General features: G+C 42.3%; 3 protein-coding genes across 10 annotated transcripts; 1 reads left to right on the forward strand and 2 right to left on the reverse strand.

The window, feature by feature from the left end:
- Positions 1–998: 998 nt before the first annotated feature.
- On the reverse strand, positions 999–70,062 carry CMC1 (C-X9-C motif containing 1). The gene is made up of 4 exons (XM_073333409.2): positions 69,950–70,062; positions 50,610–50,702; positions 7,098–7,188; positions 999–4,927 (listed from the first exon to the last, which is right to left on the reverse strand). The coding sequence occupies exons 1-4, from the start codon at positions 69,972–69,974 to the stop codon at positions 4,807–4,809; spliced, it is 330 nt and encodes a 109-aa protein (XP_073189510.1). The 5' UTR covers positions 69,975–70,062; the 3' UTR covers positions 999–4,806.
- A 14-nt stretch (positions 70,063–70,076) lies between these two features.
- Positions 70,077–96,875, forward strand: LOC140907440 (uncharacterized). Of its 8 annotated transcripts, XM_073333408.2 has the most exons (8): positions 70,077–70,257; positions 77,160–77,309; positions 85,186–85,308; positions 87,330–87,465; positions 88,792–88,886; positions 91,488–95,123; positions 95,220–95,622; positions 96,235–96,875. In XM_073333408.2, exons 6-8 carry the CDS (start codon positions 95,046–95,048, stop codon positions 96,708–96,710), a joined length of 957 nt encoding a protein of 318 aa, XP_073189509.1. In that variant the 5' UTR covers positions 70,077–70,257; positions 77,160–77,309; positions 85,186–85,308; positions 87,330–87,465; positions 88,792–88,886; positions 91,488–95,045; the 3' UTR covers positions 96,711–96,875. The 8 variants fall into 8 exon arrangements, with proteins under 8 accessions (XP_073189509.1, XP_073189497.1, XP_073189498.1 ...); XM_073333396.2 differs by having other exon boundaries at positions 85,167–85,308; positions 91,488–95,622; XM_073333397.2 differs by having other exon boundaries at positions 91,483–95,622.
- On the reverse strand, positions 92,945–93,692 carry LOC140906163 (small ribosomal subunit protein eS19-like). The gene is given in 4 exon segments (XM_078851334.1): positions 92,945–93,012; positions 93,015–93,359; positions 93,362–93,530; positions 93,666–93,692. Coding segments are annotated over 4 exon segments (588 nt in total). The 3' UTR covers positions 92,945–92,965.
- Positions 96,876–144,179: the final 47,304 nt, after the last annotated feature.

Here is a 144,179-nt window from a genome sequence, read left to right on the forward strand (position 1 = left end):
GCAAAAATTAACTGTACCACCCTTCCTGATGAGTAAGTAGGTACCACACAAGCAGTCCTAAAAGGATTTCAACCGAAGCCCTCACTGCATTGGGGGCTTGCAGCTGTCTGCTGTAAGTGCTCAGAACGGCTCTTTATGTGATGGTTCCCTCTTATTTTAAGATAGAAAACTGTACTTAAGATGTCACAGTGCTAAGAGGAATTAACATGTTGGAAAAGTGTACAACTAAATCTTCCATGGTGAAGGGGGAAATCTGAATCTCTCCCACCCTTTTATCCTGAACTCAGTGCAGGGTAAAAAAGAGGGATAGGGCTGCATTGTCATTTCAGTCCTGTACAGGAGCCACTCTGTGGCATACTGCAGAGATGAAGGCACAAGAAAGCAAACTATAGAACCAGATAGTTATCTAATGTGAGTTAGCCTAATTCCATTGATTATACTGCTGTTACTCGGCTCTGGCTCACGTTTAAAAAAAAAAGTAACTACAGAATGACAATGATGTATCCATATTCAGTCAATACCAACTGTTTGCAGCACCTACAATATTAAAATAAAAATTGAAGGGTTCTATAACTTATCATTAAGCCAAGTTTTGGGAGATAGTAGGCTTGACTCTGATCTTACACTGGTTTAAGACCCTTGAGTTGACATACTCCAGACTTGCTGATCTCACATAGATCAATGTATTAGTCTCCTTCACTTTAATGCTTTATATTCAGACTCCATTGTGTCTCTCAACTTAACTGCCAGGTTTTCAAAACATTAAGGATTTACCTGCATGAATTCCACTATAGTGCCTTCACGCTGTTGGAATTGACAGCGACAAGGGTCAGGTTCAATATCTAAGGGTTTCTCCAACAAAACCAGCTTGAGTCATCTCTTCCCTCCCTCCCCCCCCCCCCCCCGTAACCTAGGACAATTACAGCCCACCCATGAGGCAATGCTTCCCCTCTCAGAAATTGAGTGTGAGTGTAAAAAAGAAACTTTAATAAAAGGAGGGACATAACCTGGCTTTAATTTGGGAAAACACCATCACAAACAGGGTTCATAAACACAAACCATCAGCAAAAGACCCACCCCCAAATAAGTTTGGCAGTGTCCTTTTCAGTCTATCAGCCAAAAGTCCCTTTAACAGGCCTGTCCCATTTCTGCACCCCACTCACAGTTGTCATCCTTGGTCAGTGCAGAGTCCGGAGGTGCATCTGCAGAGTTCACCTCCTGCCCTGGTTGGAAGTACGGTAAGAAGGCACTTCACTTGTTCTGCTGCCAGGGCCCTCGCTCACCACCCTTCCAGCTGATCAGTTAAAGTTGCATGTGCACTTCCCTGGAACAGAACCCAGCTGGCATCCCATCCTGGACACTGAACAAAGCAAGGAGCTACTGGTTGACAGTGTAGTCAAGTCAAGGTTTGGAACAGTCAGCATAGCTCAATCAATGAGATTTGGGCCTGCCGGCGTAGAGACAGTGCAAATGCCTGCTCTGCCAGCAGTGAGCTTGGACAACTGCACAGGTACCATATCCGTAAAACAGAAGGAGAATGGTTAACTTACGAGTGGAAAGGCTTGTTGTATCAGAACTGTGAAGCAAACAAAATTAAAACTAGTGAATGGAAGGTCATCTTTTGGCTTTCAGCTTGGGATATCTTCTGCTAGGCAGCGGGAGAAATTCCTATCTACTGGTGCATCTATCCCCCCTGAAGCTCCAGCTCCTACTATGCAAGAGGCTGAGTGGGGCCTGGGAGCATGCCCAGGGCACCTGGTTAGTAGAAGGCCTGTGCATTTGGTGAATGCTGAGGCTAAGTCCCACAGGCCTTAAAAGAATGATCAAGAGTCAACTGCTGGAGACTTTAGCAGCAAGCCCCTAAAGAGCTCTTTGAACATGTGCAAATGGTGATTTTTGAGGAATTTATAATTTGGACAAATCTTGATGGATTTTCAGAGGGACAGTAAAAAGCATCTGTTCCAAAGGCCATCCTACTGCTAAACTAAGTTCCTTCTCCAAAGGAATGGTTGGAATTAATATTGAAAAAAAACCTCTTCTTCCTCTCCTCAGAAATGGCTTATCTTCTTTAGCTGAAACTTCCCAAAAAGATCTGCCTGCACCAGACAGCAAATGTAGAAAACCTTAGCATATACTTAACTTGGCAACTGAAACTAGAGTGTTAAAATAGAAAAAGTGATAGGCAACCCTTAATAGGTGTCACTGCTAGCTCGATCTGCAGATGTTCTCAGGCTTCCCAGTTCATTAGGGTACACCTACACCCCATTGATTTCAGTAGTCTAAATGCCACTGAAACAAAAGGGTAGTGTTCTTGATTATTTAAGTAATAGGCATAGGCTTCAGGAGGCTAGGACTGTAATTTCTACCTATAATTTAAGATATTCACATTTCCAAATTTCAAGGACACACATGACCAAGCAGACTTTCCGTTTCAATAATTCAGGAGCAACCCCTACTCTGTGGTGATAAAAGGTACTAACAGCCAACAATTAAATACAAAAATCACTGGACAAACCTCTTCAGTGGGAGAAAAGCAGTAGAAGCTTCCCAGAGCCTTGCATACTCAAGTAATTTGTTCATCTGAAACACACTTATGGTTTTAAGAAAAGGAGGACTTGTGGCACCTTAGAGATTAACAAATTTATTTGAGCATAAGCTTTTGTGATGCTCAAATAATCCACTGCATGCATCTGACGATGTGAGCTGTAGCTCACGAAAGCTTATGCTCAAATAAATTTAATCTCTAAGGTGCCACAAGTCCTCCTTTTCTTTTGGCGGATACAGACTAATACGGCTGCTTCTCTGAAATTTATGGTCTTAACAGTGCATGTAAGTCTCCTGTTGTAAAATTTATTCTCTTCAAAATGAAGTTACAAGCAGATTCTTTACTAGAGAGACAAACTCCCCAAAACATAGCCACTCCGAAACTGACCTTTAATGTTTAGACAGAACACTACAGTTTCAAGTTTTATCTTTTTACCTAACACACCTGTTTCCCCTTCCCCCCCACTTGGATTTTTCAGATGCAGTAATCCAAGTGCAAGACCGCATTTTAAAGAGAGTTTCTTTCAAACAGTAAGCAAAGACAGAAAGTGCTACATAACATATCTAGAAACAAGTCTGGCTTTGTCTACCACTTTCATTTCCTTGATTTATTACTAGATCCTTGCCTTACCCATAGCTTTGTTTCTAATACACATATTATTTGGTTGCTTACTTACCACCATCCACAATAATTTCACAAGTGCAGCAACTCAGTTCCATTGTGTAAACTGGGTTTTTAATGATATAAGCATTATCACTTCTTTTGAAACAGGAAGGTAGGGAAGGAATGATACAAAACTAACTGTTTTGACATTTCAGTAAGTAACCTCTCCCCTTTGAAAGACAGAAGTGCTCTTGGTCTACATTTTTCTGAGACCAATTTCAGACTGTGGCAGCCATTTTCTTATTCTATAAACCAATATCTTGATCTGCTAACACCTTCTCTTCCAGCTGTAGATGCTGAGTTTAAAAATAAATGAAATGGAGTAACACGGCCTGGCAGAAAGAGAGAGATTACCAGTCATCTCTCCCCCTCCCGAGGTTGGACCATTCATTCCATCATGCAAACTTCAAAATAAATCCTAATGCCTCTTGTTTGCTCTTCTCTACCACCCTTTCTTACCTCCTAGCATTATCTTGTTTGGGGCACAGTCTGCTTTTTTTTTTTTAAGTGATGGTTAAAATTCCCATTACACTTCATGCCTTGTCTCCCTTCTGGAGACTTCTTTAGCCTAGTATGTTCTTGTTTCTTTTCCTCTCTTCCCATAAGTCTTTTCTCACAATCCAGCTTTCTCTAAAAAGAAACCTTACATTGAGAATACTTTTTCCTTAAACTATGCTCCTGCCAGTGTCTCAGTTGCAGTCTGTCTCTGAAAGAGGTTTCCTTAAGACGTGAGCTTCCTGAGCAGAGAAAAGTACTCTAAAGGGCTCATGAGTAATGGGGCAGTAGCCCTAGATATAGAAGTGGGCAGAAGGGACTGTAATGAAGATTGAGATGGCATGCTCCCAGAAGCAGTGCTCTGTGCAGGCCTGACTACACCTTTAGTTATTATATTACATACTCCTTTTAATGATAATCTCTACAGCAGTGAGCTATATCATCACACTTTAGCTGAGTAATAAAAAACAGACATTAAAATAATTTGATCAGAGTTAAAATAGTCACAAGTAGAATTTTAAAAATATTGTGTTTGAACAGTTCCTGATGGGGCACTTTTCCCAAGATAGGCTTGAAAAAATATTCTATACTTAACTGATTCATGCATACACAGTGTTTTGTTGTACAGCAGCTGTAACAATATTAAATGATAAATTAAAGGTACACCTTAAATTGTTCTTTTACAGAGAGTGGCTGGAATTTATTACCTTGGGTAAACAGAAGCAAAATGTCTTCCTTTGATTAAAAAAGTCTTAAATTCTACAGAGAGGAATATTAGTGGAGGGAGGGTAAAACACGAGAACGTTCAGTAAGAATGGATTGGTCTAAAAACTTTCTCAAAATACTCTACACGACAGAGTTCCGCAAACCCTTGGAGCGGGTCAAAAATATATCCTAGTTATTTTGGATTCATTCATAAGAGTTTATTCCTAATACACAAAATACAACATGAGATACATTTATTTCAATCAAATCCTGCCTCAGACAAATTGATTTTTTTAAACAAAACTGAGTCTGCTTATTCAATTAACGTACTTATTCCACCAAATCAATGTATATGTTGATAACTGAAGTAAATTTCCAAACTTCATTTTAGGATTTAGCTACATGCTTGTAGGAAGCTTCTGTTGTCTTTGTTTAGCAGGAATTCCAGTAGCTCTGAATTCTTCCCTTTGCTTCAAGTATTCAATTTTGCATTCTTCATAAAATGCTGGATCATTATAGCTACAAGAAAGAAAAAACAAACAATATTGTGGCTTCTACCTTAATCAAAGAAGTTAATAACATTTGTGGAACTGAGATGCTAACTACAGCATTAATAACTCTTTATATTTTGAGTTTAATGATCACACACAAGTTGATTTTGAATTTGCCTCTTTCCAATAGCACTTAGCTTAAATTTGCATCTGTCTCCTCCCTAACACTGCCTTCTGCTGGAGAGTATGATGTTTTCAGACCTAAAGTATGCCACTATGGCGGAAGAACAAAGCGGAGGAACTACTTCTGATATCACAATCCCACTAACCACTGCATTTTTCCTGGATACCAGCTGCTATTTTCTCAACATTAATTTTAAGATAAGCAATTGTACAACTATAAAACTACTCTGATAACTTGTGTTCCATGGAATAATATACTTACTTGTAATAGGAGCTGAACATATCTTTTTACTCATAAGCAAGATTTGTGATTCATGTATAGAACCTATTGCTAATAACCTAATCACTACATATTTAAAATGGTTTTAATTAAAAAACTACAACTGCAGATCATCTCATCAGGGGATAGGTGAGGGCTTCTCGAAAAGAGGAGTTAGTGCAAAATAAGCTAGGGTCTGCATTCAAAATGCAATAGATTTTCTGCACTAGGGGATATTTACTGCACACAAGGATACTTTGTGTAGTTTAGCTTTGGAAGTGGATTTAAGCTAAACTGCACAAAGGTACTCTTAGTGCAAAATAAGTGCGTCCCCAGAACCGCTAGTGGGGACTATTTCCCCATGTCAACACACTCTTCATATCTGCAGGAATACACAATTTGTGCCTTTTTTTCAACTAAGGGCTTGTCTACTGGGGAGTGTGATTTCTAAAGCTCACAGTAATTGGTCAATGTAGATCCTGCTGGTGTGTTTTAACATAGTGCTATTTCAAGCAGCATCATATTAAAGCCCAAAAGGGAACCTTTAGTGTGCATCAGCAGGATCTACACTGACCAACTAATGTGCAACACTTCAGTGTGCTTCAGAAATCACATCCCTGAAGAGCACATTACCCCATTATGTAGACAAACCCTAAGTAACCAAATCTGCCCTAAGTTATGGTAAGGGCACAGTGTGTTTAGTCGGGTACAAACAAGACAGGGCCCATAAACAGAAGATTTAACTAATTTTTTTCAATTCACCTTAATTTTTAGAAACACCATTTATGATTTAGCAATAATCTGAATTTCACATTTGTTCTATACTGGCTCCTGCTGTAGGACATCTGCTGTACGCCCAATACTCAGATCTGAGTTCTCCACAGTCTGCTGCAAAGGCCCCAGGAAATGAAGCGCTTACACACACACACACCACTGAAGGAAGTTATCAAGATTTATTTTATACAACTTCCACAAGGAAGTCCACAATTAATATACAGATTAATATTTACAGCAATGCACGCTTCCACTACATAAACAGAGCTGTTAACTTGAGCCTGGCAACACATACCTTTGATTTAAAGTTGTTATAACACGGTGCTGACTGTTCTGAACACCAACAAGAGTAATTGCTACAGTTCCTGGTAACGATGTTAATGTATTTTTTCCCCCTTCAGTTTCAGACTTTCGGCCCTAGAGTGACATAATTAATCCTCAAAACAGCCTGGCTGCAGATACTGACACCTAACAGAGTACAAGAGAGACTAAAGAAATTTCCAGACTCATTGCTCACATTCATTGGACAAACAAGAGCTTCAAAAGAGAGCTCAGTACAGGTCTCTGACACCATGGTAGAATATTAGTATCTACCAGCACTTTGCTACCACCAGCAGAGCTGCAGCAGTGTTCACAACCATGGGAAATTTTTCAGAAAAAATGCTAGTGTAAAAGATGCCTTGCTTTCCCTGATCCATGAAGCTGAAGATATAATTGCTTTCCTTCAGAAAATACCCCAACCTAGATTCAGTAGTGGAAGGCCCAAGTCATGACACCTTGCAAACTTGCTTGAAGAGGCTTAGCATCTCCATTCACTTCTGGAATCATCTGAAGATATGTGGAACCTTTTTGAGAGCACCCTGAAACTACATAATGAACTCAGGCATTGTCTAAAGGTCTTGGTGGTTGTCCCCTGCCCCAGTTTCTCAATGGCATCATGACTGTAGCAATATACATTTTTTTTTTTTTCAGGGTGACTTACTAGGTAGTTAGACATTCTTTCAAGGCTGCATTTTCCTGTTGACATTTCACCACCATAAGAAAGCCAGACTCTTGGCAGCATTTGGTAAAAGCTGAAATATAAAAAATAGAGAGTTTAGATTCTTTTACTATGGATCCACATTAACACAAGTACAATACACTATTTTAAAAGAGTATCTGACTCCCAAATTGACCTGTTTCTGGCATTATGGCAAGCTTGGAACTTTTGTAACTTCAGTATAGCCAAGCATTACACTTAGGTCATTGATGAGCTTCATGTATTTTTTTTAAAGACACAACTGCAGTCTGGCAGAAGTCAAAACTTCTCATTGATTTTAGCTGAGCATCTTAAAATCTGATGCTAAACTGTCAGGAGATTACTACTCTTTTAGCTGTTGCAAAAGAAAGCACATACACTGTGTGACTATGGGTATGTCTATGCCGCACTGTAAACCGGAGTCTGTGGGGCTTGTGGTCTCTGTGTTTCCAAGCGTGCGCTTGAGTGTCCATACCAGGTTTATAATTGCGGGACCCAGGTCTCTCAGCCATGCTAACATGTCCACACTAAATTTGCAGACCTTCTGACTCAGCTCTGCGACGTGAACTGCATCCACACTACAAAATGACAGGGCTTGGGCCCAAGTCAGAGTGAGACTCAGGCTCTGGTCCATCCCCTGAGCAGCATCCTAGGATCTCGGTCCTGAGTGCTTGCTGACTTGAGTCAATCTGATGTGTGTGTATGGATGGATAGAAGGGGGGCTTGAGCTCAAACCTGAGTGAGAGCCTGTGCTTAGTGTGCAGTGTAGACATACCTATCTTTAAATCTTTACCTTTGATGTGGATGATAAATAATCAAGGCCTGATTTGCCTCTCAAACCAGTTGTACACCAGTTTAAGGCTATTTATTTCAATGGCTACACCTGACTGTTGCTGCTAGAAGTGAGAGGACTATGTATTCCAAACTACACATTTTGGGAGCACTATGTGCTGCTTGGCCAAGGTGTTCTTTGAGCAAAAGCTGGTTCCGAGCTCTTGAATACCACGGTGTCCTCTGCCAAACGCAGACCTCACAAACACTCAGCCTGAATGATAGTGAGACACCTTTAGTATCCAACTAATAATTTAATTGGGTCAAATGCCATGCAGACATACCTGTTCTGATATTATCTAATGTCTAAATGATATGGCTCACTCCTGCAGCCACTATGAAATATATCCAGAAATTGCAGTATGTATATTACGCTGAATAAACCACTAATGCTGCTTGGTTGCATTTTTGTGTGTGTTATGAACAAAACAAATCACGTTATAAACATTTTCTCATTCACTGACCGAGTCTGATCTTCAAGCCTAACAACGGCTAGCCTGGAGCCTCAAGCTGTTTGTAAGGTCTTTGTCACTTGTTTAGCAACAAGATTTTAATTAGGATCTTTCCTTCATACTATACAACACATTAACACTCTCATATACAGTGATGTTGCTAATACCGCCAACCAATTTCTGAAGCTGTGTATTCTGTGACAAATCCCATTTAAAACTCTGCTCTCTACTTTTCATACTGATAAGTCAATGTTATTGTGGTTAAATAGCTTGTGTATGTTAAAAACACTAAATCAATGACTTCATTAGTGTCATTCAATAAAAGTTAGGACTGTTAACGTGTTTCTTCTATGACTAGGCTTCCAAAATTTGCTAAGCATAATAATGACTACAATCTAGTGTAGTAATGACAGTAATTACTAAACCAATTAAATACCACTAGCTGGATAATTTCCTCTTGTGAAAGAGCCCTTTGGAGAGGAGCTGGGAAACACTGAGGTGAGGTTTATGCCGTGGAGTTTCCAAGCAATCCTCGCCTTGGTGACAGGTCCTTGGGGACCTGGGAGCATACAACGGGCATAGTCTCCCACTCCTACAGCTCCTGGGGCTGCACAAAGAAGGAAACCACTAGTTCCATGGAGAAAATATGCTGCCCTGCTGATTCTTCTCTATAGCAGCACAGCTCAAAGGAGCCTTGCTACTACTAGCTGTATCTCCTGTGCACTGTGCAGTAGCCTTTAGTAGCATTGACTCCAGAATGCATTTCCTCTTTAAAATCCAAAGAGTCAGCAGGAGGAAATGCCAAGGAGAATAGCTGATCATCTGCTCTGCTCCCTATCCCCAAATCCCACCGATCACTCTCAGGGGTGTCTCATAGAGGGGAGAACACAGAGTAGACACATCTCCCTGAGAGAGAGCGAGATGATGGATCCCAGTTCCATCTACTTGCAGCAGTGAAAGGAACCACCCAGCCTTCAGAAAAGTATCTTATTTTGTATAACACAAAAACTAAAAATGGAATGTATGAGGTTCTTTAAATATCAACATTTAAAAATGCATAGCCTATAACTGATTTCCTACTTATTAGTTACCCTGTGTAGTGTGCAATTAATTTTCTTTCCATTCAATAACTTTACAAAAAATATCTAAAGAATTTAATAGAATAGGTTTTGTTTAAATTAATTGGCATTTGCTTACAGGTACTTATGACTAGTTGCTTACAAGAGGTGATGGGTTTTTTTAAAATGCTGAAATAGAAAGCTACTATGATTGCAAAAATTAAAGTCATTGTTAAGCTATATTTTTCTGCTCAACAATATGCACTTTTAGATCCTAGCTAAATGTGTGCAGATATTTTAGTGGATATAATCGGTAAACTGACTTTTCAAAACAGTTACTTTATGCCAGATGAATTTAGGACACTGTTTAACAGTATAATAAATATACTGCTGATTCATTAACAGCAAAATCTACCAAAGCTAAACAAGTAAGAATAAATCAAATTATGTCAGCTGAAAATTGGAAATATACTCTTTTGTTGAAAAATGTAAAGTAATGAATATTGTAATGTAAAATATTGTAATGTAAATGTAAAGTAATGAATAATCCTAACTATATAGACAAAATGATGGGGTCTAAATTAGCTGTCGCCACTCAAGAAAGATCTTGGAGTCATTGTGTGTAGTTCTCTGAAAACATCCGTTCAATGTGACCCAGCAGTCAAAAAAGCTAACAATGTTAGGAACCCTTAAGGCTAATAAGATAACAGACAATAAATATCACAATGCCACCACATAAATCCATGGTGTACACACATCTTGAATACTGAGCGTAGTTCTGGTTGTTCCATCTCAAAAAAGATGCATTAGAAATGGAAAAGGTACAAAGAAGGGCAACAAAAATTATTAGGTTTCAGAGTGGTAGCCGTGTTAGTCTGTATCAGCAAAAAGAATGAGGAGTACTTGTTTGTGGCACCTTAGAGACCAACAAATAAATAAATATGCTCAAATAAATTTGTTGGTCTCTAAGGTGCCACAAACAAGTACTCCTCATTCTTTTTGCTGATATAGACTAACACGGCTACACAATACATAGTCAACCTGTGGAACTCGTTGCCAGGGAATGTTCTGAGGCCAAAACTGGGTTCAAAAAATAATTAGGTAAATTCATGGAGGACAGATTATCAACTGCTATTAGCCAAGATTGCCAGGGATGAAACCCCATGCTCTAGGGGGTCCCTAACCCTCTGACTGCCAGATGTTGGGACTGGACAGCAGGGAATGGATCACTTGGTAGTTGCCCTATTCTGCTGATTCCCTTTGAAGCTTTTAGCACTGGCCACCCTTGGAAGACTGGATTACTAGCCTAGATGGACCACTGGTCTGACCCAGTACGGGCAGTCTTATGTTGTTGCTCTGATTTTCCATGTTTCTCCTCCACATTTGTACATTAATGTTTTTACTCTCATGGTTTTTTGAAAACGGTGATCAATGTGAAGTAGTTACACAGTAGCAAGTCACTGGATCAAATACATTTTACAAGTTTAGTGTACATATAGATACTTTTTGGGTAAGCTGATGCTGGGAAACAAGTTAGTAGAAAAGGGAGCTCAAGGCTACTAGGGCCAGGCTCAAGTCATTGACTGTAAGTGCAAATGTAGCTGAGTACCTCTTCATCTGCATGCATAACAACAGTAATCACATTCTTTAATATAGGTGTATATTTGTATGCAGACCCCCAACATAACTCCTTAAAAAATCTGGCCCTGTATATTTGCCGGGACACTATTTCCAATGGCTCACGTTAACTTACTGAGCAGTTGCTAGTGCAATGTTATTCTGTTAACGTACCCTCCACAGGCTCAGCTCTGCATGATGCTGGCACATAAGGAGTAAATATAGATAGAGCCCTGTGTGGATACAAAATTTGTATCTACATCTGATCCGCAAACAAGCATCTGTAGATTCAGATATTCGTGGATATAAAGCAGGTATCTGAAGATTTGCAGGGCTCTACACATAGGGAAATTTGTCTCCACAAAAGTAGCAGGGAGAATCTTGCTGTTTTGCTGAAGAGTAGGCTGGCTGTGGGTTTGATCCTGATTCTGTTGAAGCCCAATCATATTATATACTGACTAAAGAGGGAGTGGGCTTCCAGTTAAACGGTTTCAAGCCACCTGAGCAGGCCTGCTTGTGTACTGAAATCAGAAGGACTTCTCCAATTCACAGGAAAGCAGAGAATCTATCTAAAGTTCCCCCAAAATATTGACGGGAGCCTTTTTACAGGCTCATTTTGAGAAAAGGTAAGGTCAAGCTTTACATTTTCTTTTTGTTTACAAAAGACCTGTGAATGAAAAATACAGGAATGATGCACTGCCTATTCTGACCATTTTGGGGGAAATTTTCTAAAGGGCCTCAGACTGGTTTCTAAAATGTTACATGCTGTTTTGTAGTTTTCCTGGGGCAAATTTCTGCTGGGGCAAAACTCAGAAGTGCATATGCAAATCACTATTTTATCTACCTTTACAGTACCCATCACCATGCTACCTTCAAAATCCTCCTGTGAGTTGGGAAAGTATTCATGTCTAAGGAAGTTACATGAACAATATAGTTCAGATGTATAATGTACCAATATCACCAGAGGATGGTCAAACCTAAAGGCAGTGCAGGCTATATACTGATATAATGCACTTTTTAAAGGTGAATGAACACTGAAAACCTTTCCAAAATAAGTGTATTTTAGTGAGATTTGAGTGAAAAGAAGGTGCCACGTGCCCAAGGGAACATTTTCATGCGGAAACTGAATACGGTCTTAAAATGCCAGACTACTTGATATATATGTACACTAGTTTCCATTTTAGCAAGTTGCAAAAACTTAAAAGTCCACAAAAATGAAGTTTTTAAGGCTGCTTTTGAACAGCTGGACCTACATGTATTATAAAATGGTGTTGCTAGGAAAAATAAGAGCAATACAAGATATGCAAAATGTGCTGTAATAGCACCCGGGTATTTATTTAGTTTCTTTTTAAGAGAATGCTATTACTGAATTAAAATGTATAGCTTTTTTGTTGTTTCTTGGAGATTTCTACAGTGTGGCCCTATTTCACCATTTCATAGCAACGTGACAGCTATAATCAGTATAAAAAAATAAAATGTGGCTCTCTCATTAAAAGCCTTCTAAAGCTTAAGACTTGTCTAGTGACCATTCTGATTTCTAGCCCCCACAGGCTCATGCCAAAGTGCTGTGCTGCTTTTTTGTAATAATCAGTCCTTCTGGAAGCTGCAAAGTAAAAAAAAAAGGCTGAAGACAACAGGAGGTCCCTCTCACTTGTTAGCTCACCAGTCTTGATTGGTTGAAGGCGTGATGTCCCAGTGAACATAACTGGAAATGCATAGCGAGCATTCCCTAGCTTCAGAAGGCCCTGCTTGTGGTATATGGACACGCAAACAGAAAGCATCATTACAAAGTGATAAAACTGCTTCAAGCTATATAGCTTTAATGTTCCCGACACTTAACACAGAAGGAAAAAAAGGAGCAGGTTAGAGCATATTAGACATCGCCGCATGAACACACACTACTTAATTACTCCTCTCTCCTTGTATTTCTAAGCACTTTAAAATCCATGTGATAATGGTGTAAGGGACTACGGTGCAAGGCCATTTTACTTAGAAATATTTGCCAGAAGCTCTCCAGCAGCCAGGAGAGCATTGTTCTAATTTTAATTATCTCCAATTTTATATTTTTTCCATTAAATATCTTATGATCTCTAAATGCAGAACATCAAAAATTCCAGTATTAAAAATCTGCTTTGGGGAATAACTGCACAAATTGGGAGCAGTATTTTCAGATGTAATCTCAAATCAAAATCTACAGAAACAGATATTAGGTTTAGCTGTCACCACAATATTCTGGTTCTAGCTATTTTCATACCGCAGACCAGTAACTTCAAGGTACATAATTGGCTACGACAAAAAAGTAAATATCTAAGATCTGATTAAACTCATAATAGTTTAATATTTTCATTTTTAACAGCTACCAATGTAGATTGTAACTCCAGGAGTCTAACCTTTCACATTCAACAGAATGCAGCCTGTTTCCTGATATTACATGCTGAGTGAGGAACAGTTGCTCTTTCAATAATGATCTCAGCTCTGGTGATGGGAGGCACCAGAATATGGAAATAAAGACAGAAATTTGACTTTTTTGTGGTACAATAAAATATTTTTTAAAACTTGTCCACTGGTTTGTGTTTGTAGTTAAGGAGTACTCCCTCTCCTGTGGGTGTCAGCCATACATCAAAAGACCAGGCAGGACTAAGTGACAGCAAACCAAGCTTCTCCCATTTCAGACACTCTGGGTGCAATCCTGGCCCCACTGAAGTCTATTGTAAAGCTTCCACTAACATCAGTGGAGCAGGATTTCACGCTCCATTTTCAGAATCCCCAGTTAATGACTTCCAAGCTGTCAAACAAACTTGGTTAGCCTACACCAGTTGTCACCAACTGGTCAATCACAGTTTGGAGTGAAGGTTTAATTAAATTCAAAAATGTATATGCTTGTTTTGTTAAAATATTATATGTTTGCTGTTGAAGAAAAACATTCAGAATATATAATAATGTTGCTTTAGTTAAATACAACAATTTAAATGTCTGTCTGGTGATGTTCTCCTCCTAATACAGCATGGCAAGAAAATCCTCCAAATATTAATGATTAACCTGTTGAATTGGAGATAGTTCACCTCCCAATGACTTCATAAAAATCTGCTTCAATTATCATTGGTAAATGAAATAACCAAGCAATCATTAATTTTCTGATATAGCTGTAAAACTAATCTGAAAAGTTTTCAGAATAAATCACTTTAAAAATGTATTGTGTGTACCTTCTAAAAATGAAACCTACATCTACCTCTAAGTTGTGAAGAAATGTATTAAGGTTTATAACAACCAAAAAGAATGTACTTTTATGTAGAAATCCATTATTAAATTGAGTCTTCCTGACTAGTGATTTAAATCAAATCCACCCTGAGAGAACTTGTGGAGAAGGGGCCCACTTAGAGAGTTTCTCAGGGAGGAAAGTGGAAGAGAACAGATCCTGTCCCTTCAAAGAGGAAACTAGGGAGATGATGAAGGCTCTGTTGATGCAGGCAACGGCTCCAGAATTAAGACTCTATTTTGAGGGACAAGCAAAGAGTGAGCAAATGGGGAAGTCCTGGAAGGAATCCCCTACTTCCTCTTCCCCTCCACTATCCTTCCAGATCTGGAGGAACACTGAAGCAAGGTGAATTCATCTAATTTCACCCCGGTCCGTGCCCTCTGGCAAGTAGCTGGGTGGCGATATTGCAGAGTCACTGCTTTGTTGGACCTGGGCTGCACAAAATACACAAGAATATAAGAAAAGATGCTTCTTGTAAGTAATCAGAAATATGTGACTTCCTGCCAAAAAGCGAGGATGGATATGCCTCAAAACTATGGGAAAATTAGCCTCACAACATGTGGCAACACCAAATCAGAAACAGACCATCGTTAAATGTGATATAACTCCATTTCCAGTGTGATACCCTATCCTAGGCAAAGACACTTTTGAGACATATTGACTTTGGTAGCATTTGTTTGCTTGGTCATGCTAATTGAGTTACTAAAACCGTAACCAGCTCCAGTTTTACTGATATGTATCCAAAGATAACATCCCTGATTCACAAGTAGTGAAGCCATACAAGAATAATAAAAGGTATTTCCTCTTAAATATGACTCTCAGAAGTTCTCTGTCACAGGCACAAGGGCCATCTCTCATTTTCAACACCAACTTATCACCTCTCTCCATTTCAGACAAAGCTGATTTACCTCATTTTTATTGTTGTAAAGAAATTAAACCCAAATTAACTAAAGCTTTAGACACATTTCTCATGTATACCTCATTCTGATTCTCTCTCACATCTGTGCCCTTATCACACTGAGGAATATAATCTTGAATGCTAGGATAAATGTACTGTCCAATTTAATATCCTTCCTGATTCCCTTATTTCATTATTACATCTATTACACAACAGTTACTTCACTGAAACAAATCAGCATTTTAACTGATTATTAAAACATTTTGTTTCCCGTACAATTTTAAAAATAGATAACCTAGTACACCATTCTAGATGTCCTCAACGTAGTGATTTACTTTAGAGAGAATGAAAATATATTACAATACGGATAGTCATAGTCTATAGTTCAAGTACATTTATTTCAGAAGGGTAGGGACTGAACCACAAGGCTGAACCAGGATCCAAGTTGAGCCAGAAAGAAATGCATACAAAATCTGAATTTCTAGCCAAACTAGGTGTGTGTGTGTGTGTTTTAGATACACATTCTATTTAGCTTTATAGAGTATCATTATTTTTAGTAACAAATTATAAAAGAAACTGAGCTATTATTTATGAGGTTTCTCAACACACTGTATTGCATTTCTGTGATAGACAGTTTGGTGTATGAAAGGGTTTGGACTGGTGTGACACTAAAAGGTAGGAGGAGATAAAGTACGTGCAACTATAATTTTACATTTTGAATTACATCAGTTTCTTCAGTGCTACATCAAAATGAAAGGCTGGCGTTACATATCGTTGCAGTATGTGTGGATACACTAAACAGTTCTGACACACAGTAAATACAATAACAAGTGAATACAAGTGAGTCTTAATAGTCCTCTTTGAATTATAAGCTTAAATTACTACCAATGGAGAAAAAAAAGCTCTCTGTGAACAGTTGACAAGTGGCATGTAACAGAATCACCTACCCACTGAATTATTTTTCTAAAGATGATTGATCTGTCAAGGTAATGTGAGAAAACGATCTTAAACATGTGAAAAAAGATTATGATGCTGAACATTTTTACATATAATAGATCATGGAAAATTAATACAATCGTGAGACCTTTTGGTCCCATCTCCACAAGCCTTTAAATATAATTTAATGCTGTTTAAAAGGAGTTCCAACTAAACTGATTACCAATGCTGTTAGACAACTGATGTAGGATCAAATTATGCTCTATGTTAAAAAAAAACCCAGTGCTATAGCCTAGCTCAGGATTCATATCAGAAAGTGGTTTGAATGGAACCACATTTAAACAAAATTTGAACATATTTCCTAAACTTTGAGCCCCAGTAAGTACAGGGCCTTTGTTTCTTGCTAGATGCAGAAAAATTCATACTAAAACACTCAGGGTGGAGGTGGATGGGTGTGTCTGTTATATAACACACAGACTTGAATTACAAACATTTATTCCATTTATGGTCACATTCAGTGGGACAAATAAACAAAATATTAAAATATTTTATAAAGTTTTAATATGTATAAGATTTTTAGTTTGATCACATAGAAAAAAAATCCTCTGAACTTGCCCAAGTGCTCTCTACTAAGAGGAAGAACTGCCTGGACTTTGATTTAATGGGGCAGATCCATATCTGGTGTAAATTATCTTAGTTCCATTACACTAGATGAGGATCTGCCCGAAAATCTTTAAACCGGGCAAAGGTTGAATTTATGTGAGATTATCTTGCTGTCACAGGTATTTCTCTTCTTACTGAATAAACACGGCAGAGAATGCCAACTGCGCAGTAGGGAAAATAAGACAAAGTGTTTGTATTTTCTTTTCATTGTTTATCTGCCCTAAAAATTCAGGAGTGATGAATTTCCCCACGACTTTATATATAAAATGATGTTCTAATTTTGGTATGAATTTATTTTTAAAATGTTCACTTTGTATTAGGTTATGAAAGTTTCAGTTAAAGATATAAAATGAAAGGATTTTTAATAGGAAAAAAGTTGGTCAACCATCCTTTCCACCCAAAAGTAATTTTAAAATTAATCACGGAAGACTAGCATTCTCTGGCTTTAAATAGAGGCCACTCAGAAAGCTAAAAGTGAATTTGAGGGGAACAGTGTTGCTTTCTTCATTTTTAAAGTGTTCATGTTTGAATAATATTATGGATTGAAGAGCTCCCCATGTACAAAGATGGTGAATACTAAGCTGATTACCTATTTTATAACTACAATTTATCACGTCTGGACAACAAGAAGCATGGAAATACTATGCCTATCTATAAATATGCAAAGAATAGCATTATTCTTAGTGTACGGGCGTTATCAACATTTACATTATGGGTGTGTGTGGAAAACTCATTATGTTGAAGATTCATGACAATCAACGTATTAAAATACCTTGCTAATAAAGTGTTACAATACTACTACTTTGCACTTACCTAGTACTTTGTATTGTCAAAGTGCTGTGCAAGCTAATTGATTTATTGCAATCAGCAATTACTGTACACCCACTTTTAATATCCATTCAATATATGTAGTATTACCCATTACCAAGGTCAATCGATCCTCAGCTCTGGCTGTAGTTTATTTAAAGTCTTTACAATTTTACTACTTATGAGCAAGTCCTATTGAGGTGTTATCTCACCATTTATATTTTCTCAACACTTATGATACTGCTATCACACTCTTAAAATAAAAAAAAGCCTGTATCATGATCCAGACCAGGTTTAATGTTCTCTCTCTCTTTTTTGGAAAATAAAATAAGAAATGACATATTTCTAAGATTTGAATCACTCTCTTAGCGCTATCAACACAGGAAAAACATCAAAGCAGCAATTGTGTTTATGAAAACAGCAGAATTTAGCTGATATTTAGAAGAGTATATAGCCAACGCTTTCAATCCTTTGTTTCTAAAATACATACAAGATATTAAAGTGATACAAAACTTTGTATATCAGTTATTTTATGACAGTTATGCTTTTAATTTTGTATTAAATTGTGATTTATTAGCTAGTTACTTTGAAGATTACTCAGTGTGCACAGAACGGATTTACTGGTGCATTTAATGAGCCAAGAGGGTAGTAGAATGAACATGAAAAGATTGTTTTTATATTGTAGTACATGAGCTATTTGATATTTCTAACACAGTACAAAAGAAAGCTTCTCTGTAGATTGATCATGGTTCAGTTAACATCACTGAATATCTAATACCTCCAACTCAATTAATTCTCACCTGATTAAAATCAGACTGATATTCAAACTAAATCATCTCTCCAGTCAAGTAGAAATCAATATTTGTGATTTTACTTTCAAATTACAACAAAAAATAAAATATATGCATCTCAGTATGCCAAGAGTGGCTTTCCTATTCTAGTCTACTATGGCAGGCACAACACAGCTGATTAAAGAATTATTCTAATTTGGGCACCAATATATATAAGAATAAGATTAATTTGAATACAGAAAGATGGAATGAAGTAATTAAATACATCTTATACAGGGCAAACAAAAATTACATAAAATAAACCCCGATTCTTTAAAATGAATCTCTCTGTTACCAGATCAAATATTTTATTTGCCTTCCAAATGTTCATCTGTTATAACACACTTATAATTATTTATAGAATGCTTTTCCTCCCAAAGTATCTCAAGCTATATACCAGCTTCACCAGACAACCACCACCAAACTGGGGGTGGCAGACAGGCAGACAATTAGATCATAACACGCTCCCTAGGAGTGGGAGAGGGGAAAACCAAGAATCCTTTTAAGGGGGGTTATTCACAATACCAAAGGCCATTTTTCCTATCCCAACAGTGCTCTCTCAGCATGGAATGGCAGCCACCTCTTGAAGTGGCAACACGATCAGTGGATCCAACAATAAGTTGGAGAAGGTCTATTATTCTCCAGTATGAAATGTTGAAAAGTGTCTCACAGTTGAAAGGGGAATACACACATAGAAAACTGATAGAGGGAAAATCAGGATTAAACTGCAGTGTGAAGAGGAAATATGCTGGAATCCTCTGAATTAGATTGCCTCTTCACATCCACAGTGTAGCAACTTCATGCATCAAAATTCAGGAACCAATCTGAAGCAGTTGAACTGCCAGGGACATAATGATGCCATATTGGATCAGACCAATGACCCATTTATTCCATTAACTTGTTTCCCTCAGCAGCTATTAACAGCTGCCTCAGAGGAAGATGCAAGAAATCCTGCAGTAGGCACCTATGGAATAACCACTCCTCAGGGGACATTTCTTCTTAATACTTACCTGGTAGAAGCTTGGCTTATGCCCTGATGCATGAAGCTTTCTCTCTTTCAAAACACTTGGGAAAACAACCTTAGGTGCTGTAAATTGGCATATCTCCACTAACATTAATAGAATGTCGATTTACATCAGTTGAGTATTCGGCCCTTGGCGATTTGGCGGTGATCTTTTAAATTCTTATCCATATCAACGTCAAATCCTTTTCTGAACCCTGCTAGGCTCTTGGCCTAAAAGATGTAGTCAAAGTTCTAGACTATCCTTGCCTGTATAATCATATTCACTTCCTCCCTGCCTGATTTTTGAAGTAGCTATACAATGGCAAAGAAGCCAGGAAAAGACAGCCCATATGGATCTGCAGAGGCAATACAGTCACAATATTTCAGGTGACTGATCAACTTTCTCATGTAATTGCATCTGTGAAGCCCCACCATACGGGATTAGCAGCAGTAGTAACTACCAGGATGACGGCTGAGAAGTTAACAAACTGAAGACTAAAGGACTGCCCTCTTGGAATGAGAATCCAATTTGGCTCTACATTGGAAATAACCGTGTTGAGTAAAGGAATAAACTGAACTCTAACGGTGCCCTTATGAATCTCAGAGACCAGCTACGGTCAGGGCTCTAATGTCCCTCTGGTAGCGTTACACTAGAAGCTCATAGCAGGGTTGGACAGAATCATATTTGGATTATTGGATAACCTCTGGGCTGGGACCGATTGTTATTGGCCTTTGAAGAAAAGCTCAAGAGGGAAGCAATCTCCTGAAATGGCTTGGTCATTTCCAAGTAAGAACTTAAAGCTCTTTTGACATGCCATTGATGCCATCTGCCCTCTCCAAGCATGCTAAGAGACTTTTGTTTCTTTGTCTTGTACTTTACAAGAGACATAAGACAACATGGCATCTCTTCTTTACTTCCCTATTTGCTTACAGCATCATCTAGAATGTCAGCATAGCTCTGGGAATAGGATCGGTTAATTTTTGCCTCCTCTGCTTACTGGCTTTATAGCTGCTGCGTACAATGAAACCCTACTTTAGTTTCTAAACATGCAAAGATCACAGTTCTTAAGTCATGTCTACACTTAAAATGCTACAGCTGTGGTTGCATCACTGTAGCGCTTCAGCATAATCACTCACTACAACGATGGGGGGTTCTCCCAAGAGGCTGGAACTAGGTCGAGGGAAGAATTCTTCCATCAACCTAGCGCTGTCTGCACCAGGGTTTAGGTTAGCAAACCTAAATTTCTTAGAAGTGTGGATTTTTCAGATCCCGGAAAGACACAGCTATGCTGATGTAAGTTTTCAGGGTAGACCAGCCCTGTGTTTGTTCCCCCCCTCCCCCAATAAAAAAGCACTAGGTTTTTAAAGAGATTTATTTTTTTAAAACAGTTTGGAGAATCCTCTTAGCCCGACTATTGGGAGTTCTTTAAATTTAACTATGATTTTAAAACTAGTCGCCTTTAGATAGACGTTACAATATAATGTGCATTCTATACAATGAACGAAAACTACAATCAGTGCTTAATTGTGACAGGGCTGAGCCTCAGCACCTCTAGGGTTGGCAGTTCGTAGCCCCGGCCCCTCTGGCTTGCTGCGTCAGTTATGAAAGTAAAAAATTGCCTGAGTCCCGGCACCTCTTTTGTTACAAATTAAGCACTAAGTACAACCTCCATAAAGCTTTTTTTTTTTTTTTTTTTTTTACAAGTCTGGGTAACAAAAAAACCAACGTATTTGAAATAGAGACTTTACCACTCAACTACTCTTCTCTTTTTACAAAAAGTTTGAGCAAATGTTAAACTTTTCAGGATAGGGCCTCATATGATTAGAGGCATGGAAAAACTTCCATAAGAAGAAAGGTTTAAAAGATCAGGACTATCTGAGAGTGTGTACAAAATAATTAATGGCACAGAGAAGGTAGATTGGGAATTTCTGTTCTCCCTGTCTCATAAGACAAAAACAGGGGGATAGTCAACAAAAGCAAAAGGCAGCAAATTTAAAACAGTGAAAGGAAACTTTTTCACACAATGCACATAGCCTGTGGAACTGACTGCCACAAAGTATCACTGAGGCCAATAATTAAGCACACTCAATATTGGACATTTATATAGATAAAAAACTACAGTTAAAACATTAAGGATTTTAACACAAATTCTGGAAGTGTTTCATGGCACAGTACAGCCTCGGATTAATGGGGTTTAGAAAGAACCTTTTGGCAGGGGGAGGTTATTCCATAACTGTCTTATGCAGGATTACTTCCATCTTCCCCTGATTCAGCTAGTGCTGGCTGCTGCTGTCAGCGATTGGACAGTAACCTACATAGATTAAAGGTGTGTTCCAGTAGGGCAATTATAATGGCCACTTTTAACTGTGTTGGTGCAGCACCTTGCACAATCGCAACTGATTAATTACTGCTGTAATATTAATAAATAATAATTCATGTTTATTTTTCATACATTACTTGCAAACTGTTTATTCTGTGTTTCATACCATCACAGTACACAGGTGCTGAAAAACATGAAAGATCTTAACTTTTTAAATAAATTCTCAAGAAAGAAAAGGAATAGCCCAGTTTCACCTGTGTTTAAAAAACCAAAATATTTAAAAGACATGATGTCATGAAAAGCAATCTGATTCAAAATCAAAATGTAAAATTGAACATGAGTGGAGGCAGGTGATTTACTAAACAACAACATAACTAGAATAAAATGATTTTTTAAAATGTTGTATCTTAAAAATATAACCAAAGTTTATTTTTTGACTACAGCTGATAGTTGAAGGGACATTTGGCAGAGACCTTTTAGCAGCAGTGATAGGTACATAACTGGTATATCTCAATAGCACTACAATTTCAATAGAATTTCAATTTAAACAGTTGCAAAAGAAAGAGTTGGGGCAGGAGAAATGATAAAGAGGGCAAGAAGCAAATAGTAAAGTGCATGTCAGGAGTTACCAAGCTCAACACTTGACCTGACCTGATTTCCCTTTATTCCATATGTGGGTTTTGCACAAAATAAGAACGCTATCACATATTGTTTTAAATAAAAAAAAAGTTGGTTCCAGCACCCCCACCTACATGTGAAAATAAACCAAAAGAACAGTGTAAAAAGCAAACACACACCCCCTCCTCACAATGAAAAAGAAAGACTTGTTAAAGCTTTAATGCTCATTAATACGAGGAAGAAAGGCTTTTAAAAAATATTATGAAAAATATCTCGATGTTCTTTGAAGTGAACATACTCTCCTTTAATTTACTTTACACTTAGTTGATTGGGTTTTTGTCCTCTCTAGAATGCCTGCTATACAAATAGGTTTCTCAGGTCAAAATAGCTGTAAAAAGTGAGGAGGCTTTGTCAGGTTGCAAATATACAGTATGCAACAAATGTAGTCATCTTCAAGCCTATTAGTCCAAATTGCTTCAAACAAGTGTTACCTTTAAGAGTGCAGATTTAATTTAATTTTTCTCCCCACCCTATGCTAATAATCCTTGACATCAAATGTTACAATATCAGGCGCTGGAAGAGGCAGAACTGGAACAAATGCAAGTTCCCCCGTGGCTACTGCCCGTCAATGCCTGGTTCTATATAAGCAACCTACATCAGACTTGAGCAGCGCAACGTAGCCTCAGTGCTGATTTTCCCATCTCCTTTGGGAGAAGCTGTCCCACGCACAGAGGCATCTGAAAGCAAGTGTAATATAGTTGATAAAATACAACTACTTCATAGTGACTGACTCCTTAGCTGAACTCCCTGCCCAAAGAAAGTCAGTCTGTAAAAGCAGAGATCCACGGTAAGTAGCTACACTGGCAACAAGCCAGGAGTGCAGTCTAAAGAGAAAACCTCTTTCCACCACAAGATGGAGATAAAGCAGACAATTTGTTGTTCTCCTGGAGAGGCAGTCACATACCAAAATTTGTACAGCTACAGCAGCTGTGGCTTAACACCGACTATTTCATCTTTGCTTAATCAAGTTACTGTACTTTCTGTGGAAGGACCTTTTCCATTCAAAATTAAATGGAACACTCAGAGAATATAATATTGTGTTTCTTTCTTGTCTGAATGAAGAACAAACCTTCCACATTTGGAGCCAGATCATGCCCTGTGTCCCTGCACAGGTGCAGGGGATGGCCTGGAGTGGGGAGTTGTGGCTGGCTGCAACCTGGCTTCCAGCCACCACGTACCCCCATGCAGGAACAGGGCACTCACAATCCTCCTTTTGCTCACAGGGTCACAAGCCATCCCAAAGTGCTGCATGAAAGAAGTAGGACCATAATTGCAGCCAGGGTTTCTCTACACTGGCACTTTACAGTGCTGCAACTTTCTTGCTCAGGGGTGTGAAAAAACGCCCCCCTGAGCAGAGCAAATTTCAGTGATGTAAAGCGCCAGTGTAGACAGTGCACCAACGCTGGTAGCTGTGCCCCTCGTGGAGGTGGGTTTTTTTAAGAGTGCTCAGAGAGCTCTCTCCCAGCGCTATGCCGTGACTACACAAGCCACGTTAAAGCGCTGCCGCGGCAGCACTTTAACATTGCCAGTGAAGGCGTGCCCCCCAGACAGTCGACCAGGCTCTTTATGGAGGATGCGGAACCATCCTAGAGGCGCAAACTCCTCCTATCTATAGGGAAGCGATTGTGTCAGAGTAGCCCATGGACCTCCCCCTGAATTGTTATGGCTCCATCCCCAGTACAGGATGTGTAACGTTATTCTTAACATCTTACTTTAAACATATAGAGCCAAATATTTAAGACCAGTCTCCCATTTTACAAATGTACATGGCTGTGGGCTGGACTGCTTGTGAAGTAAGGTACTACTCAATCGAGTAAGAATGACAGACTCTGGATCATATATTTTAATGTTTCTTTTTCAGAAGCATTTTATGCTGTGCTTACATAGTGAAATTTGTCATAAAAAAAAGTATTTTGGGTCCTTGTTACAGCTGCCCTGTTGAGATAAAATATGCATTTATCTGTACAGGAAAAGAATAATGTATATGTTTGATTATGTAGGACAGTATAAGATTATGATTTCCTTAACTATTTATTTCCATCTTTTTAAATAGTTGGGCATTATACATTTGGTGATAGTTGAGTACACTATCACAGCTTAGCAACTGAACTGCTTTTGAACAAAGTACTTGTGGGTTAGGGATTTCTTAAGTGGTGGGTTTTTTTTTTTTTAAATTATACTTCCTTCGTTCATTTACGCACACAAAACGAAGGTAAAATTTTTAAAATTTCAGATACATGGCTTGGAGGAGCAGTCAGCTTATTGAAAAAGAGTGAATAATATTGGTCGACTTAATAATGGTTGAAAGCCAACATCCAAATTGCCCCAGTAACTTTGAAATTGTTGTGAAAATATTTTTTTCGGCAAAAATGCACTATGAGCAAGAGTGATTAGTATTTTGTAAGGGTTATGGAAAATAGTGAGAATGTACTATATACAAGCAGTACATCACAAGTCTTTCAGACTCTGATTCAGGAAATGACTTTAGAGCACATGTTTAACTTTAAGCATGCATTTGTCCCGCTGACATCAATTTGCTCAAGTACATTCCTGAATCGATGCCTGAATCAAAGTGCTCACCTTTCCAAAATACTGCTCAGTCCTGCTTGTAATCAGTGCACTTGGCTCAGTTACCACGCGTTTTTTTCAAATATGGTTGCTAATGAGTTTTCAAGGAGATGTAACCAAATGCAATGTTCAAAGGGATAAGTTATTTTTGATCTAGAGTGTGACGACGACACATTAGACAAAAGCCAAAATTTCAAACCAGTGTAATGTTTGAGTTACTGGTCACTAAAACACCTTACATTTTATTTCAGACTTTTCAGAAACATTCTCCTTCAGCATAAATCTGGTTATTTTCAGCCAAAGCAATTTTCTAAGCCAAATCAACAGGGGGTTTATTAATGGAAGTTTGTAACCAACTTCACTACGGAGGAGTTACCACTGCTCTATAACAAGTTTAATAAGTAGACACTTGTGTAAAAATAGTGAGCAAGCCTGAGCTCATCTACTCAGTGACTCGATGAGGACCTGCCCTGGTCAGCAAGACCTCTGATGAAGGGGCAAATCCCCTTGGGGACCTAGCTGACAGGGTATAGGAGTTTCCTGCATCACTAGTCCCAGGGCCACAGTCTGGGTATGAACTGCCAGGTGGGGGTGGACAGCGGAGAGACAGAAGCAGGAAGAGGCAAGACTGCCACCACAAATCAAGGGTCTGCAGCCTAACAGCCCCTACTCAGGGCAGAGTTGCTGAGGGAAGTTGCTTGCTGTGACTGGTGGACAGACACAGACAACTGAGGCTGCGATACAGTGCCAAGGCTTATATGGAATACCACCACGCATTCGATCAATGGCGGCTTCTGTGGCATTAGTGTGCATAGTAACCAAACAGTGAGTACTAGACCAAAAGATTATCTGTATAGGGCTTTATTAATAAAACCTGGTTTTAACTTCACTACACAGGAGCTACCACTTCTCCAAAATAAATCCAGTTACTAGATGCGCAAATAAAAAAGTTATGTAAACTGAAACACTTAGACAAGCGGAGGAGTTGAAAACAAGCCTTTGGCCAAAAAAAAAAAAAAAAACAACCAACTTCGTAACTGTGAAAGAACCAGATTACAGAAAGACTGGAAATCTGTTTGTCAAATCATGGCACAGCGGACTCGGGTCTGATCTCACATCAACCTGTGAAGTGCCACTGACTAATAGAAATACTCCTGATTTATACCAATAGAGGCAATAGCAGAATCAGGACCTACAGCTGCAACACCCTTAAAACCCCACATTAACACACAGTTACATCATCTGCATACAAACACGTTCAGAGTTTGGAAGGAGACAAGTGCTTGCATATCTATTGCGAGTGCACCTATAGGACCTGTTTTAAACGTTGGATTCCGGTAGGTTTTTGAAAGCTTTATTTGAAGGGTGTTTTTTCCCCAAAGCTTTTAATTTGAATGACAGAAATAGTTTTTAAAAGTAATATACCGCAAAAGGAATACCTATCTTTTCATAAGAGTAATGAGACAGGAAGAGCTAAAGCTGTTTGCATTAAAAAAGAACAATATTTAAACACCCAATTGTACTTTAAAAAATGTAACTGAAATATTATCTGTACATCCCATTAGAAAACTACGAGCAAAACCTGCATGTTTATAATTTAGACAAAGATGATATAGCTTTGTTTTAGAAGAGCATTCTGGTCATGTCTCTTTCCACAACACAAACATTCTACACCAGACAAAAATGAGATAGGACTGCTCAACTCCGACGAATTGCTCTCCCAGCAGTTTGGTAATGAAAAGTCAGTCATAATGATAGGTTTCAGAGTAGCAGCCGTGTTAGTCTGTATTCGCAAAAAGAAAAGGAGGACTTGTGGCACCTTAGAGACTAACCAATTTATCTGAGCATAAGCTTTCATGAGCTACAGATCACTTCATCGGATGCATAAAGTGGAAAGTACAGTGAGGAGATTTTATATATACACACAGACCATGAAAAAATATACATTGTAAGGAGAGTGATCACTTAAGATGAGCTATTACCAGCAGGAGAGTGGGGTGGGAGGAGAGAAAACCTTTTGAAGTGATAATTAAGGTGGGCCATTTCCATAATGATGTCCATACTGCAATAAAACTTCAAAAATGAATGCAAGTTCCATCACAGTTTTAACACTGTTCGCTGGCTTCTATGAGGCAAGATTCACAGAAAGTTCTCCACATAAATGACCTCACTCTGAAACCACAAGATATTGTTAGTTCACTACAGATTTATCTGAGACTTAATTTTTGGTAGACTGTAGCTGGGAGTTGATATCTGGGTGTCAGAAAGATGAAGATGAGAAGCAAATATGGAGGGAAGGGAGAATGACCCAAAACAGAAATAAAAGACATGGGTGAAAGGGGTTGTTGAGCAACAAGATCATGAACTTGTGGAAAGCAGAGAGTCTTTAATTCTCAGAGTCAGTGGGAGCTGAGGGTACTCAGATCTTTGCAGGATGAGAGAGAGAGAGCAATATCTAACGGACAGGACACTAGACAGGAGACACAAGAGACCACAATTCTCCTCTGCCACTGACCCATCGATTGGCCATGATCAAGTCACTTCAACTGTGACTCTGTTTCCCCTCCCACCCTTTGCCCATCTTGTCTATTTAGATAAGCCCTCTTGCGATGTGAGCTCCAAACACAGTTGAAGCATTTTCATAGATTCACAAATAAATAATAGCTAGGCCCCATTAGAGGTTGAAAACAGAGCATTATTCTGAACTCGTTTACAGTTGGATAATATGGAGTAACTCCACTGATTTAAGTATAATTACCGTGGATGTGCTCCCCCCTGGAAATGAATTCAGAATCTAGCACAAAGTCTTTACTTAACTGCTTCCAGGCTCTGAACCAGGTGAACTATTATTTATTAAAAAAACAAAAACAGAACACCCTCTTCACTAGGTAGGTATTTCAAGGATCTCTGATACCTTTCCTTTCAAAAATCAAAACCTAACATGTGTTGTATTAACATAAAACCCCTAGAGGGCAACTAAGCTTCAATTTCAACCATCTTAAATATTCAGCTGCTTAACTAGTTTACAGATTATGTAAACTATTTCCTTCAATCTTCTATTTTTTCATTTAAAAGAAGTGAGCCCTTTTCATGCTCAAATCACATTACAGCTGCCCATTTAATATAGATTGTCTCTGGATGGGCAGTAGTGATTAAAGTTCTCAATTTAACAAAGCTCAAATGCGGAACAAACTCCTTTCAACTGCAACAGTGAGCCACAATATCAAGGACCTCATTTGAACAAAAACTCACAAGAATCATAGATTCATAGATTTTAAGGTCAGAAGGGGCCATTATGATCGTCTAGTCTGACCTCCTGCACAACGCAGGCCACAGAATCTCACCCACCAACTCCTGTAACAAACCCCTAACTTATGTCTGAGCTTTTGAAGTCCTCAAATCGTGGTTTAAAGACTTCAAGGTGCAGAGAATCCTCCAGCAAGTGACCCGTGCCCCACGCTGCAGAGGAAGGCAAAAAAACCCCATGATCTCTGCCAATCTGCCCTGGAGGAAAATTCCTTCCCCAAATATGGCAATCAGCTAAACCCTGAGCACGTGGGCAAAAGAAGACTGAAGTCATATTGGCATCATTTCTTTAATATAAAGGTTTCCACAATATGAGACTATTATTCAGCTCAGAATATTCTGTGCTTCTGTTGTGGGTTTTTTTAAAGGCAATAGCGGGGTGAAAATATATTTGCCTGAGACTGTGACAAGCGTGAATTTGGGTCTATAATGATGGGTTTGCCTTGGAATGAGATACAGTTGAGCAGAACAGATGGAGGACATGCTGGGATATTTGTCTGGCCCTACTTGCACACTACCCATGGTTTAAGTTTTATATAGCAAGTATTTTATGAGCCCTGAAAGGGAAGAGAGGGCAGCAGGAAATTAAAATAAAAATCTAGAAAAAATAGATTAATCTCTTCTTTAGACTGTCTTAGATGACATATAAAATGTAATTGTAGCAATGTTGGTCCCAGGATGAGCCACGTAAGGTGGGTGACGTAATATATTTTATTGGAACAACTTCTGTTGGTGATAGAGACAGAGCTCTTCTTCAGGTCTGGTGAAGGTATTCAGGTGATGTACTGAGGGCTAGCCACACAGTGAACTCAATCTAGTCCCATCATTAAAGGTGAACTGAAACACTTGGGGGAAATAATTCTAAAGATCTGGGATCATGAAGAGTCAGATTCCGATACACTCACTTCGTAGAGTTCAGTTTCTGTTACTGACTAGGGAGCGGAGCATTCTCCTGAGGTTGGTGAGTGGTGAATTCTTTCTGTGCACATGCGAACTCCAATGAATCCTCCTACCGTCTTCATGAACAGTCTCTGAAGCACTGTCCCCACTTTTCACCAGACCTTGCTGCACAAGGGAGAAGCACGCCAGAAGGGGACATGTCTTCCCAATCCATCTTGCAAGGAATCTGCTGACATGTTAATGTAGCTGGAAGATGATAACATTTCACTGGAGCCACCTTTCACACAGTGGAAGATCCTTGAAGTGGGAAGAAAAAGGCAGCTCACTGAGGAGTCTACAGCAGATGTCCCCAGAGCTCAAGGGCCCCTCTGTGGATTTTGTAGAGCTACTAGGGGTCCTAGAATCTTTGATGCGGAAGAGACGGGAGGGCAAAACCTCCTCCACCCTATCTGGCTCCCATTACCATAATATCACAGCACGTCACCATCTTTTTAATGTAGTTATCCTCAAAACACTGTGTGATGTAGGGAAGTACTATTATTCCCATTTTACAGATGGGGAACCAAGGCACAGAGAGACTAAGTTACTTGCCAGCAGTCACACAGGAAGTCTGTGCCAGAGCAGAAAACTGAACATGGGTCTCCTGAGTCCCACACTAGTGCCATAACCACCAGACCATACTTCCTCAGAACAGTCTAAGAAAAGCCAAAAAAGGGAGCTCTGGATCATACCCTTAACAAGGTTATCACACTGAAATTGGAGGAGAGAGAAGAAGGTGCTATGAGCTTTACAAAACTTCATGACCATCTATTATTGCCAAATCAGTAATTAGTTAAAAAAATCCTCATTACATTCTGCACTATCAGTGCAGGTTTTAAAGACCTTGAGAGCAAGAGGACTAGACAGTTTAGAGTATTGTTTCTGCCATGCAGACCATTTGTGCTGTATAAATCACCCTACAGAAATAATTAAAATCAAATGCCCATTTAATGGCTTATGTGAAAAACTGATGAAACAGTCCAATTTCTAATGGAGAGCTGCCCACATCACCAAAATCACTATATACAATTAAAAGAATAAATGTAGAGGATAAAGAATTGGTGAAAATACAGACTGAACTCTTTCTAACCCCTAGAGGTGATCCCTTGAGGTCAGAATTGAGGTACATTGGTGGGACAACCTAGGAACATTTGCATTTCAGTTTCCAAAGGTTAACCTCTTGTCAATAAACAGAAGACTTCATTTTCTAGTGCTGCAATCTGGCAACTTTCATCAGTGAAAAAAAAACAGAAAAAAAAAACACCACCAATCTTTGCATTTCCATGTTTCCCTACTCAGGACAATAAAAATCTTCCACTTTTTGTCACCAGTGACACTAGTGGAATAGTCCAATTAGAGCCTTGATTAATTTAAGTACGTGAGTAGCTGCAATGAAGTGAATGGAACTACTCATGTGCTTAAAGTTCAGAACGTGCTTAAGTACTATCTCAAATAAATATGTGCTTAAGTACATCCCTAAGAACTTTCCTGAATTGGGGCCTAAATGAAGAAGGGCAAAACAGCAGGGAAGGTTAGGGTTATTATTAATCTGCTGAGAGAGAGGGACAAACAATTAAACTATCCCCACTAAGTAACATCTTCTAGTGATGCCATAAGAATTCCTTCTGAGTTGTAGTGTCCATGCTTGATCTCAGCCCCGCAGTGAATGTTTCTGGAAAGTGTAAGCAAAAACAGTTCAGCCATTTTGAGTTTCGTGAATATTTGGGGGAGAGAAACATCACACTTTATCCATATGTTCCAAAACTCTTGCATTCCCTTAACTCCAGCATAGCTGAAGAAAAACATCAAAATCGATTTGTATTAAAGTCCCCACTGAGGAAGGAAAAACAATTCAAGATTTGAGAAAAATCTGTTCAAGTCGTTTTCAGTGTTTAAAATTAGCATTTTTCTGCATGTCTGCTGGAATTTTATATTCCCCCGCCTCCCCGACATGTTTAACCAACAGTGGTTGACAAAGCTGAGAGGAGCAGATAAGGACACTTACGCTAAGGACTCCTTCAGTCAATGCCTCCATTAAGGACACCATATTTTAAAGGTCACTGATAAAACGATTTAATGGAGCTGAAGCATCTTCACAATGATTTGGAGTGGGGAGCACAGACCACTGGCTGCGTTGAGGTGAAAGATCACCCTGAAGCCCCCCCATCTTCCACAGTACAAGGACTTGGCAGTGAGGCTGTACCTAACCCTGACACAGTGCAAGGGCTGGGCCTACCCCAAAAACACCCTGGGGCCCTGTCCCTCTGCGCCACGTGTGGATGGGCAGGCTCAGCCCAGCAGGATCCAAGTGTGGAGGGGCTTAATGAGGGGGGATCCAGGCATGGGATGACCGGTTTCTGTGTGGGGTAATCTGGGTGCGGGAGGCTCAGTGGGAGATTTGGATGCACAGGGACTCATTGCAGGGGGATCTGGGTGCGGGGCAATGGGACTCTGCAGGGGATCCAGGTGAAGGTGGGGGGGATGGGACTCGATGGGTGGAAGGTCTGAGTGTGGAAGGTTCAGTGGGGGGTCCGGGTGCTCGGGGAGTGGGCTTGATGGGAAGGAGGTCCAGGTGCAGCTCGCTAGGACTCAATGGGGTGGGGTTCTGGATGTGGGGGGGGCTCATTGGCAGGATCCAGGTGTAGAGGTAGGGTGAGGGTTTAATGGGCCTGCTTAATGGGGAAGCCCCAGCTGCTGCCAAGGGGACACTGCATGCTGGGCTCCCACTTCCCCCGTGATTCTCCTATCCCCTTTTCTTCCGCCTCCCCACACCCCCCTCCTCCTGCCCTATTCCACCCATCTTCCTTCCCCAACCCCCTCACTCTCCTTCCCTCATTTCCCCCACACACCCCTTACCCGGTAGGGTTGCCAACCCTCCAAAATTGGCCTCGAGTCTCCAGGGATGAAAGATGATGTCAGGTGATTAAATCTGCACGAATACTTCCAACCAGAATGGGCAGCCCTATTACCCAGCCCCACCATGGACACTCGGTTGCACAGAAAACAGGAAGGCTCCCAGCGCACAGAAGGGGAACACGACTGGCACCCAGGAGGTGGCGTTTAGTTGCAGAGTCGGTGGAGCTGAAATGCAGCCTCCTTCAGCTAGACAGCTCTACATTTGCAGAAATGATGGGGGGCAGTGGCACACAACCCCGTGTGCCCCCCCATGCCTTGCCTCTGTTTGGGGGGCCATTCCCCCCCAAACTGCATCCATGGTCACCCCCCAGCCCCATGCAACTTCCCTGTCGTTTTCTGCAGGGAAGCACAAGAATTCTGCGGGGGTTGGGGGTGGGGTGTTTTCTGCAGGCATGCAGTCACGCAATTTTACTCCTGAGGGAATTCTGGGGATCTAAATGAAATACCTGGTCATTGTCATCATCCCCCCACACCAAGATGAATGGAAAGGAGACTATCACAAAAGTTTATGTATGTTAGCAAGGATTGTTGTAAAAATTTTAGCAAAGAGAAGGAAGAAATGAAGGAGGAAACCAGAACTGCCAAGGGATAGCAAAGATTAACTGGAGGGCGGGGGGAGGGGGGAGAGGAAAAGTAGTTTTCATTGCTGCCCTTACCAATTATTTTGACTAGAGTTCAGATTCACTGCATAAAACTACTACCCCAAAGCCTGAAAAAAGTAACTGACTGAAGTCTAATATTTGAGTTGCAGGCTGAGAATCCAAATATCCTGTTAAAACTTTTGTATTTTAAAGTCACGGTCATATGCCTCTCATAACTAATAGTGGGGAATGAGCACTAACACCACCAGCAGCCATCCTATAAAAATAAATGAACAATTTCTTACGTTTTTACAGACTGTCCCAAACTTTTCCTTTAAATTTTTGCTTTTACTTCAGACCATTATTGGGAACCCTCCAAGTGCACAGGAGTGTTTAAAAAGTATTCTATGGACTTATATTCACACCATAGCTGCTTCGTATTCCTCTCCTTCCCCCCCCCCCACCCCTCAAGAAATATTGACTTTTTTATTGAAAATAAAACATCTGTTCATTCTTTTGATAAAAAAAGTATTTTTCAAAGAAGAGCCCCTTCAGTTGCAGCAGTAGAGTATAACAGGGATTTGCCAATATTTGCAAATTTGGTGGAGTTGTTCTAACTCATAAGGACATTACTCTCAATACAGGAAATTGTTGCCTGTTAAAACATGCTGCAGAGCACTTAAGTCTATTTAACACTGCAATCCAGATATTAGACATATACAAACTCTGCTCCCACAGAAATCAACGGCACAGTGCACAATTAGGACAATCCTGAGCACTTCTGAAAGTCCTACCTGTTGTCTTTAACTGTTCGTCACTGTGAAATATTCATCCACCAATTTTAACTGTAAGATTAATACACTACTAACATAGTATGTAGACTATGAATTACATGTAATAAAAGTCTATATGCAAAAAACTCCAAAGTTGTATCGTTTGCACAGAATTATTTTCTTCTTGCAGTAGATGACGACAAAAATTCGGCATCAACACAGATCAGCATAAAGAAGTCCACGAGTAATGTAAGTACAAGCTAAAGAAGTGTGTCAATATCAACAAGGAGTAGAGGCTAGTAATCCTCCCCAAATAAACTAAGATCCCAATTTAGCAAAGTATTTAAGCACATAACTGAATTTAAGGATGTGAGTAACTGATTTAATATCACAATGGGTCCGCTCACATGCTTAAAGTTCGGGACATGCTTAAGCATCTTGCTGAATCAGAGACAAACAGAACTGCTTCCTGTTAAAATGGCTTCATTTGAGTGAGAAAATGACTCTTCTCTCTATATACTCTCTGATTGTTATCCAGGTTAGATGTTGCTGGGCTCTTCCTTTATCTCCCCAAAATCTCTCTCTTCCTCCCTATTCCTACTACCAAACCTCAGGTTCTTGCCTTAGGGCTTGTCTACATTACCCGCTGGATCGACGGGCAGTGATTGATCCAGCAGACGTCAATTTATTGGGTCTAGTCTAGATGCGATAAATTGACCGCCAAGCGCTCTCCCGTCGACTCCGGTACTCCACTGGAGCGAGAGCCACAGGCGGAGTTGACGAGGGAGCGTCAGCAGTCAACTTACTGCAGTGAAGACACCACATTAAGTAGATCTAAGTATGCTGACTTCAGTTACATTATTCACATAGCTGAAGTTGTGTAACTTAGATCGATCCCTCCCACCCCAGTGTAGACCAGGCCTTAGTCATCTCTCATCTCAACCCCTGCAACCGCCTCCTCTTATGGCTAACCTGATTTTTGCAACATTCCCTTCAAATCTAACTACTACATAAATATTATCTTCTATGCTCCCCATTCCAATATTGTAATAGCTCACCCTCACAGCCCAACTTCTGCCTGACCAACTTCCCCCACTCTGCCAACTTGGCAGTCCCTGGCCACTTTTCACCCAGAACGACTCCACACCTTCCCCAGCTGGTGGTATCCATCCTGATCCTGTGCACCACCTAGCCTTGCACTCCTCCAGATCCTTCTACTTTTGGCGAGTCTTCTGATCTTAATTTTAAAAAAATTTAATATTCTTTATAAAAAATTAACTAATCAGATGTTTATGCATCTGCATCTTAAAGCTCCCATGGATCTTGTACTCCTGTAACCTTTGTCCTCTCTATACTCCCCCTCCTTGATTAACCATCATACCTGTGAGTAAGACTGTACACTCTTTGGGCCAGAGACCTGTCTTCTTATTTTTCTTAAAAGTGCCATATACATCTACTATACCATATGAACAATAACTACAATAATGATGATTATAAATGTATTCAGGGGTTTTACAAATGGGAGTATAATGGGCTTTTAGTCAATAATATAGAACAACTTTTTTTAATAAGCCATTAAGTTTTGTAGCTATCTTGTTACCAAGGGCTCCATTAAGTACTATGTCAAGAAGGACAAGCACTTTGGGACAAAGGGCAGATGGCCTTACCCTTCAATGGTCTCAATTAGATGGCACAAAATTCAGTATTTCTGTCCCGCAGGAAATTCCAGTATTTTGTATTTACACTCTTAAATGAAACAAAAAGTTGAAATGTCAAAATTTTGATGGGACAAATTCTGAAAATTGTCAATTTAGAAACACTGAAACATTTCAACATTTTCAACAGAAACAAAACAATCTGACATTCCTGGAATAAAAATGTTTCACTTCAGTTTGCTGAACTGAACTGCATTTCCCTGTTGCCTGATGGGAGTTGTAATTCTGACCCTCATTCTCTCTCTATGGGCCAGGCTCCCTGGCTGGATTACATTTCCCATAATGTACCCAGGGCCGTGTAATGACGCACAACACAAAGGAATGCAGTTTTATGGTTTTTTGAACTGATTCAAAACCAAGCATTTCACGGCAGTTCAGGACAGGAAATATTCCAATTTCGGTTGACCAGACCTGAAATGAAATATTTCATTTTCCTGGTGGTGGTGGTTTGAAAATTTTCTACAAAAATCAAAATTTAAGTTTGAGATAACTGGATTTTCCACAGGAAAATCATTCCTGAAGAAAATTCCCAACCAATTCTAGTCCCAATCTTTTCTTTCACCTAGTCAATCCCAGAGGTAACGCTGGGCAATTACTTAAATGCCCCAAAGGCTGTGTAATATGGCATTCCGCAGAGTTCTGTTGGGTCGTCATCCTGTTAAATGAGGTGAGCTGAAGGGGAAAGAGTGGGGACAGTTCAAACTAATATACTATCAGTAAGTGAATGACACACAGCTTAATTCTTTTTCATCTGACCTGAATGGTGGAGTCTCTTTGCGGTGCATGTGTGTGTGTGTAGTGGAGACTGGGACTTGAATAAGAGCAAGTTACAGCCACGGCTCAGTCTACATGAAAGTGAGATCTATTTATCTATCTAGGCTCTGATATGGCTCCATTGCTGTGGTAGCTGATGCTGGTTGGGAGGAAGAAACATCTGAAAAGTGTGGTAATGGTGAAGTGGCTTCCCACTGTTATTGAGGATTTAGCCCACCTTTTGTAAGGGAAGTTGCACGATCAAGTTGATGCTTCTGGGTACCCAAGAATTCCAGGATTTTCAGGTAAAAGCTGTGGATGGAAGCATCCTTTTTATTTCTAGTCTGACTTTGGGTGCATTATATCTGCTTTATGAGATCAACTAGTTGAAAGCTTTTCTGCTATTGGTTTGCAGTTTTGACTACACAATGAGAATCACTTAACCAATGGCTCTTTTAATCAAAAGCATAGTCAATTTTCCACTGTTGAACTTAATCATTTCCACAGCAGACACATTGACTTCAACAGTAGAAAAATAACCTATTTCCAGTGTGAAAGTAACCCCAGGGTAATATTAATAATGTATACAGTATGTAAATATTTATGCAGATACATAAGGAATATAGCATGACCTCTTGAAATTTTAGGTTTACTTACACGAACTGCATTAGTACCAACTGCATTATTCCTGAATGTAGAGTGAAAGGGGGGGAATTACTGTTTAAGTTGCCAAGGAACAGTTTTAAATGGTTAAGCAGATGCAGTTAAGATAGCTGTGGAAGTCATATGTTGCATTTCCAGAGTACTGTAGCAAGCACTTGTTAACAATATGCATTACCATGTGCAGCTATTCCATAGTAACACATTATTCCAATGTTATTTTCAGAGTAGCTATATGTGACATACGCTTCATATGTCAGAGTATCTGTAGATTTCTATTTCCACCGATGTAAGGTGTAATATTAATTACCCTGAAAGAAACCCAAGCATGTACTCACAAATAAGTGGTAAGAGTGACAGACAAGTGACTACCCGCAATATAAACAAGAGCTGAATCAAGTACTAAATTTCTGGGAAGGGAAACTATGAGGAATTAGCCAACACTGTATATAAGCTACCTCATTATGCTTCTTTAAATCTCTCCTTAAAACTTTCCTTTGCTGTGATGCCTAAATAAACCTGACAGAGGTTAGGCCACTGGAGTGCTGAAACCAGACCACTTCCTATTATGCTGACCAACAGTGTTTCATTGCTACTTTGTAGTCCCTTGTCTATCTATAGATAGCTGAGATCTTGTCTTACATTTAGATTATAAATTCTTTGTTGTATAGGTGTATAGTACCTATAGCAATGGGATTCTGGTCCATGACTAGGGCTCCTAGGCGCTACGGTAATACAAATAAAAAATAATAAGGAAAAAAAAAAAACACACTATGGAACAGATCCTCCAGCAGCTGTGCATCACTCCACCACTGCGCAAAGCTGTCCTAAAATTGACTTAATTGGCCACAAGACCATTCCTTTGCATAAACCAGTGGTTTTCAACCTTTTTTCGTTTGCAGACCCCTATAAAATTTCACATAGAGGTGCAGACCCCGCTGTGAGATGGGAGGATCCCAGAGCCCAGGCTCCAATCCACGCCTGAAAGTCTACACAGCAATGAAATAGCCCCGCAGTTTGAGCCGGCTGGCACATGTCTAGTTGCTGTTTAGACTTACCCTAAGTGACAGAGGATGGTAACATTGTCAACAACAATGGACAAATAAGGGAAGGGAAGTGATTTGGGGGAAACAAACTCAACACAGTGAAAGCTAAGGACCGTATAAAATAGTGGTGATCTATCCAAGTGATGACAGAAAGACAGTAGGAATTGAGAGACTGGACAGAAGTAGGAAGATCAAGATGGAGAAGCAAGACCTCTGAACCATCAATACAGAAGTAGTTGCTGAGGCTGTGAGAGTAGTTGAGTTAAAATGACTGCCCAGGAATAATGTGTAAAGTGAAAGGAATATTTCCCCAGTTCTCATTCTCCCTTCACTGTTTAGAAATTGTTAACTCCATCTCTGATATTTATGCCTTCTACCAACTCAACCATTGGAGAAAGGTATGAAAACCAAACAACTATTCTCTTCCTCTCTTTTTTACAGGATAAAAATGCATCAGTTCTGCAAGTGTCCAGGCACTTTTAATCAGTCTCAGACCTGGAAGAACAACTTCCCTCCTGAAACTGGATCTCCAAGTTAACACCTCAACACATTGCTTGTATATCACAAAAGCTGAGAAGAAAATGCATTCGTAAGCAATTTACTGTTTAACCCTAAGTCAGCTGGGTCAGAGTTCCTGCCCAGGCCATTAATGCAAATACATTAGAGCAATGTCTCAGGCGATGAAGTGAGCTGTAGCTCACGAAAGATTATGCTCAAATAAATTGGTTAGTCTCTAAGGTGCCACAAGTACTCCTTTTCTTTTTGCAAATACAGACTAACACGGCTGTTACTCTGAAACCTTCTAGTTAAAGGGTATTTGTTAACTATTTACAGTGCCAAAATTACAGTATGTATGTTGTGTAGGGAGAAAATTATGTAAGATTCTGATTCTTAAGTATAAACCAAGATCAGCTTCTTAAGAAAGCCAAAATGAAAGATTTAATAAACTGAATGTAAATAATCTGACATCAAATGTGCCATCTATGGGCATTAAACTATCAATACAGATAATTAGGTATAGATAATTAAAATACGATAGAAGGTAAAAGAATCAAAATGAAGACAGTCCTGGTAGGAATATGGCAACCTTGCTGAAATTGATATTCATTAGGGTACTCTTTGCATGAATAGGGAGCATTTGGACTCTGTGGTCTTTATCAGAGCCCCAGCTGGTAATGGCTGAAGGTTAATGCCTTACCCCATTCTGTTCAATTTTCTGTCCTAATTAGTCCTCCAAATCTATAGCTGTGAACACCAAGTGTCTGTGCTCAAAAGAAACTAATTAATGCTAGCAAATTAGATCAAGTCCAAAGATCCAACAGCCAAACTCTTAAATGCTCCTTGTTAATAGGAAGTGTAGCTGTCAATAACTGCTGTTGGTGGCTATAATGAGGCCTCTTTCTTTCATTGAAAGTGATTTCATTTCTCTTTGTCCTGGTAAAAGCTGTTCCATTCCCCCACCTTTCTCTCCCCCCAACCCCTTCCAAAAAACAACCTAAGTTGCAGTGGTGAAGCTAGCAGTCTGACCCATTTCCTGTAACGAGCTGGGCTGAAATGACATGAGAAATCACAGGAAAAGTTCCCTCCCTAAATTATGTTTTATTCAAGTCTTCATGGAAGTCCTATCATTTAGTTAGAATATCAACATTTTCATTAATGAACAATATGCTTTCATATTTCCTTGAAAATGTCTTAATTAGTTTAACAGAGCTAGGCCTAAAAGCATCAGAAGGAAATCAACAGATCTAGGTCCAATTTCTTCAAATTGTAATTTACATATAGCTGTTCTGTTTGCCTAGCTTGTTGGAACAAAACTCAATAACGATAATCCCTCTAGAGGTTGTGTTAATTCACAAAGTTAAATAGGATGAGAGTAAATGCTCATTGGAAGTATATGGGGCTGAATCAGTATTTCTAAAATAGAAACTATTCTGCATAAAGTGATAGTATAAAGATTCATCTTCCTATTCTCAACAACAATGTTCGGAGAAAAAAGCTAATTTATAACGGCTCAAAATAAGACTACACATTACCAACATAATCTAAATGTATCTAAATGTTATACACATAAAACTCCAACACCATATGTACAATACCATTCAGAGTAGCTACATATATAAACAGAATGGCCACATTAAACATTATTATAATACAGGCATTTTAATATTCTGGATAATAAACAGAGTAGCAGAGGATAAAGATTTCTCCCTCTCTCTACCTGCAGCTTTGCTGCTGGATTGAAATGAAGTTCTCATATTATATTGATTTTCCTTTCCTATAAAAATCAGACTGCAAATAATAAGGCAGCATACTTTTTTTTACCTTCACATTGAAGGCTATACCAATCATATAATCATGATTTGTTGAATTTATCCAACCAGACTTGGCATCCAAATCTCAATTATATATCTTCCAACCAGTCAAAACACAAATGAGCAACTTCAGATTTAAAAAAAAACCAAAAACGCGAGAGAGCCCGCGTGCGCAAGGGAGTTCTATCTGCATAATCAAAGAGTGGCAAAGTCAGCTGGCTCAGTTTTCATTAAATAATTATCTAGATATTTTTATTTTTTTAATAAGCCTCAATGTCTGATGTTGCTATGCAAATTACTCAGTTTACTGAATAATCTAAATCCTGAGTAGTTCCAGAATTTCTATTTTAATGATTATACAACACTTCAATTTTAGTAATGCATTTTCACCACTACACAAGGCAGGTGAGCAAATTCCATTTATGATAATGGATGGTGTATTCCTTAACTTTAAAAATGTCATTATATAGCTTTAATTTTCCCAAGAGAAACAGGATCAATAAAATTGTAAACATGCTAGCTACTGGGCAAATCTTGATCATAAAACTCTTGGTGCTGTCAGTCATGGACCAACCAACCAATGTCAGCTGTGCTTCAGTACTCTGATGGCAGGAACCAACAGGTTAATTTGTCCCAACACCTGGAGAGTGTTTGCATTGATTAATGGAACTTGGTCCTCTTTATTACAAAAGAGAATGAGCAATGCCAGTGAATAGCATCAAGCTGAGATCTACTAAGTATTTCACACATTTTCTTATCTACATTTCTTGTAAGAGAACAGAATAAGCCCGTTATTTATATGGTAGGAAGTGCTACTTAAGGTGTCCTTGGGCATTTAAATAGGCAGCACCACAGTGTTGTCCAAGCTTAGGGCTCTCCTTTTGTGGGTCTTGGATATGTCAGGTGCAAGGGTCATGGTCTGGAGCAGGTGGCCCCTAAAGGGACAGAAATTATCCCAGTGACAGGACTGTTGAGTAAGTGTATATAACTAAAACTATGGTTGACACTGGCCATGCTCTACTGTCGGGAAGCCTGCAGTAGCGTTGCATCCCATCATCTTCACTAAGTATCAATATGGGCCCTGGGCAGAAGAGGGCTAATGGGGAAATTGGGGGAGGGGAATTAGGAAATGCCTTTTGCCAGCAACACTTTCCTAACTCTTCTTTGATAGCGCTGCCAAGTGTTTTTAAGAGTTTATTCAGCCATATGCATCTACAATTGCTCTAATTATACACTTTTTACTGACCACAGAAATCATTTTTAGATTTTTCACATAGCAGTTTGTCTCAAGAAAGTCTTAAGAACACAATGGGTGGAAACATATCCTCACATCTTCCTGTGTTACTACTCCTTTTCTCCCCTTCTCCAGAAAAATAAACTCTAACCTCTCACAAAAATGAATGTAAAGTCCAGTTCACAAAGCCAAGCCTACATGGCAGGGAGAGAAAATTCTAATTGCAGTAGTCCAAGTCAGACATGCAGTAGGGTTTCCCAGCAACATTCTGAAGTGGAAACTAATCGCATGTCCAATCTTCAAAATTTGCCAATACAAGTAGGACCCAACATCATCCAAACTGTGTGCATATATTCATGAGTGGACCTTCCTAATGGAAGAAACACCTTGTCAGAGATGAAATCAGGTTTGGATGGATGAGTCTGTTGCTAGCTGGATCTGCCTCCAAAAAGTTTATTTCTAGCTCAGTTTCCTAACTGAACACTGTGATTATTACCTATGTATCATAATTACACAGTCACCTACACGCAATCTCTAATAGCTTGTTGAACTCAGGTTTAAAGTGGATTGCAACAAAAAAAATGGTTCTACTTCTTACCTGTGGCATAGTACACGACAGTAACACTGAATAAAAGTTTGACTGTTGCGACTGGGGGTGAGAAAAAAGTCCATATTTTGTTTTATACAACATACAAAGGATATGAATTATGGCCTATATTTTCAAAAGGGACTAATGACTTTGGATGCTGACAGTTTTGGGGTTCCCAATTTCCAGCAACAAAGGCCTGATTTTAAGTGTTGGGCATCCACCTTCTGAAAATCAGGCTCCTTTAAGTTTTCTCGAGATGCACACCAAAATCACAAAATGTAGGCATATATAATACATACCCTGCACCTATAACTATTCAAATACTTTGGTCTTTAGAACTCTCTATGTCCATCCCTGCCACCAAGTTAAAGAATTTCAAACTCCAAGATCCTAAGGACTTAATTCTGCTCTCTGTTGCACTGGTGTAAATATAACAGTGCAGAATCTAGTCCTAGCTGTGCCATAAGTGATCTTGAGAAAATGGTATATAGCACTTCACAGACTGCAGCCACTAAAATTTATAAAGTTTAACACCATTACTGATGGGTGTTCCCTGTTCTGACAAAAAGCAGGCTTCAAAGTCCCAGGAACTATTGGGATTGGCAGCTGAAGTTGTCAGAACTCCTGTCAATTTCAGTTGCTACAAGCAAATATAACTTTTCCAATATCACTTACAGACTTTGGGTGCTAATGGGTTCCTGAAATCTGTAGTGATTAAACTTTGAAAAACATTTTAAACATTTTAAGTTGTAGAATTAGCTTTTAAAGTTTGTTTTGAATTTCATTTTAAGTTTTTAAGAAAAATGTGTTTTGCTTAAAAAAACCATTTTTCATAAAAGCAATAGCTGCAGTCATATTAGATAAAGAGTCTTCTGAAATCACTGATTTCTGTATGATACCCAGAATGCACTGAGGCAGAGGTGGGCAGGTCTTATATAATTTCACACCATGTCACATGCTATTGCTTGCAATGTCAGTGAAATAAAATATCACACAAAAATAGTTTCCCTAGTGGTACTTGTATGAAGAGGGATGTGTTTTCAAAATAAGATACAATACTTGTGAGATAATGTTCCATTATCAATATATTTCTATTCAATGTGATGACAAACCCATAGATTTAACTACTTTATCTGATGGATGTTGGTGACTAGAGTGTACCATTAGTGACAGGTTTCAAGAATGGACCTATGTATATTTCAGACAGTCAGAACATCTTAGCTGCAAAATAGTTTTTCCAACAGTATTACTTATTAATTCATACAGCACCTTTCAATAGAAACATTCTTTTCAGTTATATATAGGGATCACTTTAACCCACCACTGAAATGTATCCAGCTCTGGAGAGAGACGGAGCAGTCAAAATAGTGTTAGCAATGCCAAGCTCTTCAAGAGAAAGCTAGAAGAGTCTCATCTAATTGAAATGCCAGTAATTTAGATATGCAGTGTAGTTGTAGCGCTGTCAGTCCCAAGATATTAGAGAGACAAGGTAGGTGAGGCAGTATCTTTTATTGGACCAACTTCCGTTGGTGAGAGAGACATTTAGATAGGCAAATGTAGTTAACCAAATTGAAACATGGCCAGGTGAGATGCCACTATTTTTACAATAAGCTGTTAAACTAGCAGATGCAATCAGGACCTTGTTTTTTCCTCTCACTCAAAAGATGGCAACTCCAACAAGATTATGCCTGACTGATGCCCCGTCATGGGGTTGTTTAACTGTGATTCAGATCAAGATATATTAGCTGTGACACTCTGAGTAAGTTTCCCAGACATGAAGAACAGCTCTGTGTAAGCTTGAAAGCTTCTCTCTCTCATCAACAGAAGCTGGTCCAATAAAAGATACTACCTCACCCACCTTGTCTCTCTAAAACATACATGAGGACTTTTGCGTGCTTAATGATTCTATTTGGACAGAAATTGTGCTTATGCTTTCTTTTTTATTACAAGGAGTACTGTTTACTCTGATTAGCACCTCTCCTTACACACTAACAAGACATGCTTCTGTCCAAGAATTAATTTCACAATGGTATTAAAAACAACTAAACTTAGCCCCCCATAGAAAATATTAATTTCAAATAGATAATTTGTTTTGCTTAATGATGAGTATGAAAATACACCTCTTCTAACATTTTGTTTTATGACTTATGAAGGCAAGAAAGTAAAGAAGGAGCTGCTGTATGTACTACAGGGGCTCTGAATAAATTCTGGCAGATTCGGAACCTACCCATTACATGATCCCATTTCCCTTTGGCACATACTCTCAGTTCCTCTCTTGTTCGCAGAACTTGGGTTCTTCTTGCACTTCTTAGCGCATCCCTCCCACTTTCCCTGTAATTCCAAAACACATACAGAGTAGCTCCTCAAGTTAGGGGTTTGGCCAAACTGACAGAGGTGAGAGACCTGTGCCAGTTCCTTCCCTCAACTGTTTTGTTCACAACTGCCATGCTCCATTAAAGGAATCTCTTTACTTTGAAAGGGACATCACTTCAGAAAGTATTGTCCTGTTATTTTGATCAACTGGACTCCAGAGAAGCTATTATTCCAAGAGTGGCCACATATCCTCTGCCATGATCCTCCATGTCCTAAAGCAATGCTGTATTTCTGCTGGTGTGTCCATATATTTGTAGCACTAGTGCAGGTTCCCAGAGTTCATTCTCAGTATATAGGATATGCAAGAAAGAGTGGCTGTGCATGCTTTGGGTTTTTTAAGATCTCCATTACCCTAGTCATTTCTTATATTCTAATGTTTACTTCTCTCCCCTTAATCAGACCAAGCTATCCACCAGCATAGTTGGATAAGTTGTGTGTAACCTTTGTCTAACTCATGGGTCCCCAGGGCTCCTTGCAGAATGCATTCTTCTTTGGATCTCCTCCTAGTCAATTCCTTCTTGTTATAGAACTTGATGACAGACAGTGAGCTCTCTATTCAGATCCATTTTCTCTCTCTCTCTCTCTCACTCATGCCAGATGTACTGTGTATCAGAGCTATGCTCAGGCTCTGTGGGGGGGCTCCCGGGTCTCACTGTCTGTCATTTATCCCCTCTTTTCCCCCTGAGTTTGCAGCCTTTGCGGAATCTCTCTGCGGGCTACCGCCCACAAGCCAGGGTTTGGCTCCTGTTCTTCTCTTCCCTTTGCAAGGGGAGAAGATCTGGCTGGAACAAGGACCAGCCTCTCAGGCAGCCCCTAGAGAATCAGTTTTAAGGGCTCAGCCTCGCATAGTCGATTGCCCCTCCATGGGGTTTACCTTCTACCCCTCTTCTTGGAGCCACATATTGCCACCGGTCAGGGCAACTTCGGCAGTAGTGCGTCTCACGGTTGTCTCCTCCTCAACTGGGCTCCCTCTGTTGCCAGCACTCCTGACGGAGCAACCTTCTTCCTGTTCACTGCCCCTTCTGGTGGTAAGTTTCACTGTTTTAAGCTCCTTCCCCTCCAGGCTGAGCAAGCTTTGCAGGTGTGCCTCATTAGCATGGAACAGGCCCAGAGGAGCTTGATAGCCTCCTTCATACCAGGGTGAGGACATGTCCCTTCACAGGTTCCCATAAACAGGGTGGATAAAAATAAATGATTTTTTTTTTATTTAAAATCAGATTTTTTGATAAACTGCTTTTTGACAAAAAAGCTATTTAGTTTTATTTAAGATACGTTATAACTCAAAGATATCTCATCATGGAATAGGGATTATAAATTCTAATTCTATAGTATGAGACAATATATTCATGTCATGTTTAAGAAAAGATTTGTAAATGAGTTCCAATAGTTCATGGATTAGGGACCCAATCTTATGGGGTTCCAGGGGCTTCTGTATAGATTATTTAGGTTCATCTTTCTATCTATGCAATGGGACTCAGTGCTCAGTCTAGAAGAGATCAGATCACCATCAGAGATGCTTAGTTTTGCAGTTCTCAAACTGTGGATTTGTGTCTCCAGAGATAACATGCTTGCTAACAGCAAAAATGTTTTTAAATAAATAAATATAGAGAGGTGAGAAATAACAGACCTCAACCCTATTGTCCCTCTGCAAATTTGTGTACAGAGTCAATCCCTTACCTCTCTCTAAAAGAACAAAGTTTCAAAAGTTCAATGAATAGAAGATGGTTGGGGGTGGAATATATCTGGACAAGGAGAAGTCTGGACATAAATTGAGAAGGGAGGGACAGGCAGTAGAAACAAAAGTGAAATTGTTTGAGCAGCATATTCCAGAAGCCTTGAGGTCTTTCTGAGTGTAGCCTTCATTGATTTTGAGATTTACCATACCATTCTCTCAGTAGAAGGGAAAACCTATAATGGCAGCAGGCCGTAAAAGAGACCCAGTTTGGGAATAAGAACCATTCCAGAAATATATGTCTGTTGATGATGTTTTAAAGAAAGCCATACCAGTGAACTGGTGGAAGTCACTTAAGCACTTGGATTCAGAGACTTTTAGCAGCAGTAGCTTCTTCTGCTGGTATAGAAAGAATATTTTCTTCCTTTAGACGAATTCATTCTGAACTGAGAAATCGTTTGGGACCTGAAAAAGCAGGAAAGCTTCTTTTTCTTTTCCAGATTATGAACAAACAGGAAAATGAAGGTGAAGACGACTGAGTTAGCTGCAGAACCCAATATTCTAAATTTCTCATGTTGACCTGGCTGACAGTCTATTTAATTTAAAAAAAAAATTTAATTTAACTATTTTAGCTACAATTTTAACAGAAACAAACCTATTTTAAAAACTTGAATGTTTAACTACATTCAAAAATTCATATGCTTGTTTTGTTAAAATATTATATGTTTGCTGTTGAAGAAAAAAATCCAGAATACATAACATTGTGGTGACCTAGAATCCTATTTTCGATGTCTCCGACTCAAGGAATATTTCCAACACACCTCTGAACAAAATACCAATCCACAGAGACCTTCCTACCAACACTACAAAAAGAAGGATTCCGGGTGGACTCCTCCTGAAGGTCGACACAACAGACTGTACTTCTACATAGAATGCTTCCGCCGACGTGCACGGGCTGAAATTGTGGAAAAGCAGTATCACTTGCCCCACAACCTCAGCCGTGCAGAACACAATGCCACCCACAGCCTCAGAAACAACTCTGATATCCTAATCAAAAAAGCTGACAGAGGAGGTGCTGTTGTCATCATGAATAGGTCGGAATATGAACAAGAGGCTGCGAGGCAGCTCTCCAACACCACTTTCTACAAGCCATTACCCTCTGATCTCACTGAGAGTTACCAAAAGAAACTACAGCATTTGCTCAAGAAACTCCCTGAAAAAGCACAAGAACAAATCCACACAGACACACCCCTGGAACCCCGACCTGGTGTATTCTATCTGCTACTCAAGATCCATAAACCTGGAAATCCTGGACGCCCCATCATTTCAGGCATTGGCACCCGACAGCAGGATTGTCTGGCTACGTAGACTCCCTCCTCAGGCCGCTCCCAGCTATCTTCGAGACACCACTTACTTCCTGAGGAAACTACAATGCATCGGTGATCTTCCTGAAAACACCATCCTGGCCACTATGGATGTAGAAGCCCTCTACACCAACATTCCACACAAAGATAGACTACAAGCCATCAGGAACAGTATCCCCGATAATGTCACGGCAAACCTGGTGGCTGGACTTTGTCCTCACCCATAACTATTTCAAATTTGGGGACAATGTATACCTTCAAATCAGCGGCACTGCTATGGTACCCGCATGGCCCCACAGTATGCCAACATTTTTATGGCTGACTTAGAACAACGCTTCCTCAGCTCTCGTCCCCTAATGCCCCTACTCTACTTGCGCTATATTGATGACATCTTCATCATCTGGACCCATGGAAAAGAAGCCCTTGAGGAATTCCACCATGATTTCCAACCATTTCCATCCCACCACCAACCTCAGCCTGGACCAGTCCACACAAGAGATCCACTTTCTGGACACTATGGTACTAATAAGCGATGGTCACATAAACAGCACCCTATACTGGAAACCTACTAACCGCTATACTTACCGACATGCCTCCAGCTTTCACCCAGATCACACCACACAATCCATTGTCTACAGCCAAGCTCTATAATATAAACCGCATTTGCTCCAACTCCTCAGATGGAGACAAACACCTACAAGATCTCTATCAAGCATTCTTACAACTACAATACCCACCTGCTGAAGTGAAGAACAGATTGACAGAGCCAGAAGAGTACCCAGAACTCACCTACTACAGGACAGGCCCAACAAAGAAAACAACAGAACGCCACTAGCCATCATCTTCAGCCCTCAACTAAAACCTCTCCAACGCATCATCAAGGATCTACAACCTATCCTGAAGGACGACCCATCACTCTCACAGATCTTGGCAGACAGGCCAGTCCTTGCTTACAGACAGGCCCCCAACCTGAAACAAATACTCACCAGCAACCACACACCACACAACAGAACCTCTAACCCAGGAACCTATCCTTGCAACAAAGCCTGTTGCCAACTGTGTCCACATATCTATTCAGGGGACACCATCATAGGACCTAATCACATCAGCCACACCATCAGAGGCTCGTTCACCTGCACATCCACCAATGTGATATATGCCATCATGTGCCAGCAATGCCCCTCTGCCATGTACATTGGTCATACTAGACAGTCTCTACGTAAAAGAATAAATGGACACAAATCAGATGTTAAGAATTATAACATTCATAAACCAGTCGGAGAACACTTCAAACTCTCTGGTCACTCGATTACAGACCTAAAAGTTGCAATTCTTCAAACAAAAAAACTTCAAAAACAGACTCCAACGAGAGACTGCTGAATTGGAATTAATTTGCAAACTGGATACAATTAACTTAGGCTTGAATGGAGACTGGGAGTGGATGGGTCATTACACAAAGTAAAACTATTTCCCCATGTTTATTCCCCCCCACTGTTCCTCAGACATTCTTGTCAACTGCTGGAAATGGCCCACCTTGATCATCACTACAAAAGGTTCCCTCCCCGCTCTCCTGCTTGTATTAGCTCATCTTAAGTGATCACTCTCCTTATAGTGTGTCTGGTAACACCCATTGTTTCATGTTCTCTGTGTATATAAATCTCCCCACTGTATTTTCCACTGAATGCATCCGATGAAGTGAGCTGTAGCTCATGAAAGCTTATGCTCAAATAAATTGGTTAGTCTCTAAGGTGCCACAAGTACTCCTTTTCTTTTTGCAAATACAGACTAACACGGCTGGTACTCTGAAACAACAATTTAAATGTCTGTCTGGTGATGTTATCCTCCTAATACAGCATGGCAAGAAAATCCTCCAAATATTAACGATTAACCTGTTGAACTGGAGATAGTTCCCCTCCCAATGACTTCGTAATTTATCGTTGGTAAATGAAATAACCATTCATTTTCTGATATAGCTGTAAAACTAATCTGAAAAGTTTTCAAAATAAATCACTTTAAAAATGTGTAGTGTGTACCTTCTAAAAATGAAACCTACATCTATCTCTGAGTTGTGAAGAGTATGTACTGAAGGTTATAACAACCAATAAGAATGCACTTTTATGTAGAAATCCATGATTAAATTGAGTCTTCCTAACTAGTGATTTAAATCAAATCCACCCAGCCCATAAAGTAAGTCTTTTCTCACTGAAGATCTGCTTGCTCTTGTGACTTTCTCTACTTAGCTGGAGGTAAACTAGGCTATCATTCAGACACTTCACAAAAGCATTCCAAGCTCAGGCTTCCTGATTCTTTACTACTACTTATACTCCTCGTCTACCATTGGGATATATCCCGATTAAATTTGGACAGACTTGTTGACTGTGTCCCACTCTATATCCTTACAATTCCTGGAAGAGAAAATTAATCAACTCCAAAATATTTAGCAAAAGAAATAATTAGAAAAATTTGCTTTATAACTATTAGCCAATGTTACCACCCAAAAACATTTGTCATAGAAAAATAAATCCAACTGTTAGCATGAGAAAATCTCTCTCATGTCTGCCAAAACTTAATTTTTCCAAGGCACATGGAAAGTAGAGAACATCTGCAAGAAACATTCTTTTAAACAGAGATATGTAATATTACAGTCAGGAAGCCCCCTTGTAAACTGATTACACGTGGGAATTCCACTTTCACTAAAGGAACACTGAAGAGATTGTTTTGGGGAAGTTATTGCTGCTGTTTTCCTCTTCCATCACACCCTCCAGACAAAGACTTTGAAAGATTTCCCTAAGCCTAACTTAGCTTCTATCCAAGTGCCTTGTTACAACATTACATTGGTAAAGAGTTTACAGGTTCCAGTTCTTAATATGCAGCTGAATTTCCTTCTCTGCCTGGGACCAGTCTCCTCAGTTCAAAGTTTTTATCTTCCCAGCGTTCTCGTTGTCTTCAGCATAGGCGGGGAAAGAGAGAGGTGGTCTCATGAAGTCCCACCTTGGGGGGTGGGATAGCTCAGTGGTTTGAGCATTGGCCTGCTAAACCCAGGGTTGTCAGTTCAATCCTTGAGGGGGCCGTTTAGTTGATCTGGGGCAAAAAATGGGGATTGGTCCTGCTTTGAGCAGGGGGTTGGACTAGATGATCTCCTGAGGTCCCTTCCAACCCTGATATTCTGTGATTCTGTGAACTAAAGCCAGTCTGACATTTTGTAAGCTACAATACTGGCCTCTAAGCAAATGGATGAGAAGCAAATCATACATAATAATTCACTGACTATTTGACTGAGGTGAAGGATTAAATTCAGGTCTTCCGATAAATATTTCGGTCTTACCTTGCACTTTATCTGAACATAGTTCTCTGGCCTTCTCTCTCATCATTTTTGGAATTAACACATCTTTTTCTACATGTCTCAGCTCAAGTTCCTCTGCAAGAGAGCAAAAACATTGCTATGTTTCAAGGAAAGCCATATTTCAACTTGCGGAAACAACGTAACACTGTTTATAGATGACACACTAAATCTGGCACAAACAATCAAAAGAATAGTGAGGTAGGAGAAGAACATGAAGATATTAAAATCAAGAGGCAAGCACATGTGATTATCACAAAAGATGCACAGTTATATCAGATACAAATATAAATATTATCTGACTTTTTGTTTTGGTATCATTCACTGTGCATAAGGAACCAGAAACAACTGCTGGTAAGGCTGGCGTCTGTTTCTTATTAGCTAGCTTGTCAATATGGTCTGGATATAAACTGCACAGTAGTTGAAAAAAAAATAGTAAATTGAAACAGAACATTATTTTCTACTTCTACTTCCACATTTCATCATTATGCATATTTTGTATTTTTCACTCAGATTCATTGAGAGTGGAGAAATGTAACACACTCAAGTACAACTTTAAACTGTGTTTTAGTTTACTATGTTTACTCTTCTAATGATGTTAGTTTTCTAAACAGACTGCTTAACCTAAAATCTCCTTTTCTGGATTAATTTAAATCAATAGGAATAAATATGAATGACCAGAACTCAATGTTTAAAATACTGTCCCAGTTCTTATTTTGATCTCTTTGATGATGGAATTCAGATCTCCCAGTAAAAATAGCATTTCGGACCATTATTAATTCAACACACATCATTTAGTAATACTATACTCCTTTTCATCCCCAAATTGAAAAAAAGACATTAGGATTCATCTAACAAGCAGAGATAAAGTCACTCAAAGATTGAAGAATGTAAGTGAAAGAGATTTGTCAAGAAAAGCCTACTGTCCACCATGGTTCTACAGATCATCCTAGTCTGTTTCCTTCAATGCACACTTCTCAATCTGCATAGATTATTTTTCAGAACACCAGAACCGTAAAACTCACATTACACTGTTATACTTCCCAGATCTGCTCATACCCCAAGTGAGTATCTGATTTAGACTATATACACCATATATATATTCGTTCATAAGCCAAATTTTTTTAGTAAAAAAGGGACACATCAGAGAAGGGGGTCGGCTTATGAAAGGGTATAGAGTGGGAGAGGCAGGACACAGACCCTCTGCCCAACAGAGAGGGCAAGGAGAGGCAGCACTGCCAGCAGAGCCAGAAGGGAAGAGGTGGGGCCAGAGTCTCTCTGCTTCTGGCCACGCTGCTCTCTCCCGAGTCTCCGAAGTAGCTGCAGGTCCGGGGCTGGCAGGCTGCGGCTGCACCGCCCAGCCACAGCCCACCAGAGCACGCTGCTGGAGCAACTCAGCTAGGCCAGAGACATCCTCCCCTGGCCCGCCTCACAAAAAATTTCCCCCACCAGTTACTGTCCCGGCCCATCAGGGTAAGCAGCTGGTGGGCCAGGACAGTTTGTTTACTTAGGTTTACCTCCGTTCCTGAGGACGCTCAAGGTAAACAAACCATCTCTGCCCGCCAGCAGCTTATCCTGATGGCCCGAGAGCCAAAGTTTGCTGAAGTGAAAGAATGAGGTATTCAAGAATAGGCATCCTTGATCAAACATTACATTATATAGCTTTTCAAATATCAACTAATTTACTTCTCAGGGCTTGGCTAAACTTGCGAGTTACAGCACAATAAAGGAGTCCCGGGCACACTAGCTCACTACCCATCCACACTGGCAAGGCACGTAGAGCGCTCTGACACTGCGGCCACAGCACTCCTGGTACTCCACCTCGGCGAGTGGAATAACGTTTGCTGCGCCCCCGCTGGAGCGCCATGGCACCAGTGTGGACGCCCTAGTCCTATAGTGCACTCTGATCCACCTCCAGAGGTGTCCCACAATGACTGTGCTAGCCACTCTGGTCATCACTTTGAACTCTACTGCCCTGTCCTCAGGTGACCAACCATCAGACCCGCCCTTTCTCTGGGGATTTTGAAAAATCCCTTCCTGTTTGCTCAGCCAGGCGCAGAGTGCTCTCAGCGAATCTTACCAGGTGACCATGCCTCCACGTGCCAGGCGAGCCCCAGTATGGAGCAACAGAGAGTTGCTGGATCTCATCAGTGTTTGGGGGGAGGAAGCTGTCCAGTCCCAGTTGCGCTCCAGCCATAGAAATTACGATCCCTTTGGGCAGATATCAAGGGACATGATGGAAAGGAGCCATGACCGGGACTCACTGTAGTGCAGGATTAAAGTGAAGGAGCTGCAGAATGCCTACCGCAAAGCCCACGAAGCAAACCGCCACTCTGGTGCTGCCCCCATGACCTGCCGTTTCTACAAAGAGCTGGGCACAATACTTGGAGGCGACCCCACGTCCACTCCGGGGATCATCACGGACACTTCGGAACCCAGTGCAACAAGGCAGGAGGAGGAGGAGGAGGAGGAAGAGCAGCAGCAAAGCGGGAGCGAGTATGCTGAGGTGGAGGAAGACACCCCGGAATTCTTAGATGCGTGCATCCAGGAGCTGTTCTCAAGCCAGGAGGAAGGTAGCCAGTTGCGGCGGCCGGTACTTGGGGAAGGACAAACACCAGAGGACGTTCCCAGTAAGTGGCTTTTATTTTGGGAAGCAAGATATTCAGTGCGGGCTCCTAGGGTGAGGAGGGTTAGGGCTGCATGCATGCCTAGATGCGGAATAGGGCGATAATGTGCTCTCTCACATCGCAGTAATCAGCCTCAGTGATCTCTTCAAAGGTCTCATCCAGAACTTGTGCAATGTGCTTGTCAGGGTTTCTCGCGAGAGCCACTGTGGTCCTTGTCACAGTCAGGCTAACTTGTCCGCGCCACTGTGCCCAGGGGCAGGGGGACCATTGCTGCACACAGGCAAACTGCATACGGGCCAGGGCGGAAGCCGCATTGCAGTAGAAGACCTCCCTTGCTTCCTAGGTCACCCTCTGCAGCAAGATATCTTCCAGGACGAACTTCCGTGGAAAATGTGGGGAGAGTGTTCAGTATAGGAGCCCACTGCAGCTGTTGGCTCTCCCCAAGGCACAGAAACCCAGAGGAGAGTACAGCCATAAACAGTCAGTCACGCTTGACCCTGTGCTTACTCACCATTTTGGGGCTCCCGTGGGTTACGTGCGCTCGCTTTGGGATGGGCAAATTATGCTATTGTGTAGACTGTGCTTGCCCTTAAGTACGGGGAATCATTGCTCTGTCTGGTATGAATAATGCTGCCTCTGTTAAGGGTTGCATTTTACCTTTACAGATGCAACCTTGAGATCTCAGCCATCCGTGTTATCACTGGCTGAAAGACTCCAAAGAATCTGAAAGAGGCCATGTAGAAGCAAGGAAGACATGTTGCATGAAGTAATGCAGCATTCAAGTAATGAAAATCAAAAAGTGCAGGAATGGCAGGAGAGTGAAAGGAGGGTCCGCCAGCAGAATGCGGATCATCGGCACCAAAGCATGGAGTGGCTGCTAAGAAACATGGAGCACCAAGCGGACTCGATACAGGCACTTGTAGCAATGCATGCGGAGCACTACCGCCCCCCACCCCCCGCAGCCCTTGTCCCAAAACTCTTTCCCTTGTGCCCCCATGTAACCTCCAACCCACTTTCCCCAACATCCGGGTTCTTACCGCCACCAGATGCCTCCAACCCCTGTAGCTTCACCACCCCGCCCTAAAAACTGTGACCCTTACCCCACCGCACTCAACCCCCATCACCATGCGGTATAGCCATCCTGAACTGCAGCACACATTGCACAGCACTCCAGATAGGACATACGCAAATCTGTGATTGTACCGTTCCCCAACCCCTTGCCCTTTCTGTTTCCCAAGCAGTTGTGTCTCTTTTCAATAAATGGCTTTTTTGGCTTTAAAAACATTCTTTATTATTGCATAAAAGTAAAAGATACCTTAGCCCAGGAAAAAAACAGGCACTGCAAGTCAGCGTAGCAAACCCGATTCCTGCTAACATTGGAACCACTGCACTTCACTCCCGTGCAGGGCACCAGACATTACCAGTGGCTTTCAGCCTCAAATTGCTCCCTTAAGGCATCCCTAATCCTTGCAGCCCCTCTAATAGCCTTGCTCTCTGGCTGTTCAAATTCAGCCTCCAGGTGTTGAACCTCCGAGTTCCATGCCTGAGTGAATCTTTCACCCTTCCCTTCACAAATGTTATGGAGGGTACAACACGCAGATATAATCGCGGGGATGCTGTCATCGGCCAGGTCCAGCTTTCCATACAGAGCGTGCCAGCGGCTCTTTAAAGGGCCAAAAGCACACTCCACAGTCATTCTGCACTGGCTCAGCCTGTTGTTGAACTGCTCCTTGCTGCTGTCAAGGCTCCCTGTTTAGGGTTTCCATGAGCCATGGCATGGTAAGCGGGGTCTCCAAGGATCTCAGTGGGCATTTTGACTTCCCCTATGGTCATCTTCTGGTCTGGGAAAAAAGTTCCGGCTTGCAGCTTCCTGAACAGGCCAGTGTTCCCAAAGATGCGGGTGTCATTCACCTTTCTGGACCAGCCTGTGTTAATGTCAATGAAACGCCCACGGTGATCCACAAGCACCTGGAGAACCATCAAGAAATACCCCTTCCAATTAACATACTCAGAGGCTAGGTGGGCCAGTGCCAGATTTGGAATATGAGTGCAATCTATCCCCCCTCCGCAGTTAGGGAAACCCATTTGTGCAAAGCCAGCCACTATGTCATGCACATTACCCAGAGTCACGGTTCTGCTGAGCAGGATGCGATTAATGGCCCTGCAAACTTGCATCAACACGATTCCAACGGTTGACTTCCCCACTCCAAACTGGTTAGCAACCGATCGGTAGGTGTCTGGAGTTGCCAGCTTCCAGATTGCAATAGTCACCCACTTCTCCTCCGTTAGGGGAGCTCTCAATCTCGTGTCCTTGCGCCACAGGGTGGGGGCGAGCTCCTCACACAGTCCCATGAAAGTGGTTTTTCTCATCCAAAAGTTCTGCAGCCATGGCACATCATCCCAGACTTGCATAACAACGTGATCCCACCATGCTGTGCTTGTTTCCTGAGGCCAAACGCACTGTTCCATGGTGGTGCGCATGTCCGTGAACGCCACAAGCAATCTTGTGTCATATGCATTACTCAAGTCGATATCTTCGTCTGAGCCCCCACTGTCACTTTGGATCATAAGGAGTAACTCGACTGCCAAAGTGACGTGCTGGGGAGACTCGTCAGCATACTCCTCAGCAGTTCGGGCTCCATTCCCACAGACTGAAAGGGAAGACAGAGCGCTTCAAAAAACGTTGAAAGATGGCACCAAATGTGGATGGAAGCAAAGGGAATGCTGGGATGCAAACTGATGCATCACGGGGCGTTGGGACAGGACCCAGAATGCCCCGTACTCCCCGCCCCCTTTCCACAAGACACCATGCCAGAATGGGAAGACGTGCTCTGTGGGATAGCTGCCCATAATGCACTACTCCCAATGCCGCTCCAAGAGCCACATAGGTGGCCACGCCAGTGCGCTTGCAGCTGTCAGTGTGGACAGACTGCAGCGCTTTCCCTACTGTGCTCTACGAAGACGGGTTTAACCCACAGCGCTCTACATCTGCAAGTGTAGCCATACCCTCAGATAAAATCCTTGGTTACTTTGTAGATTAAAGTGCAACAGAGAGACCAACATTTGTCAAAAGCTCCCCTCTCATTCCTATCTCACCATCTCTTGAAGTTTGCTAACACCATGAGGTTACAGAGTACTGAATCTGTGATATTACTGTGGGAATCTGGCAATAAAACAGAGGATTATAATATAGCAATATACAGAATCAAAAGATAAAGACAGTTATCCTTTTGCTCACAAAGCACTCTTACCTTGGAGTTCTAGGGCAGGCATTAAAACAAACCCCAAAACAACCTTCTACAAAGGTGAAGAGAGGAGTGAAAAACCCTTATCATTTAGATTCGAGTCTATGTTCTAGTTTTCATGACAAAGATCACCATTACAGCTAATATTTTAGTTAAATCAATATTCTCAATTTTAACTTTGTTTCGTATACCAGCATTATTATTCTTTATAGAGCCCATTTATAATGTTACTCGGTACAAAAGTGATATTCACATACCATGAGAAATCATACTGGTCTTGTCTATATGAGAAGTTATTCTGGAATAGCTATTGCTGATCTTTGGAAGTGGACTAAGCTAATTCAATGTAAGGCACTCTTATTCTGTAATAGGAGCATCCACTCATGGAATTAATTGTAAATTAACTATTCATTATTAATTCATGTCATATTATTCCAATTAACTTTCATGTGTAGACAAGGCTCAACCAATCAAAATCTATCAATGTAACATTTGGCTGCTGGATAAAATGTACATGAATCAGCATAGCTCTTTTCAGCATCTTTTGCAAAAAATATGACCAAGTCAGTTAGTGCTGAGAATGGTACTAACTCTGATTTGATAACAACTTGTAAATAGCTATATAAATGCAAAGCAATGGTGAATCAAGACCCAGTCTCTCAAATCTGAGTAAAATATGTAACTTGAAGCATTATGGGAAACCTTCTATAGACTTCAATAGCTCCAAGATTTCACGCTAGGAGAACAAGTATTCCCTACCGGCTTTCTAAGTCTTTTCTCTCTCTCCCTGTCCCGCCCTTTAAAAAAAACCCAAACTCCTTTTTTTCTATCGGCCATAGGAAAGCTAAATGGTCTAATTAGCATTCCACAAATGAAATTCAACACAGCAGCAAACATGGAGGAGATAATGACCACTCAGGGCCACTTATGTTACCTGGCTTTGCTTCATGTAATATTTTGAACTGCCAGCAATCAAATTAATTGTTAAATTTTCTTGTTACATACTACATTCAAACTCTATAACTTTAATACAGTGACCACAGTTATGTAGTGTATGCTGCAAATGAATGAAAAGAGGAAAAGGAAAATCCTAAAATCGTTACCACATGAGTTCAAAGAATCAATAAAAATCTATAGATTCAACCTTTAAATAGCACTACAGTAAAACACACACACACACACACACAGGCTTGAGTTATTAAGCCAAAGACATAGGACAAACCAATAAACATAGCTGCTTTATATTAAATGACTACAAAATGTACCAACTAATGATGGATATGTTAGTGTTATTCGCCCTCCTTTTTAGGACATGATCCCTACATAACAGTCCTTCATTCTGTTAGGGTTTGGCTCGTCTCGATTACATAACTTATTCTCTTGGTGTCATCAATTTCAAAGTCAACCTGATGTTAAACTGCAGTTTCCATATTTTTAAGTTCCATGGACATATTGCACAAAGAAAGTTAAATCACTTGTCTGTGCTCTCTCCAACAAAAGCCTAATCTACACACAATTTGAGCACCCATTTAAGTAAATCTGTAGACCAGGCAGGCCCCCACACTACATCTACACTACAGCTGGGATCGATGTTTTAAGATCAATCCACAGGCGTTCGATTTAGCGGGTCAAGTGAAGATCCGCCAAATCAACAGCAGATAGCTCTCCAGACCCCTGTACTCTACCCCCGAGAAGAGTAAGGTAAGTCGACGGGAGAGTTTCTCCTGTCAACGCCCTGTAGTAACTCGACCTAAGGTACATCAACTCCAGCTACGTTATTCATGTAGCTGGAGTTGCGTAGCATAGGTCAACTTATCGCAGTAGTATAGACATAGCCCTAGATCTGGAGGATCTTAATCCAAAATTAGAGAGTGTCTGCACCAAGGGGTTGCACTCATTTACCTAAACCAATTTAGTTTTGGTGCTCAAATTGAGTGTATACCAAGGATGGCCTAAGTTAGAGTATAAAGGTAGAAAAGGTGGCAGTTTAAAGTATCTGAGACAACACACCTAATTAATATTTTGTAACAGGGTTTAAGAGAAAAGATTGTCATAACAATTACACTTGAAAAACTGTTTTTACTCAAAATCATAATTCATTCATGTTACTCCAATCTTATTCACATTATGCCGTAATAGTTGGTTCTTTGTTCTATTAGAAAATGAAATAGTTTTCTTTGAACGGCAATGAAAGTTGTGACAACAGTGATCAACAAGTCCTTCTCAATAAATTGACAGTCAAAATTTTGCACATCTCCCCAGCTGTATCCCTTGTCACTCTGTATTGGAATTTTAAGGTTACCCAACTGCGATAAATGGACAGGGCTATATCTGCAAAAGGACCTATATGCCTAAAGTGATAATTAGGCACCTAAATCCAACACTGAGATCCTCAAAACTCCACTCATCTGCCACCTAACCATGGAGGTGCCTAAAGTCCTGAGGTGTCAAAATTTCCACTGTTAAAAGTCCCCTAGGTGCCTGTGTTTCCGACAGTGGGCATGCACACCGCTGCCTCTCTCATTCCTAAGCCCCAGCAGGGTCTTCAAACCAGGCATTCAATAACTTTACAAATGTCATACAGCGAGTCAGTGGCAGAGCTAGACATACAACACAGACCTCTATCTCCAGTTCTACCCCATTATATAGTACACCCTCCAACACAGTAAACCTACTGGGGCAGATCCTGAGCTGGTATAAGGTGTCCTAAATCAACTATGATAATTTACACCAGTTGAGGATCTGCCCCAATGTGTGATGCAGTATGCACTTCTAGAGAGGTTAGTGACCAAAAGACAATACTTACCACTTCAGTATCAAGTAAGATAGCAGTTAAGAACAATAAAAATCAGTTGAACAATGCTTAGAAAAAATATTCACTTGATATATAATGTAAATAGCTTTTCCACTTCAAGTCTGACAAATACAATAAAAAGAAAGACCAAGATCACAATCTACCACACAGAATAGCCTGCAGTAACTACAGTGAGCTTTACCATCAAAAAGGTTATGTTCTCTGAGATCACTTCATTTCCACTCCTTTCACCTCTTCCCCCACACTGTAGCTACTCTCTAAGCCTTGTTTACTCAGAAGACAATTAACATCCAGCCAATGAAAGTCAGTAACAACTGCTGCCATGTATGAAATGCAGGACTTCGTAAGGGGATACCTGAAGGTAGAGTCACAACCCATGCTGTCAAGTCCCCATTTTTTTTGCCATTTGCCAACAGTATTACACCTTCCCAAAGAAAACTCACTAATCTGCAAGTTCACTGTTCAGCGAGTCAGACATCACATTTTATTCTAAGAAGTTCATTACAGAACAGTCCGTTCGTAACTATGTTATGACAACATATTTTTGTTTTGCGTTACAGGTTTCCTTTGCAAAGGGACATGGGAAATCCCACAATAGCGTAAATGAAACAAACTGCAGCAAGCTAACCATATGTACTCAGAAATTAAGAAAACTAATACCAGAGCTTCAAAAACAGGGTGAGTGGCACCGCTGGCTCCTTCACCTGAGGAAAACTGTGGCAGGAGCTATTGGCTTCTTTCAACAGAGTAACCAAGTACTACTAGGTTTCAGAGTAACAGCCGTGTTAGTCTGTATTTGCAAAAAGAAAAGGAGTACTTGTGGCACCTTAGAGACTAACCAATTTATTTGAGCATAAGCTTTCGTGAGCTACAGTTAGTTGGTTAGTCTCTAAGGTGCCACAAGTACTCCTTTTCTTTTTGCAAGTACTACTACTTCACCTAGAGAGATGGTAAGAGAAAGAGAGGAGAGAGCAAGGGCATAAAAGTAGAGAGGTAAACAAAAGAATGGAGATAAAAAAAAAAGTGAATGTGTAGAGAGAAGAAAGGAGACATAAAAACTGTCGCCTAGCCTGGAAGAGAATACAATATAAGGAATTAAAGGAAGGGATCCAAGGGGGAGAAAGCAGACGTATTGCTGAATCAGGGACTAACTTTATTCAGCAAAAAGAAAAGGATTACTAGTAGCACCTTAGAGACTAACCAATTTATTGACCATAAGCTTTCATGAGCTACAGCTCACTTCATCGAAAGCTTATGCTCAAATAAATTGGTTAGTCTCTAAGGTGCCACTAGTACTCCTTTTCTTTTTGCGAATATAGACTAACACGGCTGCTACTCTGAAACCTTTATTCAGCAAAACACCTAAGCAGGCACATAACTTTCTTCACAAAAGAAAAGCTGTCCGTTTTGTCAAATCTCATTGCTTGAAACAGTTCTCTTGTCATATGCACAAGACAACATTTGTAATAATCTTCTGTGGTTGATTAAAAGCTTCAGCTGCAAAAACTATTTATTGCCTTGGATGGCAAAGAGCCATAACCATTTGGTTTAACAGTTTTCATTATTTTTATAGGGGGGGAGGGGGGGAAATCCAGGAAATAGATACAGCAACAAAAACCAGAGTATCAGGACTAAATTCTAGAAAAGAATAGAAACCACAAAGAATTCACAAAACACAGAGTACTGGTAACATCCCCCGTCCTTCCTCCTCACAGAAGCCAGGAAGCTATGTAGGAAAGAATACTGTAGAGGGGACCTTTGCAATAGTCAGGAGGCTCTTGAGAGGGGAAGAAGAGACCAAAAAAAAGTTTCTTTTTGCTTCTAACAGCTAATATAGAGGGGACTGTCACATTTATTAGACAACTACTACTAACCAAAGGCTGTTATGACAGTGAAGACCCTACAAGAACAGCATCCTGATAAACAACAGTACCCTCCTCCATTTCATGGCTGCTGGGGGTTGCATCGGAGCAACTCACCACGGTGTGGTTCGTGGACTTTGCTGGTGGCCTCCGAACCTACCGCTGCCTTTCTTAGCAACCTCCAGCTGGCAGGGTTTTGGGGGTGGAAGAGAACGTGTGTTATTGAAAATACACCCTATTAATTGTTGTCTTCTTCCTGCTTAGTTAAAACTGGCTTCATAAGCTGCTGTTTAAGTAACCTCACATCTTTCTTTCCTTTGCTCCTATAAAGGACAAATGAGAGGAAAATATTGATCCGTTTATGCAAGTATTTATACGGTCTTAATTATTAGAGTATCAAAGAGTAAAAGTGTGGGTGGGGGGGAAGAAGGAAGAGAGGGGGAAATTTTAACAATACTGATTTCTCTCTCTCTCACAGTAAAACTTGGAGTTCACAGCATCAGCCAAAAATGGCTGACAAAGACAAACAGAATGGAGAAAACAAAGTCAATTAATCTCTAGGAGGAAACAAGAGGACCAGAGAGGTGTTTTGAATATTTTAGATGACTTTGTATCATGGTAAGAGGAATGAGGAAAGAGAAGGCCAGTGTTGTCAACTGTCATAATTTTATCATGAGTCATAATATTTGAGGCTTTTCTTGAAGCCCCAGTTCCTGGACCCATTTGATGACGTGCAAATTTCAGCTCTCTCATTTTTTAAAAATAAATAAGTTTCTAATATTTGGGGTTGCAGAGAAAAGCTTGATAACATGAACCCTAAAATGTTCAAAAAGCAATAAGGATAATAAAGAAACCCACCATTATTTGTTTTAAAAATCTGTTTTTATGTCAATTTCATTATTTTTTGGGACCTGGGTCAGGATTGCTGAATGCCTGGGCTTGGCAATACTGTAACACAAAGTTAAGTGACACTGTTTCCACACCTTTCCATTCCCTGCTTCCTATCAGCTGGCATCCAAGATGTATATCTGCCAGTAGTTAGTTTTCCGGAGGACAAGCTGCATTTCATCCAATTCTTGCAGCCATCCAAGGATCAAAGCAAGCTAAACAGGTTAATTAAAAAGTGACAGACTTTAAAAACACCTGCATTAAAAGAAATAAGATTCATTTTCCTGATTACTTGTAGATTATAAACAAAAATGGAAAAATTCCCCACAAAAAGATGCATCACATTTTAAACTCTAGATTATAAAGCTGGGAGGAAGGGCTTGCCTTCCTCTTCCTCTTCCTCCCACTCCATTTCCCTTAATTGACACGAGTGTGTGTGCACACGAGAGAGATATTTTATATATAAGAATACATAGTATATACAGCATTTAAAATTATTATGAAATACAGTAATTACTTTAAGTTAAAATTGTTCCATTTTTAGCTGAGTTACACAAGCTTTTTAGATAAATTTTTGCTTTTGCATAATTTGAAAACTGACTCAGTCAAAATAATTCCTGAATCATAAGACTCAATATTAAGTTTGAGCTTTGTTTGTTGTTTTTTTAACCACTGTTACTATGTTCTAGTTATAAATCTTTTAATACATGGTTTATAGATAAAAGTGATAGTACAATGTTAAATACAGACATACTAATGGGTACTTCCTTCCTATTCTATTTTTATTAGAACACAATCTGCATTAACAACATATTTAAATTTGGGGGGAGGGGATTTTAAAGCTATCAAAGAACTCAGATTTCTTTTAATATTCTCATTACAATGTTTTTGAATGTACAAGGATGAGTATGTCCTTGCTATCCCTCCAGGGAAATAATGCATTCCTCCAAAATTCTAATCTCCTGCTTACTATTTTATGCCTATAGTCTTAAAATTACCAATGTGTGTGTCAGATTTTCTGCTGGAAAATTTACCATGTTTAATTGTTTTAAAACTCTGCGGAGAGGGGAACTGCACGATGGTGTTATGAATGTATAATTTTCATATGATTATGTGTACGAATATTAGTTATGGTTTTAAAACATGTAAATTGTTGCATTAAAAAATCTCTGCTACTGATAGTAATTAGTATTGTGAAAAATGGGGTACAGTAGATTTTTTAAATGAATAATGTTGAACAGATTACACAGATTCTTAAAGATACGGAATATGAAGATGACATTTCTAATGTTAGGATTTTTTCACCCCTACAACAGATAATCATTAAAAATCATTTAAGTTTGAACATTTGTTGAATATACAGTTGACACACCGAGGCCACAATCCTACAGCCTGTACCTACAGAGAGGCACACTGAAGTCAGAAGGGATCCACATGGGTGCAAAGGTCCTCCCATGTGCTATCGGTTGCAAGGCTGGGGCCTTTGACTCCAATTCTGCAGTGAACTCTACCCACAGTTCCACTGAAAGTGGTGGGGCTCCATTGAGTCCCGAGGTCTACCTGTGAAGAGCTCATTGCAGAACTGGGATCTTAGGATCTGATTCTGCAGACATTTACTAAGTGAGCAACTTTAGGCACATGAGTAATCCTATGGAGTTCATAGGGCTCACTTGTGTATAAATGTTTGCAGGATTTGGCTCCTAAGTAGCTTGCTCTTTACTCATGAAATTTTGTTTTTATATTTTTTAGGTAATAAAATCATCAAAACGAACAGTAAATTTGACATGAAAACCCTGAAATCCTAATTAAACAACCATTTTAAACAGTCTGCAGTTGCTCTTTACAGCTGTAGATTTAGGTTTTTCTTAAAACCGATGGTAGTATATATCTTTGTATTTAAAGAGTTACAGATTTTGAGATTTCTCTATCCTATATTCACATCAATTCAAATTAAGATAGAGTACAAGGATGACAACACCAGGGAAAATTTCTGAAGCTCTAACTTCTCACCATTCTATCATCACCTCGAAGTCAATTTTCACCTTTTTCACTGGCTGAATTTGTTATCTTACATTTTGCTTTGGGGCTCATGTGTTCTTGCAATATGGCAGTACTGGATTATAAGAATACTGACAAGCATGTTTGCTAGTAATCCACAATGGCTACACTGCAGTAAGTCAGAAATCAGTTTCAGCAACACTATAACACTTGGAAAGAAATAGAAAGGCAGACAAGGCAAAGTGCCATATTTTTGTTAATTATGGGGGTTTCAAATACCCAGGTATCTGCTTAATAACAAACACAGCCAAACATACTTCAAAGAAGATCCTAAGAAGACAACTTTATGATCCAGAGAGTAGAGAACTGCCAGAGCTGAAGCCATTCTCTATTTACTTCTTATTAATTGTGAGGAAATAATTAAAGGCCTCATCCTGCAAACACTTACTACACAGCATAATGGTTACTACTGTGAGTAGTCCCATCTGATCAGGTTAATCAACAGCTGTCCTAGGCTGATGGAGCTGCTCAGATCTGTCAGGTCAGGGTTCCCTCCTGAAGGCTAAGGAGAGGTGATGAGGAGGGTCAAGTGGCTGGCTGAAATTTGCACAAACAGCCTGGAAAAAGACTGCCCCTCCAGCCTAACAGCCGCACGTATGGCAGGGAACCTATAGGGAGTATGGTGTTAAAACAAGTCTCCATCATGTAATTCCATTCTCACACTGCCTTCCTGGCCCCTCTACTCTTCTTGCTTCCATGAGGAGCAGAGATAGGGAGCAGTGAGACAGGCTGGACAGCAGGACCATGGAGTACACTGGGACCAGAAGTAAACCTCAAATGCTAACAAATCTATCAAATGAGGCAGGTACCCTGTGGAAAAAAACGATCTTTAATTACATGATCATATACTGTCATAATGCATATTCACAAGGGAATAGCATTAAGGTAGCACGGGCAACTTAATTCTGACATTTTCTAACTTTTGTCTTTGTAACTTAAAATTCCTTTAACATATTTTGTGCTATACATATGACACAGACACACTCTCTAGGTAGGTGATATTACAGTCAAAAGATATACATAAATACAACAGCAAGAATAAAATGACAGCATCAGTGCAGATCAGGTCCCAGGTGCAACACTATTTAACATTCCAGAAGTCAAACCTGAACATTTCAGCTTCTCTTGCCAAAACAGCAGTCCCAAGAGTAACATCCCTCTTTCCCATATACCCTCGATACACTTGCCACAGTTATTATTGCATATATTAGCTCACCACTACCCCCAGATGAGAAATTCTTGGCAGAACATGGCATTTAGAACTCCCCAAACACAAGACAATGGTTTGATAGTGCAGCTGAAAATATGAATGAGATGCTCTACGTCCTAAGTATGACCGCATAATTGGAAAAAAAGGAGGTATGCAAGTCACATGAACTAATTGGTGTACATAAAACACAGTTTCCATGCCTGCTAGGAGCAGAACAGCTTCAACAGACAACCTGGAATACAGCCTTTTAAATCAGTGACTAACTCTTCAAGAGAAATGCTATATGTTTATGAAAAACATAAAAAACAGGAACAAAATGAGAATGTAGCATAAAATTAACATCACTGTGAAAAGCAAAAACAAACAGCATCTGGATAAACAGAAAAACTAACTTGCAGGAAACAGAAACCAAATTATTTAATGGCATCAGCACTAAATAAGAAATATAAATAAAATGGGGTATTGTTGGATTAGGTCTCACGACACAATAAATCCAATCAGTGACTGAGTGTAATGTTGTATGAACCTCATTCCTAACATATATAATTATTTATGATTTATGCCATTTATTTTATTGGTGGCTTTTATTGATTACTTTTTAATCCATTTTCCAAATACCTTTTTGTACAAAGAAATCCTGTCTGAAGAACTATTTGAGTGCTAGACCCCTCAATTTAAGTCCAAAACCTCAAGGATGCTTTCTTTTTTCAAACAGTTTTGTCACGAATCTATTTCTTTCAAGACCCAGTAAAATGCTGCTTAATGAGAGAGCCCCCCTACAGCATATTCTTTCACAGCATAGATGAGTGCTGTGCATGCATTTAGAAAATTAAGAGCAAGGAAGCGAGTACAGAGGAACCCGACCCTGTTATTTCTGCCCTGAAACAAGAGAAAGGCCTAAGAGGGGAAATTCTTAGCTATGTGCCTAACTAGCTCACACTTTACTTTGCTTGCACCTACACAGCCTGCACCTACACAGCCTTCCACTTGCACTACAGCACAACCACCTTGAATAGGCAGTTACAGGCCGCCCCCCATCCCCCAAATTAAAAATCAAAGCTGCCCACAGTAAATATATACTTACACATGTAATATAGTTTTGAGCATTTAAACACACTTGGTTGTGACCATCCCGCTCTTCACATATTGCTATATGGGAGGTGATCCCAAGATGGAAAAAGTTGAGAATTCTGGATTACATTATTTTCAGCTGTAAAGAATCTTTTTAAACTGTTCAGCATTCCAAACTACTTCAGTCTCTGTCCCTGATACTTATATCATTTATTTGTTATCTTATTTCCCAGGGCAGTTCACAAAACAGTCCATGAAACACCACCCCAGCTAATCAAAACCATCCCTTCCAGCAGGTTCCCAACCCCACCAGCCCACTGCAAGGCAGTGGTCCTGAGCTCCTCCCTCCCAGTCTGGTAAGTGGAGAAGGGGGTGGCAGCATGGCAGGGGCTTGTGAGCCACACTTTAATGGTAAAAGAGCCATATGTGGCCTGCAAGCCATAGTTTGGCCACCTCTGTACTAGAGTGTTGCAACCAGCCTGCTACAAATCAGATTTTGTAAGTGTATAATGAGAAACTGAGTCCCTAAAAAGAGACTTGCTAACAGAACCTAATATTGAAGTGCAGAACCACCATCAACAAAGCCAAGAGGCTCCCTTGAAAAAATTCTGTGTAAGCAGATCACTTCACACAGTGGTTGAATTGGGGAAAAAATGGCAATGATATTCTTTCAAGCTCTGCATACAAAACAAACTGCACCCATACAAGTGACCAAACTGAGATGTTGCTCACAACAGATTATGCAGTTCAAAATATGATTGTGCTGCAATTGTAGCTCTAATGGGCTCCTTGAGCTTTTCTCTCCGTCAGAAGGGCTCCAATACATCTGTGGGCTCTGCTGGGCAAGTTAGACTTAGTTTCTTCTTAATTCGGGAAAACAATACACAGTGATATAGGCAGACCACAACCATTACTTGTGGCACTAAAATGAACATTGCTCATGAAAACTTTCCTCTCCTTTTTTACATGAAAAATTAAATAATTAACTATGTTGACATTTAAAGTACCACACTGGGATCTGAGTTAACACAGAAATAAATGGGGCAGTTCACACCTCTCACAGCTATTGCTCCAGTCTCTTTGCAAACTCACAGAGATATCTCTGCTCTGGTTATATCTGGTTCACATTTTGAGGTTCTCTTCGCAACCTAACAAACAGTGACTGAAGGCTTGCCCATTCTTCCTGCAGTTTGGACTACGGGGCATGAACAGCAGTGCGGACCAAAGTGCTGCGCCATAACTTCCCCATGTGGATGAGAACTAGACTTTCTAGTTCACATTAACACAGTCCTCTTCAAACAGGATCGCATTAATACAAAGTAGAAACCTTTTAATTCACACCCAGAACGTCCACACAGGGGAGTTCCACCACAGCACTTTAGTCCACATTGCTGTTCACACCCATATAGTCCAAACTGCAGAGTAGAGTAGACATAGCCTGAGTTTTATTTTAAAAAAATGAAAGCAGAGATACTGGAAAACAAAATAGCAATATACTGAGAGACAGCAATATGCGGTGACACTGCATAACAGCTGAATCCAAGGCCTGGCCTCATACAGCATAGCAGTTCCCCAACTGCATCCTGAGGAGTTCTAAAACGTGTTTCATTGCCATTCAATCTGTGTAACAGTAGAATAAGGACAGATCAAATGCAGGTTTTTATTACTGATGAATGCAAAGAACAAACAATTTTATTAATCTAACAATGAAGATACAGTTGTATCACCATTTTCATTGATTCTTCATTTTAAAAATGATGTGGCTATGTATATAAATAGCAGTGGAATGCTGCTGAATGCTAACTCATGGAGCTGTCCTTTTTTCACATACGTCGACCATATCATAGTTGAAACTAAGCCACCAACAATTATTAAACATGGGCATTGCTACCAAGTTTCTAAAACATTTTCTTTGATCAGTGTGTGACAAAGGTTTTTTTCTGAGCATTACACTACCAACAAACACTACCACCACCTAGAAGAGTAAGGCAATTTGCAAAACATGTTCTTAAAACCCATTTACACAGTGCTTTCTGCTGAGTTTAATCTTGATTTATAGCTGTGTGTTTACCAAAAGTAGGGCATGGGAAGTCAGACTTCTAGCAAGAATTATGAACTCTGTTGCATGGACAAGACCTTAGGGCTTTTCTACACAGGAAATTTTGCCAATTAAGCTAGGTCTACATTACAGACTTCTCCCAGCACAATTACATCAGTCAGGGCAGGGTGTGAAGAGGTGTGATTCCTGACCAACACAGCTGTGCTGATAGACATTCCTACTGAAAACACAGCTATACCAGCAATGATACACTTTTATCAGTATAGCTTATTTTACTTGTGGGGGGTGGCCTTACTATACCAGTACAAAGTGTAGATCTGCTGGTTTAGGTGTGTCTACTCTAGGAGTGCTTTGCCAGTATAATAAGCCGATATATACCACACCCACAATATGAAGGTAAAGCACTCCTACTGTAGGCATGGCTTTATATGGATACAGTTAAACCAATATAGTTATGCCAAAATAAAACCTTGTGTGAAAGTTATTACAGGATAAGAAATGACTTTTTATTTGTTTCGCTTAAAACCCTTCCCAAGCAATATAAACTCAACTAGAAAAAGGCCAGAATAAGAGCATCCACATGGGGGCTTATTATGGTATAACTATATTGGTTTAAATATAAGACAGATTTAAATTCACACCTTAACTTGCATCAACATAATTTTCCTGTGTAGAAAAGCACTTAGTCATAAGCCGTGTCTACCCTCACATTCCCCAGTATCCCTGCTTCTGGTGGGAGCAATGGGAATGATAATGTAGACCGGATTATGACATTTCAGCCACCTAGCCAACAAACCCTGCCCAAAGCTGGTTTACACAGTACAGTGGTTAAGAGGCAGGCAGCTACCAGCACCTTGTCTACACTAAAACTTGACCACAGTTAGGGTGACCAGACAGCAAGTGTGAAAAATCAGGATGGGGGAGAAATAGGCAAAATAGTCCCCACATATCAGGACTGTCCCTATAAAATTGGGACATCTGGTCACACTAATCCCAGTTGTTATTGTTGCAAGTAGCAAGTGACCGTCTAGGGGGGCGGGGGGGGATAGCAGTGGGGGAGTCGCAGGCTGCTATCAGGAGGTCATGCCAGAGCTACCTTCCCCACATGTCTAGGTTGGGGAGGGGGCTCCTGCTGCAGGACAGGTTGAGAATCACAGGTCTAGCATAACCAGGGTCAACGACAGCATCAAAATCCCAGGCAGGGAGAGGGCGGGGGAGCAAGCTCCTACCAGCACCCAGCTTGGGCCACACGGCCCCAGGGCGGGGCAAACAGCGGGGTTACCGTCGCTCCCCAGGGCGACCTTTAAAGCCAGCGGGCAGCCTACCTGCACGTTTCCCTCCCACAGCCCCGAGGCGCGCAGGGCAGGCGCGGGGCTTTCCCAATGCCCCCAGCACAGCTTGGGGCGGTGGGAGGGGTAGGGGCTGGCGCTTGCTGCTGCTACTTGCGCCCCGCACCAGGAAAGGGGGGTGGGGAATGCGGCCGCCCCTACCTGCTGCGCCCGGCGCAGGCTCCATGTGGGGTGCCTCACTACAGCCGCTGCCGCCTCCGCCGCCACCACATAACCCCTCCCGAGAGGCCACGCTCTCTGCGCAGGCGCAGGCAGACTACGACAAGGCGTCGGTAGGCCGCCGAGGCGGGGCAGAAGCGCGCGGGCCCGTGGAGCGAGTCGGAGGGTGGAAGACACCCGGCCCCCGGCGGCGGCGCGGACAGCGCCGAGCAGCGCGCCAGAGAAAGGCCGCGGGGAGAAGTGCGCGCCCTGGCGGGGGGGCAGAGTGTGCGTGTGCCGGCACCTGGCCGGTGAGAAGAGGGCAAGCGCCGGCAGGCAACCGAGACGCAGGAAGGAGGGTGCTGGGAGGAGGCGGGCGGCGCCCACAGCCAGGCGGTTGCTGTGCCCGGCTTAGGGGGGACTCAGCCCCTTCGGAAGCCTGCCCAGTCCGAATCAGTAAAGTACAAGGGACTTGTGGCCTCACTGTTGCCTGGGGGCGGGGTGTCTCTGAGTAACGTCCGGGCGTTAAGGAGCTGATCCCACTGATGACACCAATTCACTGTCTGACCCTGGGCAAGTCACTTATTTAGCCTCTCTGTGACTCAGCACCCCATCTGTACCGCGGGCACAATAACACGGCTACCGTGAGGGTGGCGATAGGGAGATGCCAGCTAGAGGGAGTTAGTGAAGTGTTTCAGAGTAACAGCTGTGTTAGTCTGTATTCGCAAAAAGAAAAGGAGGACTTGTGGCACCTTAGAGACTAACCAATTTATTTGAGCATAAAGTTTTTGTGAGCTACAGCTCACTTCATCGGAAGTGAGCTGTAGCTCACGAAAGCTTTATGCTCAAATAAATGTGGCACCTTAGAGACTAACCAATTTATTTGAGCATAAAGCTTTTGTGAGCTACAGCTTTCTGTGTTTAAATGATACCCTCAAATGCATGCCTCTGAGCACAAAGGCCTGAGAGCACCCTCCCTGTTACCATTTAGTGCCTGTACTGTTTGGGCTGGGGTCCCATTGTACTACGCATTGGTCTCACAATGAAAAGAGAAAGGATCAGTGAGTTTACAATGTAAGGATACGCTGAGCCTTGGATGCACAGATGATAACAAAGAAACAGAATCAATATACAGTAACTCCCCACTTAACTTCTTCTCGCTTAATGTTGTTTCGATCTTATGTCCCTGCTCCATTACAGAACATGCTCCATTTAAAGTTGCGCAGTGCTTCACTATAACGTCCTTTGGCTGCCTGCTTTGTCCACAGCTGGCAGCCGCCCTATCAGCTCCCCTACGCCCCCTGCACAGCGCCTTCCGCCTGCTGGCAGACCCTGCAGATCAGTGCCTTCACCCGCCTCCTGGCTGTGGCAATCAGCTGGCTTGTGGCATTCAGGAGGGAGGGGGGAGAAGCAAGGATTTGGCATGCAGGCTTCTCCTGCCTCCCACGCAAGCAAGCTGATTGCTGCAGGCAGGAGGCAGGGGAGGGAGGGGGGAGGATGCAGAGTTAAGGTGAGAAGAGGCAGGTTAAGGGTGGAGGCTTGGGGGAAGGAGTGGAGTAGGAGGGTTGAGCGCCCCCTCCTCCCCCTGGTGCTTGCAGAGTAGGGGAAGTTGCTGTTGCACAACTTGCTTCTCCTAGCCTACAGCACCTTCAGCCGCCTTGCCTGCCTGATTGTCTCCAGTGCCAGTGGGCTGTGCCTGTGTGGGGTAAGGTGGGGGCACCTCCCAACTATAGTGCTGTAATGTACTGTATGGCAAAAAAAAATTTCCCTGGAACCTAACCCCCCCATTTACATTCATTCTTATGGGGAAATTGGATTCATTTAATATCGTTTCACTTAAAGTCGCATCTTTCAGGAACATAACTACAGCGTTAAGTGAGGAGTTACTGTATGTCTCAAGCAATGGTCATAACCATTGTCAAGTGTTTTGTATGCATTATAGCACAGGTGAGTTTTAAGGAGAGATTTGAAGGTGGACCATGTGCGTATTTGAAGGGAATTTCTTCCATGTATATGAGAAGACATATAAAAATAGTACTAAAATGCTTGCTGGAAAAATTCATTAATATCCCTTACAAGAGCTCAAAAATAGATTATTAAAAAGCATAAGCAGTTGTTCAAACTCTCTATGTACTTGTGTGGGCTGAGTTTGGACCAGTGTGCCTTTTAAAAGTGTGTTTGGGATAGTCCATAGTTTTTTGAGAGATAAATGATGTTGACACAGTGGGTAGCTCACAAAACAAAAGTGATGCTAAGAATCAGAATAATAGAATTGTAGGACTGAAAGGGACCTCACTAGTGACAAAAACTGCTCTTTCTTTGTGTAAGCATGAGTTAGGATTGCCAACCTTTAGAGAATGAAATGTGGAACAATAAGCTGTTTTAAAACAAAGCAGTTAAGGGCAAGCATGGTCCTGGACCCTAGAGTGTGCTGGAATTGCAAGTTATTTTAAAAGTAGGGAGTTCCCTAGTCCTGCTTACAGGCTACTTAGTTCTGTAGAGAAGCATGTTGTCAGAGCCTCAGCAGTCTAGAAAATGCCAGCCTAAAATATGGCATGGTGAGCTGCGCCCCTCGGCCTTAGGGAAAAACCTTCTTTGTATGTCTCTGTTCTGGGTTCTTGTACGTTAGTCTGAATTCTACAAAACTTATTTTGCAACCTTCCAGCAAGAGTATTTTATGTTTTTATTCAACTTCTCTATGCATGGCATCCATATAACACCCACAAAATTCAGAAAAATTAGATATTAGGGATACAGGGCAAGAGTTGAAACTTCAGAAACTGTTGCAACTTATAAAATCCTGGCCACTTTTAAAAAACAGGCCTCTCTTCCCCCCACAGCAAATTGACCAATTGGTAGGGAAAAAAACATTATAGTTGGGCAGTGCTGCAAAAGTGGATTTTCACTTAGCACCTCTTCCATTATTTTGCATGCTTATATATCGCTCCATGTAGAGATTCCAAACTGAATAATTATATTTCTGAATGCTTTACATTTTCAAGCAAGCAGGAAATCCAAGAGTCCTCCCAACAAAAATTTTCCAAAATAGATGCGGATGAAGGATCATTTTTGTGATAACCTGTGTTTTCAGGGTTTTTGTTTTGTTTTATCTTTGCTGCGGAGGATCCTCTCTATCCTTGTCACAGTTCAGAGAATCTAACCATTTCTGTTTCTTTAAACACCTTAATTAAAGGCCCTGTGCACTTCTGGAAGGGATCTGGGAGCAAAGGATGGGGGAATCATATGGAAAAAATAGAACACATGGTTAGGGTTATCTATTCTGAACATTAATGTTAATTAAGGAAAAAAAGATCTGAGGCTTGGAACAGCTCTTTTTTTTTTCCAGACCCACTTCATTCTCCTCTTATGAGAAACCAAGTCCTTTATTTGGAAGTAGATTGTTTCAACTTTTATGGCCACATTGAGGATCAAATTCTTCATGCTTATGCATTCACAGTAATTAGCAGAGTGTGAGGTAGACAGAATATTCCAGCTGATCGCTCATGTCCTTGATGGTCTAGAGCATTTCTTTTAAAACTATTATGTGCCCCGACACTTTCTACATCCACAAATTTGAGCTTAGTCCCTTAAATTGAGTAGAATAGATTTTGTTTCATGTGTCTGTAAAATATGAATTTCCTGCCAAGAATGGTACCGTCACCATCTTGCACTCAGAAACCCACCCCCACCCCCACCCCATGAGCCTCACTCCCTCTGCACCTGTACCACACTGATGAGCCACCCGGATCCCCACCCCACCAAGCCCCAGTCAGCTACACCTGGATCCCCATGCCATTGAGCAGCACTCCTCCAGAACCTGAAACCCCCCCCCATTGAGCCACACACACCCAGACCCCCCTGCCAAGCTCAATCCCCCCACACCCAGACCGCCCACCACCACTAAGTCCCACCCACCTTCACCTGGATCCCCCTGCAGAGCCCCATTATCGTTGCATCCAGAACCCCCAACAAGCCCGAGTGCATCCAGATCCCCCCACACTTGGATTCCCCCACTGAGCTGCCTGCGCCCTGATTGCCCCACAATGAACCCTCTCAGCCCACACCTGGATCCCCCCACATTGAGCCCCTCCACAGTTGGATCGTGCCTTGCTGAGCCTACCTGCCCACACAGAGAGGCAGGGCTCTGGGGTGTTTCTAGGGCAGGCTGGGTCCTTGCACTGTGTCAGAGTTGGGTGCAGCCTTACCGCTGAGTCCATGTCCTGGGGGCGGAGAGGGGAAGAGCTGCAGTCATCTCCCACCTGGTGGCCTGTGCTCCCCAATACCATGCTGGAGCCTCCACATTTATTTGACAGATAAAATTTGCAGAATTTTAAATTTTTTGGCACAGAATTTTAATTTTTTTAGTGCAGAATGCCCTCAAGAGTAAGCAGCTTTGCAGATATTTATCATGTGCTCCTTCCATGCATAAGAGACAATGTGGGAGAAAGTGCAAAAAGGTGCTCAACAGAAAATTGGACAAATGAGCAGTTGAGATTGACATCACTTGTGGAGCAGAGTCATGGGGTTGACATCTCGATAGTGTATATGAGACAATAGGTTGGGGATTGGCCAGAAAGGGCCTTAAAAATGAAGACAAGTAGTTTGTTTTAGATGTAGATGGGGCAGCCAGTGGAGTGCAATGGTTGAAACAATAAGCCAGAAATATGAGAATTGCATATAGGTAGGACAATATGGCATTTCTCAAGGTCAGAGAGGAGGAGGTTGCTATAATCATGACACAAGAGGATGAGGGCCTAGGCAAGCATTTTAGCTGCCTAAACAGAGAGGAAACGCATTATGTACACAGGCATGATTCAATGGTCACATCTACCTGCAAAAAGTGAGTGTGCTTAACTGACAGCCAGAATCAACCACATGCCAGCCAGTGTCACTAGCAAGGATGAAACACTATTAGGTGCTATAATTGAGTATTAACTATACTGTGTGTGGTCACAAACCATGCTTAGGGATAATGACATGTCACTAACAGGCTATGTACTGATTAAGTTATAGTTTAGCCAAGACTTTAGCAACATGTCACTTACCAGTTTTGGCTCAAATAGCAATACAAAAACTAGAGCATGACAAGTGTATTATCCTCTGAGCTAAGTAGGTCAAATAATGGTTGCCAACTTCTGATGAACCAGATAAAGAAGATGGTAAAAAGTTTCAGCACTACCCAGGTTTGATAAAATCTGACTTGCAGAGAAACCCATATGAGCACTGATGATGATTCACATAATCAGGATTGGGGGAAGCTTTTAATTGAATCCATTGAGACACTTCAGTAAAACATGAAAGTTAACTGAACTGTGATTATTTTTTCAGCATTCACAATATTTCCTGGTGGACAAATTAATTACAAGAAATGTGTGTGATTGATGGAAACATGATTGCTTTAGTGAAGGTCTTTCTCTAATAAACCACAATATAAGCAAAGCTTAAAGACTACTTGCTGATACATTCAACTAAATATTTTTGGAAATGACAATGGGCTATGTTTTAATAATTGCATTCTGAATTTAAATAATCACCTCAGGTATATGAAAGTTATCAGATAATATTGTAATACTCCATTTCAGAATTATCACATCTAAATTCCCTACCAATACCCAATAGGTCTTTTTGAATCATATAGCAAGGTGGCTCACATTGGAACTCTCTTGTTAATTGTGATAATTGTCACCTGTACACTATTGGTAACGCTAGCTGAAAATTTCCAAGTGGTTCCTATTGTCTCCAGCTGGCACTTACATTTTGGATAAGTAATGCATCTATTGGTCCACTGATTGCTCATTTCAGTGGGAAGACTAAGAGACCTTGGAGAGACCAGCAGAGACTAAAACTATGGTTCTCAAACTGTAGGACAGGACCCCAAAGTGGGTCGGGACCCCGTTTTAATGAGGTCACCAGGGCTCATGTTTAGACTTGCTGGGGCCCAGGGCCAAAGCCCAAGCCCTGCCGCCTGGGTCCAAAGCCCGAGCCACACCCCTCGGGGCCAAAACCCAAAGACTTCCGCTCTGGGGAGTGGGGGGCTCAGGCTTTGGCTTCAGCCCTGGCTTGGACTTTGTCCACGTCCCTCCCCACTTGCCCGGGGCAGTGGGGCTCTGGCGGGCTTAGGCTTCAGTCCCCCTTCCTGGGGTCGTGTAGTAATTTTTGTTGTCAGAAGTGGGTCGTGGTACAATGAAGTTTGAGAATCTCTGGACTAAAAGAAATCAAAAGAGTCCAGTTGAAGGGTCTAAGGGATTCTACTGGAATTTCCACTATGATAGGTTAAAGGGACATTGTTAATTTGAAAAATCAGATTTTGGTCTGAAAATGTTGGCCTAACATTTTCAGTGTCTGGTTATTTTGGATTCCATCGTTCTTATGTGCCCAACTTGAGACACCTTAGCAGAGATTGATTTTCAGAATGTGTATACTCAAGCCCCTTTTGGAAGCCTTTGGTTGAGCACCCAAATTCACTCATCATTTTGAAAACTTATGCTGTTGTACATACTAGAGTTACAAGTAACACCTAAAATTACCATAAAGAATTTAACAGGAAAAAATATTTTTCTACAGGTTTTGTACTTTGTTTGATAGCACCCCATGTGTATTACTTTTTACTATTTCTCCTATAAAGTGAATCAATTTCTCTCTCTGTTCATGAGCTTTACAAAACATAACAGTGGGACTGAAAAACATTTACAGTTTTTATTGTAAGGATTAAAAATCTCAATGCATCATATTTAAAGGATGATCTATTAGAAAATGGAATTTTAAAAAACTTAGTTTAAAAAAATCAAGTTGACAATGTCTCCTTAAATACTATAAATACAAAAAAATCTACATTAATGGGAGAGATTTTTTTGCTTTCCATAGCAACTGTAACTTCTCCCCACCATCAGCATAATGTTTATAATAGTGTGATCATAGGGTTTCAATTATACCAGGTGCTTGGTTGCAGTCAGATGTAAAGTTGCAAAGCATTATGATCCCTTGTTTTCACAAAATCAAAAATTCACACACTGTCACTTTCAGAAATGTAAGTGTATGTAAAAGAAATAATTATGTATAAAAAGAAATAATTATCAAATAGCAAACTGCTATCTTGACAGTCTGATTACGTAGCTTAACAACTGTTAACCAAAAATTGTTTCTTAATACTTGCAGAACTTATCTTTAAACAGTTTTGTAATTTTCTTGCTTTTTGTAATTTTCTTGCTTTTAGCATGCGTCCAAATGGTGACCTGCATTTCCTGTGTTTTCAAACTATCTCATCAGACCAAACTTCCTGCTGGAAATTATCAGTAAAATTGGCAACTTTTGCTAAGAGAGATCATCACTATTCATTTGTATGGAGCTACTGGAACATTAGTAGGTAAGAAATTGTTTTGAAAATCATATTTGAAGTATATATTTTAAATGTAGTAAATAATTATTTGAGCGTGAATCTGCCAACGAGCTCTGCACCCATGTGGAGCCGTGTTAAAAGCTGTAGGGTTCTAGTTGCATAGAACTCGTATATAAAGGTTTTACAGTATGCTCCACTTAACTGGGACATACTTTTCCAGGAAAGCCGCTTAACTGGGAAATCTCCCAGGGAACCAATTTAAGATCAATGATACTTAATAGCCACAACTGTTTTAACAGAGTCTCTATGGGGCAATGACTGCTGCTTAATAGCATCCTCCTGCTGGTGGTCTGATGGTGCTGAGGTCATCTGTCTCATGGAACTCAATCTATGATAGAAAATGTTTGATAACACCAGTTTAGCTCCTCTGGTGGAACAATGTTAGGATCACTAGTATAGACAGACAGCTGGCTGCTGCCCTGATTTTCAGCACTGTGTGGATTACAGTGGGAAAAACCTGCTAATTTTCCCCATATGTTTGAGGAACAGTGCTGTTCAAAAAGTTTGAGAAACTGCTTGAGATGACTGAAAAGTGCAGGTTTTAGGGTTTTTTCCTAAACGTTACAAAGAAAAATATAGTCATAAATAGCTCTAGCTTGCAGTCATTTCTGTGTTTCTGTCTGAGATTCATATTGTCATTTGATTAGTTAATCACCCATTTTCTAAGGTGTGAATGTGTTTTCACACTTCTACCAAGACAGTGTTAACTATGAAACTATAGATAGCAATAGAGATTAATTATCTATTGCACAAGTCTCCACACCTTGTTCTTACCAGATAAAGGAAGAGAGAGTATATGTCTGTACACAGGTGTGATTTTTAAAAAACCCCAAATAACTCTGGTCAAATGAGTTCAAAGGAATATTTTCAAATGGCATCTCTTCAAAATGTAAACTATGTTTGACACCTTTGATCTTGTTTCATAAAATATTTGATTTCCAGTTAAAGGCTGTGATTCTTGACTAAGCCTACTTGTGTGAAGTATATCCACTCATAGGTGACGTGTGGGTGAGCAAAATGAGAATTGACGTTTAGTGGAATCAAAGAATAATAATGGCTTCTCTCTTTTAAGGGAGGAAAAACCGCTGTGAAGCCGCTTTAAAATTGCTCATGGGGCTATTGCACTTTCCCTCTGAGATTTCACAGACTGGAGATGCCCTTTTCAAAAGAAGAAAAAAGAGTTAGTAGCTAGTCTCTTAGCTGTCCATGTCACTAAACATTTACCCACCCATATGAGCATAAATCCTAATCCAACTGCCTCTGGTTCTTGGAGGGCCACAGGTTCAGGGTCTTTACAGGAGAAATTGTTGTTCGTGGTGGAAGAAGAAGTCAGGCTTGAAGAGCTGTGTCTCTGTCATCTGATTAACCTGTAGTTAGGAGAAACAGGTCACCAGATGGGAGAGTAGATGACCTGCAGGGAGCTGCCAGATATCCATCCTCACTGCAAGAAGCTGCTGTATGTGCTTAGAAGTGAGTAAAAATGCCTTGTGGTTCCCTGAAGCCACTGACCTCTGTGAATGCCTGCTGCCCCGAGTTCTAAACGCAGCCCCTGTAATAGCCAACCTTGTGGGCAGCACATGGGGAAGCAGCCTCCTGCTCATTTGCGGGAGGTAGCCCCAAATAACAATCATTTGTGTCAACCACCAGCAGATATGATAAATGGGAGGCGGGAGATCAGTAAAAAAAAAATACCCAGGGGAAATAGAAGGTTTGCATCACCTGGGACATTGAGGTTTACAAGGGAGTCAGAGGCTTAAGAAGAAGTAAGGAATGCAGAGCTACCAGGTACCTCATATGGGGTAAAGGAGAGAATAAGTTAGGATATTGTGAATTAGAACATCTTGAGTGGGGGACAAACAAGCATGGAGTGGAGTGGCCCCACAGAGTTATGTAGGGGGTCCATTTTGAATATGTTTTTAGAAGCTTACCTGAATATTGTGTATTGGAGCGTAACCAATTTAAGTGAAACATCTAGTGTAATAGTTCTTAAACCATAGTCTGTGGTCCACCAGCACAGACAATGTCACAGAGACAATATGGAACTCATGGGGGCTTAATCCCCATCTCCCTCCTGACCCCCTCACTCCCCCCAGCCTACACCTAGGGAACAGTCTGTCACTGGCTTTTGATTCCTTGACATTTCCCTCTTCATTTCAGTATTTTCATATGTAACTTTAGCGCCCTTGTGGCCAAGATGGAATCTGCTCTGCAGGCAGCTCTGGCCAAGAGAAGGCACGCGAAGGAATGCAGCAGGGAAAAATCTCTTCCATTTCAGGGGCACCTGTTCCAACCCCCCCAGAGTGTACACACGCACTCCGGAAGAGTACAATGAATATAGGAAAGGGAAATATTTATTCACAGAGGGATGAGAGGGAAAACAACAGGGGTAAATATAGGGGGAGCAGTAAAACAAGGTTGCATTCAAAACAAGGCTCCACAGGCCCAGTGGTACCACCGTCTGAAAGGGCAGGCATTGAGCAATGTGTCTGCACACAGAGATCAAGAATCCTGGGCAAAGTTCCAGTCCAGAGATGAGATTTGGGTGCTCCTGATCGTCTTTGGTGCCAGTAAACTTTCCCCAACAAACCCCTTTGGTGGCCTCTTCTGCCGCTCTCTGCAAAGCAACACAGAGTAACAATATCCCCACTTAATTAGCTAACAGCCTCCCTCCTTATTCCCAATGCAAAGTCACAAGGCCTAGTACTCACAGTCCCATGCAGCTCTGGGCAGCAGCGATACTAGGTCTGTCCTTCTCGGGTGATTCCTCCCTGGCACAGTGCTCCTTCTGACTCCTGTCGTGGGGTGTCCACGATCGGCCGCTCTGTCCCTCCCAGGCTTCAGGCACGTTCTTGGCTGCTTCACTATGTGAGGACCTGCTTGCTACAGCCCTTCTGTCTGGAGCTCCCAACAGACACCCTCTTGCTCTCCCCTCTTTCTCTTGTCCCCCTCACCGTTGCCAACTTTCACGTGGTAAATAAGCACCCCGACTTTCACAATAAACCAAAAATCAAGCTCATCCCATTTCAAAACAAGGCCAAAACAAGCCAATCCCTAAGAACCCCAACCCTCTATGTGACTAGATCTCCCCGGTGTGCAGTCTGGGACTGTGGTGGGCCTGCTGTGCACCCCTGACTCTCTCCCCCCCTTCCACTGCTTGCCCCGCCTTGTCCCTGCTTGCGGGAGCCGATCAGAAAAAAAGAAGCAACAAGCTCCTACAAGTTAAACAAGCTACAAGCCAAAAACTAGCCAACAAGCAACTCACAAGCCAGTTAAGTCTAAAACAAACCCAATTTCTGCATTTTTTCCGCAGGTTTGGCATGTCTGCTCCCCTTCCCCCCAACAGCACTTCCTCCTTCTGGAACAATCAGCACTCTCCCCCCCCCCCCCGCCAAATAAAAAAGATTTAAAGGGCCATGTTCTCTGAACCCCAAGGGGGTTACACGTATTTACCTCAGTACTAGAAGTCAGCATAGGGCATCCAGGTAAAAGGGGTAAAATTAAAATTTTTAAATTGTGGTAGTTCATTAATGCAAATGAGAGGAGGTCAGGCCACTACTAACCATACTCCCTCCCCCCCTCAAAGGAAACAAACCTAACCACCAACAATAATTTGATTTCCTCCGCTTACAAAATAAATTGTTCTTCACATCCTGGTTAGGACTATTCCTTGTTTTACAAGTAATTAGAGAAATGATGGGTGAACCTCACTTTGTTTGGAGGTTCATTTTGGAAATGTATCTGAACCATTTTTGGAGCTCCAAACTTTTAGAATTTCCTTACTTCCAGCCCCGTATGCAGTCCCCAATCTTCTCCCATCTTACAACATGCTCTCATGTAGTAGAACACCTAGCCATTCCCTTATTTTGTTCTTTCCCAGGTGATAACACAACCTTGAAAGGGGCCAGTTTCTGATAAATATTTGTAGGCTCTTTCCTACAAATATTTATTCTTATCTGTCTGGCTGATCCACACCCCTCAGTGTGGGAGAATGGCTGATGGAGCCACCTAAATGAGAATCCAGTGGCACCATCCATACTATTTGCCTTGCCAAGCCACTCCCCAATGGAGCATAGGTCTGAGGTACACATCATGGTCTCTTACCCCACCCATTCTGCAGTGGAACTGCTCTAATTTCTCTGGGTCAGGAATCTCTGTAATCATAGAGGTTGGTGCAGGGTACCGTCTTGAATGACTAACACAGGATATAATGACTCCTCCTTGAATGGAAAAAAAAAAAAAAACCACAGAGTTCATCAGCAACAAAACAAACACAGACTATTTTTAAAACCAGTAAATCCCTTTTTAGTGCTTTAAATCCTGTTTTATTGCTAAACAGTTTTCTGAGGATTATTTTCTGTTTATTTAGATCTATAATTAACGTAGCGCCCCCATTGTCTGAAATAGTTGCTGTCCCTTGATTTTAATAATATTAATAATAATTATTATTATTAATCTTTTCATCTGTAGATCTCAAAGTGCTTTACAAAGGAAGTAAACAGTGTTTTCCTCATTTTACAGATGGGTAAACTAAGGAACAAAGAGTTTATAGTGAGTGACTTGTCCTAGGTCACACAGCATCTCAGTCACACAGAGGCAGAAATCAAATCTAGGTGTTCTGATTTATAGGCTGCTGCAATAGCAACGAGGCAACACCACCTTTCTATGTTTAAGAGAGAAAAAGCCTAATTTAGTGTGATCTTGGCCATTGGATATGGTTCTAAAGAGTGGTTTACTGTCCCTGGAAGAGATAAATGGGGGTGAAAGTATCAGCTATCAGTAAAAGAAAATAAACATGATAAAACAGAAGCAACTCACTGGTTGATTGCAAGAGAATTTTGAGGAAGCTATCACAAGTAAGTCCAGTGACTTGGTGATTTCACTAATTGGATATTTCTCTGATATATTCCTCAAAAGTCTCTTTCCTTCCATTACCTTGTGACTTCTGTTACATCAAGTGAATTTTTGGATGGATGAATGAATACAAATTTACACCATATCTTTTCCTAGTGTGTAGAACTTCAGGGAGCCTTTTATCTAGCAAATCTCCACTGTTCTCCACATCTGATCTTACAGTAGGTTAGTGGTTGTGGCATCATATAATTCACCCTATGCACATCTCAGTAGATTTAATATTTGAAAAAAATATTGCCGTTTCCTTCATTCTTGTCAAAAGGACAATCTATGGTTTGGTTTTCCTTGTTCATTTATTTATTTATTCATTTGATTAGAGATACTCACTGCATCTTATGTGTTCCAAATTTAAACCTGACACCTCGATAGAAAAGTAACAAACAGGATGTGAACAGGGGAAGACTCTTTTCCTACCGTGTCTGATCAAAACATGTTGTTTTTATAAAGCCTTCCCTCCCGCCTCTATTTTCTTTGGGTGTATAAAAGTGATGCAACAATAACAATAACCTATTTTCTCCACATTCACCAGTCTGGAAAATTCAGTCTGACTTAAATTCAGCATCTTTCTACCAATGACTCTCTGCTGACCAGCAATAATTTCTGCATGTTTGCTTACTAGAACATGAACCTCATCAAGAGACAGTATTGATAATCATAAAACCACATCATTTCAGTCACAGCTAGGCAAAATAATTTCTGCCTCTGTGTACTTCTGTGTTGGGCAGAACATTTCAACCATTGCTTTTGAAATGAACCTATTGCGGTTTCACTGACTATGATGTTTTATATTCTGTATACCTAAGGCCCCATTTTTAGAAAGGGACTGAAGCACTCTAGCTTAAGCACATGAGTAATGTTATTGAAGTCAATGAGATTCCACATGAGCCTAAAGCTAGCCAAGTGTTTAAGTATCTTGCTGATCTGGGGACTAAATTCCCTCTGTATCTTCAGCTGAATATGATTTGTATTTTTTTCTCATCCCAACATTTTGTTTAATGTTGCTGTGTGCTGTTAAAACAGCTGCTGTGTTCCACTCTAGCAGCTGTTGCATTTGAGTAGTAGGTAAAGTGATCCACAATACAGATGGGCTTCAGCTGTTAAACTCAGATTTGAATGTGTATTTCCTCAGAGTATTGGGCCCATTTCTAATTACTTCCTTCATAAGGATGTTCTGAAAATTAATATAGGTGCTATGTAAGCCAAATTATTATTATTATTATTATTATTACTGTCTTTATGTGTTGTTGTTGTTGTTGTTACTAGTGTTGTAAACTATGGTACTGTTTGGAAAAACAGATACCAAGATACTGTTCAGATTACATTTAACTGTATCTAAAAATTCAAAACTTCTTTCGGGCCCTAGGACCTCTAGGTTATAAGCCTTTAGATTTCTTTTATTATTATTATTATTTATTACTTTATTTATTTATTAAAGAAAGCTCAGACAAATTAAGCTGTTTTGCCTTCTTACCTTAGCCCATTAAGTGCATATTGCATTATTAAGAGCTTAATCCAAAGTCCAAAAGAACTCAATGGAAAAATTCCCATTGATTTCAGTGGGCTTTAAATAAGGTACTAAGATCCTAGCTACTGTAACGCTTAAATCACAATTACATTCTTTAATTCATCAAGTGTTTTCCTTTAAATGTGTAAACGGTAAATTTCACTTTTAATTCTACCCAGAACTGAACCGTGTATCAGGAAGCGTAGTTGAATGAAGCTAACTAAAATCAATACTGTTTGGAAATCCTTGTAGGAATTATTGAAAGAATATTATGAGGTTTTGGAACTGCCCAAACAGTTTTGCATCTTGAGTCATGGTGGCAAAAACTTAATCTGTGACAAACTGAAATTAGGGGATAAGTAAAGATACTGTGACTTGGTGTCTCTCAGTAAATAAACAGTGCTTAAATAGGAGTAGAAAAGTGATGGTATGCTCAAAATGTTCTCCTTTTTAGCCAACTAGCAGCATTGTGAAGGCTGAAGATTTGACATAGACACTAATGCACTTCACCTTTCCTCAATTTAATCACTATGTTATATGTTAATGTATTTATTTATTTGTATTGTGGTAGTGACTGCAGCGAGGGATCAAGGCCCCTTTTGCTATGCACAAAATAACATCTCTTTTCCAAAAATCTTACAGTTTAATCATGTAACAAGACACAATAGAGTTAAACAAATGGGAGGGAGGGCAAGGTAACACTAAAATGATCATATTTGGTATAATAAGGAGCAGTCACAATACACCCACTGCCGAGCTATTGTTATATCATATATACGTTTGTGTATATTTGAAGGCGTAATTAGCCCTCCTCTTTTCCCCTCCACATCACAGAATGGAAAGGAGCACAGGACCCAAAGTTCTGTCATTTAAAAGTGACGTGTACCGGAAAAAAACAATTGAGCATTTGCCCTTTTTTGCTCTTGATGTATAACTGAGGCTTTGGTCTAACTAAAAGCATTGGACTATTTAAAAATTTTTGTTTCTTGTTTTTTTTTAACTAATTACAATAACTAATTAATATTACAGAGAAAGGAAAGGTCAACACTTTCACCCCTTCAGTGAAGACGTTAGAGCTGATAATAACATCTCCAAGACCTATCACAGGTTCTTCAGTAAAAGTAGGGAAGACCCCCAAACTTGATATTCCTGATAATGCGAAGGTAAAAAACAAGCAGGGGAGGGAAACATAAAAAAATTACAACAAACCAAACAATCAATCCCCTTTTTAGTCTTCATCCTTTGTATGCAGTATAAAGAAGTAAAGAAGAGCATGAGCTCAATTTTTATAAACTACTTCTCAATTCAACTTTAAGGGAAGTCTGTATTGTACTAAATCCACTGCACATGATAAATCAGTTTTTCCTGAGCACTGTCTTCTACAACACAAACATGTAAATCTCTTTCAGTATCTTAATTTGTATTCAGATAAGTACCAAAAGGACTGATTGCAGTGTGATGAATCAATTCCCTTGATGAGACCTAAGCTGCAGAATGGGGAAGCTGATGCCTGAATTTCATCAGTGTCTGATATGTAACATCGGATTATGGGTAACGTCTAGATTTTAACCCCTCTCTTTTTTTAAAAGTGACGTTTGGCTTTGCAACCAAATAACTCCCTTTCACTTTAAGGGGAGTCAGCTAACTCATCACTGGTTTGAAACTTTAGGAGTAGGGGCCCTGTTCTGAGAATACTTTCTCTGTGTACATGGCAATAAACTAGAGGGTTAGGGATTGGAAAGTAGTTTTGGAACATTGGTGTCCCAAGTCGTAAAAACCATGGCTAAATAATGGAAAAAACTCAGACCTTTTGGAGAAATCAAACTGCCTTTGCAGAATCACACTTCAAAAATGTATTTAGAAGATGGTTTGGGGGTTCTTTTGGGTACCCAAGTACCATTTCCCCCTCTTACACAGCCCTTTTTTTGTGCCCAGGTTTCTAATTTTTCATTCCACACATATTATATGACAATTTTGTGGAGTACCTTGCCACTATATATTTTCTTTCACCAAAACTTCTGCAGTCTTATATTTGTCACTGCTTTACCCTCTATTACAAGCCTCATAGTCTGACCCTTTTTGTCCTTGCTTTTTACATTGTGTCAAATTCAAAGGAAGTGTAAACCTACACATCAGTAAGTCAGTGGTGTTTAGGCTCAGTGTTTTATCTTATGATTTATTACAGTCTCTTGGCAATTATTTTTCCTGCTATCATCCCACCTTTCCACCCTTGTCATGCTGATTACACTAATTTACACCCACAGTGATTTACCAATGTACAACTTACACCACAGTTTACATCTTTGAATTTGCCCTATTTGTTGGCCTCCTCTTCCATCCTTTATAGCAGGAGTGGCCAAATTTACTGACCCTCCGAGCCGCATACAATAAGAAGTTAGAGAGCCACAGAAGTTAGAGAGCCACAAGACCTGCACAACCTACCAGGGTGTGAGGCTTCTGCCCCGATGCCCACCCCCAGGGATAAAGTCCTTAGACTCTACCACCCCCCCTTGCATTACTGAAGCCCCTAGTCCCATCCACCGCATGGCAGAAGCCCCAAGTGCGCCCTGCCCAGTTTTGTAGGTGGAGAATCGGGGGGGCTGGGGGAGTGTATGGGGGACTCCAGGAGCCACATTTTAACTGTAAAAGAGCCACATGTGGCTCACGAGCCACAGTTTGGCCACTCCTGCTTTATAGGCTTGTAGATGTCATAAGATTTTAAACAAAGGAACAGATTTCCAAAAGTGCACATGCACAACCCCTGATCTGCATGGGTATATAAGGATGTATGCATGCAAATAAGGTTGTATCAATGCATTGGAGTTTCTGCATGTGTACTTTTTCTCACTTGCTTTTGAAAATCTGGTCCAGTGTAGGGGCATAGACAACTTTTTTGGGGGTGGGGAGGAATAGAGTTAAAAATAATAGCTGTTCAATATCCCTTTAGCAATGATTAAATTTGTCCACATTCCATAAGATGAGATAAATGAGTTTCTATTCCAAGGTCAGTGTATTTTTTCTTTCTTAATGCAATCTCTACATTTTTGCGGGACTAAAGTGCCCCCCAACAACCCATGCATTATGTGTCCAACTCTTCACATTCACCTGCATTCTCACTCACCCATTATAATGGGGTATATCAGGTCTTCATGGCCCCTTGCTTGAGACCCCACTGTTCTGCTGCACCCCAGCCGGGGAAACAGTTATCTGAGAAGAAAAGAGCAGCCATTTTGAAAACTTGCAAGATATGGTTGTCCAGCAGCCAGAAGGGCTGGGGACCAGCAACAGCCAATCAAGCCCCAGCATACTGAAATAAAAGGAGCTGCATGCTGCCAATGAGTCAGTTCTTAGCTGGAGCCAGAGGAGTGAACTCCTTATGCTGGAGCCAGAGGAACTAGGCTGAGCCAGCACCTATCACTGGCAACCTTTAGTGGTAGATACTAAGAAGGGGAACCCCTGCTGTTTCTATCCCAGAGAGAAAATTTAACCCAGAAAGGGTAAGAGATTATTTTGTTTATAATTGACCCTGAAGGGCAAGGAACAATTTCTGGTTTGGTTTTGTTATACTCCAGAAAGGGTTTTGGATTGTGTGACCTAGCAGAAGGCTGAGTCACAAAATACCCACAGAGGCCAGCTGACAGCCTGCAGGAGGTGTTGGTAGCCAAAGAGAATGATACTACAACTGGATAGCAAGGGTGTATTCAAGAGGTAAGTGAAACCTACCACACCCATTTACTCACAACTTGCTTAATACAGGACACATGCACACAAAATCCTAATATGTTAAAAAGTCATTAACATGTAATAATTATACACGTTAATACAAAGTTACCATAGACAGTAAAGGGCAGAGATCTTCTGACCTATTTGAATGATTTCAGATCAGCAAGCTTGGATGCTCTTTGTCCGAGGGTACTGGAAGAATTATCTGAAAAAATCTCAGAGCCACTGGCAATAATATTTACAAACTCAATGGATGACAGGAGAGGTCCTGGAGGACTGGAGCAGGACTAAATAGTGCCCATCTTAAAAAGGAGAAGCCGTGGGTCAAGGTTCCCCCCCAACTCTGAACTGTGGGGTACAGTTGCATGAAAGACCCCCTAAGCTTACATTGTACCAGTTTAGGTTAAAACTTCCCCAAGGCACAAATTCCTTTCCTTGCCCTTGGACAGTATTGTTGCCACCACCAAGTGATTTACACAAAAAATTCAGGGTCACTTGGAATCCCTATCACCCCAAAATATCTCCCCTAAGTCCCTTCACCCCCTTTCCTGGAGAGGCTTGAGAATAATATACCAACCAATTGCCTTAGCAATGTAAGCACAGACCAGACCCTTTGTCTTCAGGACACTGAAATTAATCAGGTTCTTAAAAGAAGAACTTTATTTATAAAGAAAAAGTAAGAATCACACCTGCAAAATCAGGATGGAAGGTAACTTTACAGGGTAATAAAAAGATTTAAAACACAGAGGATTCCCCCCTGGGCTCAGCTTTACAGTACGAAAACAGGAATAAAACTATATAGCATAGAAAAATTCACAAGCCAAAACTAAAGATAACCTAATGGATTTCCTTGCCCTACTTACAATTTCTGTGGTTTTAGATCTATTATTCCAGGTATATTTTCGGGAGATGTTGTACCTGCTTGGTCTCTCCCTCCATCTGGAGAGGGAACAACAAAGAGAGCACAAACAAAACCTCCCCCCTGCCCCCAGATTTGAAAGTATCTTCTTTTCTCATTAGTCCTTCTGGTCAGGTGCCAACTAGGTTATTTGAACTACTTTACCCCTAACAAGTAAGGCAATTCAGTACAGCTGTCAAGGAGGGATTTTATGCTACCCTTCTCTCTAGATTTATGACACCGTGGAACTACAGACCAGTCAACCTGACTTCAATACCTGGGAAGCTACTAAAGCAATGTATAAAATATTCAATTTGCAAATACCTGGAGAATGAAGGGGTATTCACTAGCAGCCAGCATGGATTTACCAAGAACAAATCATGCCAGACCAGCTTGATTTCCTTCTTTCACAGGGTAACTGATTTGGTGGATAAGGGGCATGCGGTGGACATAATATATCTGGACTTCAGCAAGGCTTTTGACACAGTGCCCTATGATATTCTGATAAGTAAGTGGGGGAAATGCAGGCTCAACAGAACTACCATTAAGTGGATACATAATTGGTTAAACAACTGCAAAGAAAGAGTAACTATTAATGGAATTATATTGGGTTGGAGGGAGGTCTCAAGTGGAGTTCCACAGGGATCTGTTCTGGGTCCGGTGTTTAACATCTTCATTAATGACCTGGATGTCGGTATAGAGTTTGCAGATGACACAAAGCTAGGGCGGTTGCCAATACTTTGGAGGATAGAGCTAAAATTCAGAGGGATCTAGATAAATTGGAGAACTGGGCTATAGACAACCAAATGAAATTCAACAAAGACAAATGTAAAGTGCTATACTTAGGAAAGAAAAACCAAATGCACAAATACAGAATGAGGGAAAACTGTCTTGGCAGCAGCACTGCTAAGAAGGATCTGGGAGTTCTGGTGGATAACAACTCCAAGATGAGTCAGCAATGTGATACTGTTGCAAAAAAAGCAAATGCAATTTTAGGTTGCATTAACAAGAAGCGTAGCATGCAAGTCACGGGTGGTGATAGTACCACTCTACTCGGTGCTAGTAAGGCTGCAGCTGGAATACTGTGTCCAGTTTTGGTCACCAATGTATAGAAAGGATGTAGAGAAACTGGAAAGGATCCAGAGGCAAGTGACAAAGATGATCAAAGGGATGGAATGCAAGCCATGTGAGCAAAGGCTGAAAGAACCGGGTACCTTTAATTTGGAAAAGAGGAGATTAAGAAGGAAATGATAGCAGTCTTTTGAAATTTGAAAGGCTGCCATAAAAAAGATGGAGAAAAGTTGTTCTCTTTTGTCACAGAGGGCATGACAAGAGGCAATGGGTTCAAACTGCAGCATAGCCCATTTAGATTAAATCTCAGGAAAAACTTCCTAACTGTAAGAACAGTAGGATAATGGAACAGACTGCTTTAGGAGGTTATGAAAGCTTCTTCACTGGAGGTTTTCAAAAGGAGGCCGAATAGCCATCTGTCTCAGATGGTTTAGACACAACAAATCCTGCATCTTGGTAGGGGATTAGACTGGATGACTGTTGTGGTCCCTTTTAACCCTATGATTCTATGAATATCACAGAATCTGGACACTCATGACAGTGATGGCAAAATTTGTCCTTAGTTCTACTGCAAATTAAAGCCCACATACTGCTATTCTTTTGTTCCTTGAGCTGATTAGAAAATATAAGATATTTTGACAAAAAATGGGAAATATTTCCATGTAACTTTTTGAGGATTTTTCTTCATTTACATAAAAGAGAAATATCCATTAAAATTAAAAAATTTAAAAAAATTAAAAATTAAAATTAAAAAATTCCCCATTTAGGGCTAATTGTTACACCCTGAGGCACACTGAACAGCACCTGGCTTCACAAAGTGGCCCACTAAATTCAATTAGACTATTTATGGAGTATAGTGCTACTCAGTGGGAGTAAGGGAATTAGTCCATAACTTGGACCAATTTAAATGAAGAGGGAGAGGTTTGTTGCATGCTACTTTAATAAAAGTGCAACTAGCTGCGACAACACTGCTCTAATTCAGGCCCAAAATTTATTCCCAAAATGTTTTCAACAAGAGTAGACTTACTAAAGATGTCCTAAAACCAAAAATCCCAACTTCTTGTTCCTCACATGTCACTTAAAACTAGAATAAACAATACTTAGCTGAATTTAAAATAACCTGTTGTGTTTTTTTATCAAGCATGCATATCCACTCAGAGGAAAATACTTTTGACATTAAACATTATTTACATTAAATTAGACTTATGTAGCCGTAGTTCTGGTTGCACAGCCGTCTGGAAGTCCTGAGCACAAATCAGATTAGGCCACTGCAGGTTTCCAGCCAGTGAAATCTGGTTCCATCGCAGAGGTGATGGTCTCAGTCCCTGGAGAGGGGGCCACAAATGGTACATTAAAGATACCTCTGGCTACTCTGTGAACCAGCCCTAGAAAGCAGCTGCAGAGAATGCTGCTCGCCAAGCTGGGAGGTGTGGTACTATGGCAGCAGAGAGCCTGGGAGGAAGAAAGTGGGAGCTTTGATAAAAGGGGCAGATTCTCAGTGGCAGGGTCATTGGCAGCTTAGGGAATGTGTAACAGAGCGGCTATTTGGATATATAATGACAGTTACCACCACAATGGCTTTGGTTGCTGGCAGCATGGCTATTAAAAGGGGGATAAATATATGGGCTACTCTGGTCAGATGTTCAGTGAGGGGAAAAATGAACTTCCTGTCATTCAAGTCCTTGTGGGTCCTGCAAAGAGAACAAAAGGATACAGTCATTAAAAGAACTATCACTGGCTGTTGACCTGCCTATCAATAAGCATTAGATAAATATGGTGCTATTAAGGTGAAACCTTCACATTTGTTTTGATAAGCCACTAGTGCTCAATAAAGCAGTTCAGTCTGCAGCAATGCTGATTTATGAGGAGTGTCAGGATGCTGAAAACCAAGAGGTGTTAAGCATTGTTTTGTATGTTGAGCTTGGGGGTTCCCCAGCAGACATCATCCAAGATATAATTGCCCTGGAGATGGAAAGCAGCTGCTGCAGAAAGTGGAAGGGAACAAAGGGAAAAAACTCCACTCTTTTGATCAGTACAGGTGAACATAATTGTGCTCCAAGAGGAACCACCTGGCCTGCTGACCACGACCTGGCGCAGATGGATGTGTGGTTGTAGTACATTGTCCTCCACGACTTCTCCCAGAGCAGCAGGAACATATACCTCTTCTGGGAAGTTTCATGGGGATTGAACCGACTCCAGCACTTGAGGCTACTGTACCGGAGAGCAGAAAATCTAACAGTTGCTGTGGGAGGGCTCATCATACATGCATCTTCAACAATGAGCTGGAACAGGTCATGTCAAGACATTCAGTGAAATGGCTCATGAGTCATGACCCCCTTCTCAACAGCGCTGGCTCATTGTCTGTCAGGATGCCAATGAGGGCCAGGGCAAGGAGGCAGCAAGGACTGCAGAAGATGCAAAACATGTGGTTTTGCATCTCTGCCTTTGGGAACTGGTTGATGAAGCTCTGCAATGATCCTGAGGAGGACACTAAGCTGCAGTAAGAACCAAAACCCCAGGCTGATAAGTATAAGAGGACCCCAATCCTCCACTCTTGCTTTGGTACTACATTCCTGATTTTAAGATCCCGAGGGCATTTAAAATACTGTGCACTGATTTTTCTTCCATGGATAATATGCCATGTATTGCTATGTCTCCCTGAGTTTGAACTGCAGTGCTGAATCCACATCATTGTCATGCACCATCCCCTTACCAAACTCCTCCAGTGTTCCTTCCCCTCCAGCCCCTACTTTGCTCCTCCCCAAAATGGTCCCTGAGCATGACACAGCTCTTGCACTGATTTTATTGCTTTCTGATGAAGCACTATTAATCATTTGGCAGAAGCTGTAGCTTAAAAACAGATTATTGATGAAAAACCATTGTGTCCCTTTGTTTGTGCATTTCTTAGCCATCAGACAGGCAACAATGGTTCCAGGACCACACGGACCAGGGGATGGGAGGGTCCTGGTTTAAAAAGGTCCTGGCTGGGGATGGCACAGTTGTTTTAAAAAAAAAAACAAAAAAAAACCTTAGTTGTTTGTTTAATGTTAGTAACAGCTGTCTTTTGTCCCTTGGAAGATTAAACAGTTTCAGTGCTTCTACCACACACCTCTGATCTTATCATCCCTTTAAAACAGGAGCCACACTGAATGGAGGAGCTTAGGTCTGGGAAGGAGAAGAGAGCACTTTGGTTGTCTGAGGAAAAACTAGTCACAGCAGTCCTTTCTCCCTTGGAAGATTACAAAATTGTTACTGTCTCTGTCCATGGTGTCCAGCCTGTCCCAGCACTGAGCCATGCTGCACAAGCTGGGTAGCAGAAGGGGTGGGAGAAAGATACAATCTGGTGGATGGATAAACACAGTGCCACTTCCCTTTACAGTGGAGAGTTGAGGGTTTTGTGATGCTGATCTAAAACTTCAGGGAATGAAATAAGGTCGTAATGTCTCTCTCTTTCCCTGTCATTGCACTGTTTTGTTTTTTTAAACAGGAACCGGGTTTTATTATCTGATGCTCATTTTAATGTTTCTTGTTTGCAGCTGCCACCTGGCTAGCGATTCTGTCAGATCTCTCAGTCCCTGGGGGGTGAGTTTGCAGCCTCCATCCTGATCCTTCTCCACCATTTTCAACCCCTTCGTGGCCTGCAGCACCCTCCTGGCCACACTCTTGGAGCCGCAACTGAAGTGGCTGGGCATGACGCCATTGTGCTGGCGGCTCCCGTAGATCTTGGTCATGGAGCCGATGCCAGCACTGTCGCTGAGGTACAGATGCTGGGTTGTGGAAGCTGCTCTGGTATAGAACCAGTTCTCATAGTACGGGGCCAACTCCTTGTGTTTGCCCAGCTTGACCGTATCCACCAACTCAGGCACCTTCAGCTTTCCTGACTTCTTGAGGAAGGCAGCCAGGGCTCTTATTGGTTAACGTCTTTCACCATGACACCAGGTATCTCACTGCTGGCTCCGCGCTCAGGCAGGCACAGAGGCAGGACTTCCTCATGATGCTGGGAATGGGTGGGTGATTTTTGTGGTTCGCATCTCCCTTTATATGGAAACTCTCTATGCGAGTTGAGAATTGCCTCCCAGTCCTGAAAGCATATTTCAGCAAATTTTTGGTGTTACAGAAACTCCAGCTGGGTCTTGAGGTTCAGTGGCAGTGCAAATTTGTTTGGTCAGAAGAACATAACAGCTGCCATACTGGGTCAAACTATGGTCCATCTTGCCTGGTATCCTGTCTCTGACAGTGGCATCTATCAGAGCTTCAGTGGGAGCATACAGAACGGGGCAATTATGGAGTGATCCACCTCTGTCTTCCACTCATGGCTTCTAATAGAGGTTTAGGGTCACCCTGAACCAAGGGATTGCATCCTAGATCATCTTGGCTAATAGCCATTGATGAACCTATCCTCCATGAACTTTTCTAGTTCTTTTTTGAACCCAGTAATGCTGTTGGGCATCGTAACATCCCATGACAATGAGTTCCACAGGTTAGTTGTGCATCATGTGAAAAAGTGCTTTTTCTTGTTTATATTAAACCTGCTGAGTGATCACTCATGTATTGTGTGAAAGGGTAAATAACACTTCTCTATTGAGTTTTTCCAAACTATTCATGATTTTATAGTCCTCTATCATATTCCCCCTTAGTCATCTCTTTTCTAAGATGACCAGCCCTGATGTTTTTAGTCTCTCCTTGTATGGAAGTTTTTTTTATACGTCTAATCATTTTCATTCCCTTTCTTTCAACATTTTCCAATTCCACTATATCAGAGGTACCCAAACTGTGGGGCTCACCCCATCCCCAGGGAGCACAGAAGAACATTCAGGAGCCACAGCTGGGGCCCAGGCCAGCCCCCACAGAGGGTGGGGAGGGAGCACCACCAAGCTCTGCTCCTGGCTCCAGGCCCTAATCTTCGCTTTGCTCCCCCCACCCTGCCCCAGACTCGGCCCCCAGCCTTACCCCATCCACGTTCCCCTTCCAGGAACCACAGCCCAACTCTGGACAGAGGGCGGCGGGGGGGACAAGGTAAAAAGTTTGGGGACCACAGCACTATATCCTTTTTGAGATGGGGCAACGAGAACTGGATACAGTATTTAAGTGTAAGTGCACCATGGATTTATATAGCGGGATTATGATAATTTCTCTTATATTCTATCCCTTTCCTATTAGTTTCTAATGCACTGTTAGCCTTTTGACCACTGCTGCACATTGAGCAGAAGTTTTCAAAGAATTATCCATGATGACTCCAAGCCCTGGTCTACACTAGGACTTTAGGTCGAATTTAGCAGCATTAAATTGATGTAAACCTGCACCCGTCCACACGATGAAACCCTTTATTTCGACTTAAAGGGCTCTTAAAATCGATTTCCGTACTCCACCCCTGACAAGTGGATTAGCGCTTAAATCAGCCTTGCCGGCTCGAATTTGGGGTACTGTGGACACAATTCGACGGTATTGGCCTCCGGGAGCTATCCCAGAGTGCTCCATTGTGACCGCTCTGGACAGCACTCTCAACTCAGATGCACTGGCCAGGTAGACAGGAAAAGAACCGCGAACTTTTGAATCTCATTTCCTGTTTGGCCAGCGTGGCAAGCTGCAGGTGACCATGCAGAGCTCATCAGCAGAGGTGACCATGATGGAGTCCCAGAATCGCAAAAGAGCTCCAGCATGGACCGAACGGGAGGTACGGGATCTGATCGCTGTTTGGGGAGAGGAATCCATGCTATCAGAACTCCGTTCCAGTTTTCGAAATGCCAAAACCTTTGTGAAAATCTCCCAGGTCATGAAGGACAGAGGCCATAACAGGGACCCGAAGCAGTGCCGCGTGAAACTGAAGGAGCTGAGGCAAGCCTACCAGAAAACCAGAGAGGCGAACGGCCGCTCCAGGTCAGAGCCCCAAACATGCCGCTTCTATGACGAGCTGCATGCCATTTTAGGGGGTTCAGCCACCACTACCCCAGCCGTGTTGTTTGACTCCTTCAATGGAGATGGAGGCAATACGGAAGCAGGTTTTGGGGATGAAGAAGATGATGATGAGGTTGTAGATAGCTCACAGCAAGCAAGCGGAGAAACCGGTTTTCCCAACAGCCAGGAACTGTTTCTCACCCTGGACCTGGAGCCAGTACCCCCTGAATCCACCCAAGGCTGCCTCCTGGACCCAGTAGGCGGAGAAGGGACCTCTGGTGAGTGTACCTTTTAAAATACTATACATGGTTTAAAAGCAAGCATGTGAAAGGATTACTTTGCCCTGGCATTCGCGGTTCTCCTGGATGTACTCCCAAAGCCTTTGCAAAAGGTTTCTGGGGAGGGCAGCCTTATTGCATCCTTCATGGTAGGACACTTTACCACTCCAGGCCAGTAACACGTACTCGGGAATCATTGTAGAACAAAGCATTGCAGTGTATGTTTGCTGGCATTCAAACAACATCCGTTTTTTATCTCTCTGTGTTATCCTCAGGAGAGTGAGATATAATTCATGGTCACCTGGTTGAATAGAGTGCTTTTCTTCAGGGGACACTCAGAGGAGCCCATTCCTGCTGGGCTGTTTGCCTATGGCTAAACAGAAATGTTCCCCGCTGTTAGCCACGGGGAGGGGCGAGGGTTGAGGGGGTAGCCACGCGGTGGGGGGAGGCAAAATGCGACCTTGTAACGAAAGCACATGTGCTATGTATGTAATGTTAACAGCAAGGTTTACCCTGAAAGAGTGTAGCCACTGTTTTATAAAATGTGTCTTTTTAAATACCGCTGTCCCTTTTTTTTTTCTCCACCAACTGCATGTGTTTCAATGATCACAGGATCTTCTCCTTCCCAGAGGCTAGTGAAGCTTAGAAAGAAAAAAAAACGCACTCGCGATGAAATGTTCTCCGAGCTCATGCTGTCCTCCCACACTGACAGAGCACAGACGAATGCGTGGAGGCAAATAATGTCAGAGTGCAGGAAAGCACAAAATGACCGGGAGGAGAGGTGGCGGGCTGAAGAGAGGGCTGAAGCTCAAATGTGGCGGCAGCGTGATGAGAGGAGGCAGGATTCAATGCTGAGGCTGCTGGAGGACCAAACCAGTATGCTCCAGTGTATGGTTGAGCTGCAGCAAAGGCAGCTGGAGCACAGACTGCCACTGCAGCCCCTCTGTAACCAACCGCCCTCCTCCCCAAGTTCCATAGCCTCCACACCCAGATGCCCAAGAACGCAGTGGGGGGGCCTCCGGCCAACCAGCCACTCCACCACAGAGGATTGCCCAAAAAAAAGAAGGCTGTCATTCAATAAATTTTAAAGTTGTAAACTTTTAAAGTGCTGTGCTTAAAGTGCTGTGTGGCATTTTCCTTCCCTCCTCCACCATCCCTCCTGGGCTACCTTGGTAGTCATCCCCCTATTTGTGTGATGAATGAATAAAGAATGCATGAATGTGAAGCAACAATGACTTTATTGCCTCTGCAAGCGGTGATCGAAGGGAGGAGGGGCGGGTGGTTAGCTTACAGGGAAGTAGAGTGAACCAAGGGGCGGGGGGTTTCATCAAGGAGAAACAAGCAGAACTTTCACACCATAGCCTGGCCAGTCATGAAACTGGTTTTCAAAGCTTCTCTGATGTGTACCGTGCCCTCCTGTGCTCTTCTAATCGCCCTGGTGTCTGGCTGCGCGTAACCAGCAGCCAGGCGATTTGCCTCAACCTCCCACCCCACCGTAAACGTCTCCCCCTTACTCTCACAGATATTGTGGAGCACACAGCAAGCAGTAATAACAGTGGGAATATTGGTTTCGCTGAGGTTGTCTAAGTGAGTCAGTAAACTGCACCAGCGCGCCTTTAAACGTCCAAATGCACATTCTACCACCATTCTGCACTTGCTCAGCCTGTAGTTGAACAGCTCCTGACTACTGTCCAGGCTGCCTGTGTACGGCTTCATGAGCCATGGCATTAAGGGGTAGGCTGGGTCCCCAAGGATACATATAGGCATTTCAACATCCCCAACAGTTATTTTCTGGTCTGGGAATAAAGTCCCTTCCTGCAGCTTTTGAAACAGACCAGAGTTCCTGAAGATGCGAGTGTCATGTACCTTTCCCGGCCATCCCACGTTGATGTTGGTGAAACGTCCCTTGTGATCCACCAGAGCTTGCAGCACTATCGAAAAGTACCCCTTGTGGTTTATGTACTCGGCGGCTTGGTGCTCCGGTGCCAAGATAGGGATATGGGTTCCGTCTATGGCCCCACCACAGTTAGGGAATCCCATTGCAGCAAAGTCATCCACTATGACCTGCACATTTCCCAGGGTCACTACCCTTGATATCAGCAGATCTTTGATTGCGTGGGCTACTTGCATCACAGCAGCCCCAACAGTAGATTTGCCCACTCCAAATTGATTCCCAACTGACCGGTAGCTGTCTGGCGTTGCAAGCTTCCACAGAGCTATCGCCACTCACTTCTCAACTGTGAGGGCTGCTCTCATCTTGGTATTCGTGCGCCTCAGGGCAGGGGAAAGCAAGTCACAATGTTTCATGAAAGTGCCCTTACGCATGCGAAAGTTTCGCAGCCACTGGGAATCGTCCCAAACCCGCAACACTATGCGGTCCCACCAGTCTGTGCTTGTTTCCCGAGCCCAGAATCGGCGTTCCACAGCATGAACCTGCCCCATTAGCACCATGATGCATGCATTGGCAGGGCCCATGCTTTCAGAGAAATCTGTGTCCATGTCATGATCACTCACGTGACCGCGCTGATGTCGCCTCCTCGCCCGGTATCGCTTTGCCAGGTTCTGGTGCTGCATATACTTCTGGATAATGCGTGAGGTGTTTAATGTGCTCCTAATTGCCAAAGTGAGCTGAGCGGCCTCCATGCTTGCCTTGGTATGGCGTCCGCACAGAAAAAAGGCGCGGAATGATTGTCTGCCGTTGCTCTGACGGAGGGAGGGGCGACTGACGACACGACTTACAGGGTTGGCTTCAGGGAGCTAAAATCAACAAAGGGGGTGTCTTTACATCAAGGAGTATTTCAGGCAGGACTTCACGGAGAGTTCCAATAAGAAATGGTGCACCTAAGTTATTGTTCTTATTGGAACAAGGAGGTTAGCCTGGCCTCTGATTGATACATGGCTAGATTTACCTCGCTGCACCTTCTCTGTGAGTGACTGCAGTGTGACCTAGAGGAATGAGTCCCCTAGACAGGGGAGGAGGCAAATGAGTACAAAACAAATCTGGTCTATTTCTTGTTTAGATCCACTCCATCTATCTTTTACATCTTTGGCTGGCAGCAGACGGTGCAGAAGGACTGCATGCCATCCACATCTCATGGCTGTTCGGCAGAAGATGGTACAGTACGACTGCTAGCCATCCTCATCTCTTGCCTGCCTGGCAGAAGATGGTACAATACGACTGCTAGCAATCCTCATCTCTTGCCTGCCCGGCAGAAGATGGTACAGTACGACTGCTAGCAATCCGTATCGCCTGCCTGCTCACCATAAGACGTTTCAATAGGACTGACTGCAGGACCTAAAGAGAATGCCTGGTCAAGTCACTCCAAATTTAGTCCCTGCGCCCATGTCTGCCCAGGCGCTCCCAGCCGACGTGGCCAGGAGCACCTCGGACACGACAAGGACGGCTACCAGTCATACTGCACTGACTGCTGCCACAAGGCAATGGGTTGCTGCTACTGTGTAGCAATGCCGTACCGCGTCTGCCAGCACCCAGGAGACATAGGGTGACGGTTACCTGAGCGGGCTCCATGCTTGCTGTGGTATGGCGTCTGCACAGGTAACTCAGGAAAAAAGGCGCAAAACGATTGTCTGCCCTTGCTTTCACGGAGGGAGGGAGGGAACGGGGGCCTGACGATATGTACCCAGAACCACCCGCGACAATGTTTTAGCCCCATCAGGCATTGGGATCTCAACCCAGAATTCCAATGGGCAGCGGAGACTGCAGGAACTGTGGGATAGCTATCCACAGTGCAATGCTCCGGATGTCGACTCTAGCCTCGGTACTGTGGAAGCGCTCCGCCGAGTTAATGCACTTAATGCACTTAGAGCATTTTCTGTGGGGACACACACACTCGAATATATAAAACCGATTTCTAAAAAATCGACTTCTATAAATTCGACCTTATTCCGTAGTGTAGACATACCCCAAGATCTCTTTCTTGGGTGGTAACAGCTAATGTAGAACCCATCATTTTATATATATATATATACATACACACACGTATAGTTGAGATTATTTTTTCCAATGAACATAACTTTGCACTTATCAACATTGAATTTCATCTGCTTGTTGCCCCATTACACAGTTTTGTGAGATCCCTTTGCAACTCCTTGTAGCCTGCTTTGGACTTAACTATCTTGAATAAATTTATATCATCTGCAAACTGTGCCACCTCATTGTTTACCCCCTTTTCCAGAGCATGAATGAACATGTTGGAACAGCAAAGGTCCCAGTACAGATCCTTGGGGGACCCTTCTGTTCACATCTCTCCATTGTGACAACTGACTTTTATTCCTACCCTTTGTTTACTATCTTTCAACCAGCTGCTGATCCATGAGAGGACCTTCCCTCTTATCCCATGGCCACATAGTGTACACATTCACAGCATGGCAGCAAGTATCAGAGTCTAGGTCAGCTGCTTTGGTATAGGGCTAAAAATAGCAGTATAGACATTCCCACATGGGCCGGACTCAGTGAAGATGGTATATACTATCTGGTCCTGAGAAACTAAATAATAAGTTATCAGTTTATTCTAAAACCTGTTTTACTAACAGATCAATCTGGGATGGTACTTCAGATTTGTCACCCAAAAACAATAGCTCTGAAGTGGGAATCTCTCCCACATCCTCTGCAGTGAAGACTGGTGCCAGGGCGGTCCTTACCCTATGCAAAGCATGCAGCTGTGTAGGGCACCAGGAAATTTGGAGCACCAAATTTCCTGGTGCCTGCGCAGCTGCTTGCTGCTCCAGCCCCTGCTCCGGCTCTTCCCCATGGTGGAGGCTCAGCTCCGCCCCAGCCCCCCCTACTCCCCTGAGCTCTGCAGCCGGGCTGGGCCTGCACTCACCGGTAGCGGGAGTGCAGCGGCCCAGCCTCAGCTGTGCCACCAGTGGTTCCCGCCTGCCCTCCAAGCCAGGGCCACCCCCCCCACGAAGGCCTGGGGCCCAGCCTCCCACTCCCTCACCCACAGAGGCCTAGGGCTCCACAAACACACCCCTATGGGGGGCTGTGTAGGGCCCCATAATTGCTAGGGATAGCCCTGGTGCAAAAAAATCATTTGGCTTCTCTGCAATGGCCTTGTCTTCCTTGAGTGCTCCTTTATTATCTGGTAGCCCTGCTGCTTTGTTGCAGACTTCCAGCTTTTCATGTACTTAGAAATTACCAGTAATTTTTTTTCTTGGCCTACCTTATTTTTACATGTTACTTTCCAGAGTTTGTGCTCCTTCCTATTTTCCTCATTAGGATTTGACTCCCTGATTTTAAAGGATGTCTTTTTGCCTGTAATGGCCCCCATTGCTCTGCTGTTTGGACATGGTGGCATTCTTTTTGTCCTCCTGTTGATTGCTTTGGTCCACCTTCATAGCTGACCAAATGCCTCCAGCAATATTTAGAGGGGTGACGATTAGCAGAAACATCTTTCTGGCATATTCTCTTTCTGGATATCCTCCACTCTTTTCCATTCTGGTATCCTGAAAACATATATTCTCCAAATGTTGGCCAGCCTTTAAAGAAGATATTGCAAACTGGTATCATAGACCCTGGAAAGAACTGCCACCCCCTTTGTAATACAATGAACATTTAAAATTTTTAAAAACATGAGTAAATTTATCTTATTATTAATAGCCTCTGGTCCTTCCCCATGGGCTGCTAAAGTTGTCCAAAAACCAAGGCTAGTCTTGTAGTCACGCTGTTGAAAAGCTGAAAAGTTTCAAAACTTTTACAGCAAAGTGGTTATCTGAGGGGCTTTCTTGGCTTCTTCCAAAAGGAAAAAAAAAATCTACCCTTGTCTTTGATGGCATGGTAGGACCTTAAGCTCCTGAGAGGGAAACCTTTCCATTGGGAGGGCGGGAGCAGCACCCCAGAGACAGCAGAGGCAGACAGAGGAGAATCCTGGAAGATCTGCTCATTGCATGGACAGGAGGAACCAGGATCAGTTTGAGTTCCTCAGGGAAAGGGAAGATTCAGGAAGAGAGACTGATGAAATATCTCCTGAACCAAGAGACTTGTTTTAGGGAATGGGAGCCTTCCCCAATGGAGAGGTTCATAGAACTGGTGGCCAAACAAGTTGGGAGTCTGCCTGCTGCCATGACAACTCCACCTGTCAATGAACTGCCGTTACTACTGCCATCTCCTCCTCCTCCTCCATCTACTGCCAAGGGCACTGCCAAACACTCCCAATTGACTGGGAGGGGAACATGGAGCCTGCAGTACTCCCCAGGCCAGATCTTCCTCTGATGCCTGAAACCCTTCACAGGGGGGCCTCCCTAAGCTCCCAGGCGGGAAACAGTGAGCCTGCGGAAGTCTGTGAAACCTGGCCAAGTGCCCGCCCTCCAAGCCCCATCTAGGAGACATCTTTCTTTGTCCCCAAGAACAATTTTACCATGTTATTCCTCCTTAGTCAGGAGGTGGGCAAGGAGATGGGTGCAGAGACATTAACATTTGCCCTGGTTGATGGATTCAGACCCATTATGTTTTAAATACTGTTGCTTTACATTTCTTTAAAAAATATTTTACTTCTGAGATCCATGTAGTACTTTTAATAAATATTATAGTTTCCTTGACTTGTGTGTGGACCCTCCTTCTTAAGTGCAATGAACATAAGATGCTTTTCAGGTTCGGGATTGGGCCCCACAATTCAGAGCACATGAATTGGAATGGTGCAACTGTCTGGTGCCATCTTATTGCAAACACTTTTTTGTCCTGTTTGTCCCACACCCATAACCTCCTCCCCTGCCAAGGTTCAGAAATATTGAAATTCCTCACAATACGTGGGATGGATGGGGAAAATGCAGTTAGTGATATGTGTAAACAGAAAACACTGCTAGTTTTAAATACAGCAGAACTCACAACACAGAAAATGGGCAGATAAACATCTTTATAGCTTAATTCTCATGCATAAAATCAAAACACAATTTAAGTAGCAACACCGGCATCTACCATTACCCTGGGATTAAACAGCCCGTCCTTCCCCCCAAAAAAACCTTGATCACTTTCAACAGTAGTAGGTATTAGTGCTGTGTAACAGTCACTAAGTGCAGCTAGCACTGCTGACAATAAACAAGTTTTTAAAATGACTGCATCCCCCTCACCCAATCAAATGTTGATAAGGTGGCTAAGAGAGATTGAATGCTCCTGATAACGTTGGTTTGTACACAAGTGTGAACAGTGAAGATTAAAACATTCCATAATGACCAAATCACAACTTGGCCGCCACCTTCTACCACAAAAACCAACCCTAAAATGATAACCCAGTGGAAGTGCTCTGTTATAATTGTCTGTAATGTGTCACGTATCACAGAAACAAATGGCTGTAATGAGCCTTGGCTACATAGGAACAAAACCCTGACAAAGCTATGTAGATGCACAAGTGGGTACCAGTGTTCCCTCCTGTGCTTTTCCAACATCTGCACAGTGTGAAGGTGACTCAGCATGGGCAGATGTTGTCGGATGTCATCGTCTGCCTCCTTACTGTGCCAGGTGTGTGCATGTATGTGAGGCTTTGGGGTTTAACCCAGACTGGTAAGGTGTTAAAAAGGGATCTCTACCAGCCCTGAGTGTCTTAAATGCTAAGTTGCTGTGGCTCACAGCCCTGACACCAACAGCCAGACTACAAGCATGCAGGTCACTTCTTGGGTTCTACTGCCTACTTACTCTTTACAAGGTGACCCCAACACCCTCTGACTGCCAAATTTCCCAAAACCATCTTTTGGGATTCCCAGAATTGTGAGTTACTATGTTACCCCTCTCAGCCCAGTTGCTGCTGCTAAACTGTGAGACAATTCCCTTGTACACCAGCTTGTCTGCCTTGCCAGCAAAGTCATCAAGGCTTTACCAGTCTAAACCTTGTCTGGGGGGTAATAAACAGTAAACTCCAACTTCTGAGTTCCCCAGATACATCTCCCTGTAGCATCCAGCCCTCTCCTGGAACAGTCACAGAAGTTACTCAGTTTGTTGCTCCTTTAAAGAAACAAAACACTTCAACTTCTAATGTAACTGGGGTATGACAAACATTCTTATTTCAATTACAGCATTTAATTGGTTTATAGTAAAAGTAAAACAAGTTTATTTAACAAAAGACATAGGATTAAGTGATACCAAGTATAAGGAATAAAGATAGAAATGGTTACAAGGAAATAAAAGTAAAAATAAGCTTCTAAGACTAAAAAATTAATTTCAGCAAGCTACAATTTTTGTCTAAGTAGGTTTCTCACCTAAACTCAGTTCTCAGAGACTTCAACCCCCTTGGTTAAAGGATCCAATATGCAATGATCTCTGGCCCCTTGAATCCCCCAAGTCACAGACAGCTCAAATGTCTTTTTACCTCCCTTATGTCACCCCAGAGTTTATTGTGTCTGTTTCAAGAGCCAGGAAGGCTTCCTGCTGTTCTTCCCTTCCTGTGGACTTATCATGCCCCTGCTGATTGGTATGTAAATTGGGCTTCCATTGTTTTGATTCCACACTGCTTAATTTACATAAGAGGGAAGGCAGCTATCTGTCTGTCTCTTATCTGGGAGAAAATCTGTTTCTCCTTTTGTTTGGTCACAAACTTTAAAGCATAATATCAATTAGTATCTATAATTTCTCATATAATTTTAATACATATATTTCACAATTATATTAATCACCAGTGTGTCACCTGCTTTCATAAAATACGTTATTCAATACACTTCTATAGTACAGTAATATTGTTTTCAATCAGTTGATTCAATTGCTTGTTCTTTGAGGTTCAGCCCCCACTTGTTTCCCTCCGGGGTGTCTGGACTCTGAGTATCACAATATGGCATCCCTGATTTCCCTTGCCTGCTAGGAACCAGGACCAGCGTGCACATGCGGAATTGTGACATTATTGGCATAAACTGTGACTGTATAGATCATTGTTGCAACCACTGTTAGGTATTTGCAGCAAATATTGTACAAAGGTTGTTGTGTGAGGTGTCTATAAAAAGGTTATGATTTGTTGGTTATAATTATGCTATCTGTATGTGTGTACCGTTTTTGTAGTTGAAGTTATGAATATTGGCTATGTATTTGTATCTCAATGTGTTTGATTCTAAATAGCATGAGTGAAGCATTTGGTCAGCTTCTTGAGAAAGGAATTTGCAAATTAAGTGCCCAATCAAGAAACATTTAACTGACAATGGACCTTGGGAGACTCCAATCCACATTAGCAGTCTTCCTGGGAATGTTCAAGGTAACATGTGAACAATGGCTGCCGCCTGTAAAGAACTGAGTCATGCATGGACATGTGACTTGCCCATGTGACTCCAAACTCCATCTTCCTGCTATGATTTTCTGCAATAAGAACAAAGGGGTGTCCTTCCACAGGGCAGAAAATATAAAAGGCCCTGGAAACCCCTCCATTTTGTCTTCAATCCTGCTTCTTACTTCTGGAGGAACCTTGCCGCAAACTGAAGCTCTGAACAAAGGACCGAATGACCCATCCCAGCTGTGCAGGTACTCGAGAGACTTGATTTGAACCTGCAGTTTATTCCATCACTGCTACAAGCCTGAACCAAGAACATTGCCATTACTGAATGTAATTGATTCCATTTAACCAATTCTAGTTCTCATCTATATATCTTTCTTTTTTTGAATAAACCTTTAGATTTTAGATTCTAAAGGATTGGCAACAGCATGATTTGTGGGTAAAATCTAACTGGTATATTGATCTGGGACTGGGGCTTGGTCCTTTGGGATTGAGAGAACCTTTTTTCTTTTACTGGGGTATTGGTTTTTATAACCATTTATCCCCATAATGAGTGGCACTGGTGATGATACTGGGAAACTGGAGTGTCTAAGGGAATTGCTTGTATGATTTATGGTTAGCCAGTGGGGTGAGACCAAAGTCCTCTCTGTTTGGCTGGTTTGGTGTGCCTTAGAAGTGGAGAAACCCCAGCCTTGGGCTGTGACTGCCCTGCTCTAAGCAATTGATACTCTCAGTTGTGTCCTGCCAGAGGCAGCAGCATCACAAGGATATATGGCTGTCTGTACAGAGTGCCCACTCAGGATGGAAGCACTCCCACTTTACCCTCATAAATGTTATGGAGTGCGCAGCAGGAGATGATTATATGAATGGCATTTGCCACATTGGCATCCAGACGAGTGAATAGGCAGCACCAACAAGATTTTTGTCTATCAAATGCTCATTGCATGACAGTTCTGCAGCTATTGAATTCTCTTTTTTCCAGGGTCATTGATGTTGGGATACAGTTTCATGAGCCAAGTTAGGAGCAGGTATATGAGGTCCCCCAAAATAACAGTGGGCACAGACGCAACAAACAGACCGGTATTCTTTCTGGGTATAAAGTCTCTTCTTCCCTCTTCAAGTACAATCCTGATCTCAACAACCTGGCATCGTGAACCTTTCCAGTGTTTCCCACATCTATACTAATGAATCTCCCTCTGTAGCTCACTAAGCCTTTCAGAATGAGTGAACAGTAAGTGACCTTTTTGTTTCACATACTCACTTGGCCATTGCAGGGGGCAAAGTATTAAGATATGGAAGCCATCAGTGGTCCCTGCACAGTTTGGAAACCCCATCCTCTCAGATCCAGCTGTTACTTTTGGGACTTTTCTTATGACACCAGCTGTGGGTAGATCACAGTGTTAATTGCCTCACAAACCTGTACAACTGTGATCCCACCTATGGACAATTCCAGTCCCAAAGCAGTTTGCAGTGGACCTGCAAATGTCTGGAGCTTTCCAGCTTCCCCAGGGCAATAACCACCTGCTTCTGCACTGGTATGGCTTCCCTGAATTGAATGTTCTAGGACTGGAATTTTGGTGCAGGATCCTCACACAACTCCATGAAGGTCTGTTTCCTCATTTGGACATTCTCAAGCCACTATGGGTCATCCCAGGTTTCCAAAACGATGTGATCCCACAACAGCATACTTGCTCTCCTGCATGAAAATGACAGTCCACGGAATGTTATATCATGGCAAAACTGACATTCACCATATCTGTACCATGTGAGCTGAATGAATTGTCGTTGACCTTCAAGGTCAGCCGTATGTGATGTGTCAGAAAGTTCTGCCCAAATTCCATCCAGCTTCTTGCTGATCACCTACTCCACAGCATAACCATTTGTCCCACAATAAAGAGCTGGAGCAGGACCACATCATCCTACCATTGCTCTATGCCTTCCACCCAGTTTGGTAGGGAGTAACAGTGAGGGGAGATGTGATCAGGAACTGCCATCCACAAATGGATGAAGGTGGGGGACAGTGCCAATGACACAGGGCAAAGCGGTTCCTAGAGTGTCTCCCTTACCTCACAAAACTGTGGGATACCACCCTTAAATGATAGCACTAATGTTAAATAACAGCAACAGTGTGAACGTAAGAATGGCCATATGGGGTCAGACCAGTGGTCCATTTAGCCCACTATTCTGTCTTCTGACAGTGGCCAATGCCAGGTGCTTCAAAGGGAATGAAGAGAACAGGCAATTATTGAGTTATCCATCCTCTGTTGCCCACTCCCAGCTTCTGGCAGTCAGAGGCTAGGGACATTCGAGCATGGAGTTTCATCCCTGCCCATCTTGACTAATAGCAAATGATGGACCTATCCTCCATGAACTCATCTAATCCTTTTTTGAACCCCATTATAATTTTGGCCTTCACAATATCTCCTGACAATCAGTTCTACAAGTTGACTGTGCATTGTGTGAAGAAAGACTTACTTTTGTTTGTTTTAATTGCCTATTAGTTTCATTGGGTGCCCCCTGGTTCTTGCATTATGTGAAGGGGTAAATAACGCTTCCTTATTTACTTTCTCCCCACCCGTCATGGTTTTATAGACCTTGATCATATCCCCCTTTAGGCATCTTTTTTCTAATATGAAAATCCCAGTCTTTTTTTTCTCTCTCTCCTTATATGGAAGCTGTTCTGTACCTTTAATCATTTGTGTTGCCCATCTCTGTACCTTTTCCATTTCTAATGTATCTGTTTTGAGATGGCACACAGAATAGCACACAGTATTCAAGATGGGGGTGAACCATGGATTTATATAGGGGAATTATTATATGTTCTGTCCTCTTATCTGTCCCTTTCCTGATGGTTACTAACATTCTGTTAGCTTTCTTGACTGCTGCTGTACATTGTTTTCAATGGTGTTTTCAAAGAACTATCCACAATGACTCCAAAATTTCTTTCTTTGAGAGGTAACACCTAATTTAGATCCTATCATTTTGTATGCATAGTTTGAAATATGTTTTCCAATGTGCATTATTTTGCATATATCAACATTGAATTTCATCTGCCGATTTGTTGCCCAGTCACCCAATTTTGTGAGATCCCTTTGTAACTCTTTGGAGTCTGCTTTGGACTTAACTATCTTGAATAATTTTGTATTGTCTGCAATTTTTGCCACCTTACTGTTTACCCCTTTCCCCACATCATTTATGAATATGTTGAACAGCACTGGTCCCAGTACAGATTTCTGGGAGACACCACTGTATACCACTCTCCATTCTGAAAACTGACCCTTTATTCCCACCCTTTGTTTCCCATCTTTTAGCCAGTTACTGATTCATGAGAGTACCTTCCCTCTTATCCCATGACTACTTACTTTGTTTAAGAGCCTTTGGTGAGGGATCTTGTCAAAGGCCTTCTGCAAGTCCAAATATACTATATCCACAAGATCACTCTTGTCCACATTTGTTAACCCAATCAAAGATTTCCCTTTACAAAAGCCGTGTTGTCTCTTCCCCAACAGTGTTAATCTATGTGTCTGATAATTGTTCTTTACTATAGTTTCAGCCAATTTGCCTGGTACTGAAAATAGGCTTACTGGCCTGTAATTGCCAGGATTACCTCTGGCACTTTTTTTAAAAATTGGTGTCACATTAGCTATCCTCCAATCATCTGGTACAGAGGCTGATTTAAGTGATAGGTTACATACCACAGTTAGTAGCTGTGCAATTTCATATTTGAGTTCCTTCAGAACTCTTGGGTGAATACCATATAGTCCTTATTACATATTACTGTTTAATTTATCAATTTGTTCCAAAACCTCCTCTATTGACACCTCAACCTGGGGTTAGTTCCACAGATTTGTCACCTGAAAGGAATGATTCAAGTGTGGGAATCTCCCTCACTTCCTCTGCAGTGAAGACTGATGCAAATAATTTATTTAGCTTCTCTCCAATGACCTTATGTTCCTTGACTGCTCCTTTAGCACCTCGATCGTCAAGTGGCCATACAGATTGTTTGGCAGGCTTCCTGCTTCTGATGTACTTACAAAACTTTTTGCTGTTAGTTTTTGAGTCTTTGCTAGTTGCTCTTCAAATTCTTTTTTGGCCTGCCTAATTATACTCTGAGACTTGCCTTGCCAGAGTTTATGTTCCTTTATATTTTTCTCAGTTGAATTTAACTTCCAATTTCTAAAGGATGCCTTTTTCCCTGTAACTGCTTCTTTTGCTTTGCTGTTTAGCCATGTTGGCACTTTTTTGGTCCTCTTACTGTGTTTTTTAATTTGGGGTATACATTTAATGTGAGCCTCTACTATGGTATTTTTAAGAAGGTTCCATGCAACTTGCAGGCTTTCACTTTTGTGACTGTGGCTCTGAGTATGTGCCTATAGATAGTGTTTTGCCCAGCACAGCATATGGGGACACTTGGTGCGGGTCTGGGGAGCACATACAAGCATGTTTATAGTCCAGTAACTTAGTAAACACACCAATGTAGAGATAGCTTTGGAAAGGAAGGGTATAATGAATAGAGCTGGGTAGGAAGTGGTTTTCCTGTCCTGCAAAAAATTTTCAGATTTCAAAATCTTCTCTTGTTCTGCATCAGGATGAAACCAGCACTTCTGAGAAAGAACCCCATGCCAGAATAGCTTGGTAGTGGTTAGGATGCTCACCTGGGACATAGGAGACCCAGGTTCAGGTCCTTGTTCTGAATCACGGAAAGACTTTTTTTCCCACATCCCAGGTGAGTGTCTTCATCAGTGGACTATTGGCTATTCTTTCTCTGTCTCTCTTCCTCTTCCTGCACCTGAAAATCTATCCTGCACTTGAGGAAGTTTTGTCAAGACTGATACAGTCACATGAAAATTTTTGGTTTTGACGAATTGGCATTTTCTGTCAAAAAAATGCTTTATCAAATAACTCCCAACCAACTTTAATAATGAGACAGTGGTTTTCATTTTAAAGGGATACATTCTGTGACATTACACCCCATATTCTTCATATAAATATTCTTATGATATGAATATGGCATAACTAAGATATGTTTTATGCAAGGTGGTTCATGTGAGGTATCATTGGAACGGTTATGATTTACTGAATGTGATTATCCAATTTATATGCATGTATCATTTCTATATCTGAAGTTAGGAATATTGATTATGTAACAGTTACAACTGTGTGTGTACTTGGTGAATACCCACTGTGACAGGGTCAGGCAAGATGGCTACAGGAGAGTAATTTTTTTTTTGAAGCAAAAAAGGTGTTTTTTATTTGCATAATACACTTACAAAACAAAACAACAGCATATGCAATGTCTAACACAGCAACTAATCACAATTGTTTTCTCATTAGCTTCAGGGGAGGGAAGTGTTCAAGCTTGCCTGGGCCCACAGCGGGGGGCTTCCTCGACTCTCGTGGTCTTCCACCCTTCTGATTACCTGGTGGTCCAGAGCTAGGGGGCTTCATCAACTCTAAAGGTCTGCCACCCCCTTGAGTTACCTGGTGCCACGCCCGAGTGTCACCAACAATTCCCTCCTCTGAAAGCACCCAACAAAAGGGGCAGGCTGTGGGGTGGACAACCCGGGGGGGGGGGCACGTGCACCCACGTGTGAAAGGACCCCTCTAAGATGGTGGTGTCCACAGCAGCAATGGCTGGGGCCCCTTACTCTCTCCCCCAGTTAAAGGGTCAAAACAAAGGGAGCCGGATGGGGACACCGAGCAGAGAGCCTTGGACAGCGCCCACCGCTCCTCAAAAGCATCAAGGGAGTCGGTGGACGCCGCCCAGAGGAACTCCGCCTGGATACGTGAACAGACCAAGGTTCAGAAAATGGCCCCACAGTCACAGGAAACTCCATCGGCCAACCTCCTCTCTCTGGTTTTATAGATGGCCGTTTTAGCCAGGGCCACGAGGAGGTTAAGTAGGAGATCCCGCGACTTTGTGAGGCCACGGATGGGGAGTGCATAAATAAAAAGGTGAGGGGAAAAATGCAACCAAAAACGTAATAAAAGATTTGTGAGGAGCCGGAACAGGGGCTGCAGCCTGGTGCACTCCAAATATACGTGCGCCAGGGTTTCCCCTCACACCGCAAAAGGGACAAGTATCTGGGATGGGGTTGAACCGCGCCGAGTACGTGCCCGTGCTCACAGCTCCGTGAAGGAGCCACCAACTGATGTCCCCGATGGGCCTCGGAACCAAGGTGGAGTATAGGCTGGCCCACCGGGGCTGCTCACCCTCCAAAGGTGACAGAAGGTCTTTGTGTTGGGGCGGGACACTAGGGTGAGGGTGTGGAGCATGAGCATGTATAGATGTTTCCTTGGCACGGTTTAGAAGCATACCCATTGCAGTTCATGCAGCCGGCTCGCCGTAAAGGGGTGAGGGGGTCGATTGGTCTAGGGGGCAGGGGTCCTTGCAGCCCAACAGGAGAGGGCTGATGACAGAAACAGGTTTCCCCAGGGTGGAAAGGGCGGGTAACAGGGCCGCATTGGGGAGAAAAGGAGGGACAGAGGTCAGGACCAGGCGGACGCTGAGGTCCTCTAGCGGCTCTAGGGGGCAAACACCCCCCCCCCACCACCAGATCCCTCTCCACCGCCTCCTGGGCAGCAGCCTCCAATACTAAGAAGAAGACGACCTTCCCATACGTTTTGGAGGCCACCACAATGGCCCCACCACCCTCGCCAACGCCCGCACGTAGGTCTCCATGTGGGGCGAGGTGGGCACCAGGAGGCATCAGACACTTTATTCCTTGTCATGGTGGGGAAGGGGCCCTGGCCGCTGTTGATGGTGGCGGAGGCAGTGGGCGGGAGAGATGATGAGGCGGCAGGCGGGGGGGCTGCTGCTGCCCAGGCATACGTCCTGGCGGTGAGGGAGGGACACCCGCAGAGCTGGTGAAGGGGGCAGCGGGGAGGGATGCCATGGTCGGTGGCGGGGCCGCAGCAGTAGGGGTGGCCCCTGCCACGGAGGGCCTGGTGGTTTTAGCGGGGCCCTTCCCCTTCTTCTTGCCCTGGCCTTTCCCGCCGGCTGGGGGGGCTCCCCTAGAGTCTGGGGAGGCTGTGGGCATGGCAGCAGCGGAGGTCACCCTGGTGCCCTCCATTGCCGATGCCCCAGCAGGGGCGGTGGCAGGTGGTTAACAAGAGTTGGGGTCAGGTAAAAAGGGACAGGCTGTGGGATGGGCAGTTTGGGGGGGGGGGGAGGGGAACCACCATACGCTTGTCCAGAGAGTCCTGTTTGGTTGGCTGGTGCTTCTGGCCCACACAGTGGAATCAGGGCAAGCAGTTAAGCCCAGAGGCAGATGTTAAACAGCCAGCAATGACGATGGAGGGGGCAGTGATGAGGATAGTAGTGTGGGGGTTGGGAGGACACAGATGGATCGGGGGACAGCTCCGTGCCACACCCTTTGTGTCCCTACAAACACAGTCACAACTCAGTCAAGGTCTCCCCTCACACGAGAGCACAGTTCAAAAGTTACTTAGTCTTGGGCCCCCTCCACGGCGATTTGTAGATTCCCCGGGCGGTGTTCCTCCAGTAGACAGCTTTTTCTCTGTCTGTTCCAGGCTTTCTTTTTTGCATTCCAGAAATGCCGGAGCAAGTGATAAGATTCCTCTCAGCCGGAGACAGGTCCACAGACAAACAGCAAGCGGCTAGGTCTGGGGGCTAGGTCCCTCCACTCCCCCCCTCCAGGGAGCAGGCTGGCAGGCCCCCATCCGGGGGGGTGGGGGGTTTCAGCTGGAGCAGCAGCAGCGTCCGAGGGCGGGCCGAGGGGGCTAACAGCCGGCCGGTAGTCAGCCAGCACTCTAGCAACAGCAGAGAAAGAAAAAAAACAACAAAAAGAAAAGAAAGAGGGGAGAGCATCTGGCCTGCTCTGGGGGGAGAACCAAGCAAGGAAAGCCCAGGCCAGAGGGCAACAGCAGAAGAGCAGGCTACGTAGGTCCCTCTTCCCTGGGTAAGGTAACAGGGAAGGTTCACGAACAATCAGGAACCTTCTGGAGACAATTAAGACAGGCTGATTAGAACACCTGCAGCCAATCAAGAAGCTGCTAGAATCAATTAAGGCAGGCTAATCAGGGCACCTGGGTTTTAAAAAGGAGCTCACTTCAGTTTGTGGTGTGTGTCTGAGGAGCTAGAAGCAAGAGGCATTGGGAGCTGAGAGTGAGGACTGAGGTGCACAAGCATAATCAGGCACCAGGAGGAAGATCATATGGTGAGGATAAAGAAGGTGTTGGGAGGAGGCCATGGGGAAGTAGCCCAGGGAGTTGTAGCTGTCACACAGCTGTTCCAGGAGGCACTCTAGACAGCTACATTCCACAGGGCCCTGGGCTGGAACCTGGAGTAGAGGGTAGGCCTGGGTTCCCCCCCAAATCCTCCCAACTCCTGGTCAGACACAGGAGAAGTTGACCTGGATTCTGAATTCAGAAAAACAGCCACCCTGAGGGCTGCTGTGAAACTCCAAGATGAGCAAATGTGCCAATAAGCACAAGACCCACCAAGGTAGAGCAGGAACTTTGTCACACCACCAGACAGTATGCAATCAGCCTGGATGGGTCATTAGGAAGGACAATAGGACTTTGAAGATACTGATCTCCCTCCTTCCTGAGAAGTTTCCTGGGATGCTGCTTTGACACAGTAGGGTTATGTGATCATGTCACCTGGTACAGGATACTATCTTGAAACTCTGGTACTCTTCCATGGGAAGAGGGTGGGGGTCAAACTGGGAAACAAAGGATTCCTGCCATATGCAAATCCTATTTAAGGCCCTGGGGAGTGAGTTAACACAGGCTCTTCTCCACTGCCTCCCCACCCAAGAAGGAGGGCTGCTGAAAACACCTGAAGAAAAAAGGAACTAAGCTGAGGGAGGCAGGGGCTGAGCCTAGACAAGAAAGGTCAGCCTATGAAGGGTATACCAGGAGATTTATGCTGCAAGCAGCGAAGTTTACGTTCAAAAAACTCTGCAACCTGAATAAAAGAACATTTAGGGTGAGAAATTACTATTTGTAGCCAATTTCTTTAAGGTATTCAGTCTAATTCACATGTTTTGTTTGCTCAGTAATCTGCTTTGTTCTATTTGCTATCCTGTATAATCACTTAAAATTAACCTTTTGTAGTTAATAAACTTGTTTTTTGTTTCATACTGGGGCTGGCAAAAAGCTGTGCATATCTCCCTCCACATTGAGGGAGGGGGTGAATTTCATGAGCTTGCACTGTATAGATTTCTATACAACACAAGACAATATAATTTTGGGTTTACCCTCCAGAGGGTGTGTGCATCAGAGTGCTGGGCAATCACCAAGCTGAGTCCTCTCATACAGAGCTGATTGCAGACTCTGTGGGATTCTACAGCTCTGTGTGTCCCTCGTTGTGTGTGTCTGCTGGAAGGGGCCTTGAGAGCCTGTCACAGCAGCACAGAGTAAGGGGAACCCAGGCTGGTGGCACAGGCAGGCTCAGTGGGACCCCAGCACATCCGATGGCCCTCTGGAAGGGGGGTCCAACCTGTCACACATTCCTTCTGATTCTGGGCAGGAGTTAGTCTGCTAATGGGGAAAAAATAAGAAAGTTATATTTTATTTTACAACTACATGTTTGTCACAGCTTATAACAGGGGTAAAGGTTATGCTGTGGTAAAATAACTTGAACTAGGAAATGTGTCTGTAAGACCCTCATCAGGGGAAGAGCAAGATGGTACACTGGTTTTATTTCTGCAGACCTGAATTTCTGTCCTCATTAGGGTTGTTGCCGGCACCCAGTGCCAGAGGCAAGCAACAGCAGGGGTTCATTGCCTGGTGCGCGTCACCCAATGAACACAACGGGGTGGAGAAGCAGAAAAGTTTATTTGAAGCTTCAAAGAAGGTACAGGGAGAATAGAATCTCAAATCCTGCACACAGAGCAGGAAGTTACACAGGCTTTTATACATCCTTTCTTTCGCATACTTATCCAATAGCAAGCTGCCCTAAGTATCCATATAGCTAGCTAATCCAGATACCAGCTAGTTCCCTTGTTCTCTGTACTATCTATTAAACTATAGATATAAAGCTGCTTTGTTCAGCATTGTTCTGCCATATCTGCCCTGTTTGGCCTTATTTAGTTTCAGGCAGCCTGACTTCGCAACATATTGTTGCAGAGCTGCAGCATAACTGCTACGAGTGCCTCCAGGCAGGGGGGCCAAGGTCAGTTGGGCCTAGTGCGAGGGGGCTTCATCGACACTCGTGGTCTTCCATCCCCTCGAGTTACCTAGTGGCCATGCCCAGTGTGACAAGAGAAAATGAGATTGGTGGTCTCTAGTTCTGACTGGCTTTTATCTGCATGAGAAACCCTCCCTCTCCCCTCCAAACTCTAGTCTCTTCTGATTAGAACTCCAGAATTATTGTAACTAGAGTACTGCATTGCTCTGCCAATGTTGCCTTGGCATAAGCCCTCCTCCCACCTAGCTTTTCTTACTGTTCTCAGCTTTTCCATCAACGATTTCAACAAATTTGATTTGATATCTGATCATGTGATAGTCTTGTGCTATATGTAAACATGCGCAGTACTTCTTTAAAATAAGTTTCTTTAGTTCTTTCCATTCTGTAGCATTCTTCTCATGTTGTGATGATTAGTCAAGAGGCCACATAAGACTTTTGGGCCTCTGGGAGAGATTCTTCATGCATTTCATGTGAAAGCAGATGTTAGGTTGGATTTGCTTTCATACGTCCTGTAATCACAGGAAGCCATGTTGGTTTCAAAATGGAGTTTTATGCCCATGTGAGCTATAGATTTATTTTCCTGCTCTTTTTTATTTCTCAGAAGTGGTAAACAACTTCTGGATAGAACTGGTTTTTACCGCCTTTTCCACAGGGTTTCCTAGAAGGGGTTTTCTGTTCCTTCTACGGGGTTTCTCGGGCCAGATTATATAAGTCTGCCCCGAGTACTGCTCAGCTGCTGTCCATCTGAGTGGCAGCTAGGGACGGTCACGGGCCATGGGTCTGACCTGCAGGCATCTATCCATTTTAGTGACAGAAGGGATAGGGATTTTCCTCCAACAGCTTCCTCACCTGCGAGAAGAAGTACCATCCGCCGCCATTCTCCTGGGCGCAACATCTGCTTCGCCCGTGGTCTCGAGGAAACATCAAGGGATTTCTTGGAGATCCTCTCCAAAGGCTTACCATTAGCCAGAAGATTGAGGTCCCAAGCATCTGCCATTGTTTTGATGTGGGAAGAAGGTTTATATATATATATATATATATATATATATATATATATATGTTTTATAGGGTTGAGTTTGGGGGTAATCACTGTATTGCATCATTTGTTTATTCCCCTTCTTTGCTCCACTCTTTATTATAAACCCTTCAATACACTTTATTTGATGTTACCTTTATTCAGGGTGGGAGGGGCCTTCTTTGCAAGGGAAGGGATCCTACCAGATGACAGACGCTGGATAGGGAGGTCGAACCTAGGGAGACAAAGCAGAGCGGTCTCTTATCTTAACACACTTACTCCTCCTTTGTCTTTCAGTCCTTTTTCCCCCTCTAACGCAGGTCACTGCTCTAATTTCTGTGGGCCTATCACAGATTCTCTGTTTGACTGCCCAGTTTTTGGTCTTTTCTTATGTTGGTATTGATAATGAATTGAAGTTAAAGAGTACTCTTGTTGTGTAGGGACAAACTTAGGTAATTTTACCTATGCTTGTTTGAGTATCAAAAGGGTGACTAGATATTTAGTGTGAAAAATCGGGACTGGGGGTGGGGGGTAATAGGAGCCTATATAAGAAAAAGACCCCAAAATAGGGACTGTCCCTATAAAATTGGGACATCTGGTCACCCTAAGTATCAAGTATCGGAGAGATTGGAAATGCCCTATTGCTTTAATTTTCCAATAGGTGATAGAAGAATATCTTAAAGTTAATTCAAGGGTTTGGAGGCGTTTTTGTTTTTTTTTTTTGCTTAGTATTTCTAAGAGAAGCCCTGTAAAGAAGGTATTTCCTGTACTATTTCAGTAAGAAACTGATCAGTTGGACTCCTGAAATTTTAAAATTGAGGTCCCCAATGTCAGACATAAAAATAGAAGTAAAGAGAGGCAGCAAAATATTCTTGTAGGAAACCCAATCACACAGAAAAGATAACAAGTGTCCTTTGGATATGCACAAAACTGTATAAATCTGAAACAAGAATACTCAGTAATAAGACATTTTTGAGTAATCATCCAGTAATATGAAAATCTTCAAAGAACTGCCTCTTATTCCTGCCCAGCCTTGATTTCACAGGATGAGCCCAATTTTGGAAAACATGTATTTTCAAAGGAGGATCTTGATTTTTACATACTAAAATTTTTGATATCTTAATATTACTAGAAAATGGTACTGTCTCTTATTGAATTGCAAATCTTATACAATATTTTGGTTAGAAAAAATTTTATGGAAACTTTTAAGACTCTCCAGATGGATTTAAAATTGCGTTAAGACCACTTGGTGGCAGTTCAACTTGACTAAGTTGCAAGTAATTACTTCACATTGTAAAAATAGGTTAATTATCTCCTATACATTGGTGGGCTCTGAATCTGCAGGATTCTTGTATTTAAAAAAAAAAAAAGAAAAAAAGACTAAGAATTAAATCTCCTCGCCTCATTGAAGTCACTAGAAGTTTTGCCACTGACTTCAATGAAGCCAGGATTTCATCCTTAAGAGTTACAGGCTATGTCTAGAGTGCAATCTGAGGCGCTCTTGCAGCGTGCATAGACATACCTTGGCTAGTGTTAGTACCAATAGCAGTGAAGCTGCAGCAGCGCTGACTTTAGAGCAGGCTAGCTGCTTGAGTAAGTACCCAGAATGCTGCTGGGCTTATACAGCCTGCACTGAAACCTGTTGCAGCTTTGCTGCTGTTGCTGCTTGTGCTAGCTAGATTAAAGCACTTCGGTATGTCTACACATGCTGCAATCACCCCTCCAATTGCAATGTAGACATACCTATAGTGGTTAGCTCACTGAAGAGATTTATCCGTGTACAGCAGCAGCTAAAGACTGGATGCATTTAAAAATGGAAAGAAAATTATATGAAAAGTACTGGGATGACATTATTGTATATAGCTAGAATTTTCAAGGAACTTTTAATGGGCTTTGGTGACTAACTTCTTCAGCCTGTTTTAAAAATCTTAGCCTGTGTCATAGGCGGAGATGGTAGTATTGCTATGTTAAGGTTGCTCAACGCTTTCCATTATAAAACCCTGATCTGAGTATCTTTATATCTTTGCAAAACTTTAACTGGGCTAAAATTTCCCATGCCGGTTGTCTACCTCATGCTGGTTGTCTACCTAATTGTTTTGGGAAAGTTTCAGTGGAAGTGGTTTAGTCGCTTCTGAGAATAAGATTAGGGGGAAATACATTTTGCCCATGTAAAAAAAATATTAAAACCATTTTTTAAGAAAATGAGGCTCTAGCACCTCCATTCTCTGGAACAGAGACTTTACCAATAATAGAACTTCACCTAAGTGTAAGGCAACTGTGGTTTACCATCCCTGTGAAAATTTTCTCAAACTTGGCCAAGTTTTGAGCAGCTGAAAAATCTCAGTTCACACATGCTTAATAGAGACTTGTTAGAATTTGGCAGCTAAATTCTCCAGAGTCCATCTGCAATGAGCATGCATACTCTTTCCTGGAGCTGCAGGGACTGAATAGACGTTTCCCAGTAATTGCTCTTCCAAGTTGCCAATGGCTGCTGTGCTGACAGGCATACAAACTGAGAGCAGGTTGACTTTTTCCCCTGCTGTTTCAGTGACCCCACTGTAGGCACCCAGGCCTCATGGGTGAGTAGAAGGAGGTGGCAAAGCAGCGTGATTTTGAATATGCAAGGGTGAGGAATAACATTTGCAGGACATGGGGAGAATAGTAGCAGGGGGAGAGGGGCCTACAAGGACCAGAGGTAGGCAACACAGGAGGAGGAGGTTGGGGGCCATATAGGTGCAGAGAGGGAGGGGGCTGGGTCCATGAGTTTAGAAGATGTAAAGGATTGGACACTTCTATGGCTAATGAGTATCCAGAGTTATAATAAAGATATTAAAACTAGAGATTTGGAAGTTCTATAAACCCCCATGATTCAGGGCAAAAAACAAGAGACTCTCACTAATGGGGGTTAGGAAGAAACATTTTCTGTGGGCAGGTTATAACATAACTGCCTGCTACAGGGTTTGTTGCATGCTCCTTTGAAGCAACTGGTATTGCTACATCAGGATACTGGGCTAGATGGTCCACTGCTCTGATCCATTATGGCAATTCCTAGGATCCTATATGGAGTGAAGGTATACCTTAGTTTAGAGTATCATGTAAAATTGATTTTCTTGCCTTAACAAAAAATATCTGAGCACTCTGCACACGTACAGAGGGGCCCCCATCTCAAGGGAGGCCCCCAACCACCAGAAAAAAAACCCAAAACAAAACTGGGTGGTGGTGCTGTAACCCTGTGCAGCAGGTCACAATGTCACTAAACTTCGGTGTGCCTGCCCCTCTCTCGTGATAGCGGGGTGGCTGAGCCAAACCTGAGTGATGCGGGGCTGTATACGTACAGGGTGGGTACTAGGAGAGACTGGAGAAGGGTGGCTGGGATAGGGAGGAACTGACCTAGCTCAGGATGGGAGTGGAGCATTGGGCCATGGGGCCATCAGTGAGTAGCCAGGAGGATCCTGGGAGTAATGGGTGAGGGGCTGAGGGTGCATTGTTGGTGGATTATGGGGTGAGCAGGGAACATTGGGCTACAAGGGGAGGATATGGGGGTAAGTGGGAGATGGGGTGGAGTGAGTTGGAGGGGCTGAGAGGGAATGGGGATGTTGGGGGATGCAGTGAGTGGGATATACGTCAGGGCTGCTGGGATGTATGTGGAGGCTGTCAGGGTGAGTGGTGGGGCTGGTGGAGGGTTGTTGGGATATATGCGGGATGGAAAGGGCATTTGGGGGTCTCTGTGCAGTGGGGGTGATTTAAGGACAGTGAGGAGAGGCTGTAATTTCCATAGTACACTGGGCCCCAAAATTCTTTAAGCTGGGCCTGTATCTGAGAATAAAAAGGTCCAGAAAAAGGCAATAAAATTTGTCAGATATGGCTGGGTTTAGCTATCATGAAAGATTCAGAAATTTGGATGATTTAACCTGCAAAAGAGGAGAGTAAGATGGCTCTTCCCTGAGGTATTCAGAGTTATGAAGGACGTAGTGCATATGATCAGTCCCTCTTTTTTGCAATGTACTACATAATAATTAATATAATTTTAATAAGTTGTATTGCTCAGTCTCATATGGCCAAAGGCATCCGAGCACCTTATCAAAATCTAATTAAATAGCACAGAATTAATTAACTAGCAAAGCTTGTTGGAGGGACTTTTGGCAGGAGGGTTGTTTAAAATGTATTTTATGGACTTGCGCAGAGGTAGGCTATTTTGGATAATACAATCTGGTTAATTAGGAAGATTATTAGTAAACCAGACTCCTTATGTTGAAAACAACACAGGAGAAAAAACCTCTCTTATGGGAACACACACTTTTTCCTGATGTGTGTCTCATTACTCTTATGAAGAGATGGGCCAGAGATGACCTGTACCTGCAGATAGCTTGGGGTGGGAGCAGGCAGAGTGAGAACAGCAAACTCAGCAGATGTTACTGACCATGCTCAGTCCTTGTGAGCATGCTCAGTACAAGCCAAGAAGCAAATCAGGAGGGAATGACATGACCCCGCATACTCCCTCACCCATTGCCTCTGGGCCTTTATCCTTGTGAAATATACCTTCCAAGTGGGGAACATTGACAATACCTGTAACAGGGCGGGTTACCCTGACAGCTGAAGAGCCTGATGCTAAGCCAACCTGATTACAGAATAAATCCCAGCTGAGAGGCATCAGGTAATTTCCCATAAAGAGCAGAAGGTGGCTGCAGTGAAGGTGGAGAGCCTGGTTTAAGTGGTGAGAAAACCCAGCTGGGGAAAAAGCTGGAGAGAGAACCTGGAAGGAAAGATGTCCAGGTAGTGGGGCCTGAGAGAGAGTCCCTGTCTAAGTGGAGAGGGGATTGAAAACCTCTGCAGGCAGAGAGGCCTGGGAGAGACCCTGTCTAATACTGGGAAGAGATGGACCCAGAGGGGGAACTTATGAGGCTGAATAGGGCTGCCCGGGAAAACTGCAGCATAGCTGTTCAGTATGGGCCCTGGGCCAGCACCCAGAGTAGGAGTGGGTGGGACTGGGTTTCCTTTCCAACCCCAAGGAAGGGGGCATACAAACCCACCTCAAGGGTTATCAAGCCCAGTAAGGGAGGTAGAGGCTGAACTAAGACAAGTTGAGGAATAGCCCCAGAACAGGGGGAAGATTTGTATTTGTGTTAAAGATATTTTGGGGACTTTGAGTTTAGATAATGGTGACCCTGGAAGTGGTGGATTTAAGATGGTGACTCAGCTGGAGGGCTGAGTCACCGGAAGAGGAACCTCCGGAGTGTCTGTCAACAGGGGGCACTAGCCACCAAAAGAACTGCTACACAAGGCATGGGAAAACTTTGTGGCCCAAGGGCCACATCTGGGAATAGAAATTGTATGGCGGGCCCTGAATGCTCACAGAATTGAGATTGGGGGAGGGGGTGAGGGCTCTGGCTGCAGATGCGAGCTCTGGGGTGGGGACAGAAATGAGGAGTTCAGGGTGTGGGAGGGGGCTCCGGGCTGGGGCAGAGGTGTGTGTGGGGGGGGGGTGCGGGCTCTGGGGTGGGGCTGGGGATGAGGAGTTAGGGATGTAGGAGGGTGCTCTGGACTGGGACTGAGGGGTTCAAAGGGTGGGAGGGGGATCAGGGCTGGGGCAGCATGTTGGGGTGCAGGCTCCGGGGTGGGGCTGGAGATGAGTGGTTTGGGATGCAGTAGGATGCTCCAGGCTGGGATTGAGGGGCTTGGAGGGCAGGAGGGGGATCAGGGCAGGGGGTTGAGGCGTGTGGAGAAGCTCAGGGGTGCAGGCTCCGGGCAGAGCTTACCTCTAGCAGCTCCCAGAAGTTTCCCTTCTCCGACTCCCATGCGGAGGTGTGGCGCTGCATGCTACTCCATCCGCAGGCATCGCCCCTACAGCTCCCATGGAAGCACCAGAGGGGGCCATTGGAGGGGGGCCATGCTGCTGCTTCCAGGAGCTGCGTGGAGCAGCCCCCAACCCTCCTCCCTGGCTGGAGCACTGGTGGGGGGCCATGCCCATGGCTTTTGGGAGCTGCATGGAGTGGCCCCTGAGCCCCAGCTGGAGTGTCGGAGTGGGGCAAGCCCCAGATCCCACTCCCCACTAGGAGCTTGAGGGCCAGCTTAAAATGTCTGGTGGGCCAGATTTGGCCCATGGGCTGTTTGCCCACTCCTGGGCTATACCATACCTGGCCACCAAGAGGTGCGCGTGTGAGGAGGGTGCTGCATAGGGGTGAGTGAATTTGTTTACAGTACCTTATTGTACTAGCCAACTAAGGGTGAAATTCAGACAGAAAACATCTTTTCATAGACTCTCAACCGGTAAACTTTTCTCAAGGAAAAATAAATGAGGAAGGACAAAAAGCTTGTGAGGGTATACCACAAATAATGAAGACATTGGAAACAGATGACATCCAGCATGCTAAGACTGATAATATTTGTCTCAATCTTGATAGGCACAAAATGTTTTAGGTTTACAATTGTTTGAAATATATGGCATTTAACAAGGATGACCTTTGTGTATGTCACGTGGCTGTATTCATCGACAGTTCTTGATGTGAAATATTACTGTGCCCACATACTTTAAGTGTGGTCAAGATCAAAGAAGGTTCTATGATGCATGCTGAGCCTTATTATAAATGTTGAACTGTTCTGGGACAAGTTGCTTTCTAAACGGTTCTTTGAATCATTAGCCTTATGTCCCAAAATGACAAACACGCTGGGTCACATTCTGCTCTCCGTTACAGCAGCAGAACCCCACTGTATTATTTCATTCCACATTCTTTATTTGTATTTTCAGAGGATAATATGAAGGCCATGACTGACGGCTCGTTTGTAATGAAAATGGGCTTTTTCTTGTTCAGTAAATAACTTGTAATTATTTTAAGAATCTAATTGTTGAAGACTCGTATTGAGACCGTTGGCTATATTATACACGAGTGTGAAGTGCAAAAAATCCAGACTATAGCTAAATACCAAATTAGAAATAATTTTAAATCACAGGAAGGGTGGGGGGGAATCAAAATAATTGAGACTCAAAACCAATTGGCAGGCTACAGTGTGTAAATAAAATGACCAGCTAATTGTATTCCCTGTTGAATCCAGTCCAAATGGACCAGACGGGTTGAGTGCATAATAGAACACATGCACTATGGTTTGAAAATCTCTGGGAATACTGAGCTGCCTTATGCCACCCCAATGGAGCTGAAATTGTAGTGAACAGAATGCTGGAACTATGTTGTATTATCAGAGGACATGGAACCACTTATTTGAACTAAACACTTAGTGCTGTCATGCTGGTGCGACAGAAAATGGCACTAAAGCACAGATGAGTGACTATTTTAGTCTGGATAAATATTCCAGTTTATCAAGCCATGTCCTCAGATCTGCTAAAGTATATAGCTATAGTTCAAAATCAGACATTAACCCTTCACTTTTTATAAGCTCAGGAAGAGGTATTGTCTCAAGTTTTCTTCTGCCTGCATGAAGTTCCAAATATATTGAACTACACTGGTTTTTCAGACTATTCCCCCCAAAGTGGATAATTAAACTTGAATTTTGTTTTTTAAAAAACATTCTGAAATTTTGTTTAAATCTGCTGTAAGTCTATCAACTTTTTCAACTGCTGGCCTTACTGTCTGGGAACAGATGCCCTGATTCAAGAAAGAATCCCTGTTCAGGACACTGCTTAAGCATGTACTTAAGTACTACTATTATTTATTATCATTTACTATTTGTGTTACCATAGTGCCTAGGACCCCATTGTCCTAGGTGCTATACAATCACAGAACAAAAAGATAGTCCCTGCCCTAAAGAGCTTACCCTCTAAGTATAAGACAGGACACAAGAAATGGATAGAGTCAGAGTGTGCAACAAAACAAGACAGTATTGGTTAGCGTGACAGGCAGCAGTCTCAGCAGCCTTGTCCAAATCAAGCACAGGCATAAGTAGTCTCTTGAATTGGTTCTAAATCTTGAGGTCTTTTCTCGGGTCTCAGCTCTCCCTTGCATGGGAATAACCCAAAAACCACTAACTTATACTCATAAAGTACTCTAGGAGGAATTCCAGGTTTATAAAATGTGCGTGGGTGAGTGTGCATATGCTAACATTTAATCACTTTTGGCCTGATTCTTCTCTCTCACAAGTGTGAATCAGGAGTTATTCCACTGAAGTCATTGGAGTTACGCTGGTGTAAGTGAGCTCAGAATCAGGCTCATAGACTTAGACCTGATGATGACTGAGCCCTGGTCTAAACTACAGGGTTAGGTCGAATTTAGCCGCATTAGGTCGCTTTTGTAATTGAATGCGTCTACACAAGCAACCCTGTTCCGTCGACCTAAAGGGCTCTTCAAATTGACTTCTGTACTCCTCCCTGGCGAGGGGAGTAGCACTAAAATTGACCTTGCTGGGTCGAATTTGGGGTACTGCGAAAGCAAATTGATGTTATTGGCCTCCGGGAGCTATCCCGGAGTGCTCCAATGTGACTGCTCTGGACAGCTCTTTCAACTCCGATGCACTAGCCAGGTACACAGGAAAAGCCCTGGGAACTTTTGAATTTCATTCCCTGTTTGGTCAGCGTGGCAAACTCGGCAGCACAGGTGACCAGACAGTCCCCCCAAAATCGCAAACAAGCTCCAGCATTGAGCGAACGGGAGACACTGGATCTGATTGCTGTACGGGGAGAAGAATCTGCAGATAGAACTCCGATCAAAGAAGAAATGCTAATATATATATGCCAAAATCACACAGGGCATGATGGACAGAAGCTACAACAGGGACACACAGCAGTGCCATGTGAAAGTCAAGGAGCTCAGGCAAGCCTACCAAAAGACAAAGGAGGCAAACGGTCGCTCTGGGTCAGAGCCCCATATATGCTTCATCTACGATCAGCTGCATGGCATTCTTGGGGGGGACCCTACCACTACCCCACCACTGTCCATGGATACCTGCAAGGGGGAGTCTCATGCAACATGGAGGAGGATTTTTTGGATGAGGAGAAGAATGTACAGCAGGCAAGCAGTGAATCCATTCTCCCCAGCAGCTCCATTACCCTGGAGCCAATACCCTCCCAAGGCAGGACCCCTGACCCTGAAGGCAGAGAAGGCACCTCTGAGTATACATTTGTAACTACAGTACAGGGTTTAAAAGCAATAGTGTTTAATGTTTGATTTGCCCCGAAGACTTGGAATGCATTCATGGCCAGTACAGCTACTGGAAAAGTCTGTTAATGTGTCTGGGGATGGAGCGGGAATCCTCCAGGGACATCTCTATGAAGCTCTCCTGGAGGTACTCTGAAAGCCTTTGCAGAAGGTTTCTCGGGAGGGCTGCCTTATTTTGTCCTCCACAGTAGGACACTTTACCACACCAAGCCAGTAGCAAGTAGTCTGGAATCATTGCAGCACAAAGCATGGCGGCGAATGGTCCTGGGTTTTGATCACATTCAAGCAACATTTGGTCTTTATCTTTCTGTGTTAGCCTCAGGAGAGTGATATCTATCATTCATGGTCACCTGGTTGAAATAAGGGAATTTTTGTAAGGGAGCAGTAAAAGGACCCCGTTCATTCTGGGCTGTTTGCTCTTGGCTAAAAGGGATCATCCCATAGCCATGTGGCAGGGGGAGGGGTGAAGGGATAATCCCAAATAGCCATGCAGAGCAGTGGGGGAAGGTGTGTGCTACACATCCACCCGAAAACCACAGCCCCTCCTTTTAAATGGCAAACCCAACCAGTATTGCTTGCTATGGCAAAGGAGGACGCTGCAGTTTGAAAACATTCCCACGTGTTATGAAGGCGTTAGAAGCCAAACCCGCGTACCCTTTGGCTTACCATGGCTGCATGGAAACCGAATTCTGTTGCCCAGCCGTGTGTGATGTGTCACCATACCGGCAGGTGCTCAATATAAAAAGCAAAATGCAACCTTGTACCTAAAGCACATGTGCTGTCTGCTGTGAATTGCTTGATTCACTGTGAAAGAGTCTCCCTTTGTTCTCAGAAATGTATCATCTTAAATTTTACTCTCCCTTTTTTATTCCCCTGCAGGTGCAAATGCTTCTATGCTCCCCCTATCATCTGTCCCTGAGGTTATTGCAGATTAGAAGGCAAAAAAAAAAACGCACTCGCGATATGTTTTCCGAGCTCATGCAGTCCTCCTGCCCTGATAGGGCACAGCTGAATTCATGGAGGCATTCAGTGGCAGAGTCCAGGAAAGCATTAAGTGAGTGCAATGAGAAGAGGTAGGATGCAATGCTGAGGCAAATGGGGGAGCAAACGGGCATGCTCAGGCATCTGGTGGAGCTGCAGGAAAGCCAACAAGAGCACAGACCGCCGCTGCAGCCACTGTACAACCACCTGCCCTCCTCCCCAGGTTCCATAGCCTCCTCACCCAGATGTCCAAAAACGTGGTGGGGAGGCTCCGGGCACCCAGCCACTCCACCCAGAGGATGGCCCAAGCAACAGAAGGCTGGCATTCGAACAGTTCTCATTTGTAGTGTGGCTACAATAAGCAATGTGGACTTGTCCTTCCATCCTTCCCCACCCCACCCCACCCAGGCTACCTCATCAGTTATCTCCCTTTTCTTTAATTAATAAAGAAAGAACGCATGGTTTCAAAACAGTGACTTTTTTTCCTTTGCGAGCTGTGATTGAAGGGGGAGAATGTGGTTGGCTTACAGGGAATTAAAATCAACAAAGGATCTGGGTTTGGATCAAGGAGAAACACACACAACTGTCACACCATAGCCTGGCTAGTCATGAAACTGGTTTTCAAAGCCTCTCTGATGCACAGTGCGCTACCTGTGCTCTTCTAGTCACCCTGGGGTCTGGATGTTCAAAATTGGCAGCCAGGCGATTTGCCTCAACCTCCCACCCAGCCATAAACCTCTCTCCCTTACTCTCACAGATATTCCGGAGCACACAGCAAGCAATAATAATGGGAGTATGGTTCACGCTGATGTCTAATCTAGTCTGCAAACAGCACCAGCGAGCTTTTCAACGTCGAAAGGCACATTCTACCAGCATTCTGCACTTGCTCAGCCTATAATTGAGCTGCTCCTTACTACTGTCCAGGCTGCCTGTGTATGGATTTATGAGCCATGGGAGCAAGGGCTAGGCTGGGTCTCCAAGGATAACTATTGGCATTCCAACATCCCCAACAATAATTTTCTGGTCTGGGAAGTAAGTCCCTTCTTGCAGTTGCTCAAACAGCCTGGAGTTCCTAAAGATGCAAGTGTCATGCACCTTTCCCGGCCATCCCACGTTGATGTCGGTGAAACATCCCCTGTGATCCACCAGCACCATTGAGAAGTACCCTTTGCGGTTTATGTACTGGTTGGCAAGGTGGTCTGGTGCCAAGATAAGGATATGGGTTCTGTCTATCATCCCACCACAGTTAGGGAAACCCATTGCAGCAAAGCCATCCACTATGACCTGCACATTTCCCAGAGTCACTACCCTTGATAGCAGAAGGTCAGTGATTGCATTGGCTACTTGAATCACAGCAGTCCCCACAGTAGATTTGTCCACTCCAAATTGGTTCCTGACTGACCGGTAGCAGTCAGGCATTGCAAGCTTCCACAGGGCTATTGCCCCTTGCTTCTCAACTGTCAGGGCAGCTCTCATCTTGGTATTCCTGCCCTGAAGGGCAGGGGAAAACAACTCACAGAATTCCGGGAAAGCAGCCTTACACATGCAAAAGTTTTGCAGCCACTGGGAATCATCCCATATGAGCAAAACTATGCGGTCCCACCAGTCTGTGCTTGTTTGCCGGGCCCAAAATCGGCGTTCCACTGTATCAGCCAGCCCTACTGCCACCATGATGTCCTAATTGCCACATCCCGTGCTTTCAGGAATGTCTGTGTTCATGTCCTCCTCACAGTCATCCTCATGCTGCCGTCTTAGTCAGGTTCTGAACATACTGTAGTATAATGTGCGAGGTGTTTACAATGCTCGCAACAGCAGCGGAGAGCTGAGCGGGCTCCGTGCTTGCCCTGCTATGGCATCTGCACAGGTAACCCAGGAAAAAAGGCTCAAAATGATTGTCTGGAGTTGCTTTCATGGAGGGAAGGGAGACTGACAATATGTACCCAAAACCACCTGCAACAATGTTTTTGCCCCATCAGGCATTGGGAGCTTAACCCAGAATTCCAATGTGCAGCAGAGACTGCAGGAACTGTGGGATAGCTTCCCACAGTGCACCGATCTATGAGTCGATGCTAGCCACGGTAGTGAGGACGCACTCCGCCGACTGAATGCGCTTAGTGGGGACATACACAATCGACTGTATGAAATCAATTTCTAAAAATCGACTTCTATAAAATCAACCTAATTTCATAGTGTAGACATACCCTTGATAATTACTTCAATTTCGTCCCTTGCAGAGGAATTACAAGATGGGAGTTTGACTCCAAAACTAGTGGAACAATCTTCTTTTGCAGTTCCCCAGCACAGGTCTCTCTGAGATTTCATTCGCTCTTCCCACAAAATCAGAGAGGATCATTTGGCTCATGAAAAGTAATTTCCTCTCCCTCCCTACTTCCTGCCCCTCAGTTTGGAATTATCCTTTTTATGGAACTAGTATTAACACTGCAAACAGCAACATCAAGATGATAAAGTTATGAGCTGGGGATTATTTAAAGATAACATTCTTTATTCAAAACCTCTTACACTTTTTGGAATGTTTATAATCCATTTTTAAAACGCTCTGTAACTCTTATACTGACTCTTGTGTTGCTTCTGATTTTTATGTCCAAGCGTGTTAAGAAGGAAAATATCACCTGAAAAGTTGTTTCTGAATAAAGCATACATTATACAGCCAGATTGCTGCATGAAGATATATGGGGAAATTTTGATCTCTCGTCAGTTTTATCCTGAGTTCTGGGAAACCACCTCCTCCTGCTCACTGTCTGCTAAGAAGCAGTCACAAAACAGGGGGGAGCAAAAAGTAAAAGCTTGAAATAAATAGATCAAGATAATATATTCGTAGAAGTAAAGAGTGGAAGGAATTTCTTGGGTTATATTTCCCTGCCTTAATTTTAAAACCAGGGTGGCAAATAGAGGATGGAGCAGGAATCAGAATCTGGCCCAATATCTCTGCTACCATAGCAATCCAGTTAGAAAATCACATTGAGGCAAATCCTAGAATCCTTACTCCTGAATCTGAAATGGATTTAGGGATCATGGTGGATAAGCAACTGAATATGAGTTCACATGGGTTGTCTAACACAATCCTTCAATGATGTTTAAACAGGGAATATTTAGTAGGAGTAGGGAAGTGGTGTTCTTGGTATTGTTGAGAGCATTACGAGAATACTGTGTCCAGTTCTGGTGTCACTGCTTTTAAAAGATTGTTGAAAAATTGGATAGAGTCACAGGAATGAATTGAGGTGAGGAAAACTTGCTTTACAATGAGAGTCTTAAGAAGCTCAATCAGTTTAGTTTATCAAAAGAAGAGGTAACAGGTGGTTTAATCATGGCTTGTACATGCCTATATGGGGAGAAAGTATCTGATGCGAGAGAGCTTGTTACTTTAGCAGATACATGCAGAACAAGATCCAGTGACTGTAAGTTGAAACTGGACAAATTTAAACTGGAAATAAGGCTCACATTTTAATAGTAAGGGTAAGTAATTACTGGAACAATTTACCAAGGAAAGTGGTCTTTTTTCCCATCACTTAGGGCTTGTCTACATTTAAAAATTAGATTAATTAGCAATGTTGCTTAGGACTGTGAAAAATGTTGTGCCATGGTTAGGCTGAACGATCCCTGGGGTAGAAGGCCGCTTTCTTCCATTAACCTAGCTATTGCTTCTCGGAGAGATGGACTATTTACATTGGGGTGGGCAAACTTTTTGGCCCGAGGGTCACATCTGGGTGGGGAACTGTATGCAGGGCCATGAATGTAGGGTTGGGGTGCAGGAGGGAGTGCAGGTTGTGGGAGGGGGTGCGGTGTGCAGGAAGGATGTGGGGTGCGACAGGGGGCTCAGGGCAGAGGGTTGGGGTGCAGAATGTGGGGGGGCTTGGCAGGGGGTTGGGGTGCAGGAGGGGTGTGGCAGGGGGCTCAAGGCAGGGGATTAGCAGGCTCAGGGCAGGGGGTTGGGGTGTGGGGTGCAGGAGGAGTTCAGGGTGCGGGCTCTGGCTTGGCGCCACTTACCTCGAGTGGCTCTGGGGTGGCTGTGGCATGCAGCGGGGCTAAGGCAGGCTCCCTGCCTGCCCTGGCCCTGCGCCACTCCCAGAAGTGGCCAACATGTCCGGCAGTGGCTCCTGGGGATGGGGTGGGACAGGCAGCTCCGCTGCATGCTGCCCTTGCCTGTAGTACCACCCCCGAAGCTCCCATTGTCTGCGGTTCCCCGTTACTGGCCAATGGGAGCTACAGGGGATGATGCCTACAGATGAGGGCAGTGCATGGAGCCCTCTCCCCCCACCAACACCGGGTTTGCAGGGACGTGGTGCCGGCCACTTCCGGGAGCGGCACAGGGCCAGGGCAGGCAGGGAACCTGCCTTAGCCCTGCTGCGCCACGGGGCTGGCAATCCCATGGGCCCGATTCAAAGCCCTGACAGGCCAGATCTGGCCGCGGGTCATAGTTTGCCCTCCCCAATCTGCATCTACAGAAAACCCCCTTCTGTGGATGTAGGAAGCATCTACGCTACAGCTCCGCCACCGTAGTGCTTGTGGTATAAACATAGTCTTGGTATTTAAATCAAAACTGTAAGTCTTTCTAGGCAATATTCTCCAGCTCAACCTGTGTTATGGCCTGTGTTATAGATTCTAAGGCCAGAAGGGACCACTGTGGTCATCTAATCTGACCTGCTGTATAACACAGGCCATAGAACTTACCCAAAATAATTCCTGTTTGAACTAGAGCATACTTGGGGCACATATCATGGAGGAGGTCAGACTAGATGATCAAAATAGTGCCTTCTGACCTTAAAATCTATTTGAATCTATGCTAATAATGGAAGTTATCTCCCCACTGGGAACAAATTCATGACACATCTACATTGGGAGGCTGACCATACTGAAGAAGGGGACAATGTATCTGATAGAATGCATTCACATTTTAAATGGCTACACTCTTGTCCCCAAAAATAACTTGGTATTTTTCCATATTGAATCTGAATTGTAGTATTCTCTATCTGGTCTTTGAAGTTCTTGTCATTGTTATTTATAATACAATGGTGCCAAGAGGTTCCATTGTGGCTCTATTATGCTACGTGCTGTACACTGTTTACACTGATAGTGATGTCTATAGTTAAGGTTGCCTGACAGTTTGTATTATAAGACTTTGTTTTCAGTTGTTTATAAATTTGCCAAACTTAAACCATTCCTGCTGAAATTTTCTGTGCCGGGTGCCTGCCTCTGGCTGATTTTTATTTATTTATTTTTAAAATGTTAGCAAAACCAGTCTAGCTGCTCTAGAATGAGGTTAGAGAGAAAAAAATGTTTTGTCCATGTTAAAAAAAATCTTTACTGCTGTTTCACTAAGTTCCAGTGCCTCCATATTTTGGAGCAGGGACTTGAAATTTGGCAGGGGGATCACCCTGTCACCAGGGATGTGTTGTGCCTGTAAAAATATTCACCCAATGTTGGTCACATAATAAGTTTCTGAAAATTGTAGTTCACACATGCTTATGAAAATTGCATTACAATATGCATGTAAATTGTGCCATGCTTCCATTTTCTTTGCTTCTTCTATTCTTAAGAACCATGAGGTATTGAAATAGACAAGACTCTTGCTCTCTTTCAGCTAAATTCAACCCTCAGTTAGAAATTCCATGTTGCAAACATGTAACTGAAGGCTCAGTTTGGCTCTTTGAGTGCTTCAGAAAACTGGATCCCTCTCAGCTTGATCCCCATTGGCTCATAAGGTCAGAGCAGCAAGGGAGAATAGGACATGACATATGCATGTACTCAAAATAGAATAAAAACCTGAGTTTATGGTTTGTCCTGGTGTGCAACTGGAATAAAAACAGTGGTTAACCTGTTAATTCCTTTATCTGAAGAACAGATTTAACAAATAATTTGTATGGGGATGGATGACTAAAATTTGGGCCCATCAACTTTGACAGCATCCCTTTTTAATTCAAATCTTTGTTCTAGCCTTAGAATAGGAGATGAAGTCATTAGTTACTTGGCTGCATACTCTGACTAGTAAAACTGACAGATACACTAATTCTAAAAGGGTGTCTTCCCCAGGACAAATGAAAAGCAAGTGTAATCTTCATTATGTGCTGTACCTTGTACACACAAATAGCTTTTCCACAGGCTATGTAGACATTTCAAAATGAATTCACTCTGATGGTGCACCCGAGACTAACATGATGCCATCCTAGAGGATCGACAGGGTGCATATATTCAGATTCTGTTAAATTTTTAATTTTTAAAGAACATTGTTATGTATTTCTCTACTAGGTAGGATAAAGCATCTTACTAGCAATACTGGAATGCCCTGAGGATCCCCAAAACCCTTTTAACAAATATTTTATTTACTGGGAGGAAGATTCGAAGTAAACCTTTTAAATGCCTACCAGGTTTGTAAAGTTGGGGTGAGCTCCAATTGGTAATGGCCATCTTCATCTCAACCTTCTTGCACATGGTTTACTCCATTCCAGTTTCTTGATAATGACAACGTAGCTGGCATTAAGGATTTCTCAGTAATATATATAGTACTCGGAACCAATGGTACCTAACACCCAGGGCTGAAGTTGAAACTGATAGGCACTGACTATACTGGGCAATGAATAGCCCTCCACCTCTTCTCAGTCAGCCCCACAACAAAACTGAGGAGCAGAATTCTATCTTCCCTGCTGCTTTACGGTCCACATCTACATTTTTACACATTAAATACTACGTATTTATAAATAATATAAACAACTAGGAATGTTGGTCTAGCTTGATAAGTATTTGATTATGTGCTGGCGCTGGCTATAAGGGATGATTACATTTTTTCTTTGATATTTTAAATAGTTGATAGGGTGTGCAGAATGAGTGCTTTCTATTCTACATTGAAAAAAAGAAACAAAAAGATAATGTTGGTTTCTTGCTTCATCAAGAAGCAAATCCTATCCCCAGTGTCCAACCCTTGGCAGCTTGAGTGGGATCTCTGTGCACTGACACTAGTTTTTTAGCATGGAATTATTATTAAATCCTACTAAATTTCAAACAGGGAATGTGTTGATCTTGTTTTTGTCAAATAGCTGCAATAGCTGCATGATTTCTTAATCCAAACTTCTTTAAATATGCTCAGCTCCAGAGAGTGTATAATGGTGGTGTTGATTCGTTGTACACTCAGGGCAATTTAGGTTCTTTATGAAATCTATTCTGTTTCTTAGATGGTGTATAATATAACCTCTGAATGCTTTTATATAGCATATGAATATGTGCACAAATTGAAGTTGTATGTTACTGAGCAAATGTCTTCAGATTCTGATTATAAAATGCTTTCACCTAAACCTTTCCCATGTAACTGATTTTTATTGAGTACTTTGAAGTATCGTAGTTTACCAAGGAATTGATTTTTGATACTGCTTTTTACTTGCTCTCTCCAATGTCCTAATTATATATCTGAAGGAAAACTAGAACTAGAGTTTGGAAAGGAGGCGAGTAAGAACGATGCGATAGTGATATAAATGACAGGTTTCAGAGTAACAGCCGTGTTAGTCTGTATTCGCAAAAAGAAAAGGAGTACTTGTGGCACCTTAGAGACTAACCAATTTATTAGAGCATAAGCTTTCGTATATATGAAAGTCTGTATATATAAAGTCTGCTGCAGTTTCCACGATATGCATCTGATGAAGTGAGCTGTAGCTCACGAAAGCTTATGCTCTAATAAATTGGTTAGTCTCTAAGGTGCCACAAGTACTCCTTTTCTTTTAGTGATATAAATATGTTGTTAAAAAGGTTGATCTGGTGTTTCCCCTCTTCCATTATACAAAAGGCACCATTGAAAGAAATTAGAAGCAAGTCAATTAATAAAATGAATAAAAATACTTTTTATGCAACATATTAAGTAGGGGAACAAATTCATTACCACTGGATGTTTATTTGTGACATATAACTGAAGTGACTTAAATTACACAGTCATGGGAATAAGTCCTATCCTGTTATGTTTCCAGGATAAATTTACAATGCTCTAGCTAAACCTCAGGTTTCAGAGTAACAGCCATGTTAGTCTTTATTCGCAAAAAGAAAAGGAGTACTTGTGGCACCTTAGAGACTAACCAATTTATTTGAGCATAAGCTTCCGTGAGCTACAGCTCACTTCATCGGATGCATACTTCATCGGATGCACACTTTCCACAGTATACATCCGATGAAGTGAGCTGTAGCTCACGAAAGCTTATGCTCAAATAAATTGGTTAGTCTCTAAGGTAGCTAAACCTCATACTTCAAAATATAAGATAATACAGTGCTATGGTTATGGTTACTGTGTCTCCTGAGTGCACATTTTGGGAAAAGGTTTCACTACCTTTAACCTTCTCTGGGTAGAACCATGTGGTCCTCCCACTGTTTGACTGCATCTCTGGGCTGCAGCCCCCCAGTTTACCAACCATGCTAATGCGACAGACCTAACTGGATTTGGCACCTGAAAACCCTTTTCCTGCTGGTATCTGTGACCAGTGAGATGATTGAAGTGGCTTAAACACAGCTTCTTCAAAACAAAGTGTTACTTATTCACACAAAGGTACATAGCACACAGAGCAACAGGTAAAAACAATAAAGGTCTGTACACATATTTCCTCTTCCTTTGAACCTTAATGTTTCTTTGCCAGCTTTATTGACTCCCACTCAGACCGGTTACCTCCATCTCTGAGCGGGCAATGCAGACTGCTCTCCTGCAGCATACTCTCTGTGTCCCTCTGAGTCTCTCTTTTTCCCATATGCCAGGGACCCACCTTTTATCCATTTCAAACATTTGTTCCTTATTTCCAAGACTCCACCCTTCAAGTCCTGTGGTTTGCTTTTGGTCTGGGCAGAACTGGTTTATTCCTCTGCCTTAGAGGGATTTTCCATAGCCTCTGGGGTTGTCTGCCAGACTTCAGCTGGAGGTGAACTTCAAAAGAATTCATGTGTATTGTATTTACAATATAATGATTGAGCTTATCTAAGCTCATTGTCTGCACTTCCTGCATATGGCCAGACCCAGTTCGGGTCTGATTTAACCCTTTAAGTGTGGATAGATAGCTGTACAAAATTGAGCAGGTAAACTGAGGCACATACAATAGCTATAATATTTTTTATTATTAACTCCCTCATTCTCCATATAGGGCAAGGAAGGAAGTGTTTTACTTGCTATAGTATTGTGCAATCAGGTGTCTTAAGCATTCATTATTAGCTAATGTCAGAAATACACTATTTGTTGACTTGTTCTGACATAGCCAATTCTATGATTTTATGTTCTTAAGTTGTCTTCCAAATGCAAATGTCTTTTCCATGATTCATCTGCCATATAAAAATCTTTGCACCCAGTGTATCGGTTTTGAACATCTGTCTCCATTTAAATAATGTCCTTTCCCAATAAACAAATGAGACAAAATTGCCTAATTTGAATAAATATCATATAGCCTTAATTCCTTTTTTCCCTTTCTTTCCAAGGAAACCTCTCCTTCAGGAATTCATTTTAATTTAATTTTATCCAAACTTGACCTGTTCACATTAAACTTTGAGATCTGAACAGCTCTGTTTTCTAGAATGCTTTTCCTTTCTTATGACTGAGGTTTTTGTTAATTTATGGTGCATTCTTTTTGTTGTTGTGGTTGACAGCTTTAAAACTTCCTTGATTTTTGTTTTTTTCTGAAAAGCATTTAATAAATATATATTTGATGTAACTAATACATTGTAATGTACATGTTTTCTTCAACAATAGAAGCCACAAACTTCTAAATCTGAGAGTTTTTCTATGCAAATGGATTACATAATGCATAAACTGAAGCAAACAGTTTTGTAAATGAGCAGAGACCACAGGAAGATATCTGACTGTGTTACAGAGATAAATCTATGTGAGGTTTAGCCACCTTAGACTTTGCGTGTGAAACAGCACACACACTGATAAATCAGCCCACATTTTAGAAGTATGGAACTGCTCATCCTGAGGATGCATAAAATCAGTGGGTTGATTGGGTTTATGGTATGAAGAGCAGGGAAAGATGAACCTATGTAGTTAACATGTCTGAAATCCTTGCCCAAAATGAAAAGTAAACCTGAACCAAAAAATTTTGAGGTTCAAAAAATATATGCCAATCTTTTAAAATTAAACTTTTAATTTCATATAACTTTTCTTAGATCTGGTCAGGATTGGAAGTGGAAGCAAAGCTGTTCTTGTAATATGTCTGACTTCAACAGAAGCAGGAACTACTTGCAGTCTTGTTAGAATGCCCGTTCCCATACAGATTTCAATCCAGTTTTATAGATCCAAGCGGTTTATGCAGGTTGAATGAAGTTTACAGAAACGCCTTAGCTCCAGAGTGTTTAACTGAACTGAACAGAAGAATTTTCTGAGAAGCATCTGTCACTATTATTTCCTAGTTTTGGATAGCATCATAAAAATTAGAAATGTAAACACAAAATAAATAATCTGGTCCATTCCATATCTGTGCAAGATTCTCCCTACAGTATATATTTGAGAAGATTACAAAATATGGGGGAAATTCACCTCTGATTTAATTCCACTCAGTTCAATTTAAACACTCAAATCAGTGACTTTACTGAAGGCATGAATTTGGTCCACAATCTTCAATCTCATCTTTCAATATGTGGAAGTTGCATATACTTGTTGGTTGCAGTCAAAATATTTTTAATGCATTTAATTATAGTGACACTCGTAGTCAAATATCCTTTAAACATTTGACAGAAAAAGTTAAGAATTTCTGAAATCTAGACCGCGATTAGTAAGAAGACAGGATCTGTGTAAAATTATTTAAACCTATTTAGTTCAAGTATTTGACAAACATTTGGTAGAAAAGTGCTGCCAAAGTACCAAACACCCTTCAGTTGATGGTAGAGAATTCTCCCTCTGCCCGTGCTCTCGTCCTCCAAGCAGACCTTCAGCAAAAAGAGGAAGGCAAGATTGAGTAAGGTAAATAAAAAAGCCAGAAAAATGTAAAAACAACTAAACAAACTTCCATAATGAATAAAACATCAGCAAAGGAGGGCACAAAAGTATTTTTCTTCCTTTGTAATTCACCATTAAAGCAAATCCCTGAGCCATCTCCGCTTCAGATACATGCTCTCTCCATAGAAGCTGCAGGTGTGCTGTAAAAACTTACAGGTTTTAGGATCCTTCAGGACCTCCAGTATTTTCTGGATGTTTATCTTCATTTAAAATTAAATAACAAAGAAAATATAAAAGTTAAACATTTTACCAACTATTTTTTGCCAAAAATTAACATTAGAGGGAGTAATGATATGAGGAAGTGAAACTGTGTTGTTGAAATAATACATAGCTTGGTGCCATCTCTGCCAGTTTTCCAGTCTGTCTTGTAAATATCCATATTTATACACACATCAGTTAATACTGTTAATATTTTCTTTCATAGCAGCTGTTCATAAAGTCTTTCATGTCAAGAAAAATACCACTATCAGAAATAATTCAAAATATTATTTAATTAAAATTGTTAGCTATTACTATTTTGGAATTATTTAACAATTATATAAAATATTTCTCTCCCTTAGCTGTAGAATTTCCTCCATCCCCATTTACATCTATGTGGCTACTGTGAGACTCAGATTCTTTCAAAAACAATTTTAAAAGCAGATACGCAAGTTATCTGACCCAGGCTGTACAGCATATGGCTGAAGTGAAGAACATCTCCTTTGTTCAACAGATGATTTCCCTTCCCCTCCTCCCAAGTCTTCTACTTTCCTAGTCCTCAAATAAGGCTAATTACAAAAGAAAAAAAAAGTTGGAACTGCTGGAGAGAGATCCTTTAAAACCATTCCTTTTGCAGAATGGAACAAAGGAAAGTACCAAGGGCATGGATAGGCCTTGAAAAAAAGAAAAGAGAAAAACCATCTAATGAGGATGTTGAGATAAGTGCTTGTGAAGAAAACTGGCAAAAAAGAGCTTTTAGTCTAAAATCCATAAATAAGTGGGCATCAGATGGGTACTAGAACATTTTTAACAAGAGAGCCACCAAACTATATCCTCCTATTCAAGTGCTAAAACCCTAAAAAAAATTTTTTTTCTTAGCAAGATTCTTTTTTAAAATTAATATCTGAAAGAAAAAAGTAATACTTGAAAATTAAGGAGTTTTATTCATGTCTCTGAATCCTTTATAGAAGGGGACACCATCAGACCTGCTTTAGATATAATTATGAATGCTGCAGACTTTCTAAAGGTCAACAATCTCAAGCAGTATGAAGAAATTGTGTGCTAGCTCAGACAGGATTTGTCCTTTGATCTCTCATTGGGTCTTAAAAGCTGGGGGAAAGAAGCAGCATGTACAGCATCAGCCAGATAGGAGTTCAAGAGTCAAATCATTTGCTCCTCCTCCCACCCTTCCCCTGAATACTCCTGAGTAATTGGTACTTTGGTCTGGTTGGTATCCAGAGATGTGCAGGGCAGGTGTTTGAGACTCCGTCTAATTATCTGAGAACAACTGTCAGCCAAGCATTGTCTGATTCAGCAGTCACTACTGCTCTTGTAAGAAATAAAGGAGGGGAAAAAAAAAAAACCTGAAAGGGAGAGAAGATAAAAGGATAGACAGAAGAAAAACATAGGGCCTGATCCAAAGCCTATAGAAATCAATGAAAATAGTCTTGTTAACTTTCATAGAATCATAGATGATTAGGGTTGGAAGAGACCTCGGGAGGTCATCTAGTCCAATCCCCTGCTCAAAGCAGGACCAACCCCAACTAAATCATCCCAGCCAGGGCTTTGTCAAGCCAGACCTTAAAAACCTGTAAGGATGGAAAGTCCACCACCTCCCTAGGTAACCCATTCTAGTGCTTCACCACCTTCCTAGTGAAATAGTTTTTCCTAATAGCCAACCTAGACCTCCCCCACTGCAACTTGAAATCATTGCTTCTTGTTCTGTCAAACTTTGATAAGCTTTGAATCAAGTTTCTAGTTCTTAACCATGTGAATTTTCTCTCCTACCATATTTTGGATCCCCTACCTCACCCACTATTTGTCAAGAAATTAGTATGTAATACAGATGACTCTGCTATGGGACTTATGTACAGAAACCTTAGTTCACATGTCTAATATGTGATGCCTAGACTCTCGTTCAACTTCTTCTGTAACAGAGAAATTGAGTTTCATAAAGTTTACTCAAAAAGAAAAGGAGGACTTGTGGCACCTTAGAGACTAATAAATTTATCTGAGCATAAGCTTTCGTGAGCTACAGCTCACTTCATCAGATGCATTCAGTGGAAAATACAGTGGGAAGATTTATATACACAGAGAACATGAAACAATGGGTGTTATCATACACACTGTAACGAGACTGATCAGGTAAGGTGAGCTATTACCAGCAGGAGAGTGGGGGCGGGTCGGGCGGGGAAACTTTTGTAGTGATAATCAAGGTGGGCCATTTCCAGCAGTTGACAAGAATGTCTGAGGAACAGTGGGGTGGGGGGGAATAAACATGGAGAAATAGTTTTACTTTGTGTTACGACCCATCCACTCCCAGTCTTTATTCAAGCCTAAGTTAATTGTATCCAGTTTGCAAAGATTAATTCCAATTCAGCAGTCTCTCCTTGGAGTCTGTTTTTGAAGTTTTTTTGTTGAAGAATTGCCACTTTTAGGTCTGTAATCGAGTGACCAAAGAGATTGAAGTGTTCTCCGACTGGTTTTTGACTGTTATAATTCTTGATGTCTGATTTGTGTCCATTTATTCTTTTACGTAGAGACTGTCCAGTTTGGCCAATGTACATGGCAGAGGGGCATTGCTGGAACATGATGGCATATATCACATTGATAGATGTGCAGGTGAACGAGCCTCTGATAGGAAAGGAGTACTTTTGGCAACTTGTGATGGGTCGTCCATCAGGATAGGCTGTAGATCCTTGATGATGCTTTGGAGAGTTTTTAGTTGGGGGCTGAAGGTGACGGCTTGTGGCATTCTGTTATTTTCTTTGTTGGGCCTGTCCAGTAGTAGGTAATTTCTGGGTATTCTTCTGGCTCTGTCAATCTGTTTCTTCACTTCAGCTGGTGGGTATTGTAGTTGTAAGAACACTTGATAGAGATCTTGTAGGTGTTTGTCTCTGTCAGAGGGGTTGGAGCAAATGCGGTTGTATCGTAGAGCTTGGCTATAAACAATGGATTGTGTGGTGTGGTCTCGATGAAAGCAGGAGGCATGTAGGTAAGTATAGTGGTCAGTAGGTTTCCGGTATAGGGTGGTGTTTATGTGACCATCGCTTATTAGCACCATAGTGTCCAGGAAGTGGATCTCTTGCGTGGATTGGTCCAGGCTGAGGTTGATGGTGGGATGGAAATTGTTGAAATCATGGTGGAATTCCTCAAGGGCTTCTTTTCCATGGGTCCAGATGAGGAAGATGTCATCAATGTAGCACAAGTAGAGTAGGGGCATTAGGGCAGGCCCAACAAAGAAAATAACAGAACGCCACTAGCCATCACCTTCAGCCCCCAACTAAAACCTCTCCAACGCATCATCAAGGATCTACAACCTATCCTGAAGGACGACCCATCACTCTCACAGATCTTGGGAGACAGGTCAGTCCTTGCTTACAGACAGCCTCCCACCTGAAGCAAATACTCACCAGCAACCACACACCACACAACAGAACCACTAACCCAGGAACCTGTCCTTGCAACAAAGCCCATTGCCAACTCTGTCCACATATCTATTCAGGGGACACCATCATAGAGCCTAATCACATCAGCCACACTATCAGAGGTTCGTTCACCTGCACATCTACCAATGTGATATATGCCATCATGTGCCAGCAATGCCCCTCTGCCATGTACATTGGCCAAACTGGACAGTCTCTACGTAAAAGAATAAATGGACACAAATCAGACGTCAAGAATTATAACATTCAAAAACCAGTTGGAGAACACTTCAATCTCTTTGGTCACTCGATTACAGACCTAAAAGTGGCAATTCTTCAACAAAAAAACTTCAAAAACAGACTCCAAGGAGAGACTGCTGAATTGGAATTAATTTGCAAACTGGATACAATTAACTTAGGCTTGAATAAAGACTGGGAGTGGATGGGTCATTACACAAAGTAAAACTATTTCCCCATGTTTATTTTCCCCCCACCCCACTGTTCCTCAGATGTTCTTGTCAACTGCTGGAAATGGCCCACCTTGATTATCACTACAAAAGTTTTTTTCCTCCCTGCTCTCCTGCTGTAATAGCTCACCTTAAGTGATCACTCTGGTTACAGTGTGTATGGTAACACCCATTGTTTCATGTTCTCTGTGTATATAAATCTCCCCACTATATTTTCCACTGAATGCATCCGATGAAGTGAGCTGTAGCTCACGAAAGCTTATGCTCAAATAAATTTGTTAGTCTCTAAGGTGCCACAAGTACTCCTTTTCTTTTTTGCGGATACAGACTAACACGGCTGCTACTCTGAAACTGTCATAAAGTTTACTGTATGTGGATGCTTTGGGATGAAACGTTAAAAGCCTGGGTTCAGTATGACTGGTGTAGACATTTCACACACACACACCCACACCCACACACACATACCCCTGCACTCCCCTGTGTTAGATGCAGCCCACTTGTCAATCCTAAATACATTACAAGGTCTTTTATTATACCTGTAGACCTTCCAACTTGGAATATTCTTCGACTAATGTGAATACAGACTGACATTGCTGATATAATGCCATCGTGCTCTGGAGAGATGACAAAATGCAATATATGTAGCTATGTTATGGCTATGAAGATTTTTTGTATACAGTGCTTTTAAATTTCTAGACGTCTGCTAGAGGCATCTGCCATTTTGTGTTCTGTTTGGATACACTGTTATAGAGTGTTCTCTCATTACCTTTGTTTGTTTTCGGTTTGTTTCCTCTGAGTCTAAAAGAAATCATTCAGACTGAAAGTTTGTGGTGTCCTCCTTGCATATGAATCAACATTTCAGCCTACATAATTGCACCAGCATATTGTTATGCTTTCATTCAACACCAGTGTCTTGTTCTGATTCTGATGTTGCCCTTCTGTGAGTAGTTTGACAGATGTCTTGGGCTTTTCAAGTCTGCTTCCCAGTCAGGGTTGCCATGTGTCCAGTTTTTGACTGGAACACTCAGTTGAAAAGGGATCCGGGTGGCTCCGGTCAGCACCACTGATCGGGCCATTAAAAGTCTAGTTGGCACAGGCCTGGCAGGCTCTGTACATGGCTCCGCACGGCTCCCAGGAAGCGGTGACATGTCCCTCGGCTCCTAGGCATAGGTGCGACCACGCACTGTCCCTGCCCCGAGCACCAGCTCCGCAGCTCCCATTGGCCGGGAACTGTGGCCAGTGGGAGCTGTGGGGGCACCACCTTTGGGTGGAGGCAGTGCGCAGAGTTGCCTGGCTGCCCCTGTGCCTAGGAGCCGAGGGACATGTTGCCGCTTCCAGGGAGCTGCCTGAGGTAAGTGCCATCTGGAGCCTGCAACCCAAATCCCCTCCCGCACCCCAACCCCCTGCCCCAATCCTGAGCCCCTCCCACACCCAAACTCCCTCCTGGAGCCTACACCCCAAACACCCTCCAGAACCCCAACACCCTGCCCCAGCCCTGAGCCCCCTTCTACACTCTGAACTCCTCATCCCTGGCCCAGAGCCCACACCTGCAGCCAGAGCCTTCACCTTGTCCCCCCGCGCCTCAATCCCCCCACCCATCCTGGTGCCCCCTCACACACCTTGAACCCCTCATTTGTGGACCCACCCTGAAGCCCACACCCCCAGCCAGAGCCCTTTCCCCTTCCCGCACCTCAACCCCCTACCCCAGCCTGATGAAAATGAGCAAGTGAGTGAGGGTTGGGGAGAGTGAGCACAGAGGGAAGGGGGATGCAATGAGTGGGGGAGTGAAGCCTCGGGAAAGAGGCAGGGCAAGGGTGTTCAGTTTTGTGCCATTAGAAAGTTGGCAACCCTGTAATCCCAGTGGAGGAGAAATCAAAATTGTGGCATATGGGTATATTCTAAATGTAACTTGCTTTATTTACACACGTACACCAGTGCTGGAACAAGGTGTTCAAACAGCATGGAAGGCAGTCCATTCTTTCAGGAATCTCAGCTCAACACCAGTGTCGGACTCCCACAGAAGAACTCTGCCTCAGGAACTAATCAGAGACCAAGGCAGAGAACAAACTCTCCTGCTCCTCACACAGCTTCTCCTACATAAAAACTAATATCAACAGTATGTCTTCCAAGTCTAAAAATATGTTCACATGCTAAGAACTTGAAATGCTGTGTGTAACTTCAGGACTTGGTGCCACTTGCCTAACAATATTTTTGCTGATTGTAATGCTCTTGCTTGAGGTGTGGTGGCTGAGTGGTTAAGGTGTTTGATTATAATAACCAAGGTTGTGGGTTTGAGTGTTGTGTGATCTCACACTAAAAATCACCTCTAGTTTACCCCGCTGCACAATGGGTACCTGATCCATTGGGTTAGGGCAGTCAAAGGTGGTCAGACTTGATGCTGGGCACAGCACTCCCTTGTATACTATTGGCTATGAAACTGATGTCCTTAACTGTGTCACCCAGATGAGCCACTAGCTTTGGGGAACTTTGATGCTATTACTACTTCTTTTGCTGTTGTAGCTGCAATTGATTGCAGGCAACCAACAATAAAATAACATCAAAGACCTGTGAGAAATATATAATGCTTTATGCATTTGTCTGACCTGCTCTCTGGAGCTGGACAAAAGAAGTTAGTGAATGGTATTAACAACTACATTGTCACGACCCACAGGTCTCAAACATGGAGCTTTAGGGTTTCTAGGAGCAGCCATACTCCAGCCCTCTATTTGGCAGCCTGCTGGTGCTGACTCACCTAGTACCCATGAAGCCCGGCCTCTGTTTGAGGCTCTGTCCCTCCAGTCTAATTGGTGGTCTCCTGACTCTGACCCCCTGGTATCCTGACCTGGCCTGACTCGTGGTTATTAGCCATAGTTTGTCTCCTGCTTCTGTCTTGCTAGTATGCTGACTCCTGAGTGGGGCTCTGACTACTAGGTCTGGCTGCCCACAACCTGGTCATGACATGCATGAGCTACATCATTTCACTAATGAAGAGTCTTTGTAGTGCTACTGTGTCTGTCCAGAATTAGCTATATTCAGTGAATTTTC

The sequence above is a fragment of the Lepidochelys kempii genome, chromosome 2 (genome assembly GCF_965140285.1).
Source record: "Lepidochelys kempii isolate rLepKem1 chromosome 2, rLepKem1.hap1, whole genome shotgun sequence".
NCBI classification, from domain to species: domain Eukaryota; kingdom Metazoa; phylum Chordata; order Testudines; family Cheloniidae; genus Lepidochelys; species Lepidochelys kempii.

Bases quoted from the DNA above. Each gene is read 5' to 3' on its own strand.
- CMC1 (XM_073333409.2), bottom strand. From the start codon at position 69,974: ATGGAGCCTGCGCCGGGCGCAGCAG. The intron at 7,189-50,609 runs GTAAGACCGAAA...TTTATATTTCAG, and splicing joins ATGTTCAGATAAAGTGCAAG to CTTTTACCAAATGCTGCCAA. The intron at 4,928-7,097 runs GTAAGTCACCCT...TCTTTCTTGTAG, and splicing joins AAAGAATGTCTAACTACCTA to CTATAATGATCCAGCATTTT.
- LOC140907440 (XM_073333396.2), top strand. From the start codon at position 95,046: ATGCAGAGCTCATCAGCAGAGGTGACCATGATGGAGTCCCAGAATCGC. The intron at 95,623-96,234 runs GTGAGTGTACCT...CAATGATCACAG, and splicing joins AGGCGGAGAAGGGACCTCTG to GATCTTCTCCTTCCCAGAGG.